A 144,179-nucleotide genomic window follows, 5' to 3' on the forward strand; every position below is an offset into this window, starting at 1 on the left:
CAAGTACATAATACAGAATTGTTAACTGTATTCCCAATGCTGTGTATTATAGAAACTGGAGGAGAGAACATCAATACCATTTCTTCTTATGAGAGGTTCCCATGATAATTAAACTAGGCTTTTACCAAAGGATGTTTTCTACCCTCGTTCTTCCCTGAGAACTGACTTCTAAACAAATAAAAGTGTCCAGCAAGGGTTAGAATGGTATTTTTAGTGGTGTTCTATATACTTGGAATAATGGTCTTGTATGTGATCTTTTGCATATTAATTCACCTTTGCACATTGAAAAAAGTAGCTCCATAGAATTTTCCCACGTAAGAATAGTGGTTTCCTAAGCCCATGATATCTCTCGGGCCTCCCGATAACTCAGGGGCTGTGAAGAGGGGGTAATTAAGAACAAAATTTAATTCCTTTTAAATGTATTTGAAATAGATTTTCAGATGAAGATGTTGCTTAATCAAATTACCAATAAGAAAAGAGTATTGGGCCTTCAGAAATGTTGGGACTGGGTGGTTTCCATTTGACCCACTAAGTCATAATGAGACTTTGGTTTATGGAGTTGCTTTCTGCATCAGAGAGTGCATTCGTGCTACAGATTAAAATGGCAAAAAAGGAAAATATGACTGGTTGCAGGCACGCATAATACTGACAATGAAATATGTCCTTTGTCTACAGAGTATGGTAAAATGATGTGGGTCCCACATGCAGAATTAGGTTTATTGTGCTCTGAATTCTTTGTTATCTTTAGAATTAATCTTTTAACCCATCTTTTATCAGGTATTCATCTCTCCTAGCAATTAAGATGCTGACGCATAGCTTGAGGTCAGTCAGTTGAAGCTAATGCTTTAGTTCATTTGATAAAATGGTACAATAACAGCATGAATCAGCCCCTATCTGCCCGCAACTCCCTGTCCCTCCAAGGAAAAAAAGTCATTTCACAGCACTCTATTTATACAGGTATTTCCAAAATATGAACTTAGGGTGACCTTGGCACTTACGAGATAATTTGAACCATTATGTAAGTGAGAACATATTGTAAAAACACACAGAAGACAGACAAGTCATAACTTCTGCAAAGGCCAATTGTTTCATCATAGCAGCATTTTTCTCATTATTTGCTGGCGTAAATAAATATTGAAGCCAAGAATAACTAATTTCTTTAAAATTAGTAAAACGGCCAACACCCCAACTAATAAGTCTCACGATAAGGAATTAGGTTGAAAGCTCTACATCCTGAGTTTAACTGTCGAGGTAGAAAGCTAAAGTTTGCCCTTAGGTAAAAATAATAATAATTTTATAAAGTGTCTCGTATTGGTCATAACTTTGCCATTTTCCAAGTGGGGACCATGATTTGCGAACAGATGCCTTGTTACCTCTTTATCTCTCACAGCCTTGCGAATTCATTGCAGGCACTGGAGCGTGAGGAGGCTGAGGACCTCCTGGGAATGCCTGAGGGGATGAGTCACAATGCAGGCATGTCGGGGTGAAGGTGCCGTGGAAGCCCCATCCAACTGCACCACAGTTTTGGGGTCACAGGATGTCTAAGAAACCACACTGAAACTCATGACTTGCTGCAAAAAAACTAGAATGTTCCTGTCAGGGTCAGACCTTAAGTCCACGCAGGCTCTTAGCTTCAGGATCCATGCTATGCTTTTCGGGAAGCCTTGGGGGTTACCCTGGGTCTGGGGTTACTGATCAGGAAAGTCCAATAGTCTGCAAGGCAGGTTGATGCTCATTTCAGGATGAAGACCAGGCACCCCCTTGGAGGAGAATGCACATGTGTTTTTTACAGCAAGGTGTAAAGATGGACACTCCTAGAAAAACTGTAGTTCAAACAATGCTGTCTTCCTTTTAAGTGAATAGGGGTTTTGCTTCTTTGTTTTTTCCACATTAACTGTTGGAATCTTTAGCATATTATGTAAAGATGATCTAAATTGCCCTAACATTTGTATAGGAATACTTAGGATCCTGATAAATTTCCTATATTATACTTGGAAGTTTTCTTTGAAAACGTGAAACAGTACTTCAGACTGTACATGAAAGTTTTCTCTGGTTCTTCTCAATTATCTTTGTCTAGTAGAATTTCAACATAAGCCAAAATTTGAGGTGCCTATGTGATTGTAAAAGTTCTAGTAGCCACATGAAAAAGATAAAAAGAAACTGGTGAAGTAATTTAATATTATATTTTACTGAACACAATATATCCAAAATATTATGAGTTCAACCTGCAATCAATATAAAATGTTTACTAAGATACTTTACCTTCCACTTTTTTCATGTGAATTCTTTGAGACAGGTGTGTATTTTACAGTTATAGCAGTTCTCAATTTGTAAGTGCCACACTTCAGGTGCTAAATAACCACATATGGTGAATGACTACTATACCAGACAACATAGCTCTACTTGTAGTTGGTGTGGTTAGGCAATGTGGAGAGTCTCGACTTTTTCTTAGCCTCTGCTCCACCCAATACCACCATTAATAGAACTAATTCTCTAAGAAAGGCCCTCTTTGGATTTTATACCACTGACCTAATGCAGGTCTAGAATAGCAGTTACTTACATGAGGTAACCTTTCCTTCAGATCACAAGATCCTCACCCAAAATTCCTTCAGTCACATTAGGCATTTCTCAGATCTGTTTAGGGAGTCAAAGTTTTCAAGAAACAAATGTGTACCTGAGTGAGTTTAACCTCAGAGACAGACCCTGTAGTTCAGGACGAGTTGGCTGTAAGTCGGTCTAATTCAGCGTGCACGAATCATAGAAGGCTTCAAGTTATCTAAGGACAAACCAAGATGAAACTTTTAATCTGAACTTTTGTGTCAACCCCCATGGAAAGAGCTGGCAGGGACCTCTTGTATTATTTAACAAATCCTCCTCTTTTTACAGATGAAGAAACCAAGGCTTGGAGAATGTACTCAAGTCACACAGGACTATGAAAATTATTTTTAAGTAAAACAAGATCTTCCCATTGTTCGAGATATTCATTGTTAAAAGATGAATAAAAAATGCACAAAAAAATAAAGCAAGGATCTAAAAGTCTTACCACTACCATGTTTTTTTCCCTTAACTTTTAAGATCTTGTTAGATTTATATGTGACGTTATAAGGTTAGAGTTTTTCATTTCATGACTGTGAACAGGTGGATCACATATTTGGGAAAGGACCACACCAAATAAATGTACTGATGCTATTTTTTCAGGTCCAGAACTAATACATAATCACTTTGTCCTTCTAAAATACCAGAATACTACAGAATTATACAGAGTAAAATGGAGGAATCTCCTTTCACCCTCCATTCTTCCCAGCTCCAATCTCTTTCCCAAAGGCAAACATCATTAACGGTTTGGTATATAACCTTATTACTTTTTCGATAAATTCACACACACATACACACACACACACAACTCTTATTTTAAATAAACTTTTATTTTAGAAGAGTTTTAGATTTTCAGAAAAGTTGTGAAGATAATCCAGAGAGTTCCCATATATCCCACATCCCATTTCCGCTGGTCTTGATATCTTACATTCAGTACATTTGTTGCCATTAATGAACCAATGTTAATACACTGTTATTAACTTTAGTCCAAACTTTTTTCAGATTTCCTTACTTTTTACTTAATGTCTTCTTTTCTATTTCAGGAGAACACAATATATGTAGGTGTCCTGTCTCCTTAGAATCCTCTAGACTGTGACAGTTTCCCAGAGTTTCCTTATTTCCTTGGACCTTGACAGTTTTGAGGGGTATTGTTCAGGTATTTTATAGAATGTCCTTCAATTTGGGTCAGTCCATACTTCAATGTAGAGTAGGGGTCAGCAAACTCTTCCTATAAAAGGCCATAGAGTAAATATTTTCAGCTTTGCAAATATTATATGGTGCCTGCTGCCACCACTCACCTCTTCCATTGTAGTGTGAAAGCAGCCATAGACACTATGCAAATAAATGGGCAAGGGGGTGTTCTAATAAAACTTTATTTACAAAAATAGGCAGTGGGCTGCACTGGCCCATGAGCTATTTGCCAAACCATGATATAGAGGCAAGAATGCAAGACTAGAGTAAGTCTTTCTTGTTCTATATAGGGAGAGAAGGAGAAAAAGACAGATTAAAAGGAAGTTGAAAGAGGAAAAATCAACTCAAGTTTCCTTTTATTTCTGAAAGTCAAAGAAATCCTCAATCCTAATGGCATCTGACCATAAATAACCTTGTCTTGTGTCTATGTCTTCTATATAATCTGTGTGGTTAAAGAACAAGTATAAAGCATGAGCGAGTGGGAGGAGAGCCTTTCTAAATGCTCTCTTTGACAGTAACCCCCTCCACTCAGATTAGTTGTTATTTCAATGCTCCTTTGTAGGTAAACAGAACTGCATGTTGTGGAAAATGATGCCATGTGAAGTCAACCTGAGGGCAAGAACACTCAACTTGTTACAAGTGTCCTTCCCTTCCTGGAAGCCCCATTTGACAATTTGTCTTATTGAAGCAAGCAATTAAGTTAATGTTTTGCTCACTCAGTACCTTCATAGCATTTTTTTTTTTTTATCCAAAACCAGGACTCAGATATTTAATTTTTCTATTCTTCTTGATGTTGGTGTTATTACTACCATTATTAGCAAAGACATTACCAAAGCCTTAAAAGAGTGAATGGGTCTGGTATTTTAGATCAAATACTCAGTTATATAAAAATAATTTTTTATTTTTCGGAAGCCTACATAAGCTAAAATTTGAGTCCTCATTCTGCCAGATGGCAGACAATTAGGCTGCAGCAAAATTCTAGATAAACTCACTTCACTTTCGGTACATTAAATCATTTCCTGCTCTCTTTCTCCCCTTCACTGAGATGGCATCTGAAATCCTAGGCTATTTATAATCCTTATGTTGGGGTCAGGCATGACTTCTGGTCATTGGCTTATCCCTACCTTGTCTTCAATTCCCAGTCATTGGTTGGTCCCATGCTGAACTGCAATAGAATTTTCTGTCCCATCTGAACCAGCCAGTATCTGGTTGCTTGTCCCAGCTCTATCGCAGCTAAAATTGACACCATTTCAAGAATCGGAATTTTGACTGCTCTCTCTTGTCTCTCAAAGTCTGTGGGAAACATGGTGGATGGTCGGGGCTTGTCCTTGCCTATATAGGCCATTTCTTCTCCTTTGCTCCCAGAGCATACCAGAGAGATCTGGATGACCGACAAATCCTCGGCCCCCCTCCCCAGGATGTGAGCACGTGTTCCCTCTGCCCTAGGATCCCTGAGTTCACATGCAGGTTCAATCATCTTGTTCTCCCATCCCTGGTCTAAGGGAGTCAGGTGACAGCAGCCTCTCTTGGAACTGAATCAGCACCTCATTTTCTTGTTCCCCTCTACTTCTCTGTTTTGTCTCCAGCATGGAGTTTTCTCTTCTCTTTTATGGGAAGAGAAAAGAAAAAGAATGAAGGAAGAAGAGGAGGAGAAAAATTGACTCAGCACTGGGCTTACTTTTCCTAAATCCTTTTGTCCTACATCTGCATTGTTGCTTTTTTGTGCAGAAAACAAGACTGACATTTTCAGACTCTGGTTCCAGAACAATAGTCTCCCATTTGGGCAACGGCAGCCCCCTACCAATGATCCCAAATGGCGGGGATGAGAAAAAGTGGAGTTTCGGCATTTTGGGGAGAGGACTTTATGGGCTCAAGGAGAAAGAACACAACCTGTTCTATTTTTCATTCTTACTGTATGGGCATTCTGACCATATCAGCTACAGGATCATAAGAGAGGGAGACATGTTCCTTGCTCCATGGAGCCAAAGAGAGTCTGAAATATGTGACCCCTGGAGCAGACTAATAAATGGGCAATCTTTGTGACTAATATTATTTAAATACATTTCATGGTGTATTTTGTGACAGTGTAGAAATGTAATTTTCTTTTTCCCATTATTTTATTATAGTTTTTAATCAAAAGTGTAATACATGTTGCATGCATCAAGTCAAGCATTATGGAAGTGTACAGAGAAAAAGTAAATACTCCCTTATACCGGACCCCCACCCCCAACTCCTCCTCCCACAATTTTCTCTATGGCCACACAAAGGTCGTTGTCCCTTCGCACTCCCAACATCCTCTATCTCCTCATCTGATCTATTCTTCATAGAAATTATAACCGTTGACATACCATATACATTTTTATTTATTGTTTTTCTCTTCACACTAAAACCTGTCCTCAGTGAGAACAAATCGATCAGTTTTGATCATTGCCATATCACCAGGCTGGTACACGGAGGGCTCAGTAAATATTTACTGAATGAATGAGTTGCATTGCATTTATATATTCATTTTTCCAGAACTGACTTTTTTAAATGTAACCCGTGACACACAGTAGATATCCAATAAGTAGTTATTACTCGATCTGTGGTATGTAGTTATTATAACTTTGCGAGCATGTTGTATCAGGTGGAGAAAATGGGAGGAATTGCTGCAAAGAGACATCCGTGGTTATCTGTGGTTTTTAATATAGAGAGAATAAGGCATTAAACAATGGATGCGGAAAGGAAATGAGAAAACGATTACGTATTTATCTGACTTTCTTGTGTGACAATATTAATGTCGATGGTGCTCACTAGAGTTGACTTTTACTGAGAGCTCATGAAGAAATGCACTGTGTCAGATACTACTGATACCTGCGTGCTCAGCATCTCACATATGTTAGAGAGTTCAGTTGTCAAAACAACCCTACAAAGCAGATATTATTATTAATTCCTGAGGCTTGGGAAGTCTAACTGACTCAGACACACAGAGAGGGTGAATGATGTCAAGTTGTTTTGAGAGCAGTCTGGCCCTGGGACCTCTTTTCCTAAATCAAGAACTATTTCTTGAATACAGAATAAGTTCTGGATACAGATAGTGTTATTGATTCTCATGGGGTTGCATGAGTGAGTCTGAGGCTGATGGCCACGTATTTTCCAATTGAAGTAAGAGGTGGGGTCTTCAGTTAAGGATGGATTTGGGGGTTTTGAAGACAAATCGTTCGAAAGGATTCCAAGAGTCTCAGAGAGGGATACAACACAAGGGACAGAACAGATTAGGGCAACTTTGAAAAGTTTGAGGGATGTCAGCTAAATCCCTTCAGGAAATATGCCTGCTTGAGGAGTTATAGAGAGATATACAAGTACCTGCAGACTTACCTCAAGGAGAGCCAGGAATCCTGTTCCTACTTTTGGTAAAACCAATGATACAACTGCTAAGATTCTGTGAATAATGACTCTAATTTTTTTTTTATTCTTATTTGAAGACGTGGCTAAATGTTTTATCTTTAAATCATCCCAGAGCACTTTGCAACCAGTCTGTATATTTCTTTTCCTGGATGATAACGTTATTTTGTTTGGTTTGGTTGGCGTCATTGGCCTTGGCTAACGTCTGTATTTCAAGCTCTTCTTCATTTTCCAAGCTTCCCTGACTACTTAGCCACATGGTGCATTGTTTCAGCTCCAGTCCCATTAATCAGGCTCTTGCCAACTTTTCACAGCTTGGGAAGAATTTTTACTCAAAACATTCAAAACCAGCATTTCACGGAATTCAGCTGTGGTTAACAATGGGCGGCCTTGTTGGTGGGGACCACATTCAAAGTTAATGGGCTTGAAGGTGCATTTCGGTGCCTGTTGGAACGCGTGGGAGCTGGAGCCCGGGATGCTCAGTTATCAGCAGCTGAGGGTGCAATTAGGTTGATCGGGGCTGGCTCACCAGCCTTAGAGACAGCTCTGCCAGCTCTGAAATGTTCTCAGGGCCTGGGATGGGGGAGAAGCAAATGCATCTCCATACGGACTATTGTGAGCAGTCCTCATCAAATGCAGGGATTCGCCATGAGAGGAAGACTGGGGATTGTGCCACTGGAGTTTTGTGGTACCCTCAAACTGAGGTCACACTGGCCTGATTTTTCCCCCTGCCATGGAACAAAGCCCTCTAATAAATTTATTAAGTCTACGTTATTTGCAATTCATGTGCTCTTTGGAAAGCAAGAGTAGATTATGAAGACGATGCCTTCTTTACACAAAAGATTTGAAGCAGGAGGAGGAATCTAGGTAGAGGGCAACGACAGGGCCCTTCTAAGTCATGTTATAAGCACTCCAGGTAGATTTTTATACAAATCATGTGAAATACCCTCTTTGTCTTCATACTTTGGAAAACTATATATTTTTGAAGTTTCTGATTGTTCAATTCAAAATTATATTTTACATACTGTGATGTAGTATGTCATTAATTTAAAATATCTCAGCAACTTACTGATTAAGGCATCACTTAAATTTTCTACCACCATAACCATTTCATTTTCTGAATTCTACAGATGGAATTGTTTTCTTAATTAATAGACTTTATTTCTTAGAGCAGTTTTCGGTTTGCAGAAAAATTGAGCAGAATGTACAGAGTACCCACATACTCGCCTTTCTCCCTCCGGCCAGTTTCTTCCATTATTAACATCTTGCATTAGTGTGGTCCATTTGTTACAACTGACGAACCAATATTGATACATTTTTGTTAACTGAAGTCCCTAGTTTACGTTAGGGTTTTCACTTTTTGTGTTGTTCAGTTCTGTGGGTTTTACCAAACTTACACTATCAGGTATCCACTATTACAGTAACATACAGAAAGTTACCCTGCCCTGAAATCCCCTGTGCTCTGCCTATCCATCCCTTTCCACTTTGTCCCAGTCCCTAGAGACTGCTGACCTTTTTACTTTCTCTATAATTTTTTAATCTTGTACATTTTTGCCATCCTTGCATCTTCTTTTATCAAAACTGTGTTTATTTTCCTGAAATTGACCAACACCGAGAGGTTGTGACAATAGTTTTCAGTTCGGATCATATATTTAGTTGTGATATGTAACAAGATTTTTAAAAAAACACTTTCATCAAATGTTAATGGACTCATTTGTTTCTTTAATAATAATGAAAATTATAAAATATTCCTAGACAAAAATGGCAAAAGCATTACATAAAGAGTATTCTAGAAAGAAAATATGTTATAGGTTATTTATGATTTAAATTTAAGGAAATACATTCTGAAGGACCTGGATGAAATATGGTTTAAAAAAATATGTGTATGATCCATTATATGTGTCATTGGCTTTTGAAAAACACATAATTCTAATTCACCTGAGATGAGAAAAATGTTATATTCAGGCACTTATAATTGAATGACTGATGACTCACAAAATGTATAATGATTTTAAAGAATATATTTACATACCTTTGCCTTTCCTGAGGCCGTGAGTATGGGTTGAAGGAAGGGTAATCGTGTCTCAGAATAGGAACATTGGGAGTGAGGTCAGCCTGTCCTTGCCTCTGAGTCTTGCCTTGAGAACTCTGTTGGATGCAGTCCAGCTGTGGTGTTTGTGTGTGTCAGGGGTTTGAAAGCTTTCCTTTGCTCTTCCAAATCCACTCTCTACTCTTCTCCCTGCCTTGTGCCCTGATAAAGGTCACATGCTCTTGGTAGACTGGCAGTGGTGGAACCCAGATACGCCCCTGTGAGGAGAAGTCGATATTACTGACCCCATGAGGATCCGCCATTGCTGTTGCCCTCCATGGCTCCTCTGTGCATAGAGCCCTCATGTGGCTGGGGAAGACATCCACCTGGTTATCAAGCCCCTCCTCTACAATAAATTCCCCCTGGTGAGCCTTGACATAGGGCATGAATATATTCATACCCTGTGCCCATGTGACATATCCACCCACACACCTCTTCTCCAGGCATCCTTATCACAATCTTCCAATCTTGTGTTTCCCAGAACCTGAGCAGCCAGCCAAACCAGTAGACGCTGCCCCCTACATCGCTTGAGATCCATACCTCAGGCCGTGTTTCCTGCCAAGCAAAGGGGACAACTAGATGTATTGCTTAAAGTCTTGCCTGCATGCAAGATTCAATTCAGCTTGTGTTTCACCGTTCCCATTTCATAGGGAAACCCTACTGTGCATGTCTACTGTCAGGATTTGGGGGTGGAGTATGTTAAAATATAGGTTTTATTATTATTCAGGTATGCTCAGGCTATCAGATCAGGAGACGATGGCCATGGAAAAGATAATTTGTTACTCACAGTACCCTAGAGAACAGAGCACGCCATGCCGTGCAAGGCCATACAGGGAAGCACCAGGGTTGGTCAGGAGGGGGTGGGGAGTGAGCGGAAAACATGGACAAGAGCCTTTATTGTGGGAAGGAATGGGTGAGGTAAGCAGGCTAAGCAGCTTTCAGATGGGCTAGTTTGAATAATTTCACCAGGCTCTGGGGTGTAGAAGCCACCCCTAGTTTTCTGACACCTGACCCTGGGATGATTTGGATAAGGAAATAGTGGCCTGGAGTGTAAGAGCCCAATGAAGGAAGCACTTGGGGGGTAGGTGGGAAATGGGCTCTGGACTGTTAATTTGCATATGAAAGGTGCACTCCTGGGTGAATCATTGTCTAGGTGAGTCTAGGATTTGGCTAGCCCTGGGAGGGGCAGTTCCTCCAAGGTCAGCAGGACCCCTAGATGTCAAAGCATCAGAATACAGAAATTAAAAAGGTGTGATTGACACCTGGGCATCAGATGGCACCCAGTTTATGACAGCTTGCGTCTCACGGCTGCTTGCTGTCTCATGACCAAGTAGGTATTCGGGCTCCACCAGGATTCTGTAGAGAGCCAGGAGTGGTTCTCAAAGGGATAAAAACTGCAGGCAGGAGAGAGCGTGAGTTGCTTCTAGACACCATTGGGGCTTTCCAGATGCCTGATTCAGCATCCTTACCTGCAGCGGAGCAGTTAGAGGGCAGAGGACAGTCTGCATGGGAGGACTGGTGGTGACAAGCAGAGAATATCAGAAGAACCATTAGTGTAGCTCTGATGTCTTTCTCTCTTGGTGCTCTGCCACTCAAGTCTTACATTATCAGGAGAAAGAATGTGATTGGCTCAGCTTGGGTTAGTTCTTTACCCCTGTACCTAATGGATCATGGTGTTGGAACACAAATTGCTGGCCCAGAGAGGAACACTTTCATCTTTTTTAGTGTTTCAGAAGATTATATGAATATGGTGTATCCTATGTCCTATATCACAGGAATTAGCCTTTTCTTGTATATTTGATTTTTAAAAGTTTGTAACAATGTCAGTGTTCAGTGCGGCCATCTTCTCTTCTCCATCTTCCAATGTACCACCCCTGGGGCAGCCCATGCTTCCTTCCACTGGGACATGGCCCATACTCTGGAAAAGGGCTATCCTCTGTGTCCACCACACCAGTTCTGATTCCCGCATGCAAATCCCCCATCCTCTCTCTGCAGTTAGAGTTGAGCATATGACTAAGTTCTGACAAATGGAATCGAAGGAAGGTATGGAAGCCACTTCCAAGCCTGCCCTGGAATAAGGTCCCACAGATTGCTTCACCTCTGGTTTCCCCAGCTTTAGGGACCTGGGAAGTCAACGTGTTCTAGGGATGACAGGTGGTAGATGGAGAAGGACCACGTGAGCATGCTATGAGCAAGAGCTACATCTTGGTTGTGTTGAGTGACTGAAATGTGTGGGCCCAGGTTTGTTACCATAAGGTAGTCTATCCTGTCCTGACTAATCATACTCATCATTGGTATATTTGTGAGTTTTTATCTTTGTATGTTTGGCTTTTTGCTACTCTACTGTGAGTAAGTTGAGGATAGGTTTTTGGGTTACTGTTCCTAGGAACTTATAAAGTAATTTTCTGCTTTTCACTTACTAAGGTCACAGCAATATTTTAGGGAGTAAACCTAAAGTGGAAAGAGTAATGATTAAATATGTGATATAGATATAGATATATAGGTATACATATATAAATATATATATCACACACACATATATACATATATATCTGTATGTCACAAAGTAGGAAATACATATATATTTGGAATACAAAAAAAGAATGAAAGTAGTGCATTCTTTGTTTGCCTATTCATCTATTAGCTTTTCCTTCTTCTGAGTTTTTCAATGATTTATTTCTAGCTTTTTTTTTTCACGAGAAAGATTCGCCCTGAGCTAACGTCTGTGCCAGTCTTCCTCTATTTTGTATGTGGGTTGCCACCACAGCATGGCCGCTGATCAGTGGTGTGGGTCCACACCCAGGAACCGAACCTAGGCCGCTAAAGCAGATAGCACCAAACTTAACCATTAGGCCACTGGGGCTGGTCCTATTTCTAACTTTTTCAAGCTTAGATTGGATTTAACTAACTGTTAGATTAAGTTCCTACATTTCTAAGGAAAACGACATTAACTGTAATAGATGTTTACAAAGGTAGTGAACAGCAAATTGGAAATGTATTGCCATGTGCGTGGCAACTCAGTCAGCAGACTTGATTGCAGCCTGGATGTTGAACACATCCCACATGGGTCATTGTGGTAATGAGGCCCTGAGTAAAACAGGTGATTCTGGAGGAAAATACATGGATACATATCTTACAGGGTTTAATCTTTATAAGACATCTTACTTTTGCATGACATCTGTGACAAGACGCTTTTTAGCAGCTGTAAAATCATCAACAATTGTCTGTTCTGGGGACAATAGCAAAAGAGGAGGCTCTGCTGGAGAAAGGAAAGTTCAGCTCCTTTAAATGGAAAGACTGACTTAGACCATTTTTCCTGGACCTTCATCCTATCACAATGGCAGGGCTTGTCTTACGTGGGAGTGACGTCCCCACAATGGGACAGGAAGTGTCGCTCACTGGACAAGGAGAATGAGGTAATGAGATTAGGGCGATCTGGCCAACCACACTCTATGTCTGGCTGAGAGACTAGCGGAAGGTCAGATGCGTGGAGAGATGTAAAACCTAGCCTCCCGCCAACTCCACTGGGGAGCAAAGATCAGACCATCTTACAGTCGAGAAATCAGAGTGCCATGGTAGTCAGAGAAATATCCTGAGTTTACACTGCTAAAAAACTCACTGCATACTTTCCATATCACTAAAGAAACAAAAATCAGAAAGAAAGACTCAGATAGACACCAGACTCTACATAAGACAACATATACAATGGCACAATTTAATCCAACTACTTTTTGACAGTAAATATAAATAGGATCCCTGTTAATATAGAAAGACAATCATATCAGATTAAAATCAAGTGATAAGTTATCTACTAGAGACACACTGAAAACAAACTGATCCAAAATTTTATTGAAAAAAAAATGCAGTACATATTAGGGAGAAAAAGTTAGTATTATAAAGAACGAAAGAAAATATAGGTAAAAGCCCAAAGCAGTGAATGGTAGGGGAAGTGTCCACAGCATAAATAATCTCTGACTGTGTTTCACCATCATGACTAAACATGTTAGAAAAACGAGGAGAAAAGAGGGCTTTGACACACTTCTCAGACCTCAGAAAGCATGGCAACAAAAATCCAAAAAGTTTCTGGAAGAACCAGATAAAATAATTAGCAGGAGTTAATACTGTGGGGGGGTCAGAATTGGCCACCTCAAAATATGACTCTTTTCCTTGATTATTTTCAAGAACAAAAGACTCTGAAAGAAACTTTGACCTCCCCCTGACTAACTGCCTAAAAGAAATTTAAGATAGAAGGTCTGTCCCCAGGACAAGCCATCACCATAGATAACCTTGAGTACTGATAGCCTGGGAGGGTCCTTGCTAAGCCCATTCTTATAAAAGTTCTGTTTACCAAACATTTGCTTTTCCATCTCCATGTGAATTGCCTTCCTCCCCTTTGAAGTCCCAAACCACTACCACCAACATCCTCCTTTGTCTTTAGCTGAAGATAGTATTTAAGATGAGAACCTCTGCCATTTTGGCAAGTTGCTCAGTTTTCCTGAGTCTCTCCCATGTATACATATTATAAATCTTTGCTTGATTTTCTCCTGTTATTCTGTCTCATGTCAATTTAATTTGTAGACCAGCCAGAAGGGCCCAGAAGGTAGAGGAATTCTCTTCCTCCCCCACAATACCCATGTATACACAGCCAAAGTTAGGCAGGCCACACCTTCCTTTTCAGGACCTACAAAACATTTGCAAAATTTGTCCTTATATTTCGCCACAAAGAAAACCCCAATAAATCAAAAAAAAGAGCGGTAGTAGATGCCACATTTTATGACTAAGGAACAATAAAATTAGAACTTAGTAACAAAAAGATGCAATAAAATCCTAAGTGAGTGTGTTCTTTTAAAAACACTCTTTAACAAGAGTTAAAGGGGACATTTAAAATGTAATTGCAAGCTATTTAAAAAATACTGCTAATGGACAGAGTACAAATCAAAACACACTGGAGGCCATCAGTGGTGAGCTGAGAAACATTTCAGCTGGTTCCCTAAGTATAGATCCAGCAGGAGTGTTCTTTGTTTATTTGTCTATATTAATAAGTAAGACAAACATAAAACAGTGGAAATGTACATCAGAACTTCACTTGTGCATCAGTAGCTGAGCAGTTTCTTTGTTGAATTAGTTTATAGATTTTGAATACTGGAAGATATTTCCTCTATTTTTTTGGTGTGTGTTTGTGCTAGTCACAATGTAATGGCTATAGACTCAATACTCTTTGGGTTAATCTGCACTATTGTCATTTTCTCCAACATTTTCTTAAGTCTAGAAAATCAACGGAATAATACATTAAGTCCTGATTTGTAGCACTTGCTGGCTTCTGTGATGTGAATACTCCCACCATGGCCAGTTTCAAGCTATCAGTGTGGTCACTGAACCTAGAAATGGGAAGAGATGTGCAGTAGCCACTACATAGCATTTCCATCATAGGTGTATATAACCTCAAAAGCAGAGATAATGTGTAGTGAAACAATAAGAGAATTATAGGTTTGAATAGTTATTACTATGGTTTTAATACAATTTTGACTTTAAGTTTATATAATTTATTTATTTATTTTTTGATGAGGAAGATTGGCCCTGAGCTAACATCTGTGCCAATTTTCGTCTATTTTGTATGTGGGATGCCGCCACAGCATGGCTTGATGAGTGGCGTGTAGGTCCACGCCCGGGATCTGAACCTGCTCACCCTGGGCCACTGAAGCAGAGTGTGTGAACTTAACCACTAGGCCACCGGGCCGGCCCCTATATAATTTAATTTTTAATAAAGACAGCATTAAACAACAGGGTCCCCAAATGCCTGAAAATTTAACAGATCAGTGTGAGCCAACTCCAGCACATCACTGGCAGAAAGTCCAGTTCAAAATGTCCTTAGAAGAAAATTCAAAGAATATAATGTTTTCATTTCTAACCCAATAAAATAAAAATAAACTTTACAATAATTTAACTAAACAACCCTAAAAATAGGAGGGAGGAGAAATTAATAAAGTGAAAAACAAAACTAGTAGTTGGAAGATAGGAAAATAGGGTAGACTTTATAAATAAATACTATACCAGTTTCTTTGAACAAACTTGCAATGTGTACACATTAAATTTGTCAGTACTATCATTGCTCCAGTTCACCCTGGTCCTCTTGAGAGAGAAGGTCCCCCATGTGGAGCACAGAACACATAAAGCCAGAGCAGGAAGCATGGGAGTGTTTGTGGAAGATTAAGGGGATGCATTCGGAGTACTCTGAAGGGTAATCGGCTGTCCACCTGTTCTGGAACTAAAGTCGGTTTAAGTGCCGAGTATTTTGGCCTAATTCTAGGAGATGATAAAGTTCCACTATGGTCACAGCATTCGATTTGGCTCAATGCAGTTTCATCTGGCCCGTGCTGGAGCATCTCACCAGAGCATAAATCCTGCATCTGGTTCCAAGGATGTGGCAAGACCCAACTACACCAGCTGTAGGATCAGTTATACTAATCTGGCTTGTTCAGATCCCCCACGTGAGCCGACTAAATTAAGTATTTTGAGGAATCCAGACTCTGAGCAGATTCATTTATTTAGGTGCAGAGGAAAGCGGAGGAACAAATGGACCCAAGGCATAATCTGTCACTTAGTCCCAGTGCTGGGCACCCTCATGATCCAGAGCTCTACTTGGGATGTGGGTGTCTGACGATGGTTGCAAGTGTAATGTTCTCTCTTGGCTTGACTGCAGCTGGGCACCCACTGCAGACTCATGTTTGTGGGAATTCTGAGAGCAGAGTCAGGTTTCAAAGCGTCCCCTGAACGACAAACCCAAAATATCCACTGTGGGAGCCTCAGTTCTACCATAGCTCAATGTTGTTTGTTTATCTGTAACTTTGTTTGTTTGCTTTCTCAGCTCTTGTCATTAGGTTTGGGAGCTTGCTTCTCATTATCTTATTCCACAGTGAGATGGCCATATAAGCTTTGGTGATTGTTTCATGATGCTTCCAATAAATTTCTTGGTACAATTTATGATAAGCCAAGGATTAGTAGGCAGTTGCAGATGAGGACAAGATTTACATTTGCTGTCCTAGAACTGGCCTTGTAGTCTAGAAATCAGCTTGATAATTACTCATAGGGTAATTATCCTAAGGCAGGATGCATACTGCAGAACCTATAGAGAAAATCCTGTGTACACTAGTCTAAGTGAGGGAAAGAGAGAGGACAGAAATGGAAAGGGGAAAGACAGAGACAGAGAGAGAGAATAAAATAGAAAGGATAAGTAAGAATGTAAAATTGGCATATAAAGGGAAAACAATAAAATATTGATAAGTGAGTATGAGGTGCATCTTTTTCTTGGTAAAATTTTAGGAAACTTTAAACAGACTGATAGTCATGGTCTCAATAGATAAAAGTTATCCAAGATTCTCTCTACTCTCTCTACCCTCCTGCAAAGTGACAGATGAAGGTTATTTCATGGGTAATTTTTCCCCATAATATCAGGAAAGTGAAATTTCTATGCTATTGAACTTTAAAGGAACAATTAATCCCTCTGGTATTAAAACTGACCAAGGCCATATAAAAAGAAGGAATACTTGTATTAACTGTTATAAAGGTAGATTAACTCTGATATTAAAATCTGACAGAGATGAGAAAGTGAGAAAGTTATATGCATATATATGTGTCATCTCAATTATATAAATATTAATGCAAACTCTTTCTTTAAGTGAACATTTAAACCAGCAATATATTAAGAAATCATACTGCATAATAAAATAATATCTATTTTAGAAATACCAGAATGATTCAATATTAGGAAATGTATTAATGTAATTCACAACATAATTAAGTTAAATGAAAAAAAATAACTTCACTGTTTCAATAAATGCCAAAAAAGATTTTGATAAAATACAACTGTTATTTTGGATAGAAATTCTAAGTAAAATAGAAATGAAAGTAATAAAAATAGCTTCAAACAAATGCCTACATATGTCTTGGTGGTGAAAGAGACATTCCACTGGATAATATAAGAAGTCACTTTTATTATTTGCTATCACTTTTATTATTAAAGTCAGTGTGGAACTACTAGCCAATAAAATTATTTAAAATTTTGGAAATCAAAAGTAATATTGCTTGAAGATGGGAAAGCCAAACGAATTAATAATAATAATAATAAACTAATAGAAAACACACGTGTGTTAAATAAGGTAGCCATTTACAAAATAGGCATATATATGTGGATAGCTTTCCTACAGTTAAACCATATTGAATTGATAATGGAATTAAAAATTCCCTTTATAATAGCTCAAACTATTGTCAACATTCAAGGACTCAGGGAATATTGTTCCCATACATCTTTCCTGAGGAACCTACTAGTGAACAATCTTTGGACAACAGGAATTACTAGAGACATCACCTTAACAATAGTGTTGGCCATTAATTACAGAGTAACTTGTAAGACTAAAGCTAAATATGGGTTAAAATGGAGAGAATTAGTGTAATTGCCATATAATCTGACACTGTAGATATGGTATAATGATTGAAAATGAGAGAGAATGGCAATAGCAAAAGCAAAAAAATGAAGGTGTTTTAGCAATGATAATCGGTCTTAGTACCATTATACTGATACTGTAGTGTATTGTGGGATAGAGTGCATGAATAATGACAAAGTATTTTAGTTCTATCATCCCATGTCCTTGAGAATGAAGATTCTCAATGTGGAACGAAGATGTGATACAGAAGAGATTAAGTAAAAGCCTTGCACTCCTAAATTTCCATGAGGAAATATTAGTATGAACTCTCAAGTTTGATGTATACTTTTCAACTATATTGAAAATTCTGGGAAACAATGACCAACCCAGTACCAATGGCATTCCTGGCACCCAGATTTTGGTTTTGATATACCATTTCCTATTTCAAGAAGCTAGAGTTTTTTGGAGAAATGCCTGATTCTTGTTCAGGAGCAGAGGGTGCACAAGATGAAACTAGAACATCTGGACTAATCAGAGCAAGAAAGATGTCAAAGACTCGTAGGATTATGTCAAAAGGACTCAGTGACCAACTTCATGGAGCTCATACTGGCCAAAGCTGAGCCAATGTGAGCTCCAGTAAGGATAAGACTTGTAATGAATTGAAACCCATCAAATATATTTAGATCCATGAATTTATTTATTTATTTATTTATTTTTATAATTTTATTTATTTATTTTTCCCCCAAAGCCCCAGTAGATAGTTGTATGTCATAGCTGCACATCCTTCTAGTTGCTGTATGTGGTACGCGGCCTCAGCATGGCCGGAGAAGCGGTGCGTCGGTGCGCGCCGGGATCCGAACCCGGGCCTCCAGCAGCAGAGCTCATGCACTTAACCGCTAAGCCACGGGCCCGGCCCACCATGGATTTATTTATAAAGATAAAAATATAACTAGTTGGTCACATTGTGAAGATGAGAGGTAGCCAGTTTGTTAACCTTGAAAATCTAACGTGTATCTTGCTTTTTCTGTGTAAGCAACAGAATGTTAGCCGAGAGTTCCTACAGTTAAATAAATGAATAAATAAAGTGATCAAATTAGAATATCACCATTTTGCAGCCCTCAATGAATTAATGGATGTAGGCATTGAGTGCTAAATGCTGATAACATAGAAAAGAGTGAAAGCCAGAAAATATGTGCCTCCTGATGGAAGAATTTGACTCCAACTACGGTATTGCCGAATGGATCAAATCTGATTTTGGTTAAGCCTCTGAATTCGTCTGATGATTATCAGGAAATGCAAAGAACAGAACAACTTGTTTAACCACAATATAAATATACAATAAGTAATACTCAGATTGTGGTAAACACTACAATTCAAACAACCCAGGTTCCTCCACAGATAAATTGTGGTGGAAAAAAGAGATAGAATAAGCAAGACTGAAATTTAAAAACACACAAATCAAACACTAACCAGCCTACTCCCCAACACCAGCAGCATGCAAACAAAGGAAAGGATTTATGACCAGCGTGTTACCTAGCCTGACGTTTCCAAGTGTCTGCAAATCTCACCTTGGTGCAGTTCCAGGTAGCTTCTCATTCCCACCTCCATTGAATCTGTATAAAGAGAGAGGTTAATAAATCTAAACCTGTTAAATGATCAGCAGTTACCCTCAACTGTTAAGAGTGGCATTAGGATAGACAAAGGATTTGGCCCGGGAGGGAGTAAAGGAAATTTTCTAAGAAGACGAGCTCCTTTATGAAGATTCCTGTGCCATCAAAGGCATGAAAGACCAGTATAGTACACAGTGTGAGAATATGGGAAAGGAATACAACTATATTTCTTTCCTTTCCCTTGGTTTTCTGATTACCAGGAACTTAGGGAAAAGGAAGACTAAAGGGAAGTCTAATCATTCAAGGTCTTCTAAGTAACTTGGGCCCCCCGGAGAGCCCCACATAAAGTTTACCTCCCCATCCTTGGAGACTGAAAGCTGGGACCGGGTACCAATTCTCACTCAACTTTTCATTTTCTGCAAGGGTAGATGGAACTAGCTCAGGTGAGGTGGTTGAGCCTAGCCAGAAGGAGAGCCAAGCTAACTCTGTGACAGAAGTAAAGGCTCCAAGGTTTTCGTCTGAATTCAGAGAACAATCGGATGCCTGAGAGTAGCGTCCTCCTGAGGGAGAAACCATCTGCTACAGAAAAGTCGAAAGAGCACAGATCTGCCACCCAAGAAATGGCATGCCCCAGAAGAACATAAACCGACACTCCTCAAATCCAAGGGCTTGAGAAAACTTAGTGTTTCAATTACATTCGATAGCAAAAACAAGGGGAAAGGTGTTGAGAAGCATTTGTTCATGCCATATCAGTAAAAGTAATATCTCTGGGCAGGGCTACGCATGCCAAACATGGTCAGGATGCAACAGTAAACCAAGAATCTGTGAAAATGTAAGAGGCTGTAAAAATGTCGAGGAAACTGCTCTAAGAGGCTGGAAAAAACTGTGACCATGTTATGTGATCCCAATATATTGGTAAAATTGTTGTCTCTGGTAGCTTTGGAAGATAGAAAAGGTACCTAACAAATTGTTGCACTGGGACAAAGACATCTTCGTGCAATTTGCTGCAAGAATCATCTGGCCCCTGCTAGCTGCATGTGAGAAGGTACTACAATAAAAGGAAAGAATGCAGAAAAAGCAGAGCAATTTGGAGACAGAATTTAGAGAAAATATAGAGTCTGAGAATAGCAGAGTTGGAAAACAAATATGTGTCTTAACATCAGCCTATTTATTAAGAAAATGATTCCCAAAATAAGTTAAAATCCTGGGGAAAAGGTAAAATCCAAGGCACTCCCAGAAAGTTATGGCCTCAGGGTGAAGATCAAAGCAAGAGTGTTGTGTAAGGCCTGATATTAAGACTTCTGAAATGAGTAAGATAGGGCCTGGTAGAGGCCCTCAGCTGGGCAAAATAGCTACTAAGAACTTGAGGGCATTGTTCTAGCACAGCCTTACACACCCAAAGAAGCAGCAACTGAGTCTAAGAGGAAATAAAGTCTCGAAAAGAAGTACTAATTCCATTCTAGCACCAGCATGGAATCAAATTCATAGGAGACCCTCCAAAATTTTGAGACAGTTGGATTGGCAAAAGTGTTAGCAGTCTGGAATAAAAGGGCTTGACTTAGTTTAAAAGGTAAATGTGAGCCTCAGCATCCCCAACTATGTATGGGCAGGAAGCGGGTTGAGAAATTTGTTCAAAGGGCGTCTTTTCTTGTTATAGAGCAGCTAGGGAGCATGTTGGAAAAGAAAGAACGTTCCGGAAAGTAGAGCCAAGAGCACTGGAGAGCAATAGACTAGGGAGCCACTTCCAGGAGGCTGACTTAATCTAGGAGTATTTCCAACCCCTAGAGAGGGGTCCTTCAATAATTCATAGCCATTTAAATAGTGAGTTAGATTTGCATATGCTCATTTGGGCAGCTCTCCAATCTATATATTTCATGAAAAGGAGAAGAGGGAAGTTAGCACTTGTCATTTTGAATTTTTCAGTGCTTTATGAATTTTTTAAACATGTGTCTTCTTTTTCAAGTATCAGTGGTGTCATCTGGATGATGACATTAGGAATCATTTTCTGTTTTCTTTATTGTACTTCTGCATGTTAAAAAATAAATTCATGTTATTGTTAAAGAGTATAACTAATGAAAGAGAAATTCTGATTCTAGGATTTTCTATTGAAACACGTCAGACAAAAATGCAAATTATATGAAAAATAGCTACGATAACGTTACTTATTTTGGAAAAAAATTAATCCTTTTGTTGCCCCAAAGTTGAGGGGTGGAATTTTTTTTAAAGAATATGTATACACAAAATACTCTTTAGCCATTAAACTATGTGGATGCATTTTATCATCATGAGCTTATATTTCTAATATCATACTCAGTAGTTAAAAAAAGATTATCTGTTATCATATGTAACTATGATCCAGTTTTTGAAATGTGCATGTTTATATATTTGTAACCACCCAGGCAATGGTCTGGGTACACAGAAGAATGTTCAAGATCTTAAAAACTGGCTCTCCCTCAAGGAAGAAACTGATACTATTTACATGTTTTGGCTTTTGGTTTTGCATATCTGCATTTTCTAATTTTGCTACAAAAACATGTATAAACAAATGGGAAATTTTATTTTAAGTCTTTGCATACACTTCTAATTTAATTACATTAAAAAAATAAATCAACTAGATAAAATGTCATAATATTAGAAATATTCCACAAAAGTAAAACAAGTCTAATTAGATTAATTTTCAATCCTTAACTCTGCCTATTGTTAGAAGCCAATATGAATATTAAAAATTAAATAGATTATAAAAGGAAATAATTCACATATTAATTTTACAGATGAAAATTGAGCATCCCTCACTGTCAGTATGGCGATGATTTCCAAATCTACGAGCCCAACTTTCACTTCCCATTTGTGCCCTAGAGCTCCTTTTCTGATGCTTCTTAGGCACCTCTACCAGGATATCCCATAGACACTATGTGAAAAAAAATTCTTATTTTTTCCTTCCAACCCTATCACTTGCATTCTCAAGTATTTATGTATTTTCCCAAGACTATTATCTGATAATCACCATGGAGAGTTGCCATCACAACCAAGTTACTCAATATCTCTGTTGAGTAACATCTCTGGTCAGTAAAATGAGAATAATAATAATATTTATCTCACAGGATTATGGAGACTACTTAAATGCAGTGCCTCTACTGTGCCCAGAACAAGTCCTGAGACAAAATAAGCACTAAATGAATGTTAGATACCATTAAAATTGTCATCATTATTATCGTTCTCTTTGTTTTTCACGTCATGTTGAGCCTTACAAATGTGTGTATTACTCCTTCAATATCTGCTGATATTTCCTCAGGACTCCCTTCTCTTTCCCAGTACTACCTCTGCCTTGCTTCAGGCCTTTATAAATTCTCACCTAGACAATTGTCATGACCTTCAAATCAGTCTCCCTTTCTCAAGGGTCATGCCAATGAAATGTATACTTTACATTCTCGCCAGTAGAATCTTTCCAAATCATTCTGGATAAAATAATTTGCTGTTGCACCATGACCCACAGAAAACACTCAGCATGGTAAATGATACATTATTGAGATGACATTTGTCTACCTTTCCAGAATTTTTCCTGCCACTTTTCCACGTATACTTTGTGGTAGTTTTCAAGGATGGCCTGCAATGAACAATGCCTCCTAGTATTCATGCCCTGTGCCACTCCACTCCCTCCTGCATTTAATCTGGGCTGGCTCTGTGATTGATATCAATCAATAGCAAATAATGGAAATGATGCTCTGCCAACTATGGGTCTAAGTTAAAAAGACTGTACACCTTCCCCATGTGTGCTTTTGAGAGCTCTGAGGTGCTGTATAGGAAGTTTACACCACTAGAAAAGGCTGTAGAGACACCATGTTAAGAGGCCAGTAGAGAGGGAGAGATAGTGAAGTTACCAAGAGAGAGAGGGAGTCTAGCACTGCCAGTGTCCCAACTGAACATGGGCATGCAACTTGTGAGTGCACCATCTTGGATGTTCTAACCGAGTTGAGCCCCCAGATGATGGCACTCCTAGCCAACATCATGTAGAGCAGAAGTACTCAGCTGAGCTCAGCCAACCCATTGAATTGTGTTAGATAATAAAATGGCTGTTTTAAACCACAAAGTTCTGGGGCAGTGCATTACTCAGTAGCAAATAATTGAAACAAAATTGTTACCTGAAGTGGGGTGATTCCACAACAAAATATACTTTGGGGTCAGGCAGCTGGTGCAGGCTTAAAATGTCTTGAGGAATATGTTAATGGAGCATGGAAGCCCATTGAAGAAATTGTTATGGGTTCCTGGAGAAAAGATGCCCCATGTTATGTAGTGGGTGGTGGAGTTTGTAAATCCTGTAACTTGTAGTGACATAGAAAATAAGAAACGTGTGGATTTGGTTAAGGAGATTTCATGCCAACTGGTTTATTTTAGCTTCATATGATAGAGATAGAGAGAGAGATAGGTAGGTAGGTAGGTAGATAGATAGATAGATAGATAGATAGATAGATAGATAGACAGACAGACAGACAGATAGGTGATAGATAGATAAATAGATAGATAGATAGGTGATAGATAGATGATACAATTGTAGATAGATAGATAGATAGATAGATAGATAGATAGATAGATAGATAGATAGATAGATAGATGGATGTACATTCTGTAGGTTTGGGAAAATGTATTATGAGATGTATCCATCATTATAATATCATACAGAGTATTTTCAGTGCCCTAAAAATCTTCTGTGCTCTGTCTATCCATTCCTCCTCCTCCCTAATCCCTGGGAACCACTGATCTTTTTACTGTCTCCATAGTTTTGCTTTTCTAGGATGTCATATAGTTGGAATCATACAGTATGTAGCCTTTTCAGATTGGCTTTTTTCACTTAACAATATGTATGTTAGGCTCCCCCGTGTCTTCTCATGTCTGGGTAGCCCCCTCCTTTTGAAGGGGAATATCTATTGCAGTTCTCCGTCTCTGTCTCATCCTCATATGTTTATATCTGAGAGGCAGATAACTCACCTCTTTGGTTCACGTATCTTCAGATCGAGAGGAGCTGCATCCAAGTAAACCCATCTGCACCTGGAGATGATTTAGGAGACATGATATTCTAATTTAAGCCTGATCCTGATGCTGGAATGAGGTGAGACTTCGGGGTCTTGGAAGAGAATTGAATATTTGGAAACAGGATTTTGGATGCTGCTCACACGTTTCCAAAGACAATTCCCATTGAACCACACCGTCTTGTATCCATACCCTTGTGTAGTCTCCTCCTTCCTTAAATTTGGGCTCTCTCTGACCCTACTTAACCAATAGGATGTGACCGCATGATGCTGTGCCAGTCCACGCCTAAGTCTTAGTAAGGTGTGGCAGATTTTACTTCTGTGATTTTTCAATCCCTGAGCCTACCATGTAAGAAATCCAACTTCCCTGCTGAAGAGACCATAAGGAGGGGCTCAGGAGAAGGCCCTGAGACTATGCGGGAGTCCCTGATGCCTCGTCATCCCAGCTGAGAGCAGCCTTCCAGGCATCCCTGACAGGCTGCCGAGAACGTGACTACACCATCCTAAATGTTCCCGTCCAGTCGAGCCCCTTCAGATACCTGCAGCTTCAGCCAATATCACACTGAGGAAGAACTGCCTAGTAGAGACCAGCTAACCCACAGAATCATGCGAGATAATAAAATTATTGTTTTAAAAAACACCGAGTGTTGAGACAGATTGTAACACAGCAGTAAAAAGGCAATACTTGCCTTGGCTGGTGGGAAAAGCCTACTTATCACTAGTGTGCTGAAGCCCAATCTGACTCCCCCTAGAAGGAGGTGACTTCCCTCTGTGTCTCTGTAATTCTCTTGATATGTATATAGCTAGGTAGGAAGGTAGATAGGTAGGTAGGCAGATACATAGACAGAGAGAGAGAGAGATGGATGGGTAATAGATCTTTCCATCGAGATTGCAGTGATCTCTTTATAGGCCTGGCATACTCATTCTTTTTTTAAATTTTGTATCCCCACTGCTTAACACTGAGTAGGTACTCAACAGCCTGTGTTGATTGAATGAATAAACTTTCTTTCCGGAATTGTTTAGAACCTTTATGTGGCATTTTGTAAAGAAGAAACATGAAACCTATATTATAGAATCACTTATTATCAACACATGTTATGAATGCATTGAATATGTGCCATCCATCTGTTAAATGTATACTTCACCTCCACTTGAGGAACCTATAAATAGACGCGGGAGTAGGTGAGAAACTTGACTCAAGTCTGCAACCAACTTTTATATTTAATTTAATTATTACAGTCAATTTTTAACATCCCTTTTAGTTATTTTTGCAAGAAAATTCCAAATGAATTTGGGAAAATGGGAACCATAAGTTTTCTTAACTTATATCTTCTGAAGCCAGAGTACTGACTACTGCTCTGTTTACCTCTTCCTGTGCCTGGGTAGCAACAACTTATGGCATAAGAAATAACAAAGTCATTCCTTATAACATCAAAATAGTTTAGTAACAAACTGCAAGAAATAACAAAGAAGGGTTGCTATAATAATAATGTTAATAATCAATTATAATTAATTAGTTAATAATAATAATAATCTGCTTGCCTCTAGTCCCTTTGCATTTGCAAAAACAAAAATCCTACATTTTCCATGTAAGCAGAATCTTCATTAAAAAACAAACAAAAATAAAGTGGAAAATTATCAGCTCTTTAAATAAATGTGGTTGCACAGATATACACTAAATATCCAGTTTGTAGTTCTATCTCAGTAAAATTTCGTCAGCGTTATTGAGTCAATCCCTAGAATCTCAGTTCTCTGTATACTGGATCCCTAGAAATAAAGGGGAGACTTTTATTCCCCAAGGAGGATTCAAAATGTAAATCAAGCAATAGCATTGATCCTTAGACTCACAGAACCTTAGGATATATGAGCGTTGGAAGGGAAGTTAAAAGTGTTCTAAACTAAACTCATGCCACTGTGTGGAGCTTCCTATTACATCCCTGTTACATGGGCATCCAGCTGTCTTGGAACAGTTCCAGGATTGAGGACCTCCAAAGTCTGGGGAAATTATCATTCTAAGTGGCTAAAAAGTCAAACTTGATACTAAGATATGAATAGTTGGCATTTGAAAGAGTTTTTTGCCTTACAGTTTTAAGGCACAAATATACCAGAAAATAAATTATGTATACTACATGTAAATTATTTTTCAAATTAAATTATTTGAAATTCATAATGGCCACAACAAGAGGATCAGTATTAATCCAACACCAGTAGTGAAATGTGCCTGATATTTCAAAAAGTTCGAGAGGCCACTCAGACACAAGCAATGAAATGATTGATAACTTGGAAAATAAATCCTTTGTAGACTAGTCAGTTGAAAATCACACTAAGAAAACAGACTCTAAAGATGAAAATAAGAAAAATCAAACTTATATCAAAGATAAACTCACTGTGCTCTCCAGTTACAAAGAGAATGAGGTATAGATTTAAATTCCTGCATAATGATATTCAATTAAAGGCTATTAGGGATGATCCTAAAGAGAAGATTTGGAAGTCTTAAAACACATACACCTTAAGCACATTCTCGTCTGAAAGCCTGAAATTATGTCACCACCATAATATATATTTTTCTTAGCTCACAGGCAGGCACATACCACGTACTCGGTATATTTGCTGAAAGAAAAACTGAATATGGGAATTTTCATAGTGGCACCCTGAAGATGGATAAAATGAAGATGAAATAAATAATGGGACTGAATTGAAAAAGTTAACCATAGTGGTCATTTTACATTTTCAGAGGTGATGGTCTTTGTTGGCAGATTCTACATGCAATGTGTCAGCATTCCTAAGAAGGCAAATTGAGAGAAAAGCTTGGAATTGAAGATCTCTGCTGTAACACACTTATTTCTCTCAGTTTGATGCTACTAAAATATAATACCTATTTGGTTTTCAAATATAATGGAGACGTTTAAAAATCATACTGTGCTCTTCAAACTGTTTATGTAAAACTTATGTAAGTTATTCTGTTATAAATTCATTTCTTGGCCTCTTAGTTATTTCCTGTTATTTTAGTTTTCAGACAAGATGAAATTCAATCACTTAAAAAGAAATTTACGTCTAGGCCACTACACAAACCCAGAATTCTGAAATTACTTTTCTTCTTGGCTTCTGTGGAAAAATGTGTCAAGTTCATTCTTTCATATAGGTCCAGAAGTATGACCAGAATGTTGGGATTGTTATTGGCCATTCTTTAGAAGCTCCTAATATTAGACTGTGAGGTATGGACACCATCAGACTGTGCAATTTGTAAACTAGCAAGGTAAGAGGAGAGGGCTTAACTCTCATCTGAGACTGAAAAGAGCATAATTAATTCAACAGGGTGGGTGTTGATTGTGGCCACTGAAATCATATGCGTAGAAGTGTGATTTTAGCATCAAGCATAATCTATAGATACATAGAATCATCTTTTAAGTGTCTATATGACTTGTGGTCATGACAGATGGGAAGAAGAAGAAAAAGTATTCAGAAGAGAGTGTAGCTGCGTATAGATTAGTTCAATATATCGCGTGGTGTAACTGCTTTGTTCGAACATCCTGGAATTGATTTGCATACTTAGTTAATGTGCAATTCAGACATGGCAGCCACGGCTATAGACCTCCCCTCTTTTAAAGGGTTTGGATATATAACTACTGTCAAAAAATAGGATGTTCAAGGTAGCAACGAGGGTTTGAAAAAATTCATCCTGGACGACTGCATCTCCATCCTCCGTTTCGTGCCTCACTTTTTTGGCCATCGTTTACTTGTGGTGTTAGGTCAAGGAGCAGATACGCACATGAAGTAGAATTTCCATTTGAATTTTTGATTTCCAGCCCCAAACTGGAAATCATCCAAGTATCCATCTTTAGAAAAATAAATTCTCGTATATTCATGCAATAGATAATTATAGCGAACACCTCAAAGGGATGGATAATGTGGAGGAATCTTATCAATCTGACAATAAGCACAGAAGAACATAAAGACGTGGCTTTTATGTTTCAATCAGACAGCAGGAATCTTCTGACCAAATAAATTCTAAAGATAAGCTTACGTGAGTATAGTTGTGTAATACTGCAGGGGATGGGAGAGCCAGGCAAGCAAAGTACAGTGGAAGGATGCACATGAGGAGAACTGCAAAGGCCAGCTCTCTGGTCATTCTGAACCTTTTGACCAGCATGCTGAGGAGAGGTCAGGAGAGCATTCATGGGAATGTACCTGCACGTCATTTTTACCACACAGACCAGGCCATCGCCATGAACCACGAGAGCCTCGTCTCCTGTGTGCACCTGGGAGCTCAATGGCATCCACAGACTGTCCCCTTGGAAGGAAGCTAAAATGTTAATACATCAGTATTTGGCTGAAAATTTAGTCCTAATGATCACCTGTTTAACCTGCTGTATACAACAGACTTGTCAACCTGGCTAGTACCTAAATCTATATAGGGCTATGTAATTTATCCTTAGCTGAAATTGTCTAAGTTCAGTGTTTTTGATGATCTCAATGATCATTCCAAAACTGTTCTCTTATTATTATGCATAGTGCTATGCAGTGATTTTGCTTCTTGTTTTATATTTTCTTCCTAGGATTTATAAATTCATAGAATATTACTACTAAAGGTAAGTTAAGAGATCATCTCCAAATTCATCCTTTTTCAGGTAAGGAGACTTATATTCAGAGAGGCTACACCAACAATTCTAAAATGCAAAGGTTGTTTATAGCAGAAGATATCTCACTTTCTCAGACTTTGTTAAATGGCAAAAAGGTGTATTAATGGCTTTATGGGTTTATTTCCATTATAAGACTCAGGCTCTGTTTTGTTAATCACGTCTAAATTGGATTCTTTGAAGATTTTCATTAAGTTCAGATTACACACAACTCACACTAATATTTTCAATGTCAGAAGCTATAGAATATTTAAATTTCAAAACATCAGAATTCTCACATACTAAAATCACATTTTTAATGCTTTTTAAATGTTGCCTTAGAATTATATTTCATATATTAGAAATTATAGTCTTCATAAAATGTTTAGTCTTGTTTTTCATTTAACACTTGATCAGCATCATTTTTCATAATACTAAATGTGTTTAAGAATTATAAATTATAAGTTAGTGGTTGTCTTTTGATGAACATACCAAAACCTCATCTATTAATCCCTTTTGTGAGCACTTCACAATTTTTACTGCTATGAATATTTCCATGCACATAGCCGTGATTTGTTAAGACGTAATTTCCTCTTGACAAAAGTTTAGAAGGCAGGTTGTTGGGATTAATGTTTCAAGAATGAAAACAACATTGTGACACCAGAACCGATAGGTAAGGAGAGGCCTTATAGTGGGTCCCCTCTCATCCCCCTACAGTCGTGGGACCTCAGCAAGTTACTAAGCCCTCTGAACTTGGTTTTCTTGTTATTATAGTGAGTGAAGCCACACCTACCTAACAGGAATGTTACTAGGACATTTACACTAAAATATTCTATCCGGTGGCAAAATATGGCAAATACACCATTAATGATGTTTAACACTTTCTTTATGGGTCTTGACATTCCTTTCCAAAAGTGTTATGGTATTTTCCTCTCCTACCGTCCACCTGAAGTATATCCCTTTTTAAAATACATGGCTTATGTATAAGGCCTAAAATTATACCTTAACTTTGCTTTGATTTTGATTTCTTGCATTTTCTCTGATTTTATCCTTCTTAAGTGAATCAAGTCGTTATTAGGTTAGTAAAAAAAGGTAATGCATAAAGAGAATGTCCACCCTATCAATTGATTAAAACACCAGATAATATTTTAATGAAAATTTATCAGGCCTAAATGCCCATTAGAATCCCCAGCTGACATATCATTTCTCTAAACATATGAAGTAAGCATATAATATTGCATCCTAGACCTTTGGAATCTAGAAAAAAACAAGGGCATTTAAAACCCAGCGAATCAGAGGAGATGTTTAGGGGTTCACCCCTTGTGTTTGAGGAAGGTTGGAAATACTGTAATGATGGGGAGACATTGTACTGTGTCCGATCTGAGATATTGAGATCCGCTATGTATAATGGTAATTTCAAGAGCTGTGGCTCAGTGGTGTGAGTCAGCCAATTTCAGCAACTGTAAGAGCAGTGAGTGATGCTGATGTACCACGTGTGACTATCTGCTGCTTGAACTCAGAGCCACCAGGCCTGGTGATTTTTTAAGGGTTTTATTTTTTTTAGGGCAGTTTTAGATTTGCAACAAAATTGAGAGGGCGGTACAGAGATTTCCCATATACCTCCTGCCCCCACACATGCACAGCTTCTCCCATTTATCATCATCACTTGCCAGAATGGCACATCTTTTTCCAAGGATGAATCTACATTGCCCCATCGTAATCACCCGAAGTCCATAGTTTATCTTAAGGTTCCCTCTTGGTGTTGTATGTTCTGTGGGTTTGGACAAACGTATGATGACATATAGCCATCATTATAATATCATACAGAGCAACTTCACTGTCCTAAATATCCTCTGTGCTCTGCATATTCATCTCCCCTACCCTCTAACTTGGTGCTTTTTAGAAACGATATTTTTTTCATTAAAAGTGACACATGATGGGGCTGGCCCTGTGGCATAGCGGTAAAGTGCACACGCTCCCCTGCTGGCAGCCCAGTTCGGATCAGGGGCGCACACCTACGCACCACTCATCAGGCCATGCTGTGGCGGCGTCCCATATAAAGTGGAGGAAGATGAGCACAGATGTTAGCCCAGGGCCAGTCTTCCTCAGCAAAAAGAGGAGGATTGGCAAGGATGTTAGCTCAGGGCTGATCTTCCTCATAAAAAAAAAAAAAAGTGACACATGATAAAGAAATACAGAGAAAAAGAAGAATCAGAAAATCATCCATGCCCTCATCACTTTTAGAGTCTGTTAACACTTAGAGGTATTTCTCTCCTGTCTTTTATATAAGCATAGATTTTAAGGAATGGGCTTGTGTGTTTACATTGTGTGGTCATAGTTCTGTGTGCTTCTTAGGGCAGCAAAAGAATGGCTTGCACAGTGACCTCGAGTGAGTCAGATCATGTCTTATGTGCAGAAAATGTAATGGTAAGTATTGTAATTATTTTCCTTTTTTTGTTGTTGTTACTCTTGATATGTTTTCTTGTGGGAATATAAGGCAAAATATATTTATGTATTTAATTGGAGATGTATATACAGTGCAATATGACACATAGTTACTGATTTTACTCTTAAAATATCTAAGTGTAATTTGTAATCCTTTCCATGGTCCACCGAAAGTATTTTGTATTTTAATGTATTTAATGCAATGTGCCCTTTTCACAGAGTCATTATGTTTTAAAAAGATACAGAGACTTTAGTACTTTGAGGTAAGTTAAAGTAGAAAAATTAAGTCAGCAATCAAATGAATAATTACATATCCTTCCCTTTCTATTTAAATGTGTAAAAGTATACAAAGATTTAAGATTTTAACTTTAAATAAGAAAAATAAAATATTCTGCCCCAAGATGCTTGTGAAAACGACCATTTTTCCTTTCTGGCGCTGCCTTTTGGGTGGATGCATATTACTGTCATCTCTTAAAAGAACTAAATACAAAGTGGAAACTAAGTGAAGAGAAAGAAAATGCCACAAAAATTGCAAAGGAAGATTTATAACTTGAATATTATGAACCATGTTGCTAAACCTTGTGATCTCCGCATTCCTCAGTGTGTCCTTGGATGGAGCCTGACTGTGAATCTCAGACATCAAAGACTAATAGAATTGAGATTGGCTGACACATTTCAAAAGAATCAACTCTAGAGATCCTTAGATAAGATTATGTGAACAGGACACATTACCATTAAATCTGTCACTGACTTAAAAGTGTCTAAGTAGTGCTACAACATAATTGTTTACTAGTATTTTCCAGTGTGAAGGATGGAGGGGGGAAAATAGAAAAATAAGGAAGAAAGATTCCCTTGATCTTTTCAGGTAATGTGGAATGCTTGCTTTAATTGTATTATAATTCAACTGCATGTCTAACACTGGGATCAAGAGCTAATCAGATATTTGAAAATCTGGGTAATCTGAAACTATACCAAGGATGAGAAAGATGAGAGAGAGGTGGGGAAAGTCACCCAATTAAATAAGCAACACGCACTGGCGCTTCTACAAAATGCAGCATGGTCAAGATGATTTTATCATGGAGAAAATGTTCCAAAATCCAGAAAATAATTAGATCTTTGGAGGAGATATGGACCAAAATTGGAAATTATTAGGTTGAACCATATTTTTGCAAGGTCCTGCATTTAGAAATCAACTTTACTTATTTGTGATACTTGTTCAGTTGTATTGATTCAAGAGAATGGCCAACTGATTTGAAAAGCAAGTTCAAAAGGTGAATGAAACAGTTTCATTTTGTTTTTTAACTGAATGAAATATTTTGAAACCACTGTAATACAATTCAATTTTAACAAGGTTAACTTGTGTGTCTAATTTTGGCTTCACTGTGTTCTTAGGGAGATCCAGTCTTACAATTTGTAAATAGGCCCGATATGCCCATGATATGATTATGAGTCAATCTCAAGGGTAGATTTTAGAGATGGATTTAGTAATATCTATAACGTTTATAGAGCACTTCGTGTGTTAAGGTGAGACATCAAACATGAGGGACAGCCTTTAGCTGAAAGGAGGGATGAAGCATAGGCCGATGCTGGTGTTATAGGTATGAAGAAACATGGCCAAAAAAATCTTCATATTCATTGGACAATACGTCATGTGTGTATGGTATCAATAGCTTAGTTGCTTGGAGTCATTTTTTTCTAACCTAGTTGCACATTATGGTCAACTAAAGTTTGTTTGTAAAGATGCTCATGGAGGGGCACCACACCCAGAGATTGTAATCCAGTAGTGGCAGGGGGTGGGAAGGCTGGGGGACGATGCCTCTCCCTTTTTTAAAGCTCCCTTAGTTGATTTAAATATGCATCCAGAGCTGAAACTACTGCCTTCAGTCATAAGTAGAATCCAGTTCCATACTTAATGTCTTTTTCTGGTTTACTTCTATGAGATTAGCAAGACCTGGTTTGAGGTATAAGGTAGAAATATACAATTACTTCATAATATATTTTATAAATAACTTTGCATATTGCAATTTAATATCACAACACACGTAGTTTTTTCCCTGAGCATTTTCCCTGAGCAGCGACCCACAGTCATGGTCTGAAGAAAATGTTTCAGGCACCCCCTTCTTAAATTAATAAAAGGTGGCTATGGAATGGCAGAGGGCCCGATATTGACTTTCAACTAAGGATGTCAATGGGCTGGGTTTTGTTTCTTGTAAAGTGGCCAGTATGTGGTTTGGAGCTGTGATGATGGGAAATTTTGGTACTGTAAAGAAACCATCAAGGGAGAAGTCAAGATGGCAGCGTAAGCAGACTCTGAACTCACCTCCTCCTGCAGACACAGCCAATTTACACCTACTCGTGGAAAAATTACCCCTGAGAGAGAACTGAAAACTGAATAAGAGGAACTCCTGCAACAAAGGACAATCCTAATTGAGGTGGAAGAGGCAGAAACTCCCTTCTGGAGAGAAAAACGATGCCTTCACGAGCTGCAGTGCTTCACGGCCACCCAGGTGCAGCCCAAAGGTATGCAGCCCTCCCTGGAGGAGCGGGGGACCTGAGTCGGGGAGGGCCCCCACTGTGGGCATTTGGTGGACCCAGCACAATCGAGACAAGTGGCATAATATCCGACTTTGCCTGCTACTAAAACATTGGGAAGTACCCCCAGAAAAGCTAGTTCACAAAGAAATTAAAACCGGCTCTTAAAGGGCCCACGCACAAACTCACCCATTTCGGAAAGCAACCTAAAATCACCAGAAAGAAAGGTGCACGGTGCTTTGTTGAAAAGAGACTCACCTGATACGCTCTGAGGGCATCGCAGTGAGGGGTGAGACCTCTCCAGGAACTGGGACGTTGGTGGCGGCCATTGTTGTGGCCTGGTGTGGGCACGCTGACACAGACAACATTGGAGTTCTCCCTGGGGCCTGCTAGCCCAGGGTCTGCCCCACCCCCCACCCACTGATTTAATCCAGCTCAGCCAGGGCAGGCAGCCCACCCTAGGGACTGGCCCACCCAACAACAAGCCCTCAGGCAACTTGTGGGCCTGCATAGATTGGTGGCTGGATTCTCTGCAGCCTGGCGACTGAGCCCAATTCAGTGGGGCAGTGCGTGCACAAGGAGTGGTTGGAGAGTGTGGGGCGGTGGGGAGTTTGTGGGGCTCCCGCCGTGGAGAGGCTGGTTCCACTTCAGGAGGTTGGGGCGTGCACACGGAGCAGGACTGTGTTGACTGTGTGTGTGGACCTGTGGGCGGTGGGGCTTGTCAGCTGCAGAAGACTTGTGCTTCTCAAAGACCCACATAGGGGGTTTGCCCCACCTTCCAAAGCCTGAAACAAATGGGTGCTCCCATGCCTGAGGCCAGCCCCACCCAGGTGCAATCCTCAGAGAGCTGACAAGAGACCTAATGGCTGGAGGTTTATAGTAGTTGTAAGCCCCTGAGCCTAACAACCTGCCATGCTGGGGGCCTACTCACTTAAAAGAAATACTGCAACACAAATGTGGTATTAGAACTTGAGGCCAACCGTGCTGGGGCCTCCCACACATGATAAAGAGACTCGAGGGCCCAAAACAACTACAAGCAGCTGAGCATTACAACAGCTGGCCAGGAGCATAACTCAGCCTCCCTGGGCACCTACAGGGAGAGCAAACACACCACAACAGAAAGACACACGTAGCCCACATAGGGCTCACTCCTGGAATATTGAGAACTGAGGGAAGCACACTGCAGACCTCCTAAGGCATCACTTGTATAAGGTCACCTATCCAAGAGCAGGAGACATAGCTGACCTACCAAATACACAGACACAAGCACAGGGAAAGAGGCAAAATGAGAAGACAAAAGAATACATTCCAAGTAAGGGAACAGGACAAAATCCCAGAAAAGGAACTAAGTGAAACAGAAATGAGCAATCTACCCGACAGAGAGTTCAAACAAAGAGTGTTAAGGATGCTCACTGATCTGGGGAGAAGAATAGATGAACTCAGTGAGAATGTCAACAAAGAAATGGAAGATATAAAAAAGAACCAATCAGAAATGAAGAATACAATACTGGAAATGAAAAATTCACTAGAGGGACTCAAAAGCAGAGTAGAGGATACAGAAGAACAGATCTGCGAGCTGGACGAAAGACTAGAAGAAATTACCCAAGCTGAGCAGGTAAAAGAGAAAAGAATTTAAAGGGTGAGGACAGTCTAAGGGACCTCTGGGACAACATCAAGCGCACTAACATCCGTGTTATAGGTATCCCGGAAGGAGAAGAGCGAGACAAAGGGGCAGAAAATCTATTTCAAGAAATAATAGATGAAAACTTCCCTAACCTAAGGAAGGAAACAGACATCCAGGTACAGGAAGCACAGAGAGCCCCAAACAAGATAAACCCAAAGAGGCCCACACCAAGACACATCATAATCAAAATGTCCAGAATTAATGATAAAGAGAAAATCCTAAAAGCCGCAAGAGAAAGTCAAGTTACATACAAAGGAAACCCCATAAGGCTATCAGCTGACTTCTCAGCAGAAACCTTACAGGCTAGAAGACAGTGGCACGATATAGTTAAAGTGCTAAAAGGAAAAAACTTACAGCCAAGAATACTCTACCCAGCAAGGTTATCATTCAAAAGGGAAGGAGAGATCAAAAATTTCCCAGACAAGCAAAAATTGAAGGAGTTTGTCACCAAGAAACCAGTGCTACAAGAAATGTTAAAGGGACTGATTTAAGTGGAACAGAGAAGACCACAAATAGGAAAAATTATCTATTTCCATGATAAGAGGGTAATGGATACAAATGCACAAAAAAGAGGTTATATATGATATCAAAAACATAAAATGAGGGAGGAAGGGAGTTAAAGAGTAAAGCTTTTAGACAGAGGTCAAACTAAAGAGACCATCAATTCTGTATAGAGGATTACTAAAACAATGAGAAAATAAAAGCTAAAAAAATGGCAGTAAGTACATACTTATCAATAGCTACTTTAAACATCAATGGACTAAATGCTCCAATTAAAAGGCATAGGGTGGCTGATTGGATAAAAAAACAAGACCCATATATATGCTGCATACGAGACACACTTTAGACCTAAAGACACTCACAAACTGAAAGTGAAGGGATGGAAAAAGATACTCCATGCAAATGGCAATGAAAAGAAAGCTGGGGTACCAATACTCATGTCAGACAAAATAGACTTTAAAACAAAAACTTAAAAAAGAGACAAGGGCATTACATAATGATCAAGGAAACAATCCAGCAAGAGGATATAACACTTGTAAATATCTACACACCCAGCGTAGGAGCACCTAAATATATAAAGTAATTATTAACAGACATAAAAAGAGAAAAAGACAGTAATACAATAATAGTAGGGGAGTTTAACACTCCACTTAGACCAACGGATAGATCATCCAAACAGAAGATCAATAAGGAAACATTGGCCTTAAATGACACACTAGAACAGATGGACCTAGTAGATATATACAGAGCATTCCATCCAAAAAACGAAGAATACACGTTCTTTTCAAATGCACATGGAACATTCTCCAGGATTGATCACATATTAGGCCACTAAACAAGTCTACATAAATTTAAGAAGATTGAAATAATACCAAGCATCTTTTCTGACCACAACGGTATGAAACTAGAAATCAACTATAGGAAGAAAATCAGAAAAGCCACAAATATGTGGAGATTAAACAAAATGCTACTGAACAACGACTGGGTCAATGAAGAAATCAAAGGAGAAATAAAAAAATACCTGGAGACAAATGAAAATGAAAATACGACATGCCAGAATTTATGGGATATAGCAAAAGTGATTCTAAGAGGGAAGTTTATAGCAATACAGGCCTATCTCAACAAACAAGAAAAATCTCAAATAAACAATCTAACAATGCACCTAAAGGAACTGGAAAAATAAGAACAAACAAAGCCCCAAATCAGTAGAAGAAGGGAAATAATATAAATCAGAGCAGAAATAAATGAAATAGAGACTAAAAAAACAATAGAAAAATTTAATAAAACCCAGAGCTGGTTCTTTGAAAAGATCAACAAAATTGACAAACCTTTAGCTAGACTCACCAAGAGAAAAAGAGAGAAGGCACAAATAAGTAAATTCAGAAATGAAAGAGGAGAAATTACAACAGACACCTCAGAAATACAAAAGATTATAAGAGAATACTATGAAAAGCTATATGCCAACCAATTCGTCAGTCTGGAGGAAATGGATAAATTCTTAAAGTCATGCAACCTTCCAAAACTGGATCAAGAAGAAATAGAGAATTTGAATAGACCAGTCACCAGTCAGGAGATCAAAACAGTAATCAAAAACCTCCCAAAAAATAAAAGCCCTGGACCAGATGGCTTCCCTGGTGAATTCTACCAAACATTCAAAGAAGACTTAATACCTATCCTTCTCAAACTCCTCCAATAAATTGAGGAGGGGGGAAGCTCCCTAACTCATTCTACGAAGCCGACATTACCCTGATACCAAAACCAGACAAGGACAACACAAAAAAAGAAAACTACAGGCCAATATCACTGATGAACAGCGATGCAAAAATCCTCAACAAAATACTAGCAAATCGCATACAACAGTATGTTAAAAAGATTATACACCATGATCAAGTGGGATTTATTCCAGGTATGCAGGGATGGTTCAACATTCGCAAATCAATCAACGTGATACACCACATTAATAAAATGTAGAATAAAAATCACTTGATCATCTCAATAGATGCAGAGAAAGCATTTGACAAGATACAGCATCCATTTATGATAAAAACTCTGAATAAAATGGGTATAGAAGGAAAGTACCTCAACATAATAAAGGCCGTATATGAGAAACCCACAGCTAATATCATCCTCAATGGTGAAAAGCTGAAAGATACCCCTCTAAGAATGGGAACCAGACAAGGATGCCCACTCTCACCACTCCTATTTAACATAGTACTGGAAGTCCTAGCCAGAGCAATCAGGCAAGAGAAAGAAATAAAAGGGATCCAAACTGAAAAGGAACAAGTGAAACACTCACTATTTGCAGATGACATGATTTTATATATAGAAAACCCTAAAGAATCCACCAAAAAACTTTTAGAAGTAATAAACGAATACGGTGAAATTGCAGGATACAAAATCAACATACAAAAATCAGTTGCATTTCTATACACTAACAACAAAGTAGCAGAAAGAGAAATTAAGAATACAATCCCATTTACAATTGCAACAAAAAGAATAAAATACCTAGGAATAGGTATTTTGTTACTTAACAAAAAAGGTGAAAGATCTGTACACTGAAAACTATAAAACATTGCTGAAAGAAATTGAAGAAGACACGAAGAAATGGAAAGATATTCCGTGCTCTTGGATTGGAAGATTTAACATAGTTAAGATGTCCATACATCCTAAAGAAATCTTTATGCAATCCCTATCAAAGTTCCAACAACAGTTTTCACAGAAATAGAACAAAGAATCCTAAAATTTATATGGAACAACAAAAGACCCCAAATAGCTAAAGGAATCCTGAGAAAAAAGAACAAAGCTGGAGGTATCACACTCCCTGATTTCAAAATATACTACAAAGCTATAGCAACCAAAACAGCATGGTACTGGCACAAAAACGGACACACAGACCAATGGAATAGAATCGAAAGCGCAGAAATAAACCCACACATCTATGGACAGCTAATCTTTGACAAAGGAGCCAAGAACACACAATGGAAAAAAGAAAGTCTCTTCAACAAACAGTGTTGGGAAAACTGGACAGCCACATGCAAAAAAATGAAAATACACCCTTACCTTACACAATACATAAAAATTAACTCAAAATGGATTAAGGACTTGAATGTAAGACCTAAACCTATGAAACTTCTAGAAGAAAACATAGGCAGTACGCTCTTCGACATTGGTCTTAGCAACATATTTTCAAGCACCATGTCTGACCAGGCAAGAGAAACAATAGAAAAAATAAACAAATGGGACTACATCAAACTAAAAAGCTTCTGCACAGCAAAGGAAACCATCAACACAATGAAAAGACAACCTAACGATTGGGAGAAGATATTTGCAAACCATACATCTGATAAGGGGTTAATCTCCAAAATATATAAAGAACTGATGCATCTAAACAACAAAAAAACTAACAACACAATTAAAAAATGGGCAAAAGATCTGAACAGATGTTTCTCCAAAGAAGATATACAGATGGCCAACAGGCACATGAAAAGATGTTCAGCATCATTAAATATCAGGGAAATGCAAATCAAAACTACAATGAGATATCACCTCATGCCCGTCAGAATGGCTATTATTAACAAGAGAGGAAACAACAAGTGTTGGAGAGGATGTGGAGAGAAGGGAACTCTCATACACTGCTGCTGGGAGTGCAAACTGGTGCAGCCATTATGGAAGGCAGTATGGGGATTCCTCAAGAAATCAAGGATAGAACTGCCATATGATCCAGCTATTCCACTGCTGGGTATTTATCCAAAGAACTTGGAAACACCAGTGTGTAAAGATACATGCGCCCCTGTGTTCATTGCAGTGTTATTCACAATAGCCAAGATTTGGAAGCAACCTAAGTGCCCATCAAGGGACCAATGGATAAAGAAGATGTGGTATATATACACAATGGAATACTACTCAGCCATAAGAAATGATGAAATCCAGCCATTTGTGACAACATGGATGGATATTGAGGGTATTATGCAAAGTGAAATAAGTCAGAGGGAGAAGGTCAAATACCATATGATCTCACTCATTAAGTAGTAGATAATAACAACAACAAACAAAGACATAGAGACAGAGATTGGATTGGTGGTTACCAGAGGAGAAGGAAGGAGAGAGGAGGGCGAAAGGGATAATTCAGCATGTGTGTGATGATGGGTTGTAATTAGTATTTGGGTGGTGAACGTGATGTAATCTATGCAGAAATAGAAGTATAATGATGTACACCTGAAATTTATACAATGTTAAAAACCAATGTTAGTGCAATAAACAAAAAATTAAAAAATTTAAAAAAAAAGAATTTAACATAGAAGACCTGTTTCAGGAAGGAGTTACTATCATATGATGGCTGTACTATAATGTAAAATAGATGTTACAATAGAAAAGGCACCACAAGCCCATCTTATCAAAAATTCTGTCTCTCCCAGGCCACATTCTCTAGCTGGCCCTGCAAAGAGTTGCCAGACAAACATTTACATTTATAAGGGAAATCTCCATTTGTAAAGGTGTCTCCTCCTCTGTATTGGGAAGGGAGGGTTGGCCTTATCTGTGGAAACTCTTATCAGTACTGAAGGAGAAGAATGAAATCTGCATACCCTTGATTACCGTAATTTCTGTCTCCCTCCCCACCCGCAATGTGCTCCTTGTCTTTAGCTGAAGATAATATTTAAGATGAGAATCTCTGCCATTGTGTTGAGAAACTCAGTTTCCCTGGTTTCTCCCACATATACATGTTATTAAACTTGATACTATTTTCTCCTGCTAAAAAAAAAAAAAAGAAAGAAAGAAAGAAACCATCCTTCTGCTTCGTAACAAGCCAGGAATGTATAAATACTCAAAAACCAAAAACAGTTTAATATGATGTCTTAAAACAAATACCAAGAGGAGCATCTTCTCTCTGTTGCCTTCCACTTGTTTAAATTAATGTACACAGCAACGATTAAAGTAAATTAACATGCAGAAAGAGAGGACAGGAGGAAAGCTATCAACCAAACGTTGACAGTGTGTCCAGAAATGGTAGATGTATAAAACACATAGTCATAGTCACCCTGGCGCCTAGGTGGTTCTAGTCCCTGTTTAGGGAGACACCCTATGCAGTCAGCTCTATACATTCACTTATTCGGCCATTTATTAATCCATGTATGTATTTGCATTCATTTCCTATTGGTGCTATAACAAATAAACACACAGTGGCTTACAACAACACAAATTCATTATCTTACAGTCCTAGAGGTTAGGAGTTTGGAATCGGTCTCACTGGGCTAAAATCCAGGTGTTGGTAGGGCTGCATTCCTTCCAGAGGCTCTAGGGGAGAATCCGTTCCCTTGCCGTTTTTAGATTCTAGAGGCCCGCTGTGTTCCTAAGCTCGTGGCCCCTTCCTCCATCCTCAGAGCGCATCACTCCAATCTTTGCTCACCACTTCACATCCTTTTTCCACCCTTGACCCTCCGCGTCTGTCTCCCAAAGACCCTTGTGATTACGTTGGGCCCACACAGATAATCCTGGATAATTTTGCCATCTCAAGATCCTCAACATAATTACTTCTGCCAAGTCCCTTTTGCCATATAAGGAAAGAAATTCACTGGTTTCTGGGACACGTCTTGGGATATGGACATCTTTGCCAGGGGACATTATTCTGTCCACAACAATATTCTATAGGCACTTACTAAGCACTTTCTATCTAATAAGTATAGTCATTTTTACTGATTAACTTTTGAGCTTAAAAAGTACACATATTTTTCCATTTGACATTTTCTTTTTATTCTCCATAAGTAAGGTGAGAATTTTAGCACCCTTCTTTTCACTCCAATTCTTATCTGACCTTCTATCTCTTGAAGATATATATATGTTTTAATTGTCAATTGTCAAATGTTTGGGGCATCTAGATTTTGTTCTGGAAATACAGTTAGATCTTTTGTGCTTTTTCTATAAGTGGATTCTAAAACGGGAAAAATGAGAAAAAAGCATTCATGCGGCTACAGCCTGACTTTGCTGGGATCTAAGCTCTTTTGCTTGGTGAGCCCCTCCCACCGTAATAGATATTTTGCCCCTCAAAAATTTTTTTTTTGCATGTGAGAGGAAAAATTAAAAATTTTTATTTGACCCTAAATATGTGTTTTTTTCTTCTGATTTTAAAGGAAATCAATGCATTTTTGTGGGCCCCTGGAAATACACTGAGCCCCCGGGCACTGTGTCCACCATTGGCTTTGCCATTCATACCACTATAGCTACATGAAAACTGTTAATGCCTCAGAATACACCACTTACCTTCTGTAGGTTTCTCATGAACTGTGCCTAGCATCCCACGAAAGAGTTATCAGAGTTAAAGTCTCTGCACGGATGCTTTCTAGTCTTAGCATGTCACCATTTAGTTCACTTCATATTTGAAACTTAACAGTTGTCTTTCATACAATTCTTAGTTGGCAGTAGGCCTTTTTCTGGAATTTCTAATGGTCTTTGTTTCTTGTGAGAATAAGCATGTGCTTTCTAAAGCATACACTAAATTATTTATCCTTTTTGTTCATTATATGAATTTCATGGAATCCATTCCATTTTTCTTCTATTTTTTTTTCTTAAAGGTCTGTGAATTTTTAGTCCTAATTTGGACTGCTTGCTTCTCAGATGTCGTTTTTTTTAAGACTCCTGGGTTAGTTCAACCATTCCTTGAAACCCATATTCTCTTCTTTATATCTGTCCCTTGTTTTCCTGAAATATATCTTTAAGTTATGTCATCAAGAAGACTATGTAAGACCTAAGTTTTATGAAGTCTGAATATGTTTAGCCTTTGCCTCAAACTTGATTAATAGTGGGACAGGGTTCGTATCATTTTTCCTAAGAACTCTGAGATAGTGCTCTTTGCTCTGCACCCACATCACATATGAAATGTCTAAAGCACACCTTAATCTCATTCATTTGTGGAAAATCTATACTATTATATATCCCACCATTTATGAAGTTTATTTTATTCTTGGTATTCTGAAATTTCATAAGAACGTGAGTCCTTTTTTGTTTATTTTACCTTTGACCTAAAACCACATGTTTCTAATTTTATATTTTTAAAGATAATTTATTCCCTTTTGTTTTATTTTTCTAAAAGTCCTACTGGAGGGATGTAAGCTCCTTGATTGAGCAATTTGATCGCTTATATTTCAAATCGTACATATATTTATTTTTTCCTTTACATTCTAGGAGTTCCCTTACTTTGTTTTCTATCCTTCCAATGAATTATTTCCACCTTATATTTTTAATTTTCAAGAATTCTATCTGGATTTCTCATTATTCCCTTTTCATATGAATCTAATGTTTGTTAATGGATGCAAAATGATATGAATGTTGCTGAGGGTTAGGTCAGAGTGGGTGTGTGTGTGTGTGTGTGTGTGTGTGTGTGTTTTACATTCTTTTCCCTAAATCATCTCTATTTCCTTTGAGATCAGTTTTTTCTTTAATTTACCTTATCTTCTGCCTGATTTCTTTGTGATAAATGACCTTAGGTTTCCAGAAGGTAGAGTTGATTCCACTAGGTGGTTGGTGTGGGTTTCTTTCACTGTGATTTCATAATGTTCTGTTTTCCCATTAGTTTCCTCCAGTGATAGTGACAGCTGTCTAGATATTCAGTATAGATGAGGAGAGTTTGTGGACTATCTGTTTTGTTGGATTGAGCTCTTGAGGGTTGCATTTAATGTCATAGAGTTCCTAAATGATAGGATAAGGAGATCCTTTACTCTGGATTACAAAACTCACCCTAGTTATTGGTTTTCTCCAGATAGTCTTTCAACTTGTAAAGAGAGGAACCTTTTGGCTCTTTTATTTGTTTGTTTGTTTTTGTGCAGGCATGAGGAAGGAGGGTTGAGAAACTGACTACGAAATCTCCCCTATAGCCAGCCTTAATCACCCAGTGTCTTTTTCCCACCCACAAGCCTTCTTCCTCTTGTTCTCTGAGTTTGATCATCATTAGATAATGAAACATGTTCTGGAAGGTGGGTTTCACTGCTCAGTTTCTTACTTTAGTAGTCCTTCCAGAAATCTATTGAAATCTGTTGTTCAGAGTTGACTTTCTTCCACTTTTCCTTCTTTATTATTTATTCCTTATTATGGGTTCCTTTCTATTTTTTTCTTCTTTTTAAATGGGTGTCTGGGAGAGAGATACCTGTCATTGTTCTCCATCCACAATGTTGAACCAGAAAATGCTGAGAGTTTATTTTTAAATAATTTAATTTAGAAGAACTTTTGATTTCATCAACACATTTTCATACATTCAGTGCAGTTTGGTGATTGCCAAACCTAAGACACAGAGAACACAATTTGCACAGTAACCCCAGATTCCACTGACTTTTGTTTTTTCTCTTGTAAAATGAAGAGATTGTTTAAATGATATGTAATATTCCTTCTACACTGATTCTATATCCTTGCACTCTAATATATTATAATACAAGGAAACATTTAAAACACTAAATAAAATGTGTGTCATTTTTGAAATTTGATTCACAAACAAAACATATAATTACTAATGATAGCACATGTCACATGAAATATTTCCATTTTATGTCACATTTATGCTAATCACTTATAACTTGACTTTATTTTATTGGGAACAAGTTTCATAAATAAAAATATAGCCTTACTCCTGAAAGGACAGAATATAAGAATAGTTTTTGCATAGACTTTAAGAAAAATATTTTGATTTTGTAAATATGAAAGCACATCTCAACACCTACTTTTTGAACAGTTTTATTTTAAATGTGAATTGTTTTGTTTTCTCTGTCTTCTGAAATGATGGAAATGGAAGGTTAGATCCTGCCTCATGAATTCAAGGCCACAGAATTATGTACTATCTCTTTTCAAATAAAAGCAAAGAAAGTGCAGACTCTTACAATTTGGAGTTTGTATCCATTCTACTTTCATCAGATGCATTTTATATCTGACCCCTACTGTTTGCCTAAATTAGACTGGAAATTAAAGAGCAAAGGATACCTGTGGCAATAAACAGCACATTTTTGGAAGTTTGAGAAAAATAGCCGAGGAAACATCAGCTGGGCATTTTGACCTAGGATTCATTAAATCAGCCTGGGAATGGCTATTAGAAATAGACGTAATATGTGAAATAACAATAAAACAATTTGTGAAATATGTGCAACATAAAAATAAGATATTTTATATTTCATTTAATCTCACTAATAGGAAGTGACCACTCTTAGCATTTGGTATTTTTTACATTACATGAGTCCAATCTTTCTTTATTCTTTCCTTTTTTTCCTTTCTTCCAAAACTGAACAAAGAACAACCACAACAACAAAAACTCAGATCATCTTGTGCATGATATTCTGTAATCTGGCTTTTTTTAACTTAAATGCATATTGTATATGTGTTTTGAGGAGACTCCTATGTCATTAGATATTCTTTACTCTTGCACAAATTCATCATTTTGGGGAGTCTACATGACATAATGCATTGAGCCAAATGGAATACTGTGATGAATCTAGTACAGATTTTGCCTTCTGGGATCTTATGGGGGCTACAAGACATGCTAGATCATGAAGCATAGACTTCCAAGGGCCACATTCTTGTGCTACGGAAAGCAAAAGAAAAGACACTCATACCACGCAAGAAGGCCTGATGTTGTAGGTCACATCTGAACCAAGCTGTGAAGAATGGGCAATGTCTTGGCATGTATACCCCCAACACACCTGTGCAAAGGCACAAGTTAGAACATGCTAGAAAAAGAGCAAACGCGTCAATTTGACTGGAAACAACAGTCTGTGATGTCAAGAGAAGGGAAATGATGCTAGAAAGGTAGACTAGAGATAGGTCTCAGAGAACTTGGGTTCCAACAGGAGAGTTAATACTTAATAAAGTACGTAATGATGATTCATGAATAGTTTTTGATTGGCAGAATTAGCATGGTCACCACTGTGTTTCTGGAAGATGAATCTAGCAGTGATTCATCTATATAAGAGGGAGCTCACAGCAGAGATTGGAGATGAGAAGAATGAGGAGATTCTTACAAAAGTTCAGATAAAACTCACCAGGCTGAAAATCAGAAAGGGATGGTTTTGAGAAATGTGTAGATGGTAGAAGCACTATGACTTGGTAATCCTAAAAGACGGGATAGAAAATTAATCTCAAAATGGACGTTTATAGCCCAAGCTGATCTCAAAATAGCAGATCCTAACTTTTAATAGAAGACATGGGTATTAGTTTTCTATGGCTGTGTAATAAATTACCAAAAGTTTGGAAGCTTAAAACAACACCAGTTTATTAGCTCACAGTTCTTTAGGTCAGAAATCCAGCAAGATGTTGCTAGATTCTGTGCATAGGGTCTCACAAGGCCAAAGTCAAAGTGCCATGCAGTGTGGATTCTTATCTGTGGGATCTGGAGACTGTCTCCAAGCTCATTCATCTGGTTGGAAGAATCCAGTTCCTTGCCATTGTAGGGTAGAGGTCCTTGCATTGTTGCTGGATGTTGAAAAGGGGCCACTCTCAGTTCCTAAAGACTTCTCACCTGTCCCTACCTGTGGCCCCCTCTATCTTCAAAGCCAACAATGATGTATTGACTCTTCGTGTTTGCAATATCTCTGACTTCCCCTTCTGCTATCAGCCTGAGGAAATGCTCTGCTTGTAAAGGACTCATGTGACAGGATTAAATCCATTAGGATAATCTCCCTTTTAATTAACTCAAAATCAAATGATAAGTTACCTTACTTATATCTTCAGAAAACCTTTTGCCTTGTTCAGGGTGTGAAAACTTATCTTCCTAGTTCTGGGGATCAGGGTGATACCGGCTCAACACAAGGTTGATGTGAGGGAAGCCATATTGTAGAAAAGAAGCCCTATTGTAACTTTGAATGACCTCTGACGAACTAACGCAGCTGGATCTGCACCCTCCAGGAGATCTAACTGCTCTGTAGATTTTACAGCTCTGCTTGTGCACATACCTCCCAGCCGCAATAAGATGATGACTTTGTTCTTTTGAGTTCCTTAGGAAGGTGATGACCCCCGAAGAGAGAGTCTATGCTGATAGCCATCACCAATGAAAACTGAAAGATCTGGTGTGGCACTCCCAGTCTGTAACACCCAAGGGTCAACATTCCTAACCCCCGTCCCTCTAACCCACCGGCCTATATAACTGCTGTAAGATCTTCTGCCCACTTAAGATGGTTCTTTGAGATGTTAGTCGGCCATCTTCCCCCTTGCTAGCAAGCTGTAATAAACTGCCCTTTCTTTTCCACCATCTTGCCTCTTGACAATTGGCTTTTGTCTCGTGGCAAGCAGATCGTGTGCTTCATGCGGTAACAAGGGCAGGGAATCTTAGGGTGGGAGCATCTTAGAGCTCTGCCTGCCACAGCATCTCCTAAGGAGTTAACTCTAATTCAGGAGCCACTCAACATCTCTGCCACTTTCTCCTTCGCACCAGCTGTGTGGTTGGTTGTCTTTTACATTTTAATTCAAGAAACAAAGGGAAAGGAAATGCACAGGTGAGGAGATAAAGAGCCGCAATCAGGCAAAAGCATTATCTTAAAATAGTGCTCTCTTTGAAAAGTGTGGGATAAGCACATGTGCTGAGCTGGTGCAGAGTGGAGCTTGTCACGCTGGGAAGGTATTCAAAAATGAAGAAATCTGTCACCACTCAACTCATGCCAACAAAAACTTCAGACCACATCAGCAACGAGTGTATGAATTGGGTTGCAGTAATAAAAATACATAATTATAAATATAGTAGAAGATTTTGGAACTGGCCAGATCTACAACTCGAGAATGATAGTGCTTGTTGTATGGCTACAAGATTAAGAAGACAGTCATTTGAAATTTATAACAGTAGCAAGTGTAAAATTCTGAGTCTTCATGTGTGTGTATGTGGCTATAATAGAGTCTTCTGTCTCCTAGTGATAAATTAAAATCCATAGACTATCTGCCTCCATATATCTGTATTTGTGCTGATCGTGCTGCGGAATCATTGCATTTCATTGAATCTTCTTTTTGTCTTTTAATCTCCTGCTGTTCACATTAAGAGAAATGGCTGAAGTAAGTTCCATGATGGGGAATCAACTTGGCTCTATATTTAAAAAAACAAAAGGAGTAGAGAGTCAAAAAATGGAATTGATATTGAATGGAAATGGAGTTTCTAATGGGACTTGTTCCTTGAGATTATTTTTTTTTACTTTAATAACATAATACCACATTACAATGGTGAGTCATAGTATTGGAACCAATGCTATAAAGACAGCTGTCTGACGGGACAGTCAAGAGGGCTCCCCAATGATGTCGAGACAAATCAGAAAGCATGTCTTCTTTGTAATTTACTTTTGTTCTTTCTCTCTCTTTATATGTTCTACTATCTATTTTTAAACAAATATTTATCATTTAATTGTTTAGATTTTCTTGGAGTTTAAAAACTCTCACAGAACCTTTGGTTTTTCTTTTTCACACATTATGTGAAATCTCTTATAGTTCTTGTTTTGCTCAACATGGTGTATTTATTCTCAATATATTCCTTCTAGGGCCCAGATACTTTGCAACAAGCTATGGCTTTCATGACAACCGTTTATCCGTTTCAACAGTGATGCAACTATACAACTAGCTTGTTTCAAATCAGTCCAAAGTGTCCTAAAATTCCAGATATGATATTAATAATAGACCTGTACACAACTAAGGGACCATTATTTATGTTTTTAAACTTAGTTTACTGGAAGCTAAATATGTATAAAGACTGACAGACTAAAGAAGTCATGTTATCATGAAAGACATTTTTGAAAAGTGTGAATTTTTCTTCTTGGGAAAACAAATTTCACAAATAGATACAATGGAGTTAATTACTTTTTAAACAAAATGTAGATTTATTGTCCATCCTCTTTAATATGAGAATGTGGTACAATTAAGAGAGTTATATCCCATTTTAAATTTAAATCACATTGTTTCTGCTTACCTCAAATCTTGTTTTAGGCATTAAATGTTTGATAGAATGAGTGAAGAAGCGAATTATTTCAGTATAGATACTCCGTAATCTCTAACAAATTCATAGATGATGGCATAAAAGTGACATTTGCTGAATATTATAAACATACTAATCTATACAATATTTCTTAGTTGTCATGAGTTTGGATTTGAAATAAAATTCCAACATTAAATTTGAAGTAATTCCCAGGCTGTGTTCCACGTTTTGTTCTTGGCCCAAGGGAAAATCACTTTGGAATGAAGTCAGTTTTTTACTTGTGGGAATGGGAAAGATGTGTATAGGGGTATTTGCCTACAATTTCCCAAAGTCAACTTTAAAACCTCACAGGCAGCATTCAGTTAATGGCTGTCTTAGTTTTCTAGAACTAAAGCACAGATAAATTGTGAACCCAAGAAGCATGTCTTCATGCCCAGAGAAGAGGTGGCTCAAAAGCTTGGGAATGCCCTGGAATCCATGTGTAGATGCCTGTCGTTGGTAGAAAGAACAGGGAAGTGAGAATGGAGAGGGGAAATTCCAGCGCATGGAATAACAAGTGTGGAATGACAAATTAACAGTCAAATATTGCTTAAGAAATGATTTTACCCCAGAGAAAAATTAAACCTCTCTCTTCTCCAGATTCCATGGAACAGCAAAGTCCTGTGCCGTATTTCCCAATTCCTGAGACAATTATTTTTTTCTTAAAATCAGATGAAATTTGTCTTGTTAGAGATGAGACCCCAATTATGTTGTGACTGTGGCTGAGAGGAGCCCATAGGTGACCTCATAGCAAAGGGGACGAGCAGCATTTGAAAACCAAGGGGTGTGAATATGGCCATCTTGCTGGTGATCAGCACCACAGGATACTGGACAGAGCCCAGGATTTGCTTATATCCTGAAAAGATGACAGCACCTAAGGTGTAAACAGGGAGATTCAGGCCTATAAAGACAGGTACAACCATATAGGTATGCTGTGTAAATAGGAAAGCATGAGCTTAGAAATTTTAGGGTACAATCCCCTCCCCCAAACACCAGTCAATTTCAATGAATAATATTACACAATACTCATGGTTTTGAAATCACTTTGACTCTCAGTGATTATAGATTACTGACATATGTTTGTCTGTGATCTCTCAGTTTGGTCCTAAAAATTTCAAAGCATCACCCATTCAAGTGTGAACCATTGGATATGACAAATGTCTCATAAAAGATGTTAAAGTTCTTAGAATTACTGGTATGCATTGTAAGAGATGACAGTATTCTCTAAATAAGAAAGGTTTAAAATACAATCTTTGAAAGATACTTATAACCTGCATGTTTAGTAGTATACCCTCAGATTATATAGCCTCACTTTATGGGCTTACAATTAGGCTGAGGATAAATTGAGTACATGTTGGTTCTCTTTGCAGTTCTTAAATCTGCATCTGGGTTTATATATCCTCCCCCGGAGGATTCTGACATAAGCAGTGCATGTTTTCCACTCTTTTTTTCCATTTTATTTCTTCACCTTTTAGAAGTGAGACAAATCCCACTACTTCTCAGATGGAGCACAAACAATGTAGGCAGACCTGAAAATATGGCCACAGGTTATCTCAAAAGAGCTGGGTCCACACCTGTTTTTTGATGTCACCATACAGTTTGAATTTCTTATGAGTGTGAAAAAAAATGTCTCTTTTTTGGGAGAAAAGCAAATGCTGGCTAAGGATTAAGTAATGAATCCACATGAAAGCCTCCATCCAATTACTGCCATCTTGAATGACCAAATAGGTGTGCGTCCTTTAGAGTCATGGCTTAGATCTCAAACCAGCCACAGTTAGGAGTTGGGAGACTGCTGTGAATAAAGGAAAGAGAAAAGAGGGCAGTCGCATAAATAGCAGTTGGGGGGTCAGTGAGTTAAATTTCAGCAAACATTTATCCAGTAGGCATTTAAATTAGTAATTAGAACACCAAAGCTTTTGAACCTTCTCTCTCTTAGTTAACAGAAATTTACCATCACCGTGTAATTTCAGATCCCAAAACAGCCGTTGAAAAAGAACAGAAGCAATTTTTATGCATTGTAGCACTTTTGAGAAATAAAATTGAGCCAAATATGTTAATGGTGTTGAAGGACATAAACGTTTGTTACATAGACAGGACCTAGTGGGCTCATTTCCAGATGACAGGTAATGGGCTCTGTACACTTGGGTCTCTAACTTGTTGGTGAAGCCAATTTCCTAGTTGTTGGAAGGCTTCAGTTCCCCACAGGTTGCTAGACTGCGAGGTTCAGTTCTTTGTTGGATGTTGGCTAAAGGCTGCCCTCAGTTCCTTGCTGTGTGGGCCTCTCCAACGTGGCAGCTTGCTTTATCAAAACCTGCAGTCCTAGAACATAATATAGAGCATCTGCTAGCTCGATGGAAGTTACAGCGCTTTGTAGCCTCATCATAGAAGTGACCTCCCATCACCATTGCCACATGCTATTCAGTAGAACCAAGTCCCTGTTCAAGCCCACACTTGACCAGGAGAGGATTATACAAGAGCATAAATACCAGAAGGTGAATCGCTGGGGGCTGTCTTACCAGTTGGCTCACACATTTGCATTATGCCCTCCTACATTTCATGTTATGGTTTTACAGTAGACATCTCTTTCAGTGGAAGCAAATGGAACACTCTCCTGAAATAGATTGGTCATAAATAATAAATGTAGCAAGTAGATGAAAAACGCAACTCCGAATACCCTTGCATATTCCTAGAATAAGGACGTCTCTCTCCCTTTAGGATTATCTGGTTCCATGCGACTCAGAGTATATTCCATGTATCACCTGAGAACTTAAGATATAGAATCTCAGGTTTTACCCTGGAATTAGAATCAGCATTTTAGCCAGTTGCCCTAGTGACTCATGTGCATATTAAAGCTTGAGAGGTATTGATCTGGCCCAGTGCTTCTCAACCTGGCTGTACAGTGGACTCACCTGAGAATTTTTAAAAGTACAGGTGCCCAGGTGTGAGGGATTTCCATTTTTAGTCCAGGGCATGCCCTGGGCAAGTTCCTCCTGTGATTCCAGTGTGTGGCCGGGATTGAGAAGTGCTAATATATCCCAGGGTGTATTGTAACAATCGGTGATAGAAAGGAAAATTCCAAAACAGTTTTGTGTATATAATTTTTTATCTGTATTTCTGTAAAATGAAGTTACTTTAAAAATTATTTTCTTTTGTGTCACATAGAACAGTTGAGGGTGCCTTACATCAGTCTGGTGTAATTTTAGTGTTTAATCTTGATCACAAGTGAATTAAGACAAACGTTTCTGGAAATTCTTGATAATCTACCTATTTATTAAAGATTCTAAAATCCTAAGTGACTACCAACCACTTTGAAGAGGCATGTTTTCACTTCTTATTGTTGATATTACCTAGTAATGCAGAAAACCATCAAGCTGAATACAGGTCCCATTGCATAAGATGTATTGGTGCCATTCTTAGGAATTGTAAGCTGGATTTGCACTTGTCCAAGGGGCATTTAAATTCAGGTCTGAAAATTCACTCAACGTGAAGTAGTAGAGTTGCCATCAATTGATAATTCGTTATTCATACACATTTATTTATATAAATTGATACTATAGATATTAATATTCAATTAGAAAAAACATCCTGAACAACTACTCTGCACCAGTCACTCTGCTTGAGGGTTCAGAATAAAGAAGAATATTTACAAGAAATGTGTCCACTTTTATGCACCCTGCAGTCAGTTTGGTGAAATAGATATGACTCACACTATCATTTAGCACTATGTTTAATTGAACGTTGTGATAAATCCTGGGACAAAAAGATACAGGGGATCATGTGGCACAAAACTGGGGGACACAACCTACTGGCCCACAGGAAAGACTGCCCTGAGGCTTAAAGTTTAACTGGGGACATGAAAAATAAGTAGATGCCTCCCTGGTGACACAGGTGTGGCAGGGTAGAGTAAGAGGGAAGAGTTATGGATTTATATCAACATTCAGTCTAATGTTTATGAATCTCAGCTCCATTTTAAAGTTAGTGTTTTACCTGTTTTGTATTTTAATTTTTTTTCCACTGCTAAAATTTTCTTTCAGTTTTGAAAAGAAAATAAGTGGTGACATCCAGGAGGAAACCATTTCTCAAGAGTAAGAGTCTTGGGGAAATGATGCATTCAGAGAGAACTCACAGCTACGTCCACAAGGAGGCATTTGTTTGCACATTTTCCTCACCAGTTCCATGTGCCTTGGACTCAGTGGTCCAATTAGAACACAAGAGTCTTAGATAGTCTTAGTCACAAGTTGCCTTGCACTGTAGTTGTTGCGTGAATCTATGAATCTCCTCATGGATAGAGGCTGTCTGTTATTTCTTGGTCCTTATGCCAAATTCCTGGGCATACGGCAGCCTCTCTGCAAACACTTGTCAATCAAATTAGGCTCCAACCATGGGAACACAGAAATAAGTCTCAATCCAATTCACTGGAGACTCCTTGGAAACCTGAGAAAAACCATCAAAATCCTAGCATAACCAAAGACTAAAAGGGTGGCCTGGAACGATCCTGCTCCAATTGTACAGAACTTTAGGGAAGTCTCAGACATATTTTTCATAGGGAAAACACCCTGTAAAAAATATATATGCACCTTTTAATCATTAGCTAAGGGAATATTTTTTATTGCTCCCTTACTAGCTCAAGTTGGCCCAATTTAACAAAGGAAATAGCCAGGAATAAGATCAAACTTTGACTTGTAGACTTTTTAGATTAAAGAAACAGAATTCATATCAGTATTTAAAATTAAATTAGCCCATCATTTCCGTAAGATGAATATTACTTGAAATTGGAATTGTTCATGTTTGTCTGTATCTTAATATCTTTATATAGGATTTTTTCTTTCAAGGCCATGCATGCACGTGTTGCTGTTTTACTAATTAAAAGGAGATGGTCTATCTTTTCAAATCTATTGGGAAGAGAAAAAAGCTATTAAGTTCAAAATCCTTAGCAATATTTTCTTGGTCATACACACTAAGATGAATATACAGCTTTTATGTGTCAAAGGAAAAATAGCCAAGATTATACGTCTCACATTATCCCTTTCTGTCTGGAAAAAAAAATCATATGTTAGAACTTAAGAGGAGAGAGTGTGACTAGATGGATAATTTATTTAAAAATTATACATGGAACCCTAAGAGTAAAGAACAGAAACACCACCAGCCACTCACATTAGAATCACACAGAGGGCTTTTGAATATGCAGATTCCCAGGACATAACCCTGGATATTCTGGTTCAGAGAGTCTGAGATGGAGCCTAGCAATCTGTATTTTAAGAAAAAACGCACCCCTACCCTCATGAGACTTTGATGTGCTGATAAATTTAGGATCCACTAATGTAATTCCCAGTTCTCCTCTTAGAGTTGAGGAAACTGAAGGCATTCAGAGTCCATGCCTTGTTCAACGTTACTTATGCTGTTTGTTGCAAAACACAAAGCCAGGTCTTAGAATCCTAGTGTTTTTAGTTCCTGCTGAAAAATTCAATGAAGAGACATGTAATCGTCTATTCTGAGCATAACGTTACACACGTGCTATAAAGGATATAAAACACAAAGACATCTCCCTCTTCCTTTGAAACATTCTACATCTCAGCAAATGGAACATGCATGTGTACAAAAAGTTATAATGATACAATCAAATAATTAAGAAATTAGGCAAACTGCTGTGAGACTAGAGAATGGAGAACGTTTTGACTGGGATGGGAATCAGATGAGTCTTAAGAGAGAAGATGCATTAAGCTGAGTCTTGAAGCAGAAGGAAGATGTCCAGATGGGAAAATGGGAAAGGAAATATCTGACTATGGACAGAGCAAAGGATCGTGAAGCTTCCCCTGTGCTCAGAAAAGTGTGACTTGTAGCATGTGGCAACAGGAGCTGAAACAAACAAACAAACAAAATTGTTGGATGAAATGCATTTGAACAATTAGGTTATGGTGATTAAAAGCAGAGGTTGAAATTCAAGTGCCTACAGAGACCAAGGAGGTAACAAAAAGAGAGGAGCTGGTGAAGTTGAGGATGAGACTGGGAATTGTCGGGACGTGGTAAATGGGAGATAGCATGGCCCATCCAAAGCTAGTCAAAACACAACATTTTTATAATGCCCTTCTGGCCAAAGAAAACACACCTGAGGGACAGATGTAGCCCCCAGATGCCATTTTGAGCACCAGAAATTTGCGAAGCTCAGGACTAGAGCTCTTTCCTGCTCTGTATTCTCTTCCCAGGCAATGTCCACCATGCCCAAGGCTTCGACTGCAATCTACATGTTGATGTCTCCAAAATGTACTATCTCATTTCCTGATGTCTCCCCTCACATCTCTGCTTAGATATCTCAATGGCACCTGGAACTTAAACATGACTGCATGAACCAATAATTCACCTCAAAGAAGTCCCTTCCAATCCCTCCCCCTTTCTACTAGTCATAGCGTATCTATCACCTAGTCCTGCCCATTTCACCTGCTAAATAGCTGTCAAACCCATGGCCTACACCATTTCCAGCACCGTATCGCAAGATGCCATCAAGTTTTTCTTGGGAGAGGCTCTCTCTGGTCACTAGTGATCAATCCCTGCGTAATACTGCAGAAGTAGTGATCTTTGCAGAGAGGATTATGTCCCACCCTCCTCCCCCATCACCTGAAAAACTGTTTAATTTTTCACAGTGCCCCTACCCAGTTACATAGGATCTTCCTCCAAGTTACTTCTCTAGGCTCACCTGGTACTGGTCTCCCGCTCTTTCTGTCTGGGCAACAGCACAGACTTTTTTAATTTCTTAAGCACATCATGGTTAAGATGCTTCCTCTGACCAAACCTCTTTGTAAATACTGTTCCTTCTGCTGTGAACACTCTTCCTTCTACTGGAGTCTTCTTCCCTCCCTTCTCCTTCTTCAAGGTTAGTTGTATGCATTTATTAGATCTTTGTTTTAAGGTCAGGTTCCCCTAAAAGTACTTCCTGAACTCCTAGATTCAGCCCCTAGGCTACATGCTTTTTGTCAGCTAAACTGTTTAGTTTCCTTTGTACTATTTATCACAATCTATATTTTTTTTGTATTTTATCAAACTTTTTTCTTAGCATCTGTCCTGATTATTATTAATCCATGATGATCAGAATTGTGTGTGTAGCCAGTCAAAGATTTTATTTAAGGAGTTAATGAATGAATAAACAAATTAATGTGTTGAAGGATATAAAATATTCAGCTAAAAAGGAAAGAGTTTGTCTTTTATTATAAAAGTAAAGTTTTTGTACGTGTTTTGTTTTTTAACAGAGTAGATCCTGATTTAATGTGAACTTTAGAAAGAGAACTGGTGACGATGTCTTGTAGAGGGTATAGAGTAGAGGCTGGTGGGTGTTGAGAACATCCAAAAATATCTGTTGTAAGACAGAACCACAGCAAAGGCCATGGGGAAAGAGAGAATGGACAGATTTCAGTGAAATTGTGAGATTCGGTTGACAGGACTTGATGACTCTAGGGATTTAAGGATATGAGAAAAAAGATGAAATATGAATCAAACTGGCTTTCCAATATCTAGGTTAGAAATATAGAAAAATAAGTGGACCCATAACCTGAATTAGGAAAGTCATAAGAAACCCCAAGACTGGTACTTTGAATTTTCTGTCATAATCATAGCTGAAGAGATGGACCCTGCTGTATCTCACATACACCATTAGTTGTTTCTCACTCAATTAAAAAATACACCAAATAATCAAAAGCAATATGTCATTAACTTGTAATAAATCTTACTAGCACATTTTACTAATCTAAGGGGAGTAGCTTCATATAAAGCAGACTATGTAGAGATTTATAGGATTGCAGTTATTTTATTTATTTATATACATTTTATATTTGTAAGCTGATAGATACAAACAATCTTCAGATATTTCCTGTGTTCAAAAATATATGTGAACCAACCAGATAAATGTGGTAGAGTTTAGCTTAGAGCTGAAATTACATCAGTTACTTTTGAGAAGCTTTAGGGTTTTAGTCCTTGAGTTTCTTTGTAGGACACAAGGTAAGCTAGGCAAATTTTGGTTTTGTCCATGCGATGCCTATAGGCATTCAGAGTACAGAACTGGAGAATTTTATTAATACAATTAATACTAGAGAGTTAGAAAAGATAGCAGGCATGGACAGCAAACATAGACAATGAGATGTCAGAATGGATACATGCCAATGTCTGTCTTCCAAAGTCTAGAGCTGCTTTGTCTAAATGTAGCCTCTAGCAACCAGGGAGTACATTTGCATTATTTAAGATAAAATAAAATTTAAAAATCAATTCCTCAGTTACACTAGCCACATTTCAAAATGTGATTCCATCTTGGAAAGTGCAGTTATAAAACATGTGCATCCTTGTAGAGATATCTGTTGGACAGTTCACTATCCAACTCAAATAACCAGTGTGTTCGAAACTAATTTTATTAAAAGTAGCAATTACTTTCTTACTGTCAAGTCAACCTCCTCAACCCAGTAGATTTTTTAAGGACAGTTTCCATTTTTTTTTCTTGATTCCACTCTTTTGTAAAAGGTCGTTTCTTGGATCGTTAGCCTCAGATCCATGAACTTCATTCTTGTAGCAAGTAGTCCCCATCCTATAACCAGCCCAGGATCATCATCCATATCCCTGTTGTCTATAGAGGAAACAGGGTAAATATGTGTAATGTTGTGATCTTTTTTATACATTTCTTCCAACCACAATTGTTAATTATATTATTATAAGTGAATTATGTCTAAAACTTTTGCTAACCTTCTAGGCCTCATTTGAAAAATAAACATAATGATAATATCTACAAACATATTTTTGTGATAATTACAATAATAGAAAAATTAAACAATTTATATAAGAAGTATATTTTATAAATTGTAACATATTATATTAAATATGGTTAATTAATGTTACTACCACCAGTAATATTTATAATAAGTGGGGCATTACTGCTTACAGTGATCATGATGCAATTATTATTATGGGCATTGCCATTTTAATATTTTAACCAAAACTTATGTAGAATTTTCCAGCCAATTGTTTGTGATGACTTATAAAGCCTAAGTTAATTTTGGACGTTGTACATATTTTATTTTCAAATTCCCATGACCCAGCACAAACATTCATTTGTGGATTTCTTGCAATTTATTTTATTCAGGGCATAATTTTTTGATGTCTTGTAAAATCTTAAATATGCATTTCCATGGTTGTTAGAGATCTATGAATTGTTACTAGATGGTAGGAAAAACAAAACAAAACAAAATAAAATAAAACAAAGTAGCTCCTTGTCCTAATTGTTTCATGAGCAAGGTAAACACTCAATAATATGAACTGGAATAAACTAAATTGTTGCAAAAGTGTATCCACATACCACTGTGATAAATGGTCTATTTCCCAGCATGCGGAGATATGTTGAGATCCTCTAAGAGGCAGGGAAGCTGAAAATGAGAATATCTACATTGCCATCTGCCTGGTTTTTCCACTCTCAATTCAATGTATTTGAAAGGTTCTTTCCAAGGTGTATTTGCAATGCATTTTGCATAACAAGTATTCACATTTTCCCTATGATTTCAGAGGTTGAGAGGGAAAGAAAAGGATGGATAAACAAATCTTACTAGTTCCCAAAGGGCACCGTGTCTTTTCTTATTTGTTTTAACTCATTTATTCAATTACGTTTACTTGGCTTAACTCAGTCTAAAACAATTAGTGGTAACTTGCAGAAACATTTACAATAGTCTAGGGAAAAGAGATGTAATCAAAGGAAAGGAAAGGAAGGTTAGGATAATAGACCCAAGTGTGAGCACAGTGCTTGTTAGAGTAGAAGCCATCCTGCCGGATCCCCTTTCTAAAAGCGGGGACCAAGGATAATCAAGAAGCACAGAGAGTTGGCAGAGCCTTCAAGTAATTCTCCATGAATACTAAAATTCACAGCCTCGTTTGGGTGGGAACTGGGCAGCAGAAAGTATGATGTTAGCCACTGGTAAGAAAACAGTTTGGAGGGTTTTATGTTAGCAATAAAGGCCAATCTGTATGACTTCCCTAACTTTGTCACAGAGGGCCAAGTTGGCACATTCTTAAGAGAATTAAGGAGCCTGGTTATGAAAACACACAGCTTTAAAGAGTTCCTACTCCATCGGCAGCCCATCAGAGCTGCTGAAGGACCACCTTCAGACGGAAGGGATTCCTAGGGAAGAATGTGTCATTTGTAATGGAATGATTTTATAATTTATTTCCCAATTACCTACATTCATATTACAAATTAACTTATCCTTTCCCCCAATAACATATTTATGGATATATATGTAAATAATTATCATTGTTTTCCTATATTTTAATAATTGTTGTCCCTAAGAAGTGTATTCTGAAACAGCTGAAATTAAAGGTGCATTTTATGGCCCTGGATCAGAGCAAAGTTAGCCACCCACTTGGGGTTTAACCTACCCTTGACCTGGTTAGCACAGTGTTATAACTGACCTACCTAACGATCAGCAGAGAGCAGATTCAGTGTGGTACTGTGATTTGATCTCCTTACATAACTTCTCTCTCAACGTCATTTACATGCCAGTCGGGGCTTCTCTTTCAAACAAAGCAGTCGCTTTGATAATTTGGGTCAAACTTTATTTTTCCTGTTAACTAGATAATTACCTTCCTCTCTGTTATAAGTACACAGTCATGTGTAGATGCTAAACTCGAGAACTAATAGGTTACAGACAACCTGCACGAAATCCTCCGTTTTCTGTCTAAAGATCGTCAACGGTTAGCGCCGCAGAACACTGCCTGGGGGTAAATTAAAAGCAGGAACTCATTTGCTGTTTTGCAAAATCTATAGTGAAGTTAAATTTACATTAAAATCTATATTTTACATTAAAATATAGATTTTGCAAAATCTATAGTGAAGTTAAATTTACATTAAAATACGGCTTTTTCTGCCTCACAAGATTATGAGTAACTCGCAGGCTTAAATTATACAACCACAGGATTTAAAACTTCAAGCGTATAATATTTCTAAACATATAAATTAAAACTAGGATTTCTTAAGAAAGGGGAATGCTGCTTTCAATATACATATCAGCAAATTGACCGGTGAGTTTAATAAAAAGTCATATATCATTTTAACATTCAGGAATGCTGCTTTAAAGGGCATCCAAAATAAAACTACTGACTCAGAAAGAAGCACACCGCATATTGGAGTTATAAAATGTCATTTCAGGGATCAAGAATGTGAGCTGTAAGTGAAAATGATTTTTCAAGCTATAGTGATATTTTCTAAGGGACATTGATATTTAAAACTAAAATTGTAGTTTAACCCAACAACATCTTTTTTCCACATTCGTAGAAATAGCTATTTTTGAAAGGAAATTCACCAGTTTTTGGACTAATTTCTTCATCAATGTTGGGCAGACCTTTGTCAGTTACTTGAGAACCTAAAATCATGTAATTTAAAGGAATGTGTTTTTAAGATGCCAGGTGAAACCAGGAACTTTGTAAATGCAACTAGAAAGCCCTAATATTAAAAAAATATATTTTAAATATTAAAAATAAAAACACACGTTTCTAACCAATAAGATATGGTATGCAAGTTAGTCATAATAAATTTTATGTGTATAAATAACACATTTTCTTTTGTAGAGCCAAACACTGTCAGTAAATTTCTGGTCTAAATACTTTCATAAATACTTTATGACATTTTATCTGAGAACTTTCAGTATGGATTTCGGCAAAGACACATTAATCATCTGAGTTGAAATAATTTCCACTTCCATTTTGCACCACATCAAGGGCTGGTGTTTATGTCTGTTTTCCCACTAATTGCTTAGTGTCTTTGAGCAAATAACTTTTGGCCTTGATTTTGTCTGGAAAATGAGCTGTTTCAGCTAAAGGATCTCTAAGGTCATTTGACTCTGAAAATTTCTACAATTCTAAAGGATAGACGAATTCAATGCCAATGCCATTAGGACTTAATAAAAATGACAGTAATTCCCCCAGATAAATTCATTTATTAAGCGTAAAACACTGTAGTAAAGTAAGCCTTTCAGAGTTCCAGTGGGGCAGAGAGAAGAGCAAATACGTGCATCCAGAATGAAGTGGATTGTGAAATTGTTATTGCTGGTAACAGAGGCCCGCAGGCAGGGATGTAGAGGCAGGAGAAAGGGAGAGATGAATTCGAACTATGGAGATTCTTGATTGCTTTTTGGAAGAGGTACGAATTGGTTGGGGCCAAGTGGTGAGAAGCTTTGAATGTCGACTTAAGGAGTTCAAATTTCAGTCCATCCTCATAACTTTATGAGAACCACATCCTGGTTAGCATGATGGGATAAAATGCAGAGGCCTGTGCTTTAGGATGAAGATCTTAGTAGAGTTGTTTAGACTGAACCGGGGCAGAGAATGATGGGGATGGTTCTGATGGAGATACTGAAGGTGAATATCAGAGGTCCTGGGGGAAGGATGTCCAGGATCCCTGTTGTTTAATTCTTCCCGGTTACCTCTTCTTATGACCCAGCTTTCATTTTCTATCATGACGTTTTTTTTCCTTCTGCCTCTTCGGCTCTTCCTTCTCAATTTTTTTTTTTTTTTTTTTTTTTTTTTTTTTTGCAGCATCTACTTGCTTACAAAGTCCTATAAATAGTGCTGTCACCAGAGTGGCATTCTCAGCTACATTTTTACTCTTAAGACTCTGAAAAATATTCCATATTTTCCCAGTAATGGGAAATTTCTCACAAATCTCCATAGTTCCCAATAGCATATACACACCAAAGACTGATCACCAGATTTCTAACTGTGTCACAAAACTCTCTAACTTCCTCATCTTTATAGTCTAGAAACTGTTAAATTTCTCCTCTGGTTTTACCAAGGGTCCCTTGGATTAAAGATGCTCAAAATTCAATTTTTTATTTCCCCCATATTCACACCTCCTTCCACATTCCTGTGCTCGATTAGGAGCACCACCATCCACATAATCAGTCAAGCCTCAAGTCTTGCCTACACCTTCCACCTTCCCCCTTGCATTTAATAAATTGACATTTTATCATATCCCAAGTCCTGAAAACCCACTTGCTTATTATTTCTCTTATTATTTCCACTAGCTGCTTTTTTAAAATTATTATTGCAACACACTCCAAATTGTGTCCTATAGCTTTAAACTATCCCCTCACCAAATCATACTCCAGACAGCTGTTGGAGTGAGCAACACGAAGAAATTCAGCACATAAATCCCTTTGTTCAATTCCTTCAGTGGCCCCTTATTAACTTTAAGATAACATCTAACTTCTTTAGCACAGCAGAAGACATTTCATAATCCTGTCCCTGCTGGCATCTAAATTTCCACCTGTCCCTCTTTGCCTTCTGTAGTCAGATGTTCTGGTCGTTCTTAAGGACCTGCAGTTTCCCCTGTCTACCTGTCTGTGCTAATTCTCCAATTCCCCCTTAAATCTCACCTCCCCTGGATAGCTTTCGTAGGTGTACAGACATCCACACTTGCATCAGTTTTGCCCTACACATACCTCCACCAAGCATTTATACTGGTGTTTATAATTGTGCATTTACTTGCCTTTACTTCCTCCTCTCTCTTACATCCTAGAGTTCTTCTCTGTCTAGAACCCGCACTAATATGGGCACCTTCTCAGTTCTCAATTAATACTTGTGTGTGAATAAATACATAAATAAGGACTAGTCCAAGAGACTAGTAATAATCCTGACTGGGTGCTGTTGGAGTGCCTGCGAAGAAGGAGGAGAGCTCTGAGACAGACTGACACGTGACTCATTAGAAGCTGAAGGAGAGAAGTCACAGTGATGTAAGTCCTTATCTCTTTTGGGGCTGGGGTGTTTAGTTGTGCTCGTGATCCTGGCATGCACCAGGAAGAGTAAGATGTTTGGACAGATGAATATGAATTCTCCCTCCAGTAAAATGCATCCCAGTCATCTAGGGCACATCCATATGGGAATGCCCAGGAGGCAGCTGGAAAGAGAAGTCTAGAAGGAAAATATAAGACTTGAAAGAGGAAGTTACTGGCCTGGAGATGTAGTCGTAGCCATGGTGGTAGGTAATGCTGCCACGAGTTTCTAGTGAAAAGATGACTGGATAAATCTCAACATTAAGGAGCAGGTGGAGGCAGAAGAGAGAGGGTCCAGCTGGAAAGATTTTAAAAGGGCATTCATAGAGAAAGATAGAGAGCCAAGAAATTGGAGAATGACAGAAATCAAGGAGAAGTGTTTCAAATGCTGCAAAGCTGATCAGGTTAAAAAATGATTTAAAAAAAGGTCATCTGGAAAATTCAAAAAACGGTTTCACTTCTACAGTAGAAGTGGAATGTGTTTTACAAGAAGCTAAGAGTATAGGAGAGGGAAAAGAGGAGGCATTACTGATGTCAGAATGTAATTTCACAGGATTATGTGATCCTTGAATGGAAGAAGAGTGAGTGCAAAAATTTAAGAAAAGAAAATGGAATTGAGATAAGGTTCTTTGAATGCAGAAAAGTTGAGCATGTCTTGAAATTTGGGGAAAGTTAGCAATGGAAAAGTAGAAACTGAAGATGAAGGAGGGAAGTCAGTTTGTAAAAGGAGGAAAATTCAGGGAAATATTGAAGGACCAGGAGACGATGGAAAGAGATGGAGGTTTTGTGTTGATATGGGGAAGGGTTGTGTATTATGCTCAGATATGAAGGAGGGAGAAAACAATACAGGGAACATTTGATGGAATGGGTAATGGTGAGTGACACAGGGTTGGATGACGATCATGATATTAAAATACAAAATTCAAAATACGAAAGATCCATTTTTTATGGGTGAGAGACCTGTGTAAAAAAGAATGGTCTCAGGCATAAAAATAGAATTAGTTTTGTACACAAAATTAAACACTGATGATTAGCACTGCATATTCATTTATTTATTCAATGATATAAAAATTGTTAATTATTATGGCATGAAATAAGACATAAAGGGACACATGCTCACTTGAAAAATTAGTAATGTGAAGAAATGCTAGTAACTATTAGATTTCTTCAAGCACATTATTAATTTATTCCACTTGATATGATAAGAGCAAGCAACAGTAGGGAGAAATTGGCACGATTTCTATAATAAGGTGATGTTCAAACAGTATTGCATTTTTCGAAAAAGCAGAACTACATAAATTGATTTTACTTTGATGTTAAAAAATGTGTCATATTCTTAGGCATTCCATCAACTGAGAGAAACATATTTTGATTCATTATCACTAATTTTCAGGAATAATCATGAGTTAGGACAGTAATGAGATTCAACCCCTCGTTAGAAAGGAAATCAATAATGTCCTACACCATGTAAAGCTAACATGGAGAAAGCAATTAATAACATCACAGACTAGTCAGATAGAAAAGTGCTGTATGTATCGGCGTTCTGAAGAGGAGTAATAAAAATGCTTCAAAGTGTAGTTTGCAATTGGAAAAGCACAGTTTCACAGCATTGTGACGTGCATCAGTGAAACATATTTCTGTGAGAGATCAGAGGACAATAAGTAGAATCTTTATTGCTTCTGAGCAAGAAGCTACCTATTTCTAGCAAAAAAAAAATCTTTAAAACACCAGGAGTAATTTTATTCATCTAAAATATTTCCTTTATAGTAACTCTGCATTTCTAAAATTATCTTTGTGGGATGATATTACAAATTGAAATGTTAGACACATTTATGCTTTTAGTCATGAACAGAGAGACATACAGTTTAGCGTCCCAAATTATCAAATCAAATTAGAGAATCCTAAAAGTTTAGAAATCCACACTATATTAAAGATGTTATAATCCAATATCTGCATTTTGTAAACTAAGAAAGGAGACCCATTGAGATAAAGGGACTTGACCAATGTGGTGATTCAACAAACAAGATGACAATAGACTGCTTTCCATGATTCTGTCCCTAGTTTTGAAGGGTAGAGTTTACTAGTGTTTATTATGTCACTTTCAAGCTAAAGTGTGGTGCATGCATTCACTCTTTAATTCATTGAGGCACAGTTTTTACATTTCTTCTCTGTGTAAATGTGATGTTAGGTTCATATTATATCATGGATTGGTAGCAAAGTGCTTCAATGTTATCTTGCATATTTCAAATCAAGTGGATATGATTCCCTTATTAAAATCTGCCTCATTACATTGTGTAGGAAGAGAACGGTCACTAACACTTATGAGCACCTACCATGTTCTTTTAATCCTATTCTTTAAATTATGCAATTAACTATTATGTCCCAAGTTTACATAACAGAAGACCAAGTCTCAAAGAAGATAAGTTATTTACCAAAGTTTCTAGCCAAGAAAAGATGAAACTAAGATTAAAAGTCAGGGCTGTCTGATTTCATAGACAATGTTGTTTCTACTATACTCTTTAGTTTATTAAATTTTAACTATCTTGAAAGATAAGCGTGTATGAGATTAGAGCAGTTCAGGTGCAAGGGAAGTGAAGATAGTCATTAATTCCAGGCTTTATTGAGATAAACATGCAAGATAAGTCCCATCAAATAACCACTCAAATCATATAAATAAGATGTAATGAAAGATCAGGCAGGCAAGAAAAAGACAAAGAGAAGTCACAAAAAATCGTATGGTTTTACAGCCAAGATATCAACTGTCAGAATAAATGTATGCATCTACACAAAGGAATGAGAAGCACTGGAAATAGTAACTATGGCAGTAAATAGACAGTATTTTTTCTTATTTTTTATATATCTTTAAAATATAGTTGACTCTTTTAACTAAAACAATAAGAATGGATTGTGAGGTTTTTAACCCCTGCAAAAGTAAAATGCATGACAACAGCACAAATTCCAGGATGAGAAATAGAAGTAAACTATTTTCAGATTCTTATAGTAGATGTGAAGTTGTATAATATCATTAAAGGTAGACTATAATAAGTTAATGATGCATAATATCAATCCTACAGCAACCACTGAAATAAAAGGAGTTATAGCTAGTACCCTAAAAAGGAGGTAAAATGGAATCGTAAAAATGATTAAGCCAAAATGAAGCATATAAAGAGGAAAAGGGAACAATGAATAGATGGGGCAAATAGACAACAAGTAGCCAGATGATAGCCTTACGCCTCAACACGCCAACTGTCACACTAAATATAAATGGTTCCTTGGTTGGACATATTGTCAACATTCTTTGAACATTGCACTTGAGATGAGTGAATTCTGTTGTCTGTAATGTATGACTCAGTTTAAAAAATGATACCAGAAAAGAAAGAAATAAGCCAGAAGCTGAGAGGAAATATTTGCAATCCATATGGCCAACAAAAGGATTTTTCTTCAAAATGGATAAATACCTTCTACAAAGCAATGAGGAAAATTCAAACAAACCAAGGGAAAAATGAGAAGATACATGAGAAAGCATCTCAAGAAGAGGAAACACAAATTGCCATCAAATATAAGAAAAGATGCCCATTCATATTATTAATGGGAGAAATGCAAATTAAAACTATGATGAGATATCATTTTGCGTTCATCTGATTGGACAAAATCTAAATGTCCTGATGAATATGAGGGAGGATGTGGAAGATGAGACACCAGTATTGGGAGGAATAAGTTGATAATAACATTTGGGAAAAAATGTTGAGTTACCGAGCAACTTGGAACAGCACGTAATGTAGAACAAATTCCATTCAACTCCTTAAATGATTTCTGTATAGGTGCACCAAAGGCATTTGCACACATTTTATAGCATTATTTCTAATAAATAAAAATAGGAAATGACTTAAATGTCCACTGACAAAGAGAGTGGATAAATTGTGGTATTTTCTTATAATGCATGTTATACGGCTATACATGTCAACATGGATGAATGTCAAAAAATATAAAATCGAGTGAAAACACAAGTCAGAAGCATAGATTTAATATGATTACATTTATATAAATTTCAAAAACATGCAAAACTGAAAAAATATTTTTAGTGATACATATATTGTGAAATATTAAAAAAAACCTCTGAGAACTATGATCAAACATGAAAAAATATCAGTTTAATGACTACCCCTAAGGGGCAAGAAGAGGCGTGATTTTTATATTTTGTGTATTTCAGTTTTGGGCTCTATATATTCATGCACATGCATGTTTGTGTATCTGTGTGTGTCCGTGACCCAGATCAATTGTTTAAATGAATGAATGCCACAGTGAAATGAGAAATTATTAAATATTTAGTATAAAACCTAAAAAATTTCAAGCAACTGGAAGTTATAAACGTGCTACAATCATGAACTTTACAAGTGGGGCCAGTTTATATTAGTTTAATAGATGTCTTCTTCCTTGAAAATACATATTTAATGTCCCTTATTATAAAATATGACCCGCCTCTTGAATGGTGAGCAGTGTTATAACGTACACAATTCACACACTTAACGATGGTAGATCCTATGATTCAATAGTAATAAAGCACAACTGCTGAATTGACCAAAGCATAGTATCAAACAGATTGGATTCAAGGGATAGAGGAAAAAGAAAGGTTGCATATTCACATTCAGGTTCAGTCGTATAAATTGTCTCAAGGTTGAGGCAGCAATTTATGTTAGAGTTGAGTGTTGTGTGACAGCCCCCTTGAAACCATATTTGGCTGTTACTCTTGATGAGTGCCTTACACAATACAGTGGGGGTTTGTCACAGCATAGGAGAAGAAGAGAAGGCACCGGTGTTTCACTGCTGTTTTGTTTATTCCTTTTCTGTTTATGAAAATGAATATATTATATTTTAAATCCCAGTTGATAAGACTTGCTGTGTATAATGAATTCACACACACCAGTACCCCAATCCAGGCTGTTTTGACACGTCACCAGTCATTCCTTCCCCCGAGTTACCCATCCAGTACTTAACTTAGCAGAGAAAGGGAGCACGTTTAACTCATTGTTGAATTTTTTAATAAGGAGCTAAAGCCTTTATAAACTTAAGGGAAATAAAATCATCACATTTTTGTTTGCAAAATTTCTTAGTTTTAAAATGCACAATAGATGTATTACAATAGAATAAAAACATTTCAAAACTTAACTTCAAATTGGCAACTAGTAATACAGAGAATCTCATTTAATATCAAGTGCTGTGGTTGCCAGTGGCTATTCTTAATTATATTAATTTTATGTTATACATATTATAATACTAATTAATTATATCCTTCAGTCATTCTCTTTTATCTAAATATATCCTATGTTGTACAAACATCTTCATCTCTCTGGCTTTGATAATGTCACTTTGCTACTCAAGAAAAATCTCATTGCCTACAAAATTAATCCAGACTCCTTAACCACATGCTGGCACATCATGCTTTTCCATCCTCACGTCCCAAGATTGCCTTCACATACTCTTGGTTTGGATTGCTCACTGTGCCTCATATCTACCCTACAATTACCTACCTATACCTAGAATTGGTCCCTGTGCCCACACCCCAAAGTCAGTCTGTTCAAATGTCATCCATCCTTTAAGATTTGTGCCAAACACTTTCATTTTCATCAGCTTGATGGTTTCAACCTTGCCCTTCAAGATGAAGCATCAGTTGCTTTGTCTTCTAAAATGTTGTGATGATAAATTTTATGTGTCAACTTGGCTAGGCCGTGGTACTCAAGTTTTTGTCAAACACCAATCCAGATGTTGCTATGAAGGTATTTTTTAGATGAGATTAACATTTAAATCAGTAGACTTTGAGGAAAGCAGATTACCTTCCATAACATGGGTGGGTCTCATCCAATCAGTTGAAGGCCTTACAACAAAAGACTGAGATCTCCCTAGAAAAAAGGAATTCTGCCTCCAGACTGCCTTCAGACTCAAAACTGCAACAACAGTTCTTCCCTGGCTCTCCAGCGTGCTGGTCTGCTCTGCAGATTTGGGACTTTCCAGCCCCCACACTCACATTAGCTACTTCCTTAAAATCTCTCTCTTTTTCTCCCTCTCCAATCTCCCTTTCTCTCCATACATATATCCATATATATATATACATACACACACGCATTCTACTGATTCTGTATCTCTGGCAAATAAAAATCTCAAGTCATTTTTTCCTGTGCCTCTCTTGTATCGTACCTTGTTATCTAAATCCACTCTTCTCTCCCCTCTGCCCATCCTTAACTCCTAGTATTAGACTAGAGCTCAAATCATTGTCCCTTATTAGTGGGATACTTCTCAGAATCCCTAACCAGGGCATATCCCTCCACTACATGCTATCAAAGTACTTTGGCCCTGCCACTGCAGAGAATTCATCCGAGTTGTAATTCATATTTGTAGGATGGTTTTATTAATATCTGTTTCCTCCATTATATTGTAGAGTCCATGAGAGCATAATTCACATCCTATTTTAGGATAGTGTCTGCCATATAATAGGTGCTATTTATCTTTATAAAATGTGTGTGTATGTGCGTGCATGTGTATAGTATAGTAATGAATCCTTTATCGTCCTATATATTTTAATTTCTTTATAAGACAATATGCTTCATGAATTCAATATTCATCACTGATTCACTTCTCAATCCCCAGTAATGGTGTCTTTCAAGCAGGATTGGTAAAGGGACATAATAATTATAAAGAGGCTATTATGTGCTATGTACTATTCTCAAGATAGATTTTCAATGAATGCTTAGATGAAAAGATGGATTAATTACTTTCTTTGATTTAAAATTAGGTTCTGAGGTTGAGGATGACATCACATTACCCTGTAGAGAGGACTGAATAATTCATGAAAAGTAATCAATATGGGGAATAAGAGTATGGTTGGCAGCCTTCGATCAATTTAACAATTTTGAGAGTTTAAGGATATTTTATACATGCCCACAGCAACCTTAATGTTTCCAAATTATCCATGAAGATTCCATCCTAGCACATGGAGGAAAGATAGTCTTTCAAGAAGGAAATAGTGGTCAACAGTGATGTTTCCTGCTAAGGAAATACATGAGATGAGAACTGGAAAGTGTCCTTTAAGTTCAGTGAAATAGAAGACACCAGTGAACTCAGGAAGACCTGCATTGGCCCAGAAATGGGGCCTGAAGTCAGATTGGAGAAAGCGATGGAAGGGAGGAGATGGAGCTGCATGTCTGGACTATACTCTTTCGAGTAATTTGGGGTGAAGGATAGGAGTTTGTGTTAGTTAGAAGAAAATGAAACACTTGGTGAGGTTTTGCAGATGCTGTGATTGCAAGTGGAACAACCGCAAAGAGGTTAATGGCCCTGTGTATATGGGGGTGGGGTGGGGGAGGTTCTGGCTCGTGTACCCTCTTATGCTCCTGGGAATAATAAGATGGGTTGTTGGAAAAGTGTTGGAGGAAAGATGTTGAGGTTCAACCTGGAAAATCTATAATCTCATATAAAATAATTTTATGACATTTTCATAAATGTGAAGAAACATTTTGAAGGGCTATGTATAAATTTTGCTGTTTTTTGGTGGTTTTGTTTTGTTTTTTGCTCAGAATGGCCAGGCAGCAAGATAAAGCAGCCTTCTTGGTGAGTTAATTAATGTGTATGCCTCTACAGAGACAGCAACATTTCAACCATGGCCTGGAAATGTTTGCACAACAAGCACAAGCAAATTTATGAGAATAGGGGCACAGGCAGATGAACCCTGAAAATCTTATGAAATCTCTCTGTAAATGAAAGAGATGATCTCAAAACATCCCTATCGTGAAGAAATTGAGCAGTTAACCCAGCTGGAAAGAACATGTCAGCAGAATTCGTACAATAGATTGGATAGCTGTCACAGCCCAACATGAAACTGAATGATAGAACATTTTAGTGTTCACCACTTGAACAACCACAGTTGAAATTTTTAAGAAGAAAATCACAATCAATGAAAAGACTATATTTTCACAACTTATCACTGTTTTATTTCATGGAAACGTTTTATAGGTCTTATTTTTGCCTACAAATGTGTACCAAAAATTGAATTCAAATAATTTAAAGATTGACAAAGCTGCCTCTCTCTGTTGAATTGTTCCACTCAGATATTTTCAAGAGAAAGCTAGTACTTGGATTAAAAAAAAAAAGATAAACAATGGTATGAAGATAATGAGCATGGTATGATATTAGAAGACCCAGATCTGATTTTCTTACATAGTTTTTGTAGTTTTCAGTTTCTATCTAACATTATCCAAAAGTGTTCTTGAATATATTTTCTGGAAAATATGTTTCCACTAAAATCTTAATATCGATGAAATATTGCTGGTAACAAAATCGCTTAAGAGATATTTATGATGAGAAAAAGGAGACGTTAAAATAAAAATTGTCCATAAGTAGTTGCATTCTGATATCTAGGGTTATATAATAACTTTTGTGAAGGTCCATTTTTAGAAGATTAACATTTTGCAGTATTTCAAAGTGGTACGTAGAAATTATCATTTCAGGTCATGTTAGTTAAATGGATGTGACAAAGGGCAAAGAGCTGTCATATCTACTTGGACTCAGATAGTTAAAACTCCTGGCTTAAATTAGTAAATGTCCTTTGTAAATCATTCCAGTTAAGTACAAATTCGAACCATTCCATAAAGTGCCTAAAGGAGAAGATAAAAATTTAACTTTTAACTTTTACCACAATGGATAATTTTATTATTCAATCTGTCCAATCTACCCATCAACGAGGTTTGTCCTAACAGCATGGGTAAAGGAAAGTTGAACACCAGTACCTTTTGAATGTTTATAAATACTTCATAAGGTATAAATTTTAGAATTGAAAATTAATCACAAGTTCAAACATTTTATTTAAAACACATTTTTTGTTATAATTTGATACAGCATTACACTTATTTCTATGAACTGAAGCAGAAAATTGATTGGGTGGTTTGGCCTCTAAGGAAATATTGACAAGTACGTGAAAAGCAATACAAGACAAGACAGTAAACTTTAAAATGATTCAAATTTAATGTAGTTGCTATCTTATATGTATAATATGTGTTATATGTAATGTGATATATATATATAAACCTACATATGACTTTGTAATGGGATATACATAAATGTATAGTGTCATATGCAATGTGATAAATATAGTATTACATATGCATATATAATGTTACATATGAATATATAATATTATGCATAAACATATATATACATCCCATTTCAGATTAAAAATTAAATGGTAGAAAGACAATGAGAAAAGATGTACCTGGTCTGACAAGTGGCAATGGAATTTTTCAAGGCCAACCCCCTTGCAAGAGAAAACAAACCTGAGCTGTGGCCAGAGTTAGGGAGCCAAGGACTGATCAAGAAGTTACTGGAAGAGAGAAAGTTGTCCTAAGGGTACATGTGATAGAAGACAGTAAACCTCAGCCTGAAGGAGGGCTGGGGAAGCTGAACCTCTGAGCCCATGCTTAGTCAAATCTTGAGGAGGAGACTGAGAGCTTCCCAGGTGTGTGTTACTCCCTGGCTACCAGTAGAGACAAAACCATATCTCAGATTAGGCCTGCAGAGTGTCTACTGATTCCGATCGACCGTGAGCTCACAATTGGAGGTGATTGGGCGCACAGGACGGAAAGCCACTGTTGCGGAAGTTCAGAGACACAGCAGGGAGTAGATTTCTTATAGATTTTAGATATAGGTACAGAATATAGAACAGATGGATTTAAGATGTTCAAAGAAATAAGAAATATAGTGTACAAAAATATGGATGCAACGAGAGGTTATTAGGAATGAAGATAAACTTTTGAAAATTTAAAAAAGAACTCCTTGAAATGTAAACTATGATGGCTGAAATTAAAAGAAGCTTATTGGCAAGTTAAAAAAAAGGCTTAACCCAACTGAGAGAAGACTAGTGCACTGGAAAGGATAATATATTAGTCAGGGTTCTCCAGAGAAATAGAACCAGTAGGATGTATAGAGATTTATAGAAAGAGATTTATTATGAGGGGTTGGCTCGTGTGGTTCTGTTGGCCAAGAGGTCCCACAATCTGATGTCTGCAAGTTGGAGGCCCAGGAAAGCCAGTGGTGTAGTCCAGTCCAAACTCGAAGGCCCAGGAACCAGGAGTGCTGATGTGCCAGGGCAGGAAAAGACCAATGTCTCAGCTCAGAGAGAGCAAATACACCCTTCCTCTGCCTGTTTGTTCTATTTGCGCCCTCAAGCGATGATGCCCACAGATCTTCTTTATAATTCCAATGATAATCTCTTCTGGAAACACCCTAGACACCCCCAGAAATAATGTTTTACTGGCTCTCTGGGCATTCCTTAGCCTGTCAGGTTGACATATAAAATTAACCATCACAGTTATTTAGGTAAATTCTCCCAGAATGCATCACAGAGAGGAAAGGAAATGAAAAATATAAGACACAAGTTAAGAGATTCAGGGTATTAAATGAGAAAATGTGACATTCATAAAAGTGGACAGCCCAGAAGGAAAAAATAGACAATGAGGAGGAACAACATTTAAAGAGAGAAAAGCTGAGAATTTTCCAGAACCAATTTCACAGATGCAATTTATTTAGAAGTCAATAGCATAAAGATACATTCGAAAATATCCACATGTTTGGAAATTAAAACACACTTGCATAGACACACACACACACACACAAGTAAAACAGATATCAAAAATATATGGAAGACATTACTAAAGTTTCTACAGGTGTTAAAGGAATATTATTTTATTAAACACATTATGCTAATAACATTTACATCTTAGATAGTATGGACAAAATCCTAGAAAGAAACATAACTTACTAAAATCAATGGAAGGAAAGAAAAAGGAACTCTGAATATTACCAAACCGGGTTCGTTTTTGCGTGTCGCCCAGAAAGCCAAACACCAAGACAATGAGATTGCAGGAGAGAGAGGGTTTAATCAAAAGGCAGCCAAGCCAGGAAATGGGAGAACAAGTCTCAAATCCGCCTCCTCAAAAATAGGGACTCAGGAATATTTATGGGGTAGCGGGCAAGATGGTCTGAAATGTGGAGACAGATGATTGGAGGTGAGGAGAGGTGAGACAATTGATGATCTGCACAAGCGTAGTCAGACATCGTGCCTCTTCATAGGACGCATGTTCACAAAATGATGGCATTATTATGACCTGAAGGTGGAGTTTTTAGCCTCTTAACGTCAAAAGGTCACTTATCAGGCATCTACATGGGCCCAGTTGATGCGTTGGTGGTCTCAACTGGCCTGAAGTGGACAAGTGGTTCTAATTCCTGAAAAACCACTCAAATACCTATTACCATGGTGACCTGGTCGCCAGGGAAATGTTATCTATAGGAAGCTAGTGGGAGTCAGATAGCATATTGCCTAAACAGCACAGTTAACAATGGGTGAGTAAATAGCTAAAAGCTATAACCAGTAATTGCAAACAGGAAAAAAACTTTAGTTCCTAGCTACTTAATCATCATTGGCTAACCGTTTGCCAGTTTCATGAATACTGCTCCATCTGTAAAATAAATTTAATTTTTTAAAAAAACCTTAATAAAAAAATCCAGGCCCAGATTTCACTTTAACAGTTCAAATTTATCAGTAGTGAACTAACAAACATTTAATTAACAACACCAACTATAAAAACACATTCTTTCAGAAAATAGAGAAAAAGAGATCCCTTCCTATCTTGCTTTATGAGACCAAATAACACTTGATACCAAAACTTGACAAGGACTTTGCAGGAAAAATGAGTTGTATATCAATATCTCTCATAGACACAAACATCCTAATAAAACAACAAATTGAATTCAGTGATAAATTTAAAACAAAGTATCATGACCAACTGGATTTTATCCCTGGAATACAAAGTTGGTATAGCATCTGAAAATCAATCAGAATAATTCACCTCCTTACAAAATTAAGGAGGAAATTCTCAATGGATCCAGAAAAAGCAATTGAAAACAGTTAACACCTGTTTATGATATAAACTTTCAGAAAAGCCAGAACAGAAGACAACTGTCAATCTGATAAAGGATATTTTTTTAAAAAGCTACCTTCATATATAATGTTGAAGTAGTGAATATTTTACTCTTAATTTAGGGGAGAAGTCGAGGGTATCTACTTTCACCACTGCTACCCAATGTTTTACTGACAGTTCTAGCCAGTGAACAAGGCAAAACAAAAATAGTAGAAGGCCAAATTTATGAAAGGAAGAAGTAAAACTGTCATTAACTATTATTCCCAGATATCTCGTGCCCATAAAGTCCCATGGGAAAAGGTGTATTTACTATTCAAAATATTAAGTGAATTTATTAAGGTCACAGAATATAAGATCAATATAAAACATCAATTGCTGGCCTATAGAACAGCCGCACATTGTTGGAAAATGGTTTAAAAGTGGTGTCCAAAAGAATACTATTCACAACAGCATCAAAAAGCTTTAAGCGTCACAGATAAAATTTAATGGAAGATGGCAGGAATTCCACACTAAAGACTCTAAAACATTTTAGGGATTAATTAGAGAAGACTGAAATAAGTTGAGAGATGTTAGAATACTCAACATTTATAATACTATTTCTCTTCCAGTTGATATATAGATTCAATGCAATCCCAATAAAAATTCCCGCATTTTTAATGAAAATAGACAAGCTGATGCTCAAATTTATCCTGAAGCGCAAAGGAGCTACTTCAATCCAGACAATGATTAAAATGAAGAATAAATTTGGCGCACTTCAATTGTCTGATTTCAGTGCTTACTATAATGCTACAGCAATAAAGAGATCAACGTAAAGATCAACAATAAATTGAAGCAACAGAGTATAGCTTCAGAAGTAAATCTCGTCATGCATGATCACCTGTTTTTCCAAAGGCACCACAGAAATTCAGGAGAAGTTGGAAGGTTTTTTCAACAAATTGTACTATAGAAATCGGATGCCTATAAGGGAAAAACTAAACCCTGACCCTAATTCACAATAACTAATTTGAGGTGTAATAAAGACCTAAATGCAAGGGCTGAAACTATAAACCTTCTAAATGACACAGGAGTATATGCTTTTTTAAGTTAGCATAAGTGGCAATTTCTTTGCCAGGGTGTAAATTGCACTGTTTATCAAAATAATAAATTGGACTGCATTGAAATAAAAAATACCAACTCAACAAAGGCACAATTAAAAAAGTAAAAGAAGACATCCTCACACTGTGAGAAAATATTCACGTTCATGTATCTAACAAAATACTTTCAATCAACATTTATAATAAACTCTTACACATCAGTAAAAAGAGAAACAACTCATTTTTTAGAAGGGCTAATTTTTTAAAATGGGCAAAAGTTTTTAATCAGGCAATTTATATAAGAAGATATCCAAATATCCAGTAACATATGAAAAGGTGCTTAACATCACTCATCAATCATAAATTAAGAGTTACAATGAGATACCAGAATATAAGCAGCAGGTAGCTAAAAATTAAAAAAAAAAGAGTTGACAGTATGAAGTGTTGGCAAGGATACAAAGTAACTGGAACTCTCCTACTTTGCTGGTGGAAGTATAAAATGATACACTTTGGAAAATTATTTGGCAGTCTCCAATACAATTAAATATATGCCTACTAAGTGATCTGGCAATTCTACTCCTAGATGTATGCTCCAAAGAAATGAATGCGTTTCTCCACAAAAAGAGTTGACAAGAAGATATAGAGAAACTTATTTCCTAATAAGCAGAAATAAAAACAATCGAAACGTCCATCACCTGGAAAATGAATTAACAGTCTTTCGTAGATTCATACAATGGAATGCTACTTAGAAAAAAAAGAGGAAGAAACAATACACGTGACAACGGTGATGAATAACAAAAATATGATGCCGTGTAAAAGAAGATAGACTCAAAAGAATGCAGACGTATGATAAACTTTTACATGAAATTCTACAGCAGGCACAACTAGTTTCTGGTGATACAGTTCAGGATCGTAGTGGCTCAGAGAGGGGATTGTCGACTGGGGAGGGGCATGAACAATCATTTTGTGATCATGGAAGTGATCTCTGTATCTTGATCTGGGTGAGAGTTACTTGAGCATGTTCTTATCTAAAAAGTTCCTGAGCATCACACTCAACATTTGTGCATGTTACTGTATGGAGATTGGACCTCAATAAAGATGCACACATTTAATGAATAAAAGATAAGATGGAAGGAATAAAGGCCAATAATTCAGCTGTCATTCTAAAGGTGAGTAGAGTGGAATGTCCAATCGAAAGGTAAAGGTGGTCAGATTAGGTTAATGTACCAAATCCAGCAATGTTCCTTCTGTCCAAAGACCACATCTAAAACTAAGCAATGAAGAAAGGTCAAATAGAAAGGCCTGGGCCTCTCTAAACCTAAAGAAAGCAAGAATGGCAATGTTAATATCAGATGAAGCAAAACCAAGCTCAAAACATTATAAAAACCAAGGAAAGCTATTGATAAAATTAAAATCTCAAGTATCAAATTTGATTCAAAAAGAAGTCAAATCTCCGGATAAATTTCAAACAGTGAAGAAACACAGACTTATTGGTAACTCTCTCCCAAACAACAGCAGGTCCAGTGTTAATAAAAAGATAATCCCCGTTGTACATCTTTGTATGTAACTTGTTTTAAGGAAAAAATTAAAATATCAAAAAGCTGCATAAATCATAGAACCATCTCACCTAAAAAAGCAATTGAACCGTCTCACTTGTGAACATAGATCCCATAGGGACATTTAAATCAAAACAGTCTATTAGTTGACTCAGACTTCTAAACTCCCTGTAAGGGTCCACGTCCCCGGCAATTTTCTGCTACAAATCTCCTTTCACGAGAGAGCCTCAGGAAGCCCCCTAGGCATACACTGTAATATTGTTTTCCTTTCCTTCATGCAGTTGCTGGAATTGCCTAAGCAAGTACTGCAATGATTTCTTTGTGCTTTTCTACAAAATAGAGTAATAAAGAGAAGATGCAATAAGGAAAGAGAATGTATGTTGTAAGATTTCAGTGGGAAGTATCTTCTTGTGAACTAAGCATGCATTCTAGGTGTGTGATGGCTCTATTGGAGAATAGAGGACATTTTGCTCCGCAGTGTTAGAAGAATTCTGACTGCTTACAAAAAGATGAGAAGCAGTCTTTAAATCGTTCCCATGGAGATCACGTGAAACATTCCTTCCTGGGGTCCCGGGTCATGCCACCAGCCGATTCCCACCCTCAGAAGGAATCGGCAGGCAGGCAGCTTCTGGGTCCTGATTCCTTAACAAATAAGGTATGTGTAGAAATGCTGGACTGTTCTTTCACTCTTGGTAGCCACACACATCCATTTCAAAACTTTAAGGTCCTCCCAGGAAGGAAAGGCATTCCTAATATTGGTAGGTCCTCAACCCTCCCAATTCCTACACTATTTCAGGTGAACAAGAATTAGAGACAGCAGAAAGGTTTGACCTCTGGAAACCTTCCCTTTGGATGCCCCAAATACCAGGCACTCATCAGTTCCATGTCTACAAACAAGGCTCTGGAATGCAATCTACCTATTGTGATGACTATTACAAAAGTAATGTGAGAACTTACACAGGGAAATGAGTATTTTCCTTCAAAGGGATCCCCTCGAGTGGCTACACATGTATTCCAAAAATGTTATTATGGTCCTAAACAATGTTGAAGCCCTTTTTGTTTGTTTGTTTTTTCATTGATATCAGAACCAGCTTAGGAGTCATGTGAAGGAAGAGATAACTGATATTCATTTGGAAAATATGTCCCAGACACTGTTGAAATACTTTCTCATAGAATATCTCAGATGAAGTAAATATTATTTTCTCTTTTCTATAAATGAGGAAAGGAGTCCTGAGACTTTAAGTTGTCAAAAAAGTCAAATTGAAATGTTTCATAGTTGCTCATTTTCTGTTAACAAAGTTAATATAAAATAAAATCACTTTCTTCATTCACCTCCCTGTCTTGAGGCCTAATTAGCTATGTCTTTTGTAGATCCAAGCTTGCCTCCAAAGATGAAGACTTTCACAGTTGTGAGAGTCAAAAGTCTATGCCCCAGGGGCTGGCCCGGTGACATAGTGGTTTGGTTCACGTGTTCCACTTCAGCGGCCCAGGATTCACAGGTTCAGATCCTGGGAGCAGACCTACACCACCCATCAAGCCATGCTGTGGCAGTGACCCACATACAAAAAATAAAGACAGATTGGCGTAGATGTTAGCTCAGGGACAATCTTCCTCAAGCAAAAAGAAGAAGATTGGCAACAGATGTTAGCTCAGTGCCAATCTTCCTCACCAAAAAAAATAAATAAATAAAGACTATGCTCCATAAATTTCAATAATAGTATTTAGCATAACCAAATATAATTTATTCAAAAATTAATTGTACTCACTAAAAGCAGAAAAATAAGTGAGGATAAAGTCAGGAAACTCTTTCTAGGGTTTCTGGATGATTCCAGAGGGAATATTTATTCTATCTTATCTAAAAAATTCGCCTCCATTTTTACTTCTTAATACCTTAAATCACTGTTACAGTTTTATGGGAACCTCAAGTGGCTGAATTTAAAAATGATCAAGAAATGCACACATGAAATTTAGTCATGTTCTTTTGAGATTGTCTTCTTTGGAGGAGGAGAAAGCATCTTTTAGAATGTACTTATTGTTCATGCAAAGGTCTCCTGGCATTTGACACCGTATTTACTTGAAGCTGAAGTCAGCGAAAGCCAATGATTATGCCATGGGCTTTCACATCACAGGGAACAATTGAAAATGATTACATCTTCTGGGAATGTTGACCAGAGATTGTAGGAAGGAGCTCTTGCTAAGATCCTAATATCCCACTTCCAGGAACCAGTACTTTCTTGTTGCTAAAATTAGCTTGGCTTTGCTGTGCTGTGGGAAACAATCTCTTTAATCATAAAATAATAAATCATGATTTTTATGTAATGAAAATGATACCAACCCTGTCCCCTGATAATAGCAGCAACTTGTAATAGAAACCCAAATCTACCCTGAGTACTGAGTGTCCCTTCTCTGAACGTGGGATTCAACCAACATTTTACAAAAGATATGTCAGGCACTTTCGTAAGTTACAATTTCTTTCATCTTCAAAGCCATTGGGGACTAGTTTGGACCAAGTTACACAGATCCTAAGTGATAGAGCTGGAATTTATTTCCTGGTTTTTTTTTTGGCACCAAAGTTGGAGTTCTTTCACTCATTATCTAAGGGGATTTGGCTAACACTTCATACCAGGGGGAAAAAAATCAATGATAAAGGAGAGATTTGGGAATGTGATGGTGGTGGTGGTGGTGAGGGGGCTTGGTTGGGGATGGTGTGGTAGATTTCACATCGTGAGTGCCATCATCAACAAGCTCAATTTTCCCTGGCTCCTCAGGTTTCTGTCTACATGAACATTTGCTTTCTCCGTCCTCCACCCAGTATATGAAGGAGTAATGGGTCTCTCTTACCCCTGTCAGTCCTCAGTAGGACACACATTCAGACCCAAGACACAGAAGTTGGTCTCCTCTAGTTACTAATTACCTTGGAAGCATAGCTGTCTCAGCATCTTATCCCATTCAAAAGTGTCAAAAGTCCCCTCCAAAAATACTCATTTATGGCATTTCAAAAGACGTAGTTCATAGGTTAAAACAACTTTTAAACTCACAAAAGAATGAGGAAAAGAAACTCCAGAAAATTAGAGAATAGGAAGGTATTCTGCAGTAAAATGCTTTCTGGATAATTAGGACTATTTTGCTATTTATTTTTCTCTGGGAAAAGTGCCTTTTATTTTAAAAATCAATTTTTAAAAATTTCATTGGTTCTGTGATGTGAAGGGGTTGGAAAGGTTGCTTCCCATTTTAAACTTCTATAATTCTATGATCATTGAATTGAAGATTTAGAAATAGTAACTGGATATTGAAGTGCTGTAATGTTTTTTTCTCGTAAAATGTCCACTCTGGAAGTCTTTACTTTCATACTATTTTTCCTAATTGTGTTGTCTTCTGAAGAAGTTTGAATACCAGTGAATACCATTCAAATCATTAAGATGATTCCAAAAATAGTAAAATTGAAAGTCTCATTTGTGATGACAGAGAGAGTGGGGAGCTAATGAGTAACAAAAAGAAAAAAAGATTTTAATTTACTTAAAAGGGCACTATAAGGGATGATTTATTCAATCTAATTTTATATTAGTTTTTTCATTAAATTCTAAATTTGCACTGCTTTTGAGACATGATTATTTTATGTTACATTTTTAAGTTATACGTACTTAATTTCAGAGTTTTAAGATTAAATTGAAGCCATAATATGCTGTTTTCTCTTTTACTACTAATGATATTCCGTAACAGATACTTACAAAGATTTGAAGCTCTTTGTTTTACATACATTTCAAAAAAATGTAAGTGAAAAATTGTATTTCACAACTCTTTCAAGGAGGTCAAACAAAAGTCATGAATATTCAAAAGTAAGTTTTATTTTTGGATCACTGGATATGAGAACATTTATTCACACTTTAAATTATCTCACCCATTGCTATTTTCCATTTGTAAGAGAAGATATTTCTTAATCATACTGGTGAGAGAAGATAAGTTTCTTCTGATCTCTTGTGCTAAGGAAAGTAATATTGACCCTGTGGTTTCTGGCTTTGAAAAAACTAGTGCTGTGAAATGCCAACATTGCGCATTATCGAGTAACCCGACTTCAGCCAAAATCTATAATTTTACTGTGGACAATTTGCATAATAATTTACTGTAAGGTTCATAGTCAATCTTTACTCTAGAAATACCAGGTATTTAAAAATAAGTCATCAATCTGATTTTTGCATAATGGTCTACTTTACCTCAAAACATAATAATAGTTCAAACACACACCCTACAAATGGGGAATCCTATTAATTTAACTTGCTTTCGTTGACTTGCCAAAGAAAGGGAAAACATATTTAGTGGTAATCTGGTTATCCCAGTGGGAAATATAAACTGATGTGTAGTAGGCAAGTTTATGTGGCAAGGCCAAGTGTCTTTTTCAGTGCGTTGCTTTTGGTGTGTATATGTGCGTGTGTGTGTGTGTGTGTTATGTGTTTTTGATACTGGTGTTATGACTTTGGTAAGTACCCTCAAAACTCTTCAAAAACAACCAAATAATATCCCTTGATTTCATGGTTCATGCAGCTGCATTATGTCCCCACAGAAACCTGCATGCAGATGTTTATTGCAGCTTTATTCATAATTGCTAAAATTTGGAAGCAACCAGGATGTCCTTCAGTAAGTGAGTGGATACGTAAACTGATACATCCAGACAATGGAATATTATTCAATGCTAAAAAGAAATGAGCTATCAAACTCATTTTCTGTGTGTTTCCGTGAAAACACATAGAAGAAACTTAAATTTGTATTACTAAGTGAAAGAAGGCAATCTGAAAAGGCACATACTGTATGATTCCAACTATGACATTCTACAAAAGGCAAAACTACGGAGACGGTAAAAAGATGAGTGGTTGCCCGGGGTTGAGAGGAAGGAGGGATGAGGTGGAGCACAGAGGATTTTTTAGGGCAGTGAAACCACTTTGGATGATACTGTGATGGTGGATACATGTCATTATACGTTTGTCGCAAATCGTAGAATGTACAACACCAAGAGTGAATCCTAGTGTAAACCATGGACTTTGGGCGATAATAATGTGTTAATGGAGGTTCATCGATTGTAAAACATATACTTTGGTGGGGGGTATTGATACTGGGGGAGGCTAGGCATGATTGGGGCAGGGCATTATGGGAAATCTCTGTACCTTGTGCTTAATTTTATTGTTAACCTAAAACTCCTCTAAAATATGAAGCCTATTAAGTGTATATATTTATAATTTATATATGTATATAATCTCACAATAGTGAATTCTATCCCTTTTACAAATGGAGACAAAATGAGAGCTTTATGTGCTATGGCAATGAAGTAGTAATTTACTACAAAGACAAAAAAGTCTTTCACCCCTGATTGAGATTCAAGGAGTATGTAGTGTTACTATCTTTGGGAAGCAGATGAATAATTTACTCCTTCTTTCAAAAATGGGTTCTCTCCAGTTCTGCCTTTATTACATCAAGGGATGAAGGCAGAATTGGTGCTTGGTAGGTGCTCATTGTGATACACACTAAAAGAAGAGGAATTGTGCATTAGATACACCCAGCTGACTTCACTATGACTTTGATTGCCTATCTAGTTCAGCTGAGATACACAATCTACTTTTCAAATAACTTGTTACTAAGTACTTGGATATATAATGGAACTTGGATAATAATGAAAAAAGTACTTGGATATATGACGTTCCTTGGTACAAATGGACAATCCCATCTCTTCACTTCCCAATAGTCACTGAATTTTTATAAAAGCCTATTCTGTGTCCTATTGTATAATAATCTTTCATACATCCTTCAACTCATTCACTCATTCATCCATCCATTCACTCATTTTCTCATTCATTCATCCATTCAGCAAAAGCTAAGTTGTTCAGTGCACTTTTCTATCTTTGATGAAAAGGAATAGGAGGTGCTGCTTGCCTTAAGAGAGGCTTTTGCTTTAAGAAATGCTTGTTCTGAAGGAGATATATAATATTTAAATAAATTTTTAAAAAGTCACATTCCTGTTGTGTAACTCCGTATCTAGCCAGAAGCAGACCCTCAGTGGTTTCGTAATTCATGTTAGTAGTAAGTACACACAGGTGCTGTAGACATTTAATGAGGTGTTTTGTGTTATGTGCTTTCTTCTTGGCTGCTGAATGGTTTATTCATGTCACGCATTCTCAATGGGACCAATATTGCCCCCAAGGGGGTTAAAGTTGATTTTTAGGGGTGAAAAAAACCGAATTCTTTTTATGTATGCGGTACAGATATATAGAGAGTACATAAACAGATATGCAGAATATCTGAAGGATTAAAATTTCATTGGGAATGGCAATTAGTGTAAATAATGCGTAAAAAGGCTACTTAGAGAAGCAATAATTAGAAAAAAGACTGAGAAACACCAATATATGTACTCTACCTAGAATCGAAAGGCACATTCAAAGTAACCTACATGAATCATCAAAGGTAACCACCATGATTCTTCCAGATATCATTTCTGTAATAATTTTCTCTGGCTGGGTAATGGAATAATCAGTTTAGCACTACACTGGTTTTCATGATTAAGAGTAACCTAACGAGTTAACCCTCCCCAAAACATAATTGCCTTTCCTCAAAGACATGACCAATGGAAGGGGCTTCAGACACTGTACAACCATGGGACAGAGAGAGAAGAGAGAGGTTTTATGACTTCATTTGGATGATGAGTCCATGACCCATTTTGGGATTATCCTTATAGTTTTGTTCAGTCGGTGTAGCTGGCATTAGTCATGTTCCTTGGAAGCATCCAGCCTTCAATTCATGCCACATATACACACTAAAGGAAAAGACTTCTTTATCACAACCATTAACCTTAACATATTTATTTAAAGCTTGGCATACTTTAATGCAATATGTATTTATTTATTTATTTGTCATCTTTCTTCTCTAAGAGAAAGGACTGTACTTTATTAAAAGTCTCCATTTTCCTGTTTTACTATTTTCCATTTTCCTTACATACAGCTCACTCAGTAAATTCTAGTTGAATTGACTATGCATAACCAATTAGCCACAGCTACATCTAACTCTGTTATTAACTCCATGCTTGGAGTAAAATTATTTATTTTCATGTAACTAATTCCATCTTTAAGTCAGATCCATCCTGAGGTTGACGTATAATTTGAGGCCTGGAGGGAACACGGTGTCTTTAGTATTTGCTGTCATTTAAATTATATTGAATTGACTGGACGCACTTTCTAGAGATGGGTTCAGCTTCCTTCTGGAAGGAAGGGATGAGTTATGTTATGGATGAGTTAGGCCTCTAACTTTGGGTTACTGCCAATGTGTGACAATGCTTCCTTTGAATTCATGGGGCTAGAGCTAATACCGAATAATTTACATGAGATTTAAGAAACCTGATCCATATTTTTTTCAAAACTTTATAGATGAAGTAGATTTTTCCATTTACAAATACAGTCACAATATTTTTGCAGGAAGTAGAGGGATAATTTAGTTTGACTCCTAATTTTACAGTTGAAGGAACTATGATCTAGCAAGGTTTTAAAAAATAATATAGGAGATAACATTCAGAAAGAAATAATTTTAGAGCAGGGATGCTATTCTGCATGATACTGTAGTGGCAGCATTTAGAAGCTGACAATAGCAAGGAAATAGATCCTCCCCTAGAGCCTCCAGAATAACCCAGCCTTGCTGCCGCCTTGATTTTAGGAGCCTGTGAGAGCTGTGTTGGACTTCTGATGTTCAGAACTGTAATACAATAAATTTGTGTTGTTTTATGCCACTACATTTGTGATAATTACTTATGACAGTGATGGAAAACTAACACAGTGAACATCTCATTCAATGGTTCAAAAACATTTTTGAGTGTTGGATAAATGAGACATGGTACCGACTCATTTAATTATGTAGCATGGTAGGTGTTAAAATGGAAATGTGAGGAAAATGCTGTGGGGTACAGAGAATAGAGTCCCCTAAATTTGGATAGTGGGAAAAGACTGGACAGAGGAAATGGGTTTTTTATTTGAAGCGTTAGAAAGTTGCCGGGAGGAGAAGAAGAAAAGAATAAAGTTGTTTGTTTCCTCTTGTGGCCCACACCTAAGCATGGAGAATTGAGAAGTAGTGTTAAAATTTGGTGATAATAATGATATTGAATAATCTGTATTATTTAGCTCTTCTGTCATACCTCTGAAACCAGAGGACCTTATTCCTTTGTATCTTTTGGTACCTGCAGCTGTCTATGATACTGCCAACAGAATTTCAGAAAAATCTCAGGAGTTTAAAAAAAATAGTGAAATCTTAGACATTGATGCTTCAGGACACTTGACTGTAGGCTAATCAGGTAGCACTAAAAACCAAACAAACAAAAACCACTAGATTGTGTCTAGGAAGTAAGTGTGTACCGGTGGATTGTGTTGTGTAGAACTCCTTTGCATGTTACCTAAACATGGAAACACTTCTGCTCCTGAAAGTAGTGCATGAGGGAACTCATTCCTGAGGCATTTCAACAGTGCTCCAGAGGGCCAGCCAACCCATTTAAGGAAATGTCAAACGAAATGCCAAGACCCTATTGATTGATTGAATGATCCAGAAACCATAATTAAGGCATTACTCTTATAATCTATTTATTACAAATAGAAAACACGATTTTTATGTGTTTAGGAGTTATATGGGCTCCTAAAATAATTTTCAACAATATTTATAGAATCCAAAAACTAAAGGGGACCTCAAAAAGTCATTTTCTATATTTCTTTGCTACAAGGCAGAACTATTTAACTCTTACAAGACAAATGGATATCGCTTAAAGTCTTGAAGATTTACAGGCGAGAGTTTCCAACAGCAATATTGTAATTTTGTTTTTGAATTTCAGTGAAGAACAGATGCTCAAATTTTATGATAAATGCATATAAACATACAAGATAATTTTTATATGATGCCAGTATTTTTAAAATCAGATGAAATAATACCTTTACTCTCTTTCTTACTAATTTTTTTCCTCCTACACATTTTTCATGATCTTTTGACTAATGCATAGTACCTAGCATCCTGTGGACACAGAACTTGAGTAAGAACTGAAAAATGCCTAATAGTAAATTTCAACTTTTGGAAAAATATTAGTAACCTTCCTATTTTCTTGTGATACACAAAGTTATGTCAATCCTCTTGGTTGTTGGTGGAGTCTAGAATGAACCCTATATATTTGCATTCCTGTTTGAAAACTGAACTTGAGAAATAGACCAGTGATTTTATGCTTCTCTCCATTTTCTTAAAAAATGACACAATAAAAATGTCACCCCCGTCAGAAAACATCATAGATTATCATTGATGAGATGAATATATTTATGATGTAGACCATTTATACTATAGAAATTTCTATCAATTTTAATGACTAGAAAAGTATATTTTTCACCTTAGTTTTCTGCTGATGGATGTAGCTTAGCAGTAACGGCACAGAAATTCTTCCAAAGGTGCCCCTGACCTTTTCTCTCTCCAAGTGGAGTGCGGAATCTCCTCCTAGGAGTGATGATTGTGGAGAAACAAACTTGAACATGCAGTCTTCATGCCAACGCCACTGTCAACAGGAAAAGCAACTCTCAGGAATGAAGAGACTGTACATTTTCGCATGTTCTGTATCCCACTCTTCCTTTGGACAGCCACACATCCACTGGCCGCCTTTGGGAGCCCAGCTGCTGCTGTGTTGAGCAGCTCCTGGCAGGTTTGAGTCACTCTTTCCCGACAGCATTGCCCTTCCAGTGCACATTGCTCGTCTTCTGTGTTCTCCCTTGGTCCTTCTCAGACTTGTGCTTTGTAGGACTCCAGGGGAGACCTTTGAGCGTGCTTGCTAGTCCAGAAATGAGGTGAACTAATACCCCTGCGACAACCCGCAATGCACAGGACATGGATGCTGTTGGATAAATCCTTCTCCCTATGGTGACATTCCAAGGGTCCACCTATACACGCCTAGGCAGAGAGGGGCGGATTAACCCAGTTACCCACAACTCTTTCCATTCTTTACCCTGATTCCTGAGATCACCACCTCAATTACCCCCCTGCACAAACGTTCTTGTTTGAGGCTTTGCTTTTGAGAGAAACCCAGGAAGACTATTTCTTTCTTCTTTTCTTTTCATTTTTTCTTTCCTGTCATTTCTTTCTTTTGTTTCTTTCTTTCTGTTTTTCTTGCCTTTCTGCCTGCCTTCCTGCCTGACTTCCTTCCTTCTGTATTTCTTTCTTTTCTCTCTCTCCTTCTCTCTCTGTATCTCTAGCTAATCTGTTATATAATCTATCATCTTATCTGTCTTATCTACCATCTACCATCAAACATGATAGAGATACAATGTCGTTTTAAAGGAATGTTTGTGTATTAAAAGCGACTTTATCTGAATCAGTAAAAGCAAATGATTTCTATCAGTGATTCTTCTTTTAGTTACTGAAGTTGATTAAAGACTAAGCATTATGGACTGAATGCTTGTGTACCCCCAAATTCACGTCTATGAACCAGGAAGAGGGCCCCCACCAGGACCTGACCATGCTGGTACTCTGATCTCAGACTTCCAGCCTCCAGAACTGTGAGAAATAAATTTCTGTTGTTTATAAGCCCCCAGTCCATGTTATTGTGTTATAGCAGCCCAAACGGACTAAGATATCAAATTTCTCTGTATTTGAAGAGGGATGACATGGTGGCTATAATAGGAAAATTTTAGTAAATTCAGGAACAGAACGTAGATGACAGAGCCTCATTACAGTGTAAGTTTGATTACGCCTATCGTTTAAAGAAACGACAGACACAAGTAAATTAGGATAACATAAAGTACTCTCTCTGCCCCCTCCCCCACTCTGAAAATCTGCTCACTGGCATTAGTGAGTTATGAACAAATTCTTCTAGATCTCCTTCATCAGAAACACAATCCTATATTATTTTCATAAGCATAGTGCTATGACTTTCCTAGCTGCTTGTTTTTTCACTTATTGATATACATGAGATCACTTTTTTATATGTTATTTTTTTCATATGATGAGCTGCCTGTTACATCTAATATGAACATGGACCACCAGCCAAGTCCAGCTCAAATTAGATCATCTTTGGCATCTCCCTATATTGAATGTTATGTCTATAAGCTCATCAAAGAATAGCATCCAGTTCCATATGATGAGCATACATTCCTGTCTTGATCATCTGCTCGAGGTTTGTCATTTCCATTTAACAGTGATTGGACAGGCAGCTCTGGTCCATGAAATCATTTAGCATAAGTCATGTCCAAACACTAGGCAGTAAACCTCTTGAGAAAGAGATGTATGGAAAAGACTTTAGGTTTGGAACTGGTTCCACTCTACAAGCTATTTCATCAAACTATTTATTCAACCTATGCTGAGTGTCTTTTGAAATACATTCTCTTGAGTGGCTCTCAGAAGGTCATAAGCAGCTGTGGGCAACATCTTGTAATACTCTTTCTCAATCAATGTGGACAAACACTAAGAAGAAATGCTGGAGGCTGTCAGAATTTAAACGTAAATGAGTTTATGTGTTTATGCTTAAGTTATTTACTTGATAATATAATGCAATGGATGACTTCCAAATCATGAGTTTTAACTCTTTCCATATGTGTAGGCACTAGGTATGTTCAATATTTCAAGTAATCCCGCTGTGAACCTTCCCATAAAGTAAAGGCATTCTTTTAGGTAAAGAAAATTTTCTTATCAGTCTTTCCGTTGATAAACTTAGGTTTTGTTCCCTGTATTTAATTTTCTTAAGGAGGAGCCACTTCAAAAATTAATTTGATTTTAATAATCTCAAATTATTTTTCATGTTGGAAGAATCACAACTTTGCTAGATATTGCAAAGAAACAAAAATCTCTACTTTTGTAAAGATGGAATAATTTTAAAGATGATTAAATTGATGGTACTGTTATCAAGTAATGGAGCTTGTAGAATTCCTTCCCCAAGAGGCATTCCTTCGAAACCCCACCCTGTGATCCTGCTATCATGTGTGCAGTTTGAAAATGTGCACATGGATTTATGTTTTAACATGAAGTTATCTATGAAAATACAATATAAATACATAGTTGTTGGCAGAGATCTCACAAATGCTAAGAACTTTTCAATACAGAGTATACTGCTCATGGTGGAAATTAGATTTGTGGAAATTAGATTTATGGAAATGCTGAGACGCATGCTGCCAAACGGTATGTACTACAGCCAGCGTCTACTGGTTACTACATGGGTGTGCAGAGCTCATATCCTGGTTCCTTAAAGTCAAAAGAAGGGAAGAGGACTGAATTAGCCAGCTGGCACAAACTATATTTAGAGCAAAATCTCTCCATCAGTCATTGAAACGAAAGAACCTTGTAGCTTATTAGTTACTTAATTGTATTCATGGAGATTCAGTCTAGTACTTGACGTGATAGAGCATACACTTGATAGTTGTCTGACCTGAGATATGTAGGTTGCTGATTTTTTTTTAATTCTGCAATTTTAAAGTCTCTTTAGGACTCTGCCTGAAGTGTTTTTTCTGCATTCGGTATTTCACTGCTCTTGCCCAGGATTTAAATTCTGTAGGTTAATTCAGAGTTCAAACTTCTCACTCAAAGACACACATCAGTAAATTAAAATAGCATAAAGTCAGTTGTTTTTCAAATATAGCAATAGATATATAGATATTCTCTTTCTCTCTGTCTCTCTGTTGATTTACACCTATGTCTGTATGCATGTATCTATGCTCAAGGAAATACTTAACACTAAGTATTCGATCACTCATATCTAAATAATTTGAAATGACTTTATTATAGGCAGAACTTAATCATATTATTCTCAATAGAAATCTTGGTGAGACTCAGTTCAGTGGCATGAAGTTCTGCATAACACAGCATAACATTGACTCTAGGATATGAGAATAGCCACACCTAGCCTTGATACAATCATACTACATGAGTTTTTACTGTCTACGTATTCTACATTTTGTACAGCTTTGGATTGCCAGTATATTGAAGAACAACACCTCTCTCCCTTGCTTAAACCTTTCGGGGACTTGCCATCACTTAAAGTGTGAATCTCAAACATGTTGGCCTTGTATAAGAAGTCTTGAAAATGGAGGAGAGCATATTTAGTAGTTTCTTTTCTCCACCAGACCTACTCCCATCTCCCCCTCTTCTTGCTATGTCTCATACCAACTTCGCCTGAAGAATCCAAGAAGTAGATGGAAATACCATCTGCTATAAGACTCCTGGGACATGTTAATCAAGTGATCAAGTTATTTCCTGTATCTGGAATCTGATTCCATTCTCCTCTTGGGAAGGCCCTACAAAACCCAGCTCAGAAGTCACCTGACTCTGTCACAAGAGCGTCTAAGCCCAGTTAGTCTCTGTTTCTCCGTAACATTTCATACATTAATGAGTCAATATATCAAACAGCTTTTTACAACAGGGCAAGAATTTCAGTTAGACTTATGCCATGTGTCTATGTCTACAGTTCTGTTGTGTCAGATGATAAACTGAATAATGTGAATGATTGGATCATCATGCTGCAAACTGTACAAATTGAAAGAACAGTAAAAGTTACTATGGTATTGACCTCTTGTATGAAACTTTTTTCACCGTAAGGCCCAATATCATAATCAAGTTTCACAGTTGCTGTATTTTAATTTCAATTAGCCACCTTATATTGCATTGAATAAAATGTAATAAAATCCAAAAAAGCTACATGCTATATTATAGGTTTAATATTTTATTTATTTTTTTTTTATTGATGTTTTAATGGTTTCTAACATTGTGAAATTTTGGGTTGTACATTTTTGTTTGTCCATCACCACATATATGACTCCCTTCACCCCTTGTGCCCACCCCCCACCCCCACTGCCCTGGTAACCACAGTCCAGTTTTCTCTGTCCATGTGTTGGTTTATATTCCACATATGAGTGAGATCATACAGTGTTTGTCTTTCTCTTTCTGGCTTATTTCACTTAACATAATACGCTCCAGGCCCATCCATGTTGTTGCAAATGGGACGATTTTGTCTTTTTTTATGGCTGAGTAGTATTCCATTGTATATATATACCACATTTTCTTAATCCAATGTCAGATGATAAACTGAATAATGTGAATGATTGGATCATCATGCTGCAAACTGTACAAATTGAAAGAACAGTAAAAGTTACTATGGTATTGACCTCTTGTATGAAACTTTTTTCACCGTAAGGCCCAATGTCGTAATCAAGTTTCACAGTTGCTGTATTTTAATTTCAATTAGCCACCTTATATTACATTGAATAAAATGTAATAAAATCCAAAAAAGCTACATGCTATATTATAGGTTTAATATTTTCTTAAAAGATCTATAAAGCTGTAAATATGCATCCCAGGCAGGACTATCCCATGAGTTAGTGGAGTTGGGCTTATCAGCAAACTGCCAATGGCAGTGGTTTGAGGGGCGCACAGAACAATCTCCATAAAAAATGCATTTTCCCTGTCTGATAGAATCCCACAACATTTTTGAGTCTTCCTGAGTACATACTTGCCTTTCTATTAAAATTCCAATATGCATTAGGACCTTATTAACCACAGAGCCAGAATCTGAAAGTAGGGGGGACATTCAGGTATGTTGAGACAAAAGGATTTTTCACTTGTCTTTTCGAATGCTGAACCATTTTTATGAACTGGCATATTGCACAGAACCCTCATGCAAAGGCACATAAAAAGAGAGCTGTTCAGGTTGAATTGGAAGGGCCACTCCATTGTGTTCCAGTATGGTATGGATTGTGCCCCTTCCCGGTGAAGGGCAAAAGGGCGCCTGTTCTGGTGCCTCATCCTCATCCCTTTGGGTGTCCATGGAGACTACTCTGTGCAACCCTATGGTTCCTTCATATATAAAATGGAAAACCGTTGGCTCCAAACTCACTTCTTTATTTTACCTGAGGCGGAGGGAGTAAGTGACTTGGCTGAGGCAGGCATTCTCAAAAAATTTTCTTGGGGGTAGGGGGTGGCAAAAGAACTCTTACTATATTCTTGTATAAAGCAAGATATAATACAGTACATAAACAGATACGAGTATATCTGTGGTATTAAAATTTCATGAGGTGTTGATTAGGGAAAAATGTTTCAAAAGTCTCCTTGCAGGGTGATAAAAAAAAAAAAATGTTCTTTGCTCGATATCGTAGCGGATGTGGTAAGGTTGGATTGCATAGAAGGTGAGGTGCAAGAATGCCCACTGCTTGGAGAAGTTGGACTGACGGAGACACCAGAGAGAAGAAATGTGCCCAGGAGTCTACTAGGATAAAAATGGAGGCAGTGAATTGTGCGAGTCTGAACTCAGTGAGCAACACAGAGCAAAAAGCTTTATTTTTCTTTAACGTGCCCTCGATCATGTTACATCTTAGGGACCTTTTCCCAACCATTAAAGACATCTTGACCATATCCTATTGCTTTCCAGACATTTCCATTTATGAGAAAAAGTCTCACCTTGTAATCAAGTCTCATTTTCGGGTATTAAAAAGTCTCATCCAGTTTCAAATTTAGATCCAATACTAAGCTTCTCTTCTTCCCCCAACCTGTAGCTCAGGAATAAAAAGGGTATATGGTTGACTCTTCCCTCTGCCTCCTTCTTTTCCACTTTGCCTCTTACAGATTTGGAACAGGGAAAAAAGGAGAATTTGAAAAAGGAGGAGACGTTGATCCGTGGAACTCGTCTTGCTCTTTCAGGGTTTTCTTTGCTTATGTTGGCTGGTGTCAGTGCCGACTTTGTGGCAGGTGTTTGAGTGTGGAATGCTGGTCCTTTCGTGAGTTGCCAGTGCTAGTTTTTGGAGAGACCCGGGGGTCCTTGGCATTGCACAGCTGCGTCTTACAGGCAAAGTATTCTCTAGCTCGCTCCCATTGACCTCCTAAGCTCCCTCCCCACGTGTTCCACCCGCAGGCTCCCCCAGAGGCTGGAGCTCTGTGGAGTTGTACCACTTGAACATATTAACTTTAAGATAGAACCAAGCCTGGCGCCCTTTCTCATTGTCCATGTCACCTAAGGAAAAACATATTCCTGTCATACCAACTTGAGGGATGTAGGCAATCCCACTCGTGTACTCTCTTCTTGCTTTTGATTATCCCAAGCTTCTCTGGCCCTCAGAATTTTCCAGTTCATCAGCAGGCAACACTCACTGTGTTCATGTAGACCACCAGACTCTCAGGGACATAGGCAAGGCTCCCAAAACTTGACAACACAGATGGCCATGCTCAAAGAAGTCAAGTTCTGCAAATCAGCAAGGACTCAGTCAAGAGGATGCCTGGCTATCATCCTCAATCCCTGGGAACGGCTGTTTCGGAACCCCTCTCACATAGTATAGAATACTGCAAGCACTCTCCTCCCACCTAAAGCCACAAGATGTCTGGGAGGGTGATAACCCATTATAGGCACACCTTCTCTGTTTCAACCAACTTCCCTTGAATTTCCAGCTTCTCTTGTTATGGGCTAGAGGTGGGTGATTGGGAGGTTGTCACAGAGTCTGCCGTCTTTATTGTAAGTCATAAAAGGATGTGTCCAAAAATCCTTCTTATGAAGGTGGGGGTACCTAGTGACCTCAGCCCCATTCAGCTTCCTGGTACATTGACATTGACATTGACATGTTGCCAAGGACTGCTTTTCACTTCAAGGTTTGGAGAATGGAATTTAACTCTGCATTACATAAAATATTAGTTACGAGAAAAAAATGCCATTTTGATTTATGAAAATTTTCACTCTCTCTCATTTAATTATTTAGGCCAACTGACTTCACTATGAATTTTCAAATCCAGTTTTTAAAAACCTTCATTATGCCACTTGGAAGCATTTCAGCCCATGGGGCCAATAAATTCTAGATTAGTATAATAAGAGTTCAACTATATCCCAGCTAAGTGAACTTCTTTTTAAAATTGTTGAATCTAACATATAAGGTGAGTCTTTTTGAATGAAAATTAAAATGCACTGTTTGTTATGCAAAATAAATTAGGGTTCCATCCTAAAGTAGCCAAGCCTGCCTCTACCGGGCATAAGGAAGATCATGAAGTTTGGCGTCTCTGATCTTGGAACTCTGGTTCCATACACTTTTCCTTTTAGCCAGCACCTTCTTAAGAACCCAGATCCCCTTGATCAATTCTATGGTCTCTTTTGAGTCATCTGCTTCTAGCAGCACCCAGCTTTAACTTTCTCAACTTTAAATTTTCCTGAACAGGACCTGTCCTCTCAGAGCCACCATTTATCTGTCATTTGCAAAACAACCTTTAAACTTCTTCACAGAAGGTATTCATATTTACTGTATTGCTTCTTCCAGAAGCCACTGTGTGTTCCAAGGTTGACAGAACTACCTCTGCTAAAGGAGAGACCTGCTAAATATAAGACTCCAATCCCAGTGGAAGGATGCCTGACCATGCAATTCTAGGCATACTGTCAGGGAGATATTTGGAAGAGCTTTCCTCAAGCGCTCTCAAATTCCAACACAGAGGGGAACCTGAGTCTTTCTTTGTGCTCATCTCGTCCCAGATGCACCTTTTTTCCCCTATATCACTTGGGCGTTTTGTTTTGTTTTGTTTCTTAATATGACTCTAATTATTGAGTTTATTATTATGCAACACAGTGCAATTTTTTTTTCTATGCATAGAATTACTTGTTTATTTTGAAAGAAAGAAGATTATTTTTTTGGTAGCCTGAAGGACTCCGGAGAAAATAAGGGGTTGAGTTTGGTTCATTGCTCAGATCTCCCCACTGTAGAATAAAGGAGAGATGAATTCAAGATTGTAGCTCCATAGAAATATTACCAATTCATGCAGGGCTTCCATCATAGATATGGTTCTCTAAAATGAAACAGTTCTCTTAGAACAGTTTGAAATAGTTCTCTTAGATGTGAGTTCTTTTGCTCCTCTGTGAACACAGCAAATTATCTAAGATCCAGGAAGTAAACATTCTTTTGTTCTGATTTACTACATAGAGAATTAGTGTAGCTACTGCAGAGTCCTTATACACTGTTTGAGTAATTAACTGTCATCCATTGCATAACCCACTCCATTGTTGAGATGGAGAAATCACTCTCTCTTTCTTCTGTTCCTTGATCTCTTGGTTGCAACAAAACTGATACCATCTGAAATGTTCCAGAAGCTTATTCCAGTTGAAACCAACACAACACTTTATTTTGGGGAATCGCTTCTTGAATTAGCAGGCTGCTTTTCAGATTAGAGAAGAGTGGACCTTTCCGAATGGAGACTCGTATTCACAAAGGAAGCCTATAGATCTCACTTGACAAGATCTGGCGGAAGAAGATGAATCAGGGAAGCTGATTTGCATGTGTTCCCGCTTCTTCTCAATTATTTATTTCGTATTAAACTCTATTTGTTTTGTATTTCTGCAAGTAAAGAAAGCCTGAAAAAAGTCTGATTTTGAGGAGATATAAACAAATTGTTCCAGATGGGCAAAAGGAAAACAGACATTTTCTTTAGAGAAAAAGATACTTTTCTTCCAAATGAAAAGTGATTCTCCTTTTTCTGATGAAAAAGAAAAAAAAATAAAGAAATGTAGACAGAACAGTCAAACTGCTGTCACCCTCCTCACCTCCAGGATTGTGAGTGAGGTCGCCACACAGCAACGAGTTCTATGAGATGTAGCATAGAAGGGAGAATTTGGCAGACCCTGACCATGGTCTCTTCAGAGCTCTCATAAATCAAACCAGATTTGCTTACGATTGTGGCATGGGAGAGGCCAAGCTCAAACAGACCTAACTGAAAGTGGATTTTAGAGAATTGAATCACTGCAGCTTGAACATATTCTTAAATGTAAACGTTGGATTAGACAGAAGTTGCTTCAAATTGTTTAATTAGCAAACTGCCAAGCTTGATTACTGATGGGATAAATGAGTTATCTAAATTTCATTGAAGTTTTTCTTTTTTTAATGAGCGGTGTATATATATATGTGTGTGTGTGTTAACTGTTATGTATTTTCTTTTTTAATCTCTTTGATGCTTATGGAGAATGGCCATATTATGTTTATGGCCATATTGTAAATGGTTCCCATCAGCAGATTCTCTGCTAATTTGAGAAGTCTTCTTCCAAGGGACTATTCAAAAAGTTAAATTTCCATTTGAAGGAAAAGGCTCTTCCACAAATCTTGGTCATTGACTTAAAAATGAATACATGTAAACTGCTACTAAGTCTTTTTCACTTTCCTATTTTGCAGGTATTCTGGCATCAACAGAGTTCTCCTCCCCCAATCTTTGGCAAGTTTCACATTCTGGGCACCTCCTCTCCTCACCCAACAATGATGTCTTGTGTCTTCATCCCAGTTGAAGAGACTGGCACACAAACAGCCTTGCCTATTCATTCGTAGAGCAATTTTACATATGCAAGACTGAAGCCAAGATTACTGTCTTCATCCCAGACGTGCTCATTCAAATACATCCTGGTAAGTTCAAACACTGAGATTCTTAAGATAAGAAGTGGGGTTGAACACATGTTCCTGATCAATAAGTCTGCTCTTGCTCACACAGCTGTCTCTTTGTTGCAAGTCAGTCATCCAAATGGATTTTAATAGAATGACATTTATTTCATCCAAGTGGAGTTCTTCCAATGGGCCAGAGATGGCGTCACCTTCCCGGGTGGTCATGTTGGCTCCCTGCTGGGGCAGGGCCACTGCCAAGCTTGACAGAATCCCTCACATTGACTCCCAGACTCCCCAGCCCGCAACTTCAGAATGACGTCCCATTGGAAAATAAACTCTAGAACTCTACATTTTCACTCACCAGATATTTTGAATAAACTCTATGTCCTGAGCGCTGGCAATTCTTCATAGAGTTCTCTGAGGTTTTGCATAGTGTGTTAGAGAAGTATCCCTTTCATTTGCCACAAAGATGAAGGTTATGCAAATGAATATTATTAAAGGTGTACAAGAGGGACCAGAAATGTCAAACATGAGAGATGACCACTAAATGAATGAGTTAAGGAAAAATTGTTGGATTCAGTCCAAGAGGCTAGAGGTGGCTTTATGAAATGGGCAGGAGCTGTGCCAAAGACAGAGCCATCTTCTGGATGTCAATGCTAAGACACAGTGGCACAAGAGAAATAACAAAGCGCAGGCGTGGGTGAGACTAGCCATACTGTTGAATGGTTTTATGCAAGGCTGTTTTTAAAAGAACTGGTGGCTTGCCCCAGCCTCTGTTGCCCAGTGTCACAAAAAATAAAACTCAAATCTAACACCTGACACATATTTAGTGTGTTTTTTTTTCCTTTCCAATATATTTTATGATGATTTAGTAACTTTTGTTTTGCAATTTTTCTGTTTCCAGCTCCATGTCACCTTTATTCTATTTAAATTGTACTTTATTATTTAATGTCAAAGATTAATTTCTTACCGTGATATTATTCTCAGGAGCCCATTCACCTAAACATATAAAGAGTAAGTTATCCAAGTTGATTTTCCATTACATCTTTACCTATGTTTGGTATCCAATTTAAAATAAATTTTCTTCTCCAAAAATTATCAGAAAATTTAGTGTATGCCTATTGTCATGATATAATTTATTAAACAAAATCCTAGTTGGGAAATTCTCAGCTGAACCTTCATTGGGTGAATATTATCTTGAAAACATGTAGCTGATCCATGCAGAAGCACACTGACTAAGGACATCTTTTTCTATGTTTACTTTTCTCTGAAATAACACCCATTTTGAGAGGTATGGAAACAATGATTTGCTTTTTCTTGAATTATCTACATAAAGGATGGGAAAATAACTGCCATTTGGTGAGCAACTCGCATGCTGTGGGCTAGGTCTAGTTCTACATATTTGAATCCAATCAACAATACCAAAAATACAAGATGTAATTATTGGCTGGAATTGGAATCTTGCACTGGTTCCAAAATCCATGTGCTCTACCTGCTATGCAGAGGTCAGTATACTTTTCCTATAAAGACTCAGAGAGTAAATATGTTAGGCTTTTGAGCCATACAATCTCTATTTCAACTACTCAATTCTGCTGTCATAGCAAGTAAGCATCCAGAGATATATAATATGTAAACAAGTAGATGTGCCTGTGTGCCAATAAAACTTTATTTACAAAACTAGATGGGGGCCCTTATCATAGTTATCTGTCCTCTGCCTGATACCATTATGTCTCTTTAAGACAATACACTTTTTTCTTCTCTCTGATCTGTCTACAGTTTCCATCTTTGCAGCATGCTGCACTGTGGAGGATGGCTTTTTCCTCCCAGTCTCTTCCTCATGAATTTCGAAATATAAAACCACCTTCATAAGTTTCTGCTGTCTTCATACTTCATGGCAAGTTTAGTCTTGTTGTCTCAGAAGTTTATTATCCTGTTCAAAATTGCCTATTAAACAGTCTGCACTGTGGGTGTATTTGGGGAAGGAGGCCTTCGGCATGATTTCTGGAGAGATTAAAGAACTGGAGAAGTTGTGAAAATGTGTGTTTATTGCAAACACAGGGTGAGCTAGTCACACCGAGAAATCCGAATCATGAGAAGTGGCTACAGTTGGAGCAAAGATTCTGAGAGGAAAAGATGACAGATGTTTCATGCCTCTAGGAGTTCAGACAGAGAAAGATGATCATTCTTGTCTGCAGTTATTGGGGTGAAAAGTGTGACGTAGGCAGTCCTTTTTTATGTGAATAAACACTATTTCATAAATCCGCATATTTCAGTGAGAAATTCCAATTGGCCGTTTTCCTGCATACAAGTTTTGCATTTTGAGGTTTAAGCTTTTGCAACAAGATAAACCTTCTCCGCCAGAGTAACATGAAGTGGCTGACAAGGTTGAGTGTGATATTTTTGTCTGTATATCCCTGTTCCATCTCCTCCGATGGCAGGAGAATGTTCTCCTGGTTGATGATGCTGTGGATACATCATCTTAAACATGAGGAGACTTCATATTCAAATAGATGTGAAATCAAGATGTCAAGAGGAAGGATGGTCCCATCACCCTTTGTGTCCAAACGTGGAATGGCTTGATATATTTCTTTGTTTTTCTTCAATTGTTCTCTCCTAATTGGTATCAAGCAATGTTGCTATTTCTTTCAATTTATTCATTTTAGCTTTTACATCCATCTGCTAAGAACCTAGTGTTCTCTATAACACATAAATCCCTTTCATGAAGTTTAGGTAAGCAGCAATAACTCTAACGGTTAATATTTTGTGAGTACTTGTTAAGTGCTGGGTGATGCTTTGCATATGTCCAGAAATAATCTCATTTAATCTTCTCTATATAAATATGGGATGTGTACTATGCTAATCATTGTACGGACAATGGCAGTAAACTGATCAAGGTCACTGAGTTGAATCAAAACAGTTCAGCTTCATGAACCCAGGGCTTTAAAGCATGACATGAAACTCAAGAGGATTCTGCCTCTGTGTCACGGAACTTGGGGTTTCAGGGAGCAGTGAAGAACAAGGGGAGCAAAGAGCTTGTTTGCTTCTGGTCCACTAGGGTGTCTTGGGAACAGAGGGTTGACTTTATGAGGAGGCTGAAGCCATTACTGGGGATTGCATTAATTATCTATTGCTGTGTAACAAATTACCACAAACCGAACAGCTCAAAACGCACTTGTTATCTCTCAGTTTCCACAGGTCAAGAGTCTGGGCAAGACTTAGCTGGGTCCTCTGCTAGGGTCTCACATGGCTTCAGTCAAGGTGTCGGCCAGCGCTGTGTTCTCATCTGGAAGCATGACTAGGGAGGGATCCACCTCTAAGCTCACTCTGGTTGTTGGTAGAATCTAGTTCCTGTGGTTGTAGAATTCATGGCAGAACTGAAAAGGCAGAACAGAAACATGAAGGTAACATAGAGGCAGTAATTTCCGGAAGAAGCTACCATCCTTTGGCTGAGCAGATGAAGGAAAGAAGTTGGGATTATTATTTAAGCCACTAAATTTGTGGTAATTTATTACTCAGCAAGAGAACTAATATACATAGCAACATGGTTAGAACTGAAAAACGCAGTTTGGGGTGAAAATATGAACACATAATGGGAAATTTATCTATATTATTACATAAACATGAAACACACATTAAACAATACACATTGCGTAAAAACAGGTGAGCAAATAACTCATGTGAAACATATTACGTAGTTGCCAATGGGACAGGAAGGGGAACTGGGGTAAGGAATCGGGATAAAAGGAACACATCATAAAGAACAGAAGATCTTTATATGGACTGATGGTGATAATGCAGCATGATCTGAGGAGTGTGGAATATAATTTACCCAACCTTCTGCACAAAAGCGGGGGGATTCAGAGAGGGGGAAGGGGTATATTTTAAAGTATTAGTTAATATATTTTTCCACAAAAGGTGAGTAAAGTAAAAATAAACAGACAAAAATAACTTCCTCTTGTAGATCGGTTTAAACTGTTAGAATAGAGTTATTTTGGTGACCAAAATCATTATTATGTGGAATATTGCCAACCCTAGAAATTTATATTTAAAAAAATACTGACTAGCTCACCATCAGTTTTCTCCTCAACCCAGCCAGACAGCTCACTGCTTCTCACAGCTGGATAATTACTTTTTACATTATTAACTGTACTCTGTTTTTCCATGCTGATGCTATCATGATTTCTTTGTTGTTAGTCTGGGCAGAAAAGGGCATAGAGAAGCAATTTTCCTTATAAACTGAGAGTTATAAGAAATGAGTATGTCTTGGCTAGTGATGAGAGGAACTTCTCACCAGAAATTTCAAACTTGGAAACCAAGTTCTCTGTCCGGGCTTTATAATCCTTACACATAAAGTCATCGCCACTCAATTTGTTCATGCATTTGTTATGTTTCCTGAGGCTCCACTCCTGGCACCGTCCTGGGGGAAACCAGAGGAAGCACAAGCGAACTGTATCAGGAATCCACATTTGGTGATAAACACATTCTTCAAGGAGACACTCCGGCTTCTCCTTTTCAACTCGCAGTGACGTCCCGGGCACTGTTTATTCCCTGATGTTGAGTGGAGCGTCAGCATGAGCCCGTGACCTCATCACCAGAAGATATTTCAGGAAATGCATGAAGGATGCATGTCTGTGTTTTCCTTTCCAGACAGAAGCTCAGAAGCAATGAGTATATTTGAACCATTCTAAATCCCTTTTATGTGGGACTCTCAGGAAATGTTGTAGCCATTTCTCATCATTAATGATGTTTTGGAAACCCAGCCCTATTTGAACTCCTGGGTCTTCAAAGTCGATCATTTACTACAGTGACTCATTTACTAAGTTTAGATGCAAATTAAACAGCAGTTCCCCCAATTTAATGTTTGGAAACTGGGAGCCTGCAGAAGCCACATTAAATCTTCCAAACAACTCGTTTATCGCCTTTAGTGTTTTGGTGTGAGGTAGAAGAGGAGGTGCAGATAGAGAGGGCTAGCTTTAATCAATAAAAATGACTTTAATGATTAAAGATATTTTCATTAGCAGTAAGACAAACTTTTCTGTTGTTTTTTCCGGTCTGATGTTAGTTCAAGGTGGGAGAAAACCCCAGATAAGATGTCAGTTCAACATCCCTTTTTTCCTCTGAGGAAATAGTAGGCATTGTGCTTGGTATACACAAAACAAAAAGTGATACGAAAAATAAAAGGTCCTTTCATATGAAAATAAAACAATCTAAAATGATAATTACTCAGTGCAGGTATGTTTAAGGTAAAGAAAAAAATATATGGGGTTACATAGTCACAGAGAAATTCACTGAGAGATGGTTTTGAGCCAAGCCTTAAAAGTTGTCCAAGGAAATGGGTTTTAAGATGGCGGGAGGCATATCTACACTACCCATGGGAATCTGTCAGGCACTGGAGACTTAGAGATAACTAAGTATGCCTATCGCTCAAAACATATGGGCAGGCCATATGTCTTCTCGTAAGTGAAAGAAGTACTTTGATAGACCACCTCGTGAAACATACACTATGCCATAAAAATCCACCTGGACTTTATCTTTATTGGCAATAGGTAGCCATTGAAGAATTGTAAACCAGAGAATGGCATAGCCATATCTGCATACTAGAATGGTTATTCTATTAACAATGTAGAGGATGAACCAGTGAAAGATGGGGAAGACCTTGCTATCTTGGGAGAGTGGGAAAGAGAAACTACAAGTACTCTGTATGCAAGGGAGTTAGAGAATGAAGAGGCACATCCAATGCAGAATCTGAAAATACATACGAATGTACATGTTTAGAAGATCTAATCAATAGGACTTGGTGACTGATTGGATTTGGAGTGTAGTGAATATGACAGCCACTGGAATGATTTGCAAGTCCATGACTTAGGCCAGAGATTATCAGAAGACTAAAGTATTGCCTACTTTCCTCAGTCTGGCCCAAGTAGGGGACAGAAGAGGGATAGCACGCATGATGAAGGGGGTGGAAGTGAAGGAACCAGTTAGATTTAGGATATAATGAATGTGAGGCATCTCTTGGGTGCTCAGGTAGAAATACCTTGTTGATAAATTGAGATATGGATCTGAAAATCAGAATAAAGTTCTAGGTAAATTTAGAAATCAATCATGTATGGGAATGAGGAAAAGACATCTGTGGGCTTATCCATAAATTATGTAGGGTGATGAGAAGAGAAGAGCAGTCAGGGCATCAACTTTTACAGGCTGGTGAAACATAACCACAGAGAAGGAGCAGGAGAGAGAAGAAAGTGAAGACATGGTGTAATGAAAACCTGGAAAGAATGGATTCATCCGTACCAAGCACGGTATATTCTAGCGAGATTGCTTTATTCCAGCTTCTGGTCAAACGCTTACTTTGGTAAGAAATATGGTTCTGATGCCATCAGCAATCTTTACATAAACTTTGGCTCCTGATATAAAAAAAAACGACTTTACTTTTCTTGACCCTAACTCCTTAGAACCCACAAATGCTTATCTCTCTCATCTGAGTCTCATTATTAATCAATAATCAATCATTAATAATCAATATCATTATTATTAATTATAATAATAGTTATATATCTAAATCCCTTCTATGTGGAACTCCCAGGAAATATTGTAGTATTGTATTACTATTATTATATTGTGTTGTAGTATTATAGTAATATTAATTAATATAGTTGTAGTGTTATATATAGTATAATATATTGTAGTATTATAATAATATTAATTAGTATTAATAGTTTATTAATAATAGTCATTGCTATCGATATTAATAATCAATAATGAATAATGATTAATTAATCATAAATCAAAGGCACTTTGGTTTTCAAACTGTTGTTTCTGCTAGAGGCAGAAACATAGTGGTGGCATAGTGGTAAGTTTATGTGCTCTGCTTCTGGTGGCCCAGGTTCGCAGGTTCGGCTCCCGGGCGCAGACCTATGCATCACTGGTCAAGCCATGCTGTGGAAGGCGTCCCGTGTAGAGTAGAGGAAGATGGGCATGGATGTTAGCCCAGGGCCAATCTTCCTCAAGCAAAAAAAAAAAAAATTCAACCAGATAGTCAATGGGCTTCTGCACACCACGTGCTCTCTTTGACCTCTCACGTTAAATTATAAGCTGATGTTGTTTCACGTACACAAAAGAAAGGTATGGATAGAGAAAGAAAAGGAACATCAATCATGTTTACTTTTTGCAAATGATTAATTCAAAAATAATTCTTGAGACCTACAACCAGCCAGAATTTGGACTAGGAAGAAGGAGTACAACCATGAACAAGATAGTCATAGTTCCTGCCCTCAAAGAAATTATTGTCTACAGTTAGCTACTTTGGAATCCCAAGAATAACACTGACATAGTCTGGATTTTCTCAACAGTAGAACCCAAAGCAAGGATTATAGTACAGGTAACTTATTTGAGAGGTGACTCAAATTAGTGGTGAAATATTTGAGTCACCTGACACTTTCTCAGCTAAGGTTGAACAAGGTGACACTCTGCCTTCTTGTTTCCTCTTTTGTACTGTAAACAAGTGTCCTTTTTGTGGTCGATTTAGTGCCATATTTTAAAAGTTTGTTTGCCTTATTTCAGTGATTTTGCTGTTTATAGTGACCCCCAAATGTTGTGCTGAAGTGCTGTCTAAAGACTGGCAGGTCAAAAGAGAAATGACACAGAAAAGAGGAGACCCATAAAGGGTGCGTTATTGAGAAAATTACCATTTGGGCGACTGAGGCTCAATCCCTCTAGAGAATTCTGAGAGCACGTAGCATACACCTGGCTCCAAAATGCTCTGTGAGTTGGGAATCAGACCAAGGTGTTTCTGCAGTACCTCGTAGAAAATAAGTGCGAAGGACACGTGTCCATCTATGAGAAGTAAGTTTAGTGCACGCGCTATGGAGTCAGATAGATCTGGCTTCCAATGAAGCTCTGCCACTGGCTGTTTTGTGATGTTGGGAAAATTCCTCACATTCTCTCAGCCTGATTTTCCTCATCGCTAAATTGGGGCTGTAAGGGAGAAATGAGCTAATGCGTTCATACAATGTGGATGGCTCTTTGCCTGGCACGCGGGAAGCAATAAAAGATTTCTTTAATAATTAATAGGATTACCCATTACTCGCCTTAAAATCTCATTACCCTCCCCTTCACGTAGAGTTTTAACCGTTTCCTCGTTCTTTTGATTCTTTCACAAGCATTCTTCTCTTGTCACCACTACACCAACTTGCTAACACGTGACTAGTGTATGTTTCCAAAAGGATGAGCAGAGAAAACAGAGAGGTGGAAATATCAAAGAAATGAGGCAGAGAAAAGATATGCCTGCAACCTAGAAACCTACTGAGAGTGAAGCATGGTGAATAAAAACAGAGCCACTTGCACACATCACTGTGAGATTTCTGAGCACCGAGAAGAAAGACAACATACATTGAATGCTAATTATTCATGGATGTCGTATTAGTGCTAAGATTTATTTGTAACCCCAAAATCAATACTCACAGAGCTTTTGCAGTCATTTGCAGACATGTACATGGTGGTGAAAAATTTGTGTTGCCTGACACACACTTTCCCAGCTGAGGTCACACAAGGCAACACTCTGCCTTGTTGTTGCAGCTTTCATACTGTAAACAAATGTCTACCCTTGCGGTCTACTTAGTGCCATGTTTTGGCATTTCTGTGCTTTATTTCAGTGATTTTGGTGTTTAATATGGCTCCCAAATGTGAAGTGCTGTCTGGTGTTCTCAAGCACAGAAAGACTGTGATGTGCCTTACGGAGAAAATAAGTGTGTTCCATAGGCTTCCTTCAGGCGTGAGCTACAGTGCTGTTGGCCGTGAGTTCAGTGCTAATGAGTTAACAATATATAGTCAGTAAGGTGCCTTTAAACAGAAACACAGATAAAACAAGATTATGTGTTGATCGGTTGATGAAAATGTTGTGACCAGAGGCTCGCAGGAACCTAACCCTGTATTTCCCTACCCAAGCAGCCATTCAGTATTTACAAATTCAGCGTTCATGGAGAGTTTATAGAACATCATTACCACAAATAATGAGATCGATTGCACATATATTTTAAATCCAGACAGGAAGAAAACAAAGCAAAGCAAAAGAAAAAACTTACAACAGAATAAAAGCCAAACTTTTCATAGGCAAGACTTCATTGCAAAACACAATGGAGCGAAATCTACAGCATTCTAAGTGAAAATGACACTCAAATTATAATGTAACACCCCCCAAAGCTCCTCATCAAATACAAGGACAGAATAATGAATTATATGGTGGCTTTAAAACTATATGCACAAATTCATTGATACTTCATTCAAAAGGTGAGGCCTAGTCCCCCTCCCCTCGAATATGGGCTGGACCTAATGACTCGCTTCTATTCATCAAATGAAGCAGAAGTGATATTGTGTGAGTTCTGAGTCTAGGTTATTTAAACCACTGCATCTTTCCTCTTGTTCTTGATTCTCTTAAATCACGTGATTTGTGGGAAGCCAGGTGCTACATCATAAGGCAGCCCTGTGGAGGGGCCCTCGGGGTGAGGAACTAAGGCCTTCTGCCACCAGCCAGCAAGGAATGGAGGTCTCCAGTTGTTTGCCGTGTGAGTGTGCCATCTTCGAAATGGATCCCCAGCCCAGTCAAGCCTTCAGTTGACTGCAGCCTTGGCCAACAGCTTAAATGCAATTTCATCAGAGACCCTGAGCCAGCCACCCACTAAGCCACTTCCACATTCTTGACCCTCAGAAACTGTCTAAGATAAATGTTTGTTGTTTTAGGCAGCTAAAATTTGGGGGTCATGTGTTATGCAATGATAGATAACTAAAACATCTTCCATTAATCCTTTTTAAATGCACACTTCAATAAAATGAGTAAATTGAGAAAAAGAACCCTTGTGATCTAAGAAAACTTAAACATAGAAGAGTAATGGAGAGAAGTTATAGGATGTTGATGCTCCTGATAAGCAGTTCTGATTTCAACAGAAAGCAGGGTCTCCAGGAGGGAGAACTTTAGTTTATTGAAAAAAGAAAAATCCCGTATCTCTTAGTATATGATCGAGAATCATGGAAGAATTTTAAAATATGATAAATACAGAGAAATCAAGAAGAAAAGGAAGACAATTATGAACCCAAGAATGTAAATACTTCCTACAAAAAAATACTTTATATCAAAAAATATTGTCTGATGCAGAAGTAAAGTAGTATTTATAATGCTGATGTTGATCATGTTTACTGATTTTCCAGTGTATAAAATTAACCTACCTATTAGGCACAGAAAATATAATTACGATTCCAGAAATAAACATAAATGATCTCAATATTGACAGTATTCGAGGACTTTTTAGGTAGGGGTTGAGAGAAGGTCAGGGAAGAAGGACAAGGAGTGGGGGCATTAACATGCATATCTGCTGAAGTAGGGGTCATAAGCCATCCTCTATATGGATTTGGGTAGTGGCCAAAATTTAAAGTTACACGGATAACCAAAGAATTTCTAAAATTATTGATTTAACTAAATTGTGAGGATTATGGGAAGGGAGACAGGATGATACAGGAAGCTAGAAAAGCTGGAATTTAATAGCCTCTATCTCAAGATAATACATCAAGAGATAGCTATATACACATATTTAGAGTTAGCGAGACAGAATTGTAGTTAATTAAAAATGTTAATTTTTAACAGTGTTTGTTCCTTGGAATGACATCCACAATGGCAGGTGTAGGGAACAGGGATTTTTTTTATCCTGAGCATGCTTATTTTAGTAAGTAATTTTTTTACACATGTCCTAGTTCTTGGTGCAGCAATTGCATTAGATTAAAGACCATTAATTTCTTCAGTCTGTCAAAAACAGCATGTAAACAAATCATTTCATTCCAGGTTTAACCAAACTGAAGATTTCCTTCCCTGGATGCATGAGGATCTAAGAAATGCTAATAATCTTTTGTTTGTGCAATCCGTATCATTATACCTGTAACCACTGGAAGGAATGAAAACATTTATCAAAATTATACATTTTCTAACATTAGCTACCATTTCAATGTTGCAATTCCCATATTTCATATTTATCTTAGAATCTTAACATATTTTACTCCCTCAAACAGTTAGTTTTTAATGATGTCAATCTAATGTTATCTTTTTGTAGTTCTTTAATGTATGCAGTGGAATAAATACCATAGATGGTTTAGAGATGATGCTTCCAGCAAGTTAAAAATCAGTTACATGTAAACGTGCCTGTGAGAGTGATGCTGTTAGACTCCTAGTTGTGCAGTCTACCGGTACTGAGACTCACTACTCACAGAGAATTCTCTTTTGAGATCTGTTTCTTCTCAATTAATTTTTAAATGAAGCATAGCCTAGAAACGATGTTAAATTATTAAAGTGTGTGTTGGTTAGAAAACACACTTCACGACAGAAACGTTTCTTTTTGATCACATATAACATAAACAAACCTTAAAAGAAAAAAACAATGTTTGTATTTTTTCTCCCAAATCCCAAGGATGATCAAAAAGTCTACTGGGGAAAAAATGTTATTTTTAACAAAGATGAAAAGGAAAAACTTCTTTTATTTGGGACTTCTTTAAATTGTGTGTAGTGATTCACACACCTTCTTTTTCTGATCTAACAGTTGATCTTGTTTTTTGGCCTCATCCTTGGCCAAAAGGGAGGCCCAGGCATACTCTGCAACACCAGCACACCCCTCACACACACACACTACCACCACGTCTATATTGTACTCACATTCGAAAACTCTGTCATTCTTTAAACACTAGGGTATCGTTCCAGCAAATAAATTTTAGTAATTTCTGAGGGGCCCAAATCCCCTCTCATCTCTGGTCTTGGGGATATGTCCACAGACTTGACCTTTTGTCATCAATGACTTAGAGTAGAAGAAAATAGATGATTTTTTTTTCCAACTGTGTTGTCCATTCCATTTTCCCCCTTTTCCATGACTGCATATTTGCAACATAGAATGTGTTGAATTTTAACTGTTAAAATTTTAACTGTGACCTCAAATTGAATGCTAACAAGGCTTTGAAACTATACATGCCTACCTCCTACATTGGCCATTTTGATGTTAATCACTATTATCATAATACAAATGGTAAAATGGCACTAATAGAAAATGGCTTCTTAAGCTTTAGATTGCCGGTGAAACAATATCTCTGCCCATTTGCTGCTTATTGTCTGTTGCCCCAAGAAACCAGGAAGGAGATGCTATGGTGGGACCACCCATCTTGTGACTGGTAGGCAAGGAAATGCTATTGCTACACTGGCGTCAATGACGCTATGGATGGTGAGTGTAAGGGCCAACAGGGCTTTGATCAGCAGGTTTACATAATCTCCATTAACTCTTCCTGCCAATCTGTTCATTCCACTCCATGCTGGGCTGAGAAAGGGGTTGTTCATCTTTTCACCAAGACCAATAACTCTGTAGCTATTGATATCTGAAGTTTGGTCTGATATGAGTTAGGATGCTAGGGTCTAGACAGCTGTCTCCATTTGGAGTTGGTTCTTTTTCTTTTTTTTTTTTTAATTTTATTTATTTATTTTTTCCCCCAAAGCCCCAGTAGATAGTTGTATGTCATAGCTGCACATCCTTCTAGTTGCTGTATGTGGGACGTGGCCTCAGCATGGCTGGAGAGGCAGTGCGTCAGTGCGCCCCTGGGATCCGAACCCAGGCCGCCAGCAGCGGAGCACGCACGCTTAACCGCTAAGCCACGGGGCCGGCCCTATTTTTCTTCTTCACGTATTGATAATGCTCTTATTTGGAATTATGAACAAATTTAAGCAGGACCAATTGGGGTCTCAAGGGAAAAAAAATTCTCTGTCACTTGCTTCATTTATCTTTCTATCTATAATGTATATAATTATTAAAGTTATGTAAAATGAATACTAAAACAGTCACATCTACTAATTTTAGTCAATTTCATAATTTGTTACAAAAGTCAGAGCAAAACAAAGGATTGAGGTAGGCTCTAACCCAATCTGAACTGATCTGACCAGTTTTAATCTTAAAATACTAAAGCTTTCCCAATATTCTTTAGTTCAATATAACACATCCGTTAACTCCTTTGAGGTGGAGGGGGTTCAGGGCAGGCCACCCCAAGATATCACACTCTGGTATGCAGGTTATTTTGAGCTAAAGACAATAAAGACTCAGAAGACTCAGAAAGAAACTTTGACCTCCCCACCACTAACTACCTAAAAGAATTTAAGGTAGAAGACCTGTCCCCAGGACAAGCAATCACCATAGATAACTCTGGGTATGGATAGACTGGGAGGGTCCTTGCTAAGCCCATTCTTATGAAAGCTCTGAAAACCAAGTAAAAGTAGAAGTTATCCTTTGTAAGAAACATTTACATTTATAAGGGAAACCTCCGTTTTTAAAGGTATCTCCCTCTCTGTACCAGGAAGAAAGGGGGATGACCTTATCTCTAGAAACTCTTATCAGCACAGAAGGTGAGGACTTAAATCTGTGTATTAACCTTACTCTGATTTACTGTGCTTTTCTGGTAATCTCCCATAGCTGACTCCCCCCACCCTCAACATCCTCCTTTGTCTTTAGCTGAAAATAGTATTTAAGATGAGAACCTCCACCATTTTGTCAAGTTACCCAGTTTATTGGGTCTCCCCCATGTACAAATGTTATAAAGCTTTCTTTGATTTTCTCCTGTTACTCTGTCTCATGTGAATTTAATTCATAGCCCAGCCAGAAGGACCCAGAGTGGGTAGAGGATAGTCTTCCTCCCCTACAAGGTAGAAAGACAAATTGCTTGCATCCTGCAGACTTCCTGGCACCAGTGCAAGATCTCTAGGGGCTGCCTTCACTCTCTGTGTTGCCCTCACTAGGGTTTCTCTTCTCATCACTGATAATAAAGCCTGGAGCCACCACTCCCCCTCCTATCAGTAGAGCAGAGCCACATTTATTATGTAGTTGGACATTCATTTCCGATGATTCCAACAGCGTCAAATCAGAACTTACCCTACCTATGGGAGCTATAGAGATGACCATATATCTTATTTAAACTTCCTTAAAAGGCAGCCCCATCATCTTAAGTTACTGTTACTTTGATCACAGTCCAGAATGATTTACATTTTAGAACCGTTTGAGACTCTGGTGTTTTGCAGAAATGGAACCCGTTTTGCTTTTATAATTTAGACCCTATAGAGGAGGAAAAATAATTTTCCCTTTACCCTTCCATGTCCTTGGCTGAGACCCGCCCCTGTAATAAAAGACAGATTAACATGAGAAAAACAAACAGAAGTTTAATAACATGTATACCTCCTGTATACCTTGGAGATATCCGGGAAAATTGAGTAACTCCCTGAAATGGCACAAGCCACCACCTTAAATATGATCTCCAGCTAAAGACAAAGGGAGGTTATGGGAGGTTACCAGTAACCTACAAACACAGTAAAGCCACAGTAAACAAAGGTAAAGTTGTTATGCAGATTTAAGTCATTGCCTTCTCCATTGATAAGAGTTTCTAGAGATTTAGAGTCATCTTTTGCTTCCTGGAACAGCCAGTGAGACACCCTTACAAATGGAGATTTCTCTTATAAATGTAAATTACTCTTACAAATGGATAACTTCCACTGGGTTTTCAGAGCTTCTCTTATGTCCGCTGTTTCTTAAAAATAATCAGCCTCAAGATAATCCTTATGCTAAATAGGTGTAGGGGAGGAAGAACTTATTCCTCTACCCTCTAGGTCCTTCTGGCTGGTCTAAGAATTAAATTGACATGAGACAGAAGAAAAGGAGAAAATCACAGTTTAGTAATATGTATATATGGGAGAAACCCAGGAAAATTGAGTAACTCACCAAAATGGCTGAAGCTACCACCTTACCTTACATACCATCTTCAGCTAAAGATAAAGGAGGATGTTGGGGGTAGTGGTTTGGGACTTCAAAGGGGAAGAAGGCAATTTACATGGAGACGGAAAAGAAAATATTTGTTAAATGAATGTTTGCTGGGCCATCTATAGACAAATGTGACCCAAGAGAGAACTTTGATAAAAATGAGCCTGGCAAGGTTCCTCCCAGTCTATCACACCTAGAGTCATCTATGGTGATAGCTCCTTCCTGGGACAGGCCTTCTATCCTAAATTCTTTTAGGCAGTTAAGGGAAAGGTGAAAGTTTGTTTCTGAGTCTTTGTTCTTGGAAATAATCATGCCAGAGAGACACATTTTGGGGTGGCAAATTCTGATCCCCCACATAGGCTTATTTTGGGATGTCATAGTCTGCTTCCCTTCAACCCATCAGAGACTTCAGAAATCATTGCCTGAAACTCTTATTTGTAAGGAAAAATGATTCCAGAGAAATCAAGTAGTGTGTCCTGAGTATGCCATGAATTATTGTTAGCAGTAGGGCTGGTTACCTCATGCATTGCTGTTTTCATAACATGTGCTAACTCTCTCTTTGTCAACATTTTAAAACACATACACAACATCAAAGATCATATTAAATATTTTTAATCAGTAAGTCAGAAGAGTATCTGAAATGTTAAATTCTCCTTTAGCTATTAAGATGAAATTCATTGGAAAAGTTTTCTGTGAGAATGAAAGATTCTAAAACATGTGAGCATTTAAGTATGTTTCTCTATTTAAAAAATACAATTCTTGGGGCCGGCCCTGTGGCATAGCAGTTAAGTGCGTGTGCTCCACTGCTGGCGGCCCAGGTTCGGATCCCAGGCACACACCAATGCACTGCTTGTCAGGCCATACTGTGGTGGCGTCCCAGATAAAGTGGATGAAGATGGGCACAGATGTTAGCCCAGGGCCAGTCTTCCTCAGCAAAAAAGAAGAGGATTGGCATGGATGTTAGCTCAGGTCTGATCTCTCTCACAAAAAAAAAAAAAAAGTGGTACGATCCTTAAGGTTTGTTTTTTCTTTATTTTTCTTTTACTTGCCTTTGCACACGTGTGTGCACGCACACACACACAAATACAATGGGTTCAACAAAGCATCATGTTATACTAAATTAATTTTGTATTTAGGGAATTTTAGTCTAAAAGAGGAATTTAAGCAAAACCATTTGATGGTAAAACACTTCAATTCTGATAAAGCAAAAGCAGGTGATGAGCCATTATGATAGAAGAAACAGTTTGAAATTCTGTCAAAGATAATGAATTTCTGTACAGAATTTCTTACATAGCACATTTCAAATTGTCTTGGTGTAGAAAGTCAGAATCTCCCTTGAAAAATCAATTATGCCTATCTTGACGTAATGATAAACAGCTTAAAAAAAACTTAAAAATTGTTTTTTCCCTTAACATGAAGCTTACTCTTAAGAACTTGGAGATATTTCCTAAAAATGATTTCTTCCTGAAATCTTTGTGAATTATTACCAAGAGCAAAAGCCAATGTGGTTACCTCTCTCTTCTTTACATAAGAGAAGAGGTTCACCATTATTAAAGTCTGCATTAAAAAACAAGAGTATTGATGGGGTTCAAGGAAGCCTGCCCCCAAATATGCCATTTTGGCATATTGATTATTTTGAGTTAAAGTTACTTAAGAAAAAGCCAGTGCAAGGACACTCTGACCCTCCTTTGTCCCCCTGAAAGCAGGAAATAAATCTCTCATGTAAAAGGTATCCTCCCTGTACCAGGAGAAAGAAAGACATCCTTATTACCAGAGATAGGGAATTTAGGGCTGAGAAGGCTGTATAAACTAATCCTCTTACTTTTTACTAATTTACTACCCCAAGCCCAAACTCCTTTGTTTTGTCAATTCCTCACAAATTTATTGTTTCTTTGTCTAAAAGGTATAACAACTGCCTACTTTGGTCACTTCTTCGAGTTTCATAATTTTAGGAGCTCCCATATGTACAAAATTAAATTTGTTTTTCTTCTGTTAGTCTGCCTTGAGTCATTTAATTATCGGGCCACCCAAAGAACCTAGAAGGGACAAAAGGAAAAATACCTCCCCTACAATATAAAGAACAAAAGAAAAATGCAAATTAGCCTCCTTTTCAAATAGTTTGTAAAGTTTTCTTACAATCCTTTTGAGTAATAGTTTCTAGCTCTTTTTGTTTAGTAGAAGGGCACAATATCAACATTTTTTTTTTTTTTACAAAATACCTCTGAACCGCCTTCCTTTTTATTACCATTATCAAAACTCTATCAAAAAAACACATAGTGAAAATTTTTTTAAAGAGTAAAAACTAAAATATAAAAGAAAATATAGCAAAAATAGCAGATATATCTGTCACAGCAATCATTGTAAATGAGTCCTCACCACAAGAAAAAAAATTTTTGTAACTATGTATGGTGACAGATGTTAACTAGACATTGTGGTGATCATTTTGCAATAATACAGATATTGAATCATTATGTTGTAGGCCTGAAACTAATATGATACATCAATTAAAAAAATAAATAAATGTAAATGAGATAAATGTATCCACCTATTAAAAACAAAAGATTCTGACACTTAAATACACACACACAACTTAAAAGATTCTGGGGAGTAGAAGTAGTAACTATCACTATATTGCATCACAAACAATGAGAAATCAATAGCAAAAATAGAAAGTAAATAATAAGCACCCTGAAGATTAAAAGTAAAATAAAATCAATTACAATCTGTCTTAACTTTTGAATAGAAGAGAAAATAAAAATTCAAAATGCAGAATTTATAGAAAATAACATTTTTATTGTGGTTAGCTAAAACATACTTAGAAGAAATGAATAACTTTCACCATTTATATTAGTGAATAAGAAAGAAAAAATATAAATGAGGAACATTCAACTAAAATTGTTAGAAAAAGCAATTGAAAATTAAACTAATGCTTTCCCTCAATTTTGCTGTGACCCTTTACTCTAGAAAAATAAAGTCTAAATAAAAAAAATAAAAGAAAAATATATAAAACTAATAAAGAAAAGAACAAAAATGAAATTAAGTATTAGAAAACAGACAAATGATAAAACATAAGTAAATCTGAGTATTGACTCTGGGAAAATGAGTAAAATGAATAAATCAGTCAACATTATGATTTAAAAGTTGGTGATAGCATAAATTCAAAATTTGAAATAGAATTAAAGAGATAAATAGAGAAAATTTTAAAAATTATAGAAGGCATTATTTTACTCTACTCTATGGAAATAAATTTGAAAACTTTATAAGAACAGATAATTTTCTAAATCAATACAATCTATATTTTTCAAATAAAATGGGTTTAAAAAAAGCCCATTTAGACAGTAAATGACAAGGTGTCTATATTAGTTGGATGATGTAGAAATATTGCCATTTTTTCAATCAAGAAGCGGGTGTTGGAAGCCACGCAGAGCCAAGCACTGTGTCAGGCCCTGAAGCTTCAGCAATTTGATAGCAGAAACCAAGATTTGGTTTCTGAGAGGCTCACAGCCTAGTGTCGGAGGAGAGAAACATCAAATAATCACACACACACACACAATTGCACTAAAGACAACGGCAAGGAAGAAAAAGTACAGGGCTCTAAGAATATTTTATAATAGAACTTATATCATTGGGAAAATAGACCTAGCCAGAACATTCAAGGAAGGTTTTCCTGAAAGGATGATAAGACCCCTGAAGTGGAAATAAACCCACACATCTATGGACAGTTAATCTTTGACAAAGGAGCCAAGAACATACAATGGAGAAAAGAAAGTCTCTTCAATAAATGGTGTTGGGAAAACTGGATAGCCACATGCAAAAAAATCAAAGTAGACCCTTACCTTACACCATACACAAAAATTAACTCAAAATGGATTAAAGACTTGAATGTAAGACCTGAAACTGTGAAACTTCTAGAAGAAAACATAGGCAGTATGCTCTTCAACATCAGTCTTAGCAACATATTTTCAAGCACCATGTCTGACCGGGCAAGAGAAACAATAGAAAAAATAAACAAATGGGACTACATCAAACTAAAAAGCTTCTGCACAGCAAAGGAAACCATCAACAAAACGAAAAGACAGCCTAACAATTGGGAGAAGATATTTGCAAACCATACATCTGATAAGGGCTTAATCTCCAAAATATATAAAGAACTCACGCATCTTAACAACAAAAAAACTACCAACCCAATTAAAAAATGGGCAAAAGACCTGAACAGACATTTCTCCAAAGAAGATATACAGATGGCCAACAGACACATGAAAAGATGTTCAAAATCATTAACTATCAGGGAAATGCAAATCAAAACTACAATGAGATATCACCTCACGCCCGTCAGAATGGCTATAATTAACAAGACAGGAAACAACATGTGTTGGAGAGGATGTGGAGACAAGGGAACTTCATACGCTGCTGGTGGGAGTGCAAACTGGTGCAGCCACTATGGAAAACAGTATGGAGATTCCTCAAAAAATCAAGGATAGAACTACCATATGATCCAGCTATTCCACTGCTGGGTGTTTATCCAAAGAACTTGAAAACACCCAATGCGTAAAGATACATGCCCCCCTGTGTTCATTGCAGCGTTATTCACAATAGCCAAGACTTGGAAGCAACCTAAGTGCCCATCAAGGGATGAATGGATAAAGAAGATGTGGTATATATACACAATGGAATACTACTCAGCCATAAGAAACGATGAAATCCAGCCATTTGTGACAACATGGATGGACATTGAGGGTATTATGCAAAGTGAAATAAGTCAGAGAGAGGTCAAATACTGTATGATTTCCTTCAATAAGTAGTAGATAATAACAACAATAAACAAATGCATAGAGACAGAGATTGGATTGGTGGTTACCAGAGGGGAAGGGGGGAGGGAGCAGGGCGAAAGGGATAATTCGGCACATGTGTGTGGTGATGGGTTGTAATTAGTATTTGGGGGGTGAACATGATGTAATCTATGCAGAAATAGAAGTATAATGATGTACACCTGAAATTTATACAATGTTATAAATCAATGTTACTGCAATAAACAAAAAATTAAAAAAAAAAAAAAGACCGCTGAAGCAATATCTGGATGTCAGAGACAACAGGACTGTCAAGTCCTTGACAGGAAGAAAATGAATTTATTTAAGAAGAAAAAAGCTTATGGAGGCTCTCACTCCCATCCCTTTTGTCTCTACTGTATTCATTAGAGTAGAATGAATACCAGCCTCACCCATTATAAATAACTCCTTTCATTAGTTTCTTTATGCAAATATAAACAAATACTACTCTCTCCCCTCATCAATATATAAAGATTTTACAGTTTCTTTTGTATGGATGCATAGTATTTCCTTGTGTAGATTATTTAGCAATTCTTGTTAGTAGGTACTTATTGCCAATCATTTCAAGTTCCAAAAATTGCCTAGATCTTGTACTACCATCCACTAGGACAAATCACACATTGATAATGGCCATTAGGAAAAGTGATGCTGGCTGTTCTCCTGTGTCTTTGGTTAAATATAAGAGAGTTTCTCTACCTATCAGTAACTATATGTTTTCAACTTATGTGTGAACTTTTGTTTCTTCCATACGTGAATGTCACTGCTGAACTCATTACAATTTTTCAGCATGTGTCAATTCTCCCCCGACCACAGAAATGGTCATAAAATGAAAACACAAATAAAGCTATGCTAATCCATCAAGCTTGACACTGAGTTTGTTATTAATAAACGCCTTTGATGATTTTTAAATCCTTGCCAGCTGTTTAGAAATCATTGAGGAAGTGAATCATGCAAGACTGCTTCAGTTCCCAAACTGAATTTTATTGATGGTGTGTAAATTTCTCCCACTGTTATTTTTAGATATGAATATACTGAAGCAAATTAACACATTTAGACCCACTCAGTCCAATTTGGAAACGGGAAACGTCTATAGTTCACAATTTCTATTGAAGTCTTGAATTACTAATTTGAACTCAGCTGCCTCTTTGGATTTTGTAAAGTCTGGGTTGAGATGAAGCATCCCTAGAAATATTTGATTCAGGGCTATCCCACCTGAATGGGTGTACCTGTCGTCTGTAGTGGATGTTATTCTGATCAAGCCTATTCCATTATGATCATGGTGTGCCCTTATCCTATTAGTTATTTAATATTTGAAATAACTCCTGATTATTAATACTCATATTCATGCCTATGTTCTCAATAATATTTCTGAAGGCCAGGTATGCCCTTTGAGTCCAGAATAAATAAAGATTTGGCAGCACAAGTACCCTGAGTAACTGAGACAGAAAAGTCTTTTGATATTCACCAACTCCTCAGAAAGGGCAAATATTTTAACCAAATTGAGGAATTTTATCATCTGAAAATTGTGACTTGGCAGATCCTACAAAATTGATTTATGAGATATAAATCTATGCATACTCATTGTTAAGCCTAGGCTGTGACATAATTGGATTTAGGAACACTCCGTTTTGAGGAAGAAGGCATGAGTTTCATTTAAAACAAATGGTGCAAGTCAGTGGGAAGCAAGGGTTTCTTAGGGATTGTTTCTCTTTGTGACAACGGTGTGGAGGAGCCCAATTCCCCCAAACGTAAGCAAACTTCAGTTGAAATTTATATTCACTCCACCATCATGAATCTGCTTTTCAAAATAAATAATATCAGATTAAAATGATTGATATTCTAATTCTTTTGTAATTGCTTCTACATGTTTATATCCAATAAGTACAGAAAGTCTACTAACTTCAAAAGCTTTAATAATATGACAAACTGGATAGTACGCCATCTTGCAATTATAGATGAGCTCTAGAGACATTTTAAGAGCAGACGAAATGTTGACCCTAGATTGAATCTTTGATTCTCTGCTATCTCTATGATTTTAGGAAAAGTTCCAAAGTTAAAGGAAAGCAGAAAAAACAATATGTAACATATTATTACACATACATATTGCGTCTCTCCCTAATCAGGAATTGTCTAATATCAGTCACTGTCTTCAATATGTGTAGGTTATATAGTGTGAAGTGGAGGGAGCCAGAAAGACTTGCATTAAGGTCTTAGCTCTCCCATTCACCAAATGATCAGCTTCAGGAGGCAGTTTGATCCCTTAAGTCTTGGGTTCCTGATCTGCACAATGAAGACATGTGGGGTTTAAAATAAACATGATGCATCACACCTTGAACGAAGTACAGACTCGACACAAGTATTGTCTATTTTGAGGCAACTCTCTTGACTACCATAAAATACATAATGAATTGTTTCTTTTCCCGTTGCCCTTTGATTTATTATTCCTAATCCAGGTCTCTTCTCAAAATGTATTTGAGGCAATACATAAGACACATGCTGTTTTACAAAATCTACAAAAATTTAGGATAAAACCTCCACATTAACGTAGGTATGAGCCATAATTACAAAAGAAATGTAAAGGAAAGATAAGTGATTAGAGGGCAGCTGAAAAGTTAACTTTGAGTTCTTAGGAGCGATGGCAAGGAGAGAAACATGACGAAGGTGCTTGTTTTCTGATAAGATGACGCCTACTGTATCATCAGAAGAGACAAATGCTTTCTTGGGTCTGAGTGGTGTGTATGGCACATACTTTTATATAAACTATGCAAAGACGATGTTGTCAATGATAATTTTTCAAAAACCAGTATCATGCTGACTTCCACTGGCTCTTATAATGAAGCTCCTTATGCCGCGTGAGTTCACCTGTAGCTTGGGTTCTGGAATGCTGATACTTTGCCCAGGCTTGGGTTACTTTTCTGTTGTGTGGAAGGTCTTCTCCATGGGCTCATTGAGCTTAATCCACCGTAGGCAGTCATGACCAGCAAGAACAGAGGAGCTAACGCCCCTGAAATAACCGTCAGGGCTTAAACAACCTTGGTGGGACAATTCTGAGTTTTGTGAGTCTTCAGTTGGAAGAAGCTCTCTATACCCATGTAAGAACTTTTTCTAGCTTTTCTCCCTTCTTTGTTGAACCTTCTTACTTCCTCAGCAGTGCTTCGTAGGATTTCTTTCCAAATAAACTATCTGCCCTTAAATCCTGGACTTGAGGTCTCCTTTGGGGGAACACAAACTAAGACAGATTTCAGTAACACTCAAAGCACAGTGATAAAGTACAGCTTTGTGAAGACTTCTGTGGGAAAAAGATGTAAACAATATAGTGTGATCCACAGTATCTGGGCAGTGATCCACGATGTTGCAGAAATAAAGTTTAAATAATCTCAAGTAATGAGTAGATAGCATGCACTATATCCCTGCATCATTTTGTTAAATCAATTAGGCTCATGTCAAATGTTTTAGAGGAGTGAATAGAAAGAGACATGATGGTAGCTTGAGGGGTGCTGGTAATTTTCCATTTTTTTGATCTGCCGACGTCCCCTTTGTGAAATTTATCTATGAACTTAAAATATTAGTGCCTTGTGAAATTCGTGTTTGCAATTTTCTATATTATGTTAGACTTCAGTGGAAAGACTTCCTTTAAATAAAGTTATTTAGGGAACTATCCAAATTGGAGATTTCTAGTACAGACCTAAAATTCAGGCATGTTGTGTTCCTCTTCTATAAGATAGACAGAATAATCCCTCACTGGTAGGACTATGGTGAGACATCAGTGATATGGATAGAGTATTTAGCCATGGATTGGCACATGTAGGAACTCAGTTAATTGTCCCTTTGCCCTGGTATTTTCAAGGGGCATCATTCATCTCCTCTCAGTGTCAGGATAATAGGTGGTACAGTTATAATTTATTATGAAAATTAAAGATCCTAACATAAATTCTTATGGATGGATGCCCAATGTTCTAACAAATGAACTCAATTTGGCTTCAAAAAGTCCTTGAATTAAATCAGGGTTCCTTGAAGGCTGGCAGAGAAAATCTGATGATTTTGCAGAGAAAAAATACCAACATCTGCCCATACACTGGTTGTGTTTTCATCCTTAGACTCCTTACAACATCTAATGTTGAGCACAACTCAACAGTCCCTCCATGGTGAAACTTTTCTTTCATCATAAATTGATCGTTTCTGAGCTTCATGGAGTCATAGTTATGGAATTCAACTGCCAAATTGATCAATAGCATCTGTATTTTATAATTTTCATCTGACCATAGGATGTGCCTCAAATTCTTGTGTTTTAAATGACTGTTTTGCAAAACCTGGATGCTGATCAGACTCAGATTGGGAGCATTTACTAACTCATAAGAGCCCATAGGGTTCTATCTCAGGATGCCAATTATGTGACCCAGACTTTGGATCTTTATTTAATTCCACATGTAATTCTGAAACGTGATCTAGGTTGAAAAACAATTGTTAATATTTGAATTGTCAATGCCTCAATCAATAATCAATGTTCTTAAATGTACACATGCACTTAGACTGCTTTATATTTTCCTTCAGTGAACAAGAAGACTCTCTAAAAATTTCACATGAAATCGCAGTCAAGATCACTGGATTGAGAAGGCATACTTTTCTCTAATTTTCTCTAATTTTCCTTCAGATTATACCCAATGAACACAAAATTCAGCCAAATTCTAGAGAGAGAGAACTCCTGGCTGCTCAGTACACATTCTTGGTGTGTTCACCCAGGTGAGCTTTTTTTTATTATCATTATTATTTTATTTTTATTTATTTATTTATTTATTTATTTATTTATTTTTTATTTTGTGAGGAAGATCAGCCCTGAGCTAACATCCATGCTAATCCTCCTCTTTTTGCTTAGGAAGACCGGCTCTGAGCTAACATCTATTGTCAATCCTCCTCCTTTTTTATTCCCCAAAGCCCCCGTAGATAGTTGTATGTCATAGTTGCACATCCTTCTAGTTGCTGTATGTGGCACGTGGCCTCAGCATGGCCGGAGAAGCGGTGCGTCGGTGCGCACCCAGGATCCAAACCCTGGCCGCCAGTAGCGGAGCGCACGCACTTAACCACTAAGCCATGGGGCCGGCCCCAGGTGAGCTTTTAAAGCCATCTTTTATGTATCCACAATGGACCAGGTTCTTGGAGAAGTACATTGGCAGCTCACTGTGTGTGCACATTGCAAATAGAAAGACTGTGTTTTACAACGTACAACATGATCAGGCGCCAGACAGGGTGGTGTAAATAAAACCTACTGGAGATCAAGAAGGGCACTATGAGTTGGAGTGCTTAAGAAATCATCACCAAGACTAAGTTGATCTTCAAAGGGAGGAGGTGCTTGGGTTTGGATGTGTGGTCAAGCATCAGGAAGATTCTTTATAAAACAGGGCACAGCCTGAGTAAAAACGTGGAGCCAGTAAGAAAGGACATTATGTGGGGTTATTGGAGGACTGTGGAGGTCAGGGAGCAGAAATTTGCTCACTTGACCAGAGTATTCTAAGGTTGGTAAGAGGTGTGAGGACTTGAGACAAGGAGCATGGGGGCTGTGGATTCCAGTTTAGGAAAAAATTGCAGAGATTCCTGACAACAGAGACTGTGCTCCATGAATTGTGTCTTCTTGGCACCTGGTAAAAGGCAGATCCTCAATACCAGTACTGACTGACTGTTTGGAATCTAATCTAATCATTTATGGGATATCACCCTATTTAGCAGCAAAAAAGGGATGCAAAACAACCATAGCCATTAAACTAACAATAAAAAACATTAAGTAATACAGACTGAAGGCACAAAAGCTGTTAGCAGGTACAGGTGACAGATAAAGTCTTTCGGGAGCATTAGGGAAATGTGAGTGCCAGGAGACATTTTAGAGCTGGAATTCATCTTGAAAACCATTGAACCCACTCCTTAGTTTTCCAAATGAAGTATATGATGCTACAGATGAATCTCATTTATGTTGTGACTTCCTGAATATCAAAAATCAACTTAGGGATAGGACAGGATGGGAACCCTGGCATTCCAAATTTGCCACTGAAGAAATTTTGTTTTCGCCCAATCTGTGTGATTTAAACCCCTTCCCAAAGATCAGGAAAATTATGTTATTTTATGACAGGGGAATGTTTAGGGAAATATACATGCATATGTATTTTGTTCTGAAGAATTTTTATTTAAATAGTATCATTTGTATAACAAAATTGTTACAAATATACATGCAAATCTGTTTCATTTTTAAATAAGAGCAAAGCTTACATATTAGCATTTTGGAAAGATTCTAAAAGTAACAGAAGCCAGTATTTATTAAGCATGTATTATGTACCAGACAAGGTAGTTTGCATGAATGATCTCATTGAATCCTAACAACACAATCAGGGGAATATCAATTTTTATTTTCCCAATTTTACAGATAAGGAAACTGAGGCTTAGGTGATTTAACTAATTTACTTCGGATTACCCAGCCAAGAGTGTTGAGCTGGAATTTGAAACCAAGGAATCTCTCCAGCAGCCAAGCTCCGAACCATTCTGCGATACTAAAGGGCCTTCTAGGCTTCAGTAAGTGGGCCCAAAATGAAAAGCTTTGCATGACAGTGCATAATTAGTCATCACCCTCCTGTGGTGTAATGTTTGCTGACGATACATCTGTTTCTGCTTACAAGGTTTGAGATTTTCCATTTAAAATGGTTTCAAAACATTTTATTTATATGCAGCTTAGTAATTTGATTAAAGAATCTCAGACTATTTTCTCTGTAAATCAAGCAGAGTATTTTTATAGAGATGTTCTAAATACATTTACCCATAACAAAGATACTTTTAAAAAGATGGAATTTCATTCTCTCCTTCATTGGGATCTGGTTAATTTTTTTTTTTCCTACGTAAACTTTTGATGAATGTGGGAGCTGGGCAAAATCTTCCCTCCGTTTTCTACCACATTATTCTTGTTTGTCATTCAAAAGGCAAAACAAACACATCTTCTCTGAAATGTCTCCCCTTCCTGAGTGGTCCTCAGATCTCCCCTTTCCACTGCCCTTTGCCAGCCTGGGTAGCCAAGGATGTGTTTGGCTTGAGTCATCTTAAGAAGGAAGCTTTGGAGACAGGGAAAATTTCTGCTTTCATGAAAACACAAGTAGGGGAACAGAATCCTTTGTACTCAATCACTATAATTTTAAGATATCATTTCACAAAAGAACAATATTTCTCAGCGTTTTCTGTTTGTTTGTTTATGTTTGCTTGTCTGGGACTGATGAAATGTGGAACTCTTGGGGGGATCATTCTCTGTATCTCATCAACAATTTTTTTCTTTGTCCCACTAACTGTATCCTCTTTACAGCATAACACAGAGTTTGAGGTTTGGCTGCTGTCTATTTTTTTTTTTTTTTTGCTAAAAAAATTGATAAAAATGTTAACTCAAATACTTACCTTTTTTCTGATTACTGCCCCCTCCTCCCCCTGCCGGCAAATGCCTCTTCCATTAAGTGAGTAGTTATTAAACTAATAAAATATTCAGCCTTCCTTGTAATTCTGAGTATTGAAAAGAATGCCTCAACACAGGAAGGTTTTAAGCTGAATGCTTTGCTTTATGATTACCACGTCTAGAAACACTTCTGCAACATTTATGGATTTTTTTTCACATCTGGTTATTTCAAAAGGCAGATTGATGAACTTGGAACTTTTTCTCTTTTTCCCTCTTTTTCACATGCATACAGGTGAGGCTTTAGGCAGCGGCACAATCAGCAGAGTAATTCACTGACAGAAGGAGGAATGGTTCCTTCAGCTTCTGTTTAAAAGGAAAAACTATTGTCTCATAATCAGAAATCCCATTCACGCTCTCTCCCTCATAAAGCAGTGGCTGTTGTATTTGGTTGGTTTGTTGGATAGAGTTTCAAAGCGTGCTGGTGTGTGACGTACACTCTTTAATGATTAAACCATCAACCTCTATTCCTCACGGGGTACATCACTTCAAAAAAGAGTTGCTACCCTGCAAATGTGACTCTTAAGAAAATTTCTAATTTCAGACAAACTTTTCTCTAGATATAAGGAAGAAAAACAAGGTGGAATAAAAATGCATGCAAAAACTAATTTGACTGTAACTTCTCTAGCCTGATTTTCTATGAATTTGTAATTTAGAAATGTACAGTAGATGTGGACATGCATGAAATGTACCTTAGATCCATTCTATATGGATATGAAATGTTTGACAGTAGAGCCCCATTTGGATGCAAGGAGGAATATTTTCAATTGTGTCACACAAAAAATACCATAGATTTAATTTTTCCTTGGGATGAAAAAAGGTGGGTTTGGCAGATAGTCAGGAGGTTCAGGAAATACTCTAGACCAGAAGGATCACAGCTTGGGCTAAGCCAGCAATGGTGAGGAACAAGAATAGAGAAGAGGGAGCAAGAGGTGCTGAAAGAGAAGAATATACAGCATTTCCTGAGTGAGCAGTCAGCCCTCAGAATGTAAGGAGAGAACAAACTCCAGGTCCCCACCTGGGTTTCTGTCTTCTTTGAAGGAATGTAAACGAGACTTTCAATGGGAAACAGTGCAGTTTTCTTGTAACACTGGTAGGAAGTAGGAGGCTAATTAAAACTTGAATATAAAGCAAGTAGACCTATATTTAGTGCTTTAAAAAAATACTGCATTGTATTGGATTGAATAATGTCACCTAAAAATTCTTGTCAGCTGGTCCTGTGAATGCAATCTCAATTAGAAACAAGATCTTCACCGATGGAATCAAGTTAAGAGGCGGTCATGCTGGATTAGAGTGGGCCCCAAATCCAGTGACTAGTGTCCTTATAAGAAAAGGTAACTATGGACAGAGACATACAGACCCACAGAGAACACTGTATGATGACACAGGGAAAGATTGGAGTGAGGCTTCTACAAGCCAAGGAGCACCAAGGATTGCCAGCAACCACAAGAATCTAGAAGAGGCAAGGAAGAATCCTCCCCTGGAGGCTTCAGACAGAGCACGGCTCTGCTGACACCTTGATTTAGGACTTCTGGCCTCCAGAACACAGAGAAAAATAAAATCCCCCTTGCTTTAAGCTCCCTATTAGTGGTACTTTGTTACGGCAGCCCTAGGAAATGAATACAAATATAACAGAAGTTTCCATTCTGATGTGTCTAACAGGAACACTTAATGTCAGAAGCAGGGGGCATGATTTCCCTTGTCTTCCCGGCATACATGGGATGGAACACACTGTTCCTTAATTAAATGCCATATCCAGTCATTGTCAAGATGATGAGTGACTCCCATTTAGAAGTCTTTTCAATTTGATTCCATTCGATTAGCTCTGCCAGGGAGCCCAGAGCCTCCTGAATCTAATGAGGTGATAGAGTAAACAAGAGCCAATATGAGTCGATGCTGTATTCTTGAACAAAGCCTACTTTTTACAAACGGGACATTAATCCAAATACAGAACTTTTTAGGCAATACACGGTGTCAAAATGACCGGGGCACATCTTGGTGCTGAGAAGTATACATGGTTTGGGATTTTTGAAAACTAAGTTTACAACGTGGCCTGTGTGAAGACGAGAAAGGAACTTAGCCCTTTTGAGCATCAGTTTTCTCATCTCGGCAATGGAGATAAAATGTACCCTTTGCAGAGTTGTTTTTGGGGATTCCTGGAGTTGACATATCCCTGGGGCATAGTAAGCACTCAACGCATGTAAATCTTCTTACTCCACACCCTCCTGAAAATGTTTAAGGTAAATCAGCTTAAAGAAGACTGCTGTGTTAACAATTATCCTACTGACATATCTATGTATTAGTTTCCTAGGGCTGCCGTAACAAATTACCACTAACTTGGTGGCTTCAAACAGTAGCAATTTATTCTCTCCCAGTTCTGGAGGCCAGAAGTCCAAAGTTAAGGTATCAGTAGGGCCGCGCTCCCTCTGAAGTCTCCAGGGAAGAATCCTTCCATGCCTTTCTCTTAGCTTCTGGTGTTTGCTGGTAACCCTGGCGTCCCTTGTCCTGTAAACACATCACTCCTATCTCTGCGTCCATCATCCCATGGCCCTCCTCCCTGTGTGCATCTCTGTGTCCTCTCCTCTTCTTATAAGGAGACCAGTCATGGGGTTTAGGGTCCACCCTAATTCATGAGTATAAACTCATTTTAATTTATCCAATTCCATCTGCAAAGACACTATTTCCAAATAAGGTCACACCCTGAGGTTCCGGGTAGACACGAATTTGGAGGGTACCCTATTCAACCCAGCACAATACATCAACAGACTCCTGGTAGAATGAGGGGAGCGGAGCTTCGGGACACGTACGCATCATCTGGCAGATCTCTGTGTCTCTTGTTGGTGAATGTACTGTTTTTTGTCTGTCTATCTGTTTGAGTTTGTGTTTGTGTTTTTATTAGAGGAAGCCCCTGAGGGACAGAGAGCTTATTTGATCTGCCACGTTGAGGATGCTGCTAAATTCTTAATGGATGTGCTGCTGCCTCAGCCCTGCAATTGGGTATACTTTTTATGCACGGATTTCATCCTCTTATTGATACAAAAAAGTATCTAAAAGGGTGTGTGCACACACGGTATTTTACCACTCACCAGCCATACCTGGAGTCTAGAGGATGCAGTGAAACATCCCTCTCTTCTTCTCATCACGTTGCCCCTCAGGTGTGGAGTCTACCTCACACTAGCTCGCAAAAGTTACTTTCTCTTTGGGTTTCCAGTTTTCCTTCCTCTTCTGCCTCCATCACTCCCCCCGCACCTTGGTGCTATCCTAGGAGCCACGCCCCTTCTGCTCAGACCCAAGAGGCCTCTGTTCCCTGCTTGTAGCGAAGCGGGGCAGACCTGTTTGCTGCGGACCCCACGTTCTTCCACGGAACACCTGCACATCAGCATCCCCTCCATTGCGCCTGTTCTCTGCTTGAGAGCACGACCCTGGGGCCCTTCTGTTCTGTAAGACCCCCACCCTCAGAGGGGAGGGCTGGACTTCAGAGAAAGATGCTCTTTCTCATTCACATCAAACTATGGGCAGCAACCATTTCCTATTCGTTTTTATACGTCTACACCACGTATTAGGAACTCAACTGATGTTGCTTAAATGAGTGCACGTGGGGCCAAAAATGACTCCTGACATTTTTGCCAAGCCATTTACATCATTGCAATTTTCTCCTTGCATCTCTTGCTGTTTTATATCGACCCCTCCTCGAGCCCAGGGAGTAAGGTTATCTCCACTCTGCACAGAAACGTGCAGAAAATCCGGTGAGAAGGAAGCAAATCAGTACATATAGTACATGTTACACACCTAGCTTTGGCAATTTGATGGTCTCAAGCGAAAAGGTGCATATGACCATTTAGATCCCTAAGCATAATTATGTTGGAGCAGTTTGCATTAGCGATACATGTAGTGAATACACACACATATATGTATATATGTATATGTGTACACGTGTACATATAGTACACATGCATGTATATGTATATGTACATATATATGTATTTTTAACCATCCACGTTGGGACACTTTATTAATTACTCTAGGACAACAAGCATAAAGTGGAATTATCCTGGGGAAACAGAATGTCATAGTCACTTTCATTACGGAGGGAAAGATTTATGCCATGAATTCCCCATCCTGAAGATGGTTGGATCCACAGTAAAACAGTTTTTCCAGCCTGGGCCACAAGGCAAAATGGTCTCTCTGTCTGTGCCTAAGGGGCATGGCAGGATGAATTCGAGGTGCAAGGAACGGGCTGTCCTCTCTCCATTCATGAAGCCTGCCAGCACTCTGCATAGTACCTCCCCCGCCTCCCTCAATGCCCACAGCCCCCCAGCAGTTCCACCCAGGGCTCCCTGCCTCCTTCCATCCTTCCCATCACCCTTGTCATTCACTCGTCCAAGCCTTTGTTCATTGTCTTCCTGGCACAGAAAGAAGTGAGTTTTCCTGGCAGCTCTCCAGTCCATTCTCCATCCTACAGTTGACGGGCCTTCATAAAAGGCAGATTTAATTCTGTTCCTCCTCTACCCTAGTCCTTCAGCACAATCCAGAGGCTGCCAGGACCAAGTTTTACTTTTCTTTGCTTCTGCAAGATTTTACTGAAAGGTAATATAGAAAGAGCACATATCATAAGCAGAAAGATCAAGGAAGCTTCATAAACTGATCACACATGTACAGCCAGCCCCCAGATCGTGAAACAGATTCCAGTTGCAGCCCTCTATTTATTCCAAACACTGTTCCCTTCTCTAAAGGTCACCACTGTCTCAAGGTGAAGTTCTGACTCCCTTGTTAGCCCTGTGGTCTATCCTCATGACCTGATACTTCTTTTTTATTTTCACCAGTAAAACCAAACCACCTGATGTTTTCCTCTTCTGCCAGTGAATGTCCCCAGACCCTCACAGTGCCCTTCCCACTGCCTGGAACACTGTTCCCTCATTTCTCTGCCTAGCTCCTTTGTATTTTCAAAACTCATCATAAGGGCAACCTCAGCCAAGGACTTTCCCTGATTCCCCAGACTGCTTCCTTGGTCCCTCCTCCTGTTCCATAGCTCTCTCTCCATCCTTATAGAACACCATGGTATCATTCTTGGTGTGGGGGATCAGAATTGGCTACCCCAAAATGTGTCTCTTTGGCTTGATTATTTTTAAGGACAAAAGACTCTGAAAGAAACTTTGACGTTCCGCCAAACTGCCTCAAAGAATTTAAGATAGAAGGCCTGTCCCAGGAAGGAGCTATCACTGATAACTATAGTACAATATAAACTAGGTGTGGTAGACAGGGAGGAATCTAGCAAGGGCTTTTTTTTTTTTTAATTGATGTTTTAATAGTTTATAACATTGTGAAATTTTGTTCACAATGGTTGTGCATTTTTGTTTGTCCATCACCATATATATGTCTCCGTTTCTCTCCGGAATCTCCATGCTGTTTTCCATAGAGGCTGCACCAGTTCACATTCCCACCAGCTGTGTATGAGGGTTCCTGTTTCTCCACATCCTCTCCAACATTTGTTGTTTTTTGTCTTGGTGATTATAGCCATTCTAACGGGCGTGAGGTGGTATCTTAGTGTTGTTTTGGTTTGCATTTCCCTGATGATTAGTGATGTTGAACATCTTTTCATGTGCCTATTGGCCATCTGTATATCTTCTTTGGAGAAGTGTCTGTTCATCTCCTCTGCCCATTTTTTGATCGGGTTGTGTGTTTTTTTGTCGTTCGGTTGTGTGAGTTCTTTATATATTATGGAGATTAACCCCTTGTCAGATATATGTTTTGCAAATATTTTCTCCCAGCTGGTGGGTTGTCTGTTCATTTTGATTCTGGTTTCATTTGTCTTGTAGAAGCTCTTTAATCTGATAAAGTCCCACTTGCTTATTTTTTCTTTAGTTTCCCTAGTCTGGGTAGGCATGTCATCCGAAAAGATTCCTTTATGACCAATGTCAAATAGTGTGTTGCCTATATTTTCTTCTATGAGTTTTATAGTTTCGGGTCTCACCTTCAGGTCTTTGATCCATTTTGAGTTAATTTTTGAGAATGGCGATAGCAGATGTTCCACTTTCATTCTTTTGCATGTGGCTGTCCAGTTTTCCCACATCATTTATTGAAGAGACTTTCCTTTCTCCATTGTATGTTCTTAGCTCCTTTGTCGAAAATTAGCTGTCCATATATGTGTGGTTTTATTTATGGGCTTTCAATTCTGTTCCATTGATCTGTGTGTCTGTTTTTGTACCAGTACCATGCTGTTTTGATTACTATTGCTTTGTAGTATGTTTTGAAGTCAGGGATTGTGATGCCTCCTGCTTTGTTCTTTTTTCTTAGGATTGCTTTAGCTATCCAGGGTCTTTTGTTGCCCCATATGAATTTTAGTATTCTTTCTTCTATTTCCATGAAGAATGTCATTGGGATTCTGATTGGGATTGCATTGAATCTGTAGATTGCTTTAGGTAGTATAGACATTTTAACTATGTTTATTCTTCCAATCCATGTGCATAGAATGTCTTTCCATTTCTTTATGTCATCATCAATTTCTTTCAATAGTGTCTTGCAGTTTTCATCATATAGGTCTTTCACCTCCTTGGTAAGATTTATTCCTAGATATTTTATTCTTTTTGATGCAATTGTAAATGGTATTATCTTTTTGAGCTCTCTTTCTGTTAGTTCGTTATTAGCATACAGAAATGCAACTGATTTTTGTAGATAGATTTTGTACCCTGTGACTTTGCTGTAGTTGTTGATTGTTTCTAATAGTTTTCCAACGGATTCTTTAGGGTTTTCTATATATAAAATTATGTCATCTGCAAATAGTGAGAGTTTCACTTCTTCATTGCCTATTTGGATTCCTTTTATTCTTTTTTCTTGCCTAATTGCTCTGGCCAAAACCTCCAGTACTATGTCGAATAAGAGTGGTGAGAGTGGGCAGACCTGCCTCATTCCTGTTCTCAGAGGAATGGCTTTCAGTCTTTCCCCGTTGAGTGTGATGTTGGCTGTGGGTTTGTCATAAATAGCCTTTATTGTGTTAAGGTACTTTCCTTCTATACCCATTTTGTTGAGAGTTTTTATCATAAACGGATATTGTATCTTGTCAGATGCCTTCTCTGCGTCTATTGAGATGACCATGTGGTTTTTATTCTTTATTTTGTTGATGTGCTGTATCACATTGATTGATTTGCGGATGTTCAACCATCCCTGCGTCCCTGGTATAAATCCCACTTGATCACGGTGTATGATCTTTTTAATGTATTGCTGTATTCGGTTTGCCAATATTTGGTTGAGGATTTTTGCATCTATATTCATCAGCAATATTGGCCTGTAATTTTCCTTCTTCATGTTGTCTTTGTCTAGCTTTGGTATCAGGGTGATGTTGGCCTTGTAGAATGAGTTAGCAAGTGTTCCATCTTCCTCTATTTTTTGGAATAGTTTGAGAAAGATGGGTATTAAATCTTCTTTGAATGTTTCATAAAATTCACCAGAGAAGCCATCTGGTCCTGGACTTTTATGTTTTGGGAGGTTTTTGATTGCTATTTCAATCTCTTTACTTGTGATTGGTCTATTCAGATTCTCCATTTCTTCTTGGTTCAGTTTTGGGAGGTTGTATGAGTCTAAGAATTTATCCATTTCTTCTAAATTGTCCAATTTGTTGACATATAATGTCTCATAGTATTCTCTTATAATCCTTTGTATTTCTGTGGTATCTGTTGTAATTTCTCCTCTTTCATTTGTAATTTTATTTACTAGAGGCTTTTCTCTTTTTTTCTTAGTATGTCTGGCTAAGGGTTTGTCAATTTTGTTTATCTTCTCAAAGAACCAACTCTTTGTTTCATTAATCCTTTCTACTGTTTTTTTTTTTTTGTCTCAATATCATTTATTTCTGCTCTGATTTTTATTATTTCTCTCCTTCTGCTGACTTTGGGCTTTGTTTGTTCTTCTTTTTCTAGTTCTGTTAGGTGTAATTTAAGGTTGCTTATTTGGGCTTTTTCTTGTTTGTTAAGGTGGGCTTGTATCACTATGAGTTTCCCTCTCAGGACTGCTTTTGCTGCATCCCGTATGATTTGGTATGGCATATTTTCATTTTCATTTGTTTCCAGATACTTTTTGATTTCTCTTTTAATTTCATGAATGATCCATTGGTTGTTCAGTAGCATGCTGTTTAATCTCCACCTTTTTGTCACTTTCCCAGTTTTTTTCGTGGTTGATTTCCAGTTTCATAGCATTATGGTCTGAAAACATGCTTGTTATGATTTCAATCTTCTTAAATTTATTGAGGCTTGCTTTGTTTCCCAACATATGGTGTATCCTTGAGAATGTTCCATGTGCGCTTGAGAAGAATGTGTAGTCAGCTGTTTTTGGATGGAGTGCTCTGTATATATATGTCTACTAGGTCCATCTCGTCCAGTTTTTCATTTAAGTCCACTATTTCTTTATTGACTTTTTGTCTGGATGATCTATCCATTGATGTAAGTGGGGTATTAAGATCCCCTACTATTATTGTGTTGTTGTTAATGTCTCCTTTTAGGTTTGTTAATAGTTGCTTTATGTACATTGGTGCTCCTGTGTTGGGTGCATATATATTTATAAGTGATATGTCTTCTTGGTGGAGTGTCCCTTGTAACATTATATATTTCCCTTCTTTGTCTCTCTTCACCTGTTTTATCTTGAAGTCTACTTTGTCTGATGTGAGTATGCAACTCCTGCTTTCTTTTGTTTGCCATTAGCTTGGAGTATTGTCTTCCATCCTTTCACTCTGAGTCTGTGCTTGTCTTTAGCGCTGAGATGTGTTTCCTGGAGGCAGCATAGTGTTGGGTCTTGCTTTTTAATCCATCCTGCCACTCTATATCTTTTGATTGGAGAGTTCAATCCGTTTACATTTAGGGTAATTATTGATATATGAGGGCTTAATATTGCTATTTTGTCATTTATTTTCCAGATCTTTTGCATTTCCTTTGTTTCTTGTCCCATTTATTTCGGACTGCCAATTCAGTTTGGTTGTTCTGTCTTATGACTCTTCTAGTTTTCTCTTTGTTTATCATATGTGATTTTGTTTTGATTATTTGTTTAGTGGTTACCTTGAGGTTTGGGTAAAAAATCTTATGTATGAGATAGTCCAATATCTGATGGCCTCTTATTTCCTTATGCTAAGTCAATTCAATCTCTTTCCTCTACCTCTTCAAAGTCGTTCTTGTTATACCTTATTCTGTCTTGTGTTGTGGGTGTGTGTTTACAGTGATGAGGTTATATCTATTTTTGGTGAATTCTTTCCTTTGATCTCTGATTTTGGTATTTAAGTGCTTGCTAACCTATTCCGGTAAAGATCTATTTTTCTGATTTTGTCTACCTATTTTTCTCCTTGCTCCAAGCTTTGTATTCCCTTTCTCTTCTTTTTCTCAGGCCTGAGGGCCTTCTTGAGTATTTCTTGTATTGGGGGGTCTCGTGGCCATGAACTCCCTTAGCTTTTGTTTATCTGGGAAAGTTACTATTTCTCCATTATATTTGAAGGATATTTTTTGCTGGATAGAGTATTCTTGGCTGAAAGTTTTTGTCTTTCAGTATTTTGAATATATCATTCCAGTCTCTCCTAGCCTGTAAGTTTCTGTTGAGAAATCTGCTGAGAGCCTGATGGGAGTTCCTTTGTACGTTATTTTCTGTTTTTGTCTAGCTGCCCTTAATATTGTTTCTTTGTCATTGACTTTAGCCAACCTTACCACTATATGTCATGGAGTGGGCCTTTGCCTGTTGACGTATTTAGGCAACCTATTGGCTTCACTTACTGGTATCTCCTGCTCCTTCCCCAGATTTGGCAAGTTCTTAGCTATTATTTCCTTGAATAGGCTCTCTGTTCCTCTTTCCCTCTCTTCTCCCTCAGGAATACCTATAATTCTTATGTTACATTTCCTCATGGAGTCAGATATTTCTTGGAGACTTTCTTCATTTCTTTTTAGTCTTAGTTCTCTCTCCTCTTCCATCTGGAGCATATCTGTATTAGCAAGGGCTTTTTAATCAAAGTCCTCTCCATCTCTCGTTGTCTTTGCAAGGCATGGTCAACATTTATTTATCAAACATTTGCTTTTCCATCTCCATGTGAATTCCTTTCCTCCCCTTTAAAGTCCCAAACCACTAGCCCAACATCCTTCTTTGCCTTTAGCTGAAGATGATGTTTAAGGTAGTCACTTCTGCCATTTTGATGAATTACTCAATTCTTGAGTTTCTCCCATGAATACAAGTTATTAAATTTGTTTGATTTCCTCTTGTTATTCTGTCTCAGGTCAATTTAATTCTTAGACCAGCCAGAAGTACCTACAGGGTAGAGGAATAGGTCTTCCTCCCCTACATTGCTATCATTCTTTGAAGGCTTCTTGAGGTTAGGGTTTATGTGTTTTTGTTAACCTCCAGCATCTAACAATATATAGAATATTATATATTCATATATACATTCTCAAGAAGCATTTATGTATCACATAGAACTCAATATGCATATCATGTTCTAGATTCATATAGAACTCTACGTATGAATATAGAATGTAGTATATAAATGCTTATTGAGTAAATCAATCAATAAATGAAGCTCACCATCTTAACCCTCTGCATCATCCTCACCCACCAAGATTATCAGTGTAAAGTTCAATTCCCAAGTCGTGCTCTTCTTTTAGTATTTACCAACTGGACAAGAGTGTCGGGAACTCCGTATAAACAAAGATCCAAGCTGAAAATTTTACTGGTGACTCAGCATGCCGAATAGATTGAGTGATAGGATTGCTCCTCTTCTTCACCTAGAGAAACCACACATCACCCCAGAAGCCAGTGGTGGCCCTGGCACACATCCACAGTGTGCCAAATTGTGTTGTTGGCCTTCACAGCTGCCTGCAAGCAAACACCTTGAGTACATTGCCTTCCCTTCCTCCTCCTTCTCCTCCTCCTCCTCATCTGATTTCTCAAGTTTCTTGCCACCAGCAGTACCTCCACCCCTCTGGTTTCTTCAGCTCCTACATTTCTGGTTTCCTGTCTGCTTTAGGGCTTTCCAATTAAGGTCCTGACAGCTTCCATTCCACCCTGGGTAGAGTTTAGGTTTTCTAGTGCCAGGTCGCACTGACTCATCAGACTTCCCTCGCCCACCGACTTACGTTTCTCCCCAGGTACACGTTACCCAAGCAGATCATCCCATATTTACTAATCCTCCTGCACTCTCCACAGCTTTCCCCGGGCTACACCCCGTGCTACACTGGGACGCTCCCCAGTCCTCATGCACAACCTGGAGGTAGCTCTCTGCAGCCCTTGCCTTGCTCACTAATTAGAAGGAGAGTGCTGATCTTTCTGAGTTCTTTACTGTGAAAATACACCACTCCCTCTTCACTCACCACCTCTCACAGCACACGCAGCCCTAGGACTTGGATTTCATTATGTAGGCACCAGAAGAGCGTTGGTTCCAACGTGAGCCCTGGTTCTACTGCAGCAACAAAATGAGGCGTGCTGTGGCTTGTCTACGCTGCCCCCACAGCACTGGGCACTGGATCCTGACCAGAGAATACAATTCCAGGAAGGATCTTAGTGCATTCCCTGCACTTGGATTGAATAAATAGGTTAATTCTATTCAGTGGAACCTATGGAGGTAAATTAAGATCTGGAGCAATTATACAATGTACACAACTAATGTGTTGCAAGTGCCTACTGTTTACCAGGAAGGGTATGCCATGGGTGACCCAAAGACTCATGTCTACTGTCCTTGTTGCTTGTGGCTCACTGGGAGTCAAAAAGTAATTATTTAAATAAATACTTGAGTACAAAATGGGATAAAGCCAATAGCAAAGGATAAGAAGGAGGGAGCCATGCTAAGAGCTGGAGGGAGAGCATTCCAGGCAGAGGTTAACATTGTATGTATGGGAACATGCATGGGCCCTACGGTGAGAGAGTCATTTTATATATCGTATTTGAAGCAAAGGAAGGCCCAGTTGTTGGGTGGAGGGAGGGTGGGCCAGGGAAACAAGACCAGCTTAAGTTCCTTCAATTTCTTATTTGCTCAGACTCATTCATTTGCCACTCATATTTTAACTTTCCTTTATCTATGTTGACATATTCTTAAAGCATTTGAACACAACAAACACAGCTGCCCCAAAGGTTTTCCTCTTGTGTCTTTATTTTTTTGTAAGAAAGCTGAACTGATTTTCAATTTTCCTTCTATCCATAAAAGTATGTACTACAAAGACTCCTTCAATATGGTCCAAGAGAAGAGAACTAATAGTTTTTGTAAACCTTCTATATGTCAGGCACAGAAATTCGTGATTTACGTGGAATATATCAAACTAGCCCCAGAAATAATTGTTCATCCAAAATCCAGATGAGCTGTGTTTAACACAGAGGTAGTTTGTCTTGAAATAAATAAATGTATATACTATACTTACATGCAAAATTCTTAGGAAGGCAGAAGCTTCATTTTTATCTAAGCATGAATAATCATCTGTTTGATTTGACATGCTCTTGTTTCCTGCAATAGTAAAATCCTGTAATGTTTAAACCTGCCGCAAATTAAGGTCCCCAGGGAATTACGAATAGGTCATCCGTGGGATATGATCATGTTCTAGTTTCTCAAACCCATTGAATCCATCCTCTAGAATACTTCAGGCTTAGACATATAGTCCAATTTGATATTATACTCTTCTATATGCATGAGATTGCGTTCGTGAATTTACAAGTTTTTTTAAACTATCTTTAGCATTCAAACAACTAAAAATTTTGGGAGCCGTAATTCTCTGTTTTAACCAACCTCTCCACATATAATTTGCCTCTCTGCCAAGTACTTCTGACAAACTTCGTGATGTGTGGCGAATCATAGCCCCGATTTTCATGCCGGCTGAGTTATTCATGCGTTTCGGTCATCTGTTTTATTTCTCAGCGTGGACGCATGTAAGGGAAATCCTGAGCTTTCTGAAGGGGGCATTCGTGCTGCACGGACTCAGCAGAAAACGTGTGGCTCTGTCATCCATAATTCATCATTCGAGGGCCGCGTCCTGCCCAGGCAGATCCGAGCACTGTAGCTCGCTCCCACAAGATCAGACAAGGCTGTTAAATCACCGTTTATTTTTCTGCAAACCAAAATCACCCCTCCGGCTATCCAGGCTGCAGTTTGTTTATTTGTACCTTCGATGTCTAAGCCTCCGACTTGGGGAAATATCAAAGATGTTGGTGACCTCCAAGGTATGAAATCACTTTAGTTTAACAGAGAGAAAGAGGCGCTGGAAATATAAGAGTCTTTCATTGTAGGAAATATTTCTGTGATTAATATTGTGTAATGGGAACATAAACACAAGCGGAAAACTGAGCTAGATCCTGAGGATGCGGGAGGAAAGTACCAGCTGGGAAAGTTTAACGAGGGCCAGACTCCAGGCAAAGGCTCTTGACTGGGCTTCCCGTGGCTTCGTATCAGGTGCTGGAGGACAGTGAAGGGGGCGCTGGATTATCAACATCCACAAGTCAGGGTCCTGGTCCTGGCCATGACCCGGACGGCGTGAGCATCCGAAAGTCTCATGACCTACCTGGAACCCAGGTGCATTCTCAGTGAAATGAGCACTCTGCTTAGATGCTCTCCAATGTGTCATTCAGTTCTAACATTCTAAGTATCCGTGCCATTCCTCTTTCCATAGCAAACGTCTCCTACTCAGGGAAGCCTTCTCTGTCCTGGAATTCAACTCATCTTCCCATGACGGGGCTCATCACCTTGATTTTGTCCCTTGCTCACCATTCTGTCTCCTCTGCTTGACTTGACATCTGGCTGAGCGCTGCCCCTTGCCCCCATGCCCAGCACCCACCACCACATAAAAGGTCCGACAGCAATGCCTCCTAGTGGAAGCGAGGCCCGCCTCTCTGTGCAACAGACTCAGACCCTGATGCGGGACTGAGGGCTTCCCTGTCACCAGGCAAAGACTGCCATTTGGGAAGTGAGGCAGAAGTCTCTAGTCCAGGATCTGACAGCTACTCAGTGAGCTAAATCAAGCGCCAGGCCAGACCATCCAGCATCTTAACAGCAGGTTTTCTCTCAAAAGGCTGCTTCCCATGAAGAGTCCCTTCAACTTTTCACTCCACTATTTGTATTTATATATCTTCATTGGTGCAGAAGGGCAGTGTGGAAACTTCTAGGCAAAACCCCTAGATTAGGGCCTTGCTACTCAAAGTGTGGTCCCCAGACCAGCAGCATCCATATCCCCTGGGAGCTTCTTAGAAATCTAGAACCCCAGGCTCTCCCCAACCTAGCGAACCAGCATTTGCATTTTAACACCAGCTGTTGGCTCAGTAGGGGAGGGTCAGTGCTTAGCTTCTAGCCAAGCCTGAAACCAATTTTTGTGATTTCAGTTGTTTTAGGATCAACTTTCAGGAACTTCTCAGTCGAGCTCTCTCTTCTATTTTGCTTGGATGAGAGTAACCGTATGGACAAGACGTGTGTGTATGTGTGTGTGTATGTACATGCCGGGGTAGGCGAGGTTGGTGAGAGTAACTGCTTCTTACAAGTAGCCTCACAGCTTTCGTATCTATTTCCAAAGGCACCCGCATTGTCCATCCTACAGCAGACCCCCCAAGTGAATCTTCCTTGCAGCTCGGCTGGCAGATCTGGGTGGCTGCACCTACTGACAGCACTGCACTTCACTTCTACTGCCTGAGCATCTGTTTTGTTCCTAACTTGTGTACAGAAAAGCCTGCTTCCATGTAACATTCCTGTGTCCGTGGAACCCCTTGCTTAGTTACCATAAAAACAATTCTATTGTGATACGGTATGAACCTCTGCTAACAATTTTAATAACTGACTATTAAGAGATGAGGAAGCCTTTTCTGAAACCCACAAAATGGATGTGGCTCCCTATTAAATACCTCAAAATACAAAGTGCCTACTTTTTCCTTCAACTTTCTTCTGCTTGAGAAAAGAATCTTGGAATTATCTTTGCACGTTCCCGTCTTGACTACTAGACGGTGAAGTCTGAAAGGAAGCGATTGCGTCTGCTTCTCGTTCCAGATCTGGCGTTGCCAGATTTAGCAAACAAGAGTACAGGACTCAGTTGAAAGTGAAGGTCAGAGAAACAATGATTTGATTTGACTTCAGTAGAAGGATACCACATGCAATGTTTGAATCACGCTTATATTTAAAAAAATTTGTTTTCTGTGTCCTTCAAATCTACCTCAGCATTTTGTATTTTATCTGGTAACCCAACCTGACCTCAGCACACAACTCAGTACCCAGCCCAGAATGGATGTTCAATAACTTTTGACCATTCACATTCTGATGCAGAAAAGCACATGTGTGACATGTGTAAAGGGAGCAGACAGGGAGGGAAGAACACTGAGCCCTGAGAATTCTCAACCCCGCTTGTTTTAAGCAACTTGGGAAACCTTCAGGAGTAGCTTTTTTTGTTTGTTTTTTGGTGAGGAAGATTGGCCCTGAGCTAACATCTGTTGCCAATCTTCCTCCATTCTGTATGTGGGGTGCCACCATGGCATGGCTTGATGAGCGGTGTGTAGGTCTGCACCCAGGATCCAAACCTGTGAACCCCAGGCTGCCGCACCCAAACACGCAAACTTAACCACTATGCCACCACGCCGGCCCAGAAGTAGCTTTTAAAGGGGAGCATTGTGGATGGGTCCCTTCAGTAGGAAAAGGAGGGGAAAATGCCCTCAGGGAAGTTAACCATAGGCCCTGAGCTCGGAGAAGAGTCAGACTTACTTCAGGGAGATTTCCACAGGGAAAGAAGGGGAGGGAAATTAGCTCGGGAAATGTTGGGTGGCTGCTTACGCGACATATGAAATTATTTAATGGCAAAATCAGAGACATCAATAATATATACTTGTTTCTTTGGTAAAATCAAGAAATTTAGAGTTAAAAAGCAGAAAAGTTGAGAGAAAACATGGTAAAAGAAAAAAAATAGAAGCTCCTGTGAAACAGAAAGGCAGCTATAGATGAAAGGGCTGTGTATTAAGCTGAGAGAGACTAATCTTCTGACACCATGTAATGATTTAATATTTAAGCCATGGGTAGTAGATTGCATTATTATCCTCAGCTCCTCCCCCCCCCCACCCCCGTCTTTATCGTGTACCTGTGAGGCGCTGTTCGACTGTGGCCAGGATGTTCTTCTCCATCCTGGACTCTGGTCTCACCCATGCGATTTGCTTTGGCCAATGGGATGTTATCAGACTTGATGCAAGCAGAAGATCAGGAGGTGTTTGCACAATTGGGCTGGACCTCTCTCTTGTGCCTCTGCCAATGGCACAAGAATGTGTTCAAGCTAGCCTGTGGAAGGATGAGAGACAGCTGGAACACAGCCGGGTCCCTCCTGTGGTCCCAACGGAGGCCAGGCAACAAACTAACCCCTAGTGGTGAGCAAGCCCAGTGACATCAGCAGAACCACCTAGCTGACCTCCGTCGCCATCAGACACAGGAGTAACGGGGGTTGTGGTTGTTCATTATGCAGCAGCATCATGGCGATAGATAACTGATACAAGAGCAGAACAACCTGGAAATAGATTTAGGAACACAATGACAGTTATAAAATCCAATTTCTCTGGTTCTTTCCCCTCCCACTCTGTGGGAAATCTAGTTCCTCTCAAATATCACCCAATGGTTCTGGTAATCCGAAGCAAAGTGTTCCTGTGTGTTTGGTAAAGAAGTCCTGCAGGCTCTCCGAGCACTTCCACCACTTTGATTGTCCTGCTCCAGGTAGCTGTGGGGAGGTCTCCTAATGTTGAAAGGCTGCAGGTTCTCCTCTGTGAGTGGTGCCTCCCCAGGGAGCCCCCAGCTCTCTCCAAGGACGGCATCATCCCTGCTATTCTAGTGCCCATGGCAAAGCTGCCCTTGCCAGCTGCCAACAGTTCTGAGGCCACTTGTCCTTCCTGCCAAAGGTCTCTCCATCACTCCTAATGCCCATCAATACTCATATAGGTGCTGCTGAAGACCACAGACAACCCTCAGTTTATATTTTTCTGTTTAGCAAAGTCAAGAATGAAGTGGTAAGTTTCAGATCCCTCCTATATGCATGAGCTATTCATTATACATTTAATAACCTTGTATCAGTTTCCAGTGCTGTAACAAATTACCACAAACTTGGTGGCTTAAAACCAGACACATTTATTCTCTCACAGTTCTAGAGAGCACAAGTCCAAAATGAGTATCACTGGGCTGAAATCAAGGTGTCCGCAGGGCTGCACTCCCTCCGGAGGCCCTAGGGGAGAGTCTATGTTGCCTCTTCCTGATTCTTGTGGCTGCCCGTGTTCCTTGGCTGTGGCCCGGTCACTCCATCGCTCTGGCATCACATTGCCTTCTCCCCTTCAGTGGGTGTTTAAAATCTCCTCTGCCTCTCTCTTATAAGGGCATTTGTGATTGCCTTTAGGGCCCACCTGGCTAATCTCCCCACCTCAAGACCCTTAATCACCTCAAGACCCTTAATCACCTCTGCAAAGCCTTTGGCATATAATGTAACATTTAGAGGTTCCACGGATTAGGACATGACATCTTTGGGGGCCGTTATTCAAACCTCTCCAAATCCTATTCCCACCCAAAAACTTTGTGAGAAAATAATCTGTGTTAAACTTACCAAGAGTAAATTTTCCTCCAAGAAAGCCAGTCAAGCATTCAACTAGTATTTATTGAGATCTTATGATGACTCTTAAATATTGACACTCCCACTCCAAGGCTTAATCATGGGCTCTCTTGTTTTTGTCTCTTTCCTTGGGTGATCCTATCTACAATTGTGGTATAAATCAACAACCAGACACCTTTCAGTCCCAAATTAATATCTCTAGTCCAGACTCGCCTTTAAACTCCAGATCCACACATCAAACTGCATCCGTTTGCAAATCTCAAAGGCACCTCAAACTCAATATTTCCCAAAACGAAACTCACACTCTTTCCCTCCCAACGTGCTTCTTGTGCATGTGTCGCTGAATGTCACCTCCAAACAGCCAGTTGCACAAGCCAAAAACGTGGAGGCCATTCTTGACTCCCCTCCTCCTCCCTCCATCTGTTGCATTCACAATCAGTTGCTATGTCCTGTGGATTTTATTTATCAAACTCTTTATTCCTGTCAATCTTCTGTGCCATCGCTTGGTCAAAACTGCCATCATGCCTCACCTGGAATACATCACAGGCCTCCTAACTGACCTCCCACATATTTTCTCCACTCCTCAATCTGTTCTCCACTAGTCAGAGAGATTTTTTTGTGTGTGTGTGAGGAAGATCAGCCCTGAGCTAACATCCATGCCAATCCTCCTCCTTTTTTTTCCCCAAAGCCCCAGTAGATAGTTGTATGTCATAGCTGCACATCCTTCTAGTTGCTGTATGTGGGACGCAGCCTCAGCATAGCCGGAGAAACAGTGCGTCGGTGTGCGCCTGGGATCCGAACCCGGGCCGCCAGTAGCAGAGCGCCCGCACTTAACCGCTAAGCCACTGGGCCTGCCCCCAGAGAGATCTTTTTAAAACCCAACACTTCATCTTGTCACTCCATGACTAAGAGCTCATCAATCACTTTCCATTGTTCCTGGGATGAATTTCAACATCCCTCATCTCCTGCCCTGATTTCAGGAACCTGGTACTCGTCTACCTTTCTAGGATCACTTCGCATTGTCCTTCACTTTTAGAATTATGTCATTCACATTTGAATTCTTTAATTGAATGAGCCTGGCTAGTTCCCACATGAGTGTCACTCTCAGCATCTGGAATAAGCATTCCATCCATCCTATTTGCTGAATAATCCCTTAATCTTCCCTTATACTCAAACCATACTTCCTTAGCATGGCCATCATTAACCCCATGGCATGATTTATTTCTTGACAACACTTTTCATTATTAGAAGTAAAAATTAATTGGGTAATGATTTGTTTAGTGCCTGCTTCCCAGTAAAAATCTCTTTTTTCTCTGTTGTAGCTGTGTTCTCCAGCATAGTAGCTTATACATAATAGATGCTCAATAAATATGTCCTTAAAGAAAACAAATGAGTGCATCCTGGTGAATGAAATAAACCTAATCCTTTAACTCTGAACTAGTGTGTCTCTACTCCATTCACACATACCTTGCTTGTATAAAGTTCTTTCGTCAAAGTCCTGAATACATTGATTTTTTGCCTTTTGATGTTTACCAATGATAGTTTACGTGGCAGATCAACTTCATTTCATACTGTTATAAATTTATTTTACTTGATATATGAGGCACTGTCTTTTTTTATAATTCAATTTTTAAAACATTCTTAGAGAATGTGGGTGTATTTTCATTAATTATGCCAAGAACTCAACGGCTCTGTTAATTCTATATACACATTTTATTTTTAAGCTTTAGAAAGTATTCTTCAATTATATTTTTGATACTTTTTTTTTTTTTTTTTTTTTTTTTTTTTTTAAAGATTTTATTTATTATTTTATTTTTCCCCCCAAAGCCCCAGTGGATAGTTGTGTGTCGTAGCTGCACATCCTTCTAGTTGCTGTATGTGGGACTCGGCCTCAGGATGAACGGAGAAGTGGTGCCTCGATGCGCACCCGGGATCCGAACCCGGGCCACCAGCATCGCAGCGCGCGCACTTAACCACCAAGCCACAGGGCCGGCCCTATTTTTGATACTTTTGAGAGATGAAGGTAGGAATAATATCAGGTGCCTTTTGGTACTTCAGTTCACTAGAAGCTTCTCTCTCTTTCCTTTTTGCCAGTTTTTGAAGTTTATGGAACGTATTTTCACGTTTTTTGTTTTTCACACTGGTAATTCTGTTAGTTTTGACTTTTATTTGCTTCCTGTTTATGGTGCTCATTGGTGCATATGGTGTTTATTGGCTTCCTTCCCTTATCTTTATCTATTTTCTCACTGCATCTCAACTTTAACCTAAATAGTGCATGGTTAAAATAACAGGATGTTCCTTCTGTTAATAAAATGAATAATCAAATAAAAAACAGAAGGCTGTGGAAGGATCAATAATGATAGTTCTTTTGGACTAAGGAGCATAATTAATCCAGTATGTAGTGTTAAGATCCAAGAATATTTCAATCTTATTGAGTATACTGTTAACAAAATACTGTCTCAAATGCACATTTAAATGCTCCCTGGTTCTTCTCTCAAATTTAATATAATTATTTGTATCTCATTTTGATTGCAGTTAGAGTATACAAATTTCATACAAAACTGACAAAAAATGAATGGTAAGTCATTTTTATTTGAGTCATAGCTAAGAATTATGATAAGCACATGCATTATGAAGATAAATAGAGCATTATGGTAAGTAATTAGCAAGCAAACCTACCACAGTGAAGGGGTTGCATTCTGATATAAAATATAGCCTACTTAGCACTCTAATTTATTCTTGTGACTTACTTTGT

At 38.1% G+C, this 144,179-nt stretch overlaps 1 long non-coding RNA gene across 1 annotated transcript; it reads left to right on the top strand.

Moving 5' to 3' along the window:
- The first annotated feature begins 28,867 nt into the window (after positions 1-28,867).
- LOC147911629 (uncharacterized) lies at positions 28,868-121,153 on the top strand. The gene is made up of 4 exons (XR_015550808.1): positions 28,868-28,902; positions 31,285-31,356; positions 96,574-96,798; positions 121,065-121,153. It is a non-coding gene; the product is annotated as an uncharacterized LOC147911629 (long non-coding RNA).
- The last annotated feature ends 23,026 nt before the right edge of the window (positions 121,154-144,179 follow it).

This window comes from Ceratotherium simum, chromosome Y, assembly GCF_057802395.1.
Source record: "Ceratotherium simum simum isolate JZ-2026a chromosome Y, ASM5780239v1, whole genome shotgun sequence".
Taxonomy (NCBI): Eukaryota; Metazoa; Chordata; class Mammalia; order Perissodactyla; family Rhinocerotidae; genus Ceratotherium; species Ceratotherium simum.